This window comes from Hypomesus transpacificus, chromosome 11 (genome assembly GCF_021917145.1).
Source record: "Hypomesus transpacificus isolate Combined female chromosome 11, fHypTra1, whole genome shotgun sequence".
In the NCBI taxonomy this organism is placed as follows: Eukaryota; Metazoa; Chordata; class Actinopteri; order Osmeriformes; family Osmeridae; genus Hypomesus; species Hypomesus transpacificus.
In genome coordinates, this window is record NC_061070.1 from 5,089,459 (window position 1) to 5,215,443 (window position 125,985).

At 40.4% G+C, this 125,985-nt stretch overlaps 5 protein-coding genes across 10 annotated transcripts; 1 reads left to right on the top strand and 4 right to left on the bottom strand.

Moving 5' to 3' along the window:
* Positions 1–10,555: 10,555 nt before the first annotated feature.
* Positions 10,556–19,838, bottom strand: elovl5 (ELOVL fatty acid elongase 5). Of its 2 annotated transcripts, XM_047029667.1 has the most exons (8): positions 19,083–19,168; positions 17,795–17,859; positions 16,885–17,072; positions 13,405–13,482; positions 12,787–12,958; positions 12,047–12,171; positions 11,416–11,550; positions 10,556–11,313 (listed from the first exon to the last, which is right to left on the bottom strand). In XM_047029667.1, exons 2-8 carry the CDS (start codon positions 17,850–17,852, stop codon positions 11,182–11,184), a joined length of 888 nt encoding a protein of 295 aa, XP_046885623.1. In that variant the 5' UTR covers positions 17,853–17,859; positions 19,083–19,168; the 3' UTR covers positions 10,556–11,181. The 2 variants fall into 2 exon arrangements, with proteins under 2 accessions (XP_046885623.1, XP_046885622.1); XM_047029666.1 differs by lacking the exon at positions 17,795–17,859 and having other exon boundaries at positions 19,083–19,838.
* Positions 19,839–20,028: 190 nt separating this feature from the next.
* gclc (glutamate-cysteine ligase, catalytic subunit) lies at positions 20,029–48,616 on the bottom strand. 4 transcript variants are annotated; one of them, XM_047029640.1, is made up of 17 exons: positions 48,511–48,610; positions 47,671–48,404; positions 46,357–46,469; positions 45,712–45,894; positions 45,463–45,576; positions 45,138–45,196; positions 44,848–44,984; positions 44,572–44,646; positions 36,844–36,960; positions 33,065–33,203; positions 32,852–32,964; positions 22,255–22,347; positions 21,884–21,988; positions 21,612–21,693; positions 21,405–21,511; positions 21,101–21,221; positions 20,029–20,909 (listed from the first exon to the last, which is right to left on the bottom strand). In XM_047029640.1, the coding sequence occupies exons 2-17, from the start codon at positions 47,818–47,820 to the stop codon at positions 20,728–20,730; spliced, it is 1,890 nt and encodes a 629-aa protein (XP_046885596.1). In that variant the 5' UTR covers positions 47,821–48,404; positions 48,511–48,610; the 3' UTR covers positions 20,029–20,727. The 4 variants fall into 4 exon arrangements, with proteins under 4 accessions (XP_046885596.1, XP_046885597.1, XP_046885595.1 ...); XM_047029641.1 differs by lacking the exon at positions 47,671–48,404 and having other exon boundaries at positions 48,511–48,616; XM_047029639.1 differs by lacking the exon at positions 48,511–48,610 and having other exon boundaries at positions 47,671–48,494.
* Positions 48,617–51,292: 2,676 nt separating this feature from the next.
* klhl31 (kelch-like family member 31) lies at positions 51,293–54,759 on the bottom strand. 2 transcript variants are annotated; one of them, XM_047029636.1, is made up of 3 exons: positions 54,633–54,759; positions 52,365–53,574; positions 51,293–52,159 (listed from the first exon to the last, which is right to left on the bottom strand). In XM_047029636.1, exons 2-3 carry the CDS (start codon positions 53,537–53,539, stop codon positions 51,427–51,429), a joined length of 1,908 nt encoding a protein of 635 aa, XP_046885592.1. In that variant the 5' UTR covers positions 53,540–53,574; positions 54,633–54,759; the 3' UTR covers positions 51,293–51,426. The 2 variants fall into 2 exon arrangements, with proteins under 2 accessions (XP_046885592.1, XP_046885594.1); XM_047029638.1 differs by having other exon boundaries at positions 52,365–53,570; positions 54,631–54,757.
* Positions 54,760–54,964: 205 nt separating this feature from the next.
* Positions 54,965–100,415, top strand: eloal (elongin A, like). The gene is made up of 12 exons (XM_047029631.1): positions 54,965–55,073; positions 56,237–56,293; positions 56,397–56,509; positions 58,120–58,766; positions 58,899–59,152; positions 59,310–59,409; positions 59,486–59,656; positions 59,745–59,842; positions 60,525–60,705; positions 71,297–71,420; positions 72,802–72,905; positions 99,898–100,415. Exons 1-12 carry the CDS (start codon positions 54,999–55,001, stop codon positions 99,954–99,956), a joined length of 1,983 nt encoding a protein of 660 aa, XP_046885587.1. The 5' UTR covers positions 54,965–54,998; the 3' UTR covers positions 99,957–100,415.
* Positions 99,957–106,867, bottom strand: LOC124473708. The gene is made up of 5 exons (XM_047029342.1): positions 106,387–106,867; positions 106,131–106,292; positions 105,328–105,420; positions 105,137–105,222; positions 99,957–99,960 (listed from the first exon to the last, which is right to left on the bottom strand). The coding sequence occupies exons 1-5, from the start codon at positions 106,753–106,755 to the stop codon at positions 99,957–99,959; spliced, it is 714 nt and encodes a 237-aa protein (XP_046885298.1). The 5' UTR covers positions 106,756–106,867.
* Positions 106,868–125,985: the final 19,118 nt, after the last annotated feature.

The window sequence follows — 125,985 nt, forward strand, 5'->3', positions numbered from 1 at the left end:
ACATTACACTGCCGCCTACAGGTTTGGCATAGTTACGATGGCGCTCGGGGGTGTATATGCCGGTTCATGTAAACAGAAACATTTTTGAAAACGTACGTGTGTACAACGTTATTTTTGAAAACGGAGGGGCAGAAATATTTGTTTCTGTAAATACCCTGCTATGTGTAAACGTGGCCTCAGTGCCTTGGGAAGGTTGACTTGCTTCTACTGGCCACAGTAGTTTGCTGACACAGTTAACAGCCCCAGAGAGGAAGGGGGATAGGGCTCCACTTATACCCATGCCAGTCATAGACACCCAGAACAGTAGGTGGAGAAGTGTTTTTTTGTCGAAAAAACATTGCTTTGTTGCGTCTTTGTAAGTTAGAAATCGTCGATGTTTATCTCCCACCTCTCATCACGTGTGACACTCTTACCAGCTGTCACTAGTCAGACGATGAGTGCAGCAGGTGCAGTCACATAATATTATGTTACAGACTGTGTCTAATGCTTTATAACCACCTGAAAGAGCAAACTTATCTCTATCATGGTAGGTATTATTTGTGTGGAAAATAGTAGCACTCTATAACAAAATGATATGCTTATCTTATATACACTATAGAAACTATTAAAAACGATTCCATTAAATGAATACGTTCTTATTTTCTTTGGTATTTTTGTGATTAGCAATGATGATTGCTGGGTAATATGGATGTTGTTGTGCAATGGCAAGTCTCTATTTGATCATGTGACGAGTGTTGTGGTAGTTTTTGCAGACAATCGATCATTCAAGCTGAAGTCGGGTGAAGTATAGAGTTAATGTTTATTTGACGTAGGTTTAAGCATAATAACGTTACCAACATAACATCATCAGCACACAAACATGAGACAATAACACAAAGACAATTCCATACAGCTCCATCTAGCATTCTAGAATGGAACCGGGAGAATCCAGCCCACCAGCACTACCCAGCTGATGGCCCTGAACCCCCCAGAACATTCTGCAACAGACCATTTTATAGATACAACAGTTCTCAAAAGCCATTGGTCCATCCTTCAGACCTGAAGCTATACCAAATCTCTTCTGTCATTGGTTAAATCCTTAGAACAATACAGTTGAATCCACATTTTCTTCAGACCAACTGTCTCTTCCCCCCAGGTGACAAGAACCCTTTCAGGTCACCCAGACTTCACGTCTCTTAGACTTCATGTCTCCTAGTTAGGTGTTTATAAAACTACAGGTGGCATCTCTACCAAATGGAGTTGAATTAACATACATTGTATCAAGCTTCTTCCTAAAACACATTCATTGTACATATAGGCCCAAAACTTCTTTCACATTTCCACAGTTTTTCTTTTTGTACAATTAATGTCATCCAACAGTAAACAGTTTTTCAAAAACAAAACAAAAATCCAGCTTCAATACAATTCCTAATCAGGATACAAAATGTAATTGTGTAGTTGTCGTCTCTAGTTGTGTGTGCGCATGTGTTAGGTAATTACCCTTCCATAGTATCAATTTTGAAACTGCAATTCCTTCCTTTGCCACCATCGCTGTTGATTCTGTCTGTAATCTGTGACAAATGCCGTTGCCATTTTCCCCTGTCTCTCTGGACACTCACGAAACCACAGCCTTGATCTTTCCGATCCAAGCGCTGTCTTTCTGGCAATTTTTAGCAGACATTGTGTCGTAAATAATTATTCCAGTTCCCGTGTCCTAAGTCCGTACAAGTCAAAAATAAACGAAGTCCAAAGGTTGAAAATTATTCCAAGTGTAGACAAGTGAAAAATAAACCAAGTCCAAACGATGAAAATTATTCTAAGTGTTGACCCGTCAAAAATCAGGCTAAGTCCCAACGTTGAAAATTATTCTAAGTCCAAACCAGTCAAAAATCAGGCTAAGTCCCAACAGATGCACTGAAACTCAGAGTATTGATGCAAAGGTTTATTCCAACACAGGGTAAAATAAGGTATCCAAGTGAGTAAGCTCCCAAGAGCAGACTGGCAAGTTCTCTCCAAACGTCCTCTTATATACTGTATTTTCTGCCTATTATTTGTGTCATTTTTTGCTATTGGTACAACACTGTTGGTCACAGATACATTATGCATCCTCACATTATTGGTACCTTTCTGTTGATGACCATTTCTACGCTTTGTCACCCAATTGGTCCCTATACTAGGGTTTCTGATTACAGAAGTTGTGTCACGTTGGCATCTCTGTCCTTACATAAATCTGACCATGTCCAGGCTCGTGTTGGGTGCACACATATCTTAGACTTTCTTCTAGTTGGTATGGGATGCTTGTGCTTTATAAACATAGAAAACCCCTAGACACAGACCTAGGCCTGACCTAAGTGACAGTTTCAGACTTGGTTTGGAGGAGTTTTCCTGCAGCTTGGCCCTATGTGTACGTTCTAATTTACGGCTAGGCCTCCGCATTCCTTAGAGTGGTACTTCCCTATCCTCCTTTGCTAAAACCAACGTTTCACACTTCTATTGTTTTTACTCAGTCAGAGCTTAGCATCACATTTCCCATAATACAAATTAGAGTATAATATAAGGAATAACTGAGACATTCACTTTTCAATTAGATAGTTCCATAAATGTAACCCATCTCCATCATTTTCAGCAGAGTGACGTAATTTTCTTCATCAATTGTTCAACAAACGGCGGACAAGCACATTCGAAAGAAAAAATTATGTGTATTTTATGGATTAGTTATTTTCTTATACTCCTCGTTGTTTCAAACAAACATTTAACACAAAAGACAAACTTATACAATTTCCTCACTTTTTCTTTAACTTCTCCTTCCTCACATAAAAGAGAAGTCGGGATTCAAATTCAACATGGAAACCACCACATCAGATTAGCCATTTACACATCCATCTCAGTTCTGGTCGACAATCTGCAATTTGTCAATTTGGTTAGGATTTATTAACCAATGTTTGCCACGCATTGGTCCACCACCAAACTAAGAATTAATCATAACACACACATCTCAGTAGCAATATAGCAAAAAGGATAGGATGGATTAATTAGCATTTCTGTTGCCTTTATGGTTCTCCGAAGGCTGGGGGTGCTGAAAATAATTCACCGCCAGAACAGTAGGTGGAGAAGCGTTTTTTTGTCGAAAAATGTTTGAGATGCTGCTCGAGATGCTGCTTGATGGCAAGCTCTGGTTACTGCCACTTTTCTCTCGCGGCATCAACAACACAGCTGACAGGGGAGGCTCTCCCTGTCAATACACATGCTAGAAAGAGTGTAATCCATGTTGAACATGCAAAAACTATAATCAAATCTGAGATTTCTCAACGACAATCAGGTGAAAGAGCCAAATGTATTGAGTTAGATTAGTTTCATAATTCAAACAAACAAACGCAACAACGATACAAACAAACTTAACACGATTCATAAATACATAACACGATTCAAACAAACAAATGTAACACGATTCAAACAAACGTAACACGATTCACAAATGTATTTCGTGATTCACAAATGTAACGCGATTCACAAATAAATGACCCTATTACATTCGTTTGCAACCTGACAAACACAAGTTACAAATCCCTGCATTCGTTGGTGTGAATCCCTGCATTCGTTGGTGTGAATCCCTGCATTCGTTGGTGTGGATTTTTGGAACTTTCCTGACGCGCTTAGATTCACAAATGCATTTTTTCTAAAAGATATCCTCTGCATCAGATGTCTCCAATTTTAGCCAATCACCGGAGAATGTCTAATATGGGTAGACGTGCTCTGCGTTGTCTTAGGAAACACGGAAAATGACTAAACATGAATCCTGCCATTCTCAACAATATTCAATCACGTATGATCATCGGTTTAATAAAATTAACAAGCAACATTTCACCTACATGCTACCAGACGACATTGCTCGTGATCTGAAGGAGACGATGTCCGTCATTATGGCAGGTTGTTGAAGACCACATAGACACGTTAATGTGATTAATGTAATGCGACGCTTCGCGTCGGGGTGTTGTTTGCCCTGTCGGGACTTATTTTCCCGATAATGACCGGCGTTCTATACATTATCCCTTACATGTTTGTTGAGTTTTGGCACTTTTCAGTTAGAATTCGCCATGTTACAGAACCAGACAAGACTTTGCGGACGGTCCGCACATTCTCACGTCTGCTCAAAAGTTTGCGTGACGGCCCGCACATTCTCACGTCAAGTACATTTTTATACATCCCACCGTGTGCGTGGAAACCAGTGTCAGTGGCGAAAATCTGCTATCAACTTTGGGGGGGACAATTATATGACATTTTCTCAAGGGCAATTTCTGAGGGGGACACCAAAATGATTGCTGTAACACAGCCTACATCGTAATATGTTAAATGTATATTGAGGAACCATAATCCTAATACTCCTGGATAATTTATAGTGAGTAACTGAAGGGTTGTCTCAACTTGTTCAAATGTAGTTATAGTAGTGTTTCTTATCAGCCAAGTGAATGCAGGTGTACAGTATTTACAACCAGCAATACCAAGAAAGGCCAGTATGTATGTACACTGTATGGGTGCAGTTTATGTAATTACAATGGGCATGGTGCAGTCTCTTCTAAAATAATCTCAATTGAACCATCATAAAGTCAGGGAAAATCTTGAAACCAATTCTCTTGAAGTGTCAACACTTTGTTGGCAAGAGTATGCGGTTCTATACATTGTGGGTGTGGCTGATATGGTTCTGTGCCACCACTGAGGTGACTAGACAGTGCTCTGCCACTGTCTCCTATACTGGTGCTGCTGGCAAAAAGGTTGACCCCTGGTCCTGCCATGGCTGTGACCACTGTCATCTGAAGTTTCTCCCTGGCTCTTTCCCTTTCACCACCCTCACTGACTCACAGTCTGTCTCCTAGAAAAGACATAAGGTGTTTGCCATCCTCCTAACTACCGGTACCCAATACTACACAATTAATCACAACAACAATACATGCCTCAAACTAATCTTGGTTCAGTCACCAGTTTAAGTAGAGAGTGGGGGTATCCATGGCACTGTCCAATTATGTGCCTATTTTACAAGTCAAGAAGAGAACCTGTCATGTTGCCAAACAAGAGACTCAACAAACTTACCTGAGACCCCCTGTCTCTGCCAGTCTGTTCCTGCCTACCTGCAGCTCTATTGTCTTTGTCATCTGGTGCCTCCTCTGCCTAATGGCATCATTATGAAACATTCACTTAGCACATTTCACATCATTCTTATGAACATTTTATCAACAAGTCTTTGAGATTAGGCCACTAGGGTTCTTTCTTTGTGTTTTGGTGTCCTGAAAAGCTCTGATGTCCATCTTTCTTTTTTCTGCAATTTTTCTACCATGCTGGCCGCACACACAATGTGCATGTTATTTACAGTAGGAGATGGGCTTCTATTATTTATTACCATTCTTCTAGAATAGGCTTCGATCTACCAGGTAGCTAGACAGTTAGGAAAGGTGAAACAGATTGCATTGACAAGGATTGACAGATGTATGAGTTCACCCTTTACACAACGCAAACTGCAACCTTTTGTCAAATTAATATAATTGATGTTTTGGTTTTATATTGGCTGGCTTCCCAGAATAGCTGAATTTGCAGAGCTAGCGAGCCTGGGCCCCAATTCCATTTGTGTGGTATTTGCCATCATCTTTACTATCGCCAGTTTACTCCAGATCGGCACACAGGTGCTTCAAAGTCCCTAGAGACGATTTAGCTTTTGCAACAAGACCATTTAAGATAATTATGACAGTGGTAGAATATAGTATAGTTATGTTCAGTATCGCTAACCATGGCAAATGGATTTCGAAGAACTAAAATATCGGTGCTAGCCTGACGTTGTCATACTCATAATTCTAGTCAGAATATGAGTCTGTAAACTCTCCATTGGGCTGTGACTACGGGGCGTGTTTTAACCGAACTCGTAAAACAAATGCGTCTTCGCTCAATTGGATAGACCTACAACCAATCAGAGCAACGTAATATGTTGTTTGTTGAAAACAAATTCAACCCAAGCGCTCTTTCGTGACGTTGTTGATTACGTTACTATTGATCATCTGTCCATCATCGTATAAAGCCCGCCCTGGCAATTTCATTGGTCCTTCCCGATTCTGGTTTTCTGTAGTTGGTCCCGAACGAATCACCCACGTCACAAAAGAGCGCTTAAGTTGAATTTGTTTTGAACAAACATGGCTACCGCTGGAGATCTGGGATGTTATGATTCTGCCATCGAGTCTGTTTTAGAAGACATCGACAGCGCATTAATTTTGAAAGAGGAACAGAGAGACGCAATCAAGGCATTTGTCGATGGAAAATATGTTTTTGCCGTCCTTCCTACGGGATTCGGTAAAAGTTTAATTTATCAGCTGGTCGAGAAAAAGATGGGACACAATGAAAACCCAGTGGCCATTGTGGTTTCTCCTTTTCTTTTGTGGAGTTGTAATCCTAAACGTAGAACTTGTTCGTATATGCATTGCCCTTTATTGTTTCGCTCAAAAAGGTTGACCGTGTGAACAAGTACTCCCCCTACCCTTAAATTAATTTTACAACACCGGCAAAAACCGTTTGTATTCATTCTTCAACCATACTTCAAGTCTGCTTGTAGTTTAGTTCTGTTGACAACAACTATGCGGCGCTTAACATAGTTCACATACTCTGTTGCTCTGATTGGTTGTAGATCTATCCAATTAAGCGAAGAGGCATTTGTTTTCCAGGCTCGTTTGAAACACGCCCCGTAGTCAAAGCCCAACGGAGAGTTCTCAGACTCATATTCTGACTAGAATTATGAGTATGACAACGTCAGGCTACAATACGAGACCCTCCAGACCCAACTTCCCGACCAATTTTTTTGGGGGCGGGGAGAAGTTGGGCAGGCAGCCAGGCTATATCCGTGCTGATCTTGGATTAAATTGACAATAGAAAAGTTTCCATCTTTTGACAACGCCAAATGGAATAGGTGCTAGCTAATGTTTGTTCCATCGGTTTGTTTGCTAGCTATGCAAATGCAGCTAGCTTATAGTTTGTGTGAATCCTGCCAACATAGTGAAATCGCTATAGTGCGATTAACTGGATTCATTTCACGTTAGCTACGTGCATCTCAGATGGTAGACACTCAAGTCACCTTGTCAGATAAGGAACACAACTACTGCATTGCTAGCTTCTCGCTGACTCTAATTCAAACAGCTGGTGATGTTACTAAGCTAGCTAGCTAATATAGTGACCAATGCAGGGAAAATGGTGTAAGTTTTGAATCTTTTATTGTATTGAGTGGTAGAAATAAATTGTCAAACCAATCCTTTCTTACAACTACTTACTGGACATCAGCCACCATCCACACAAGCAGATACTGTCCGATTTTCACACATTAGTGATGTGTCGTTCGTGAACGATTCGTTCATTTTGAACGAATCCTTATAAGGACTCGGGAGTAACGAGTCCTCTCAACGAGTGATTCGTTCATTTCCTGACTTGGTCTTTCTACGAGTCTTTGGATCATTTTTCACGTGACCTGCATAGGCTCTGTAGCTAGAGGAAACGAACGATTCGTTCCTTTCCCGACTCGGTCTTTCTACGAGTCTTTGGATCAGTTTTCACGTGACCTGTATAGGCTGTAGCAAGAGGAAACAAACGATTCGTTCCTTTCCCGACTCGGTCTTTCTACGAGTCTTTCGATCATTTTTCACGTGACCTGCATAGGCTCTGTAGCTAGAGGAAACGAATGATTAGTTCCTTCCCCGACTCGGTCTTTCTACGAATCTTTGGATCCTTTTTTCACGTGACCCGCATTTTATTTTTTAGCAGAGGAAACAGTTTCCTTATTCCCTTTCGCGTGGCCGCTGTTAAGTAAGACGTGAATGAATGATATTCGCTCAAGTCATCATACTGACTGGTTTTGTTATTTTCACTTTATATTTACACTTACAGTTTAGTGCAGTGTAATTGTTTGACGTGATAATTAAATGCTAGTGTGATAATACATGACCAAATCATACAAACTCATGATACATTATTTTAATGCAGGAATTTATTTTGAAATAGTATTTGCTGGTGCACATGTCATGCACTAACCTACAGTGGACGTATAGGGGCTATACGTCCTTTGCAGTGGACGTATAGCCCCCAACCCCCCCCCCCCCCCCCCCCCCCCCCCCCCTGAAATGAACAAATGACTCAAAAAAAGATTCGTTCATTTTACTGAACGAGATTCATAGAACCGAATCAGTAAAAAGAACCGAACTTCCCATCACTATCACACATGCACCTGCATCACTGCTGAGGGCTGGGGCTGTGGATCAAACCATTGTCGGACCAAGGGCGGGGTTCGCAATCATTTTAAACTTTAAAAAGTGCCATTGTGTCCATAATCAGCAAATCGCTTTCATTGCATATTATTAATGTTATTGAAATTACATAGTTATGTTTACAGTGATTTATTGGGGGGGACAAATCATATTTTTCCCCGGATTGGGGGGGCCCTGTCCCCCCCGGGATTTCCGCCCATGACCAGTGTACGCAAGCTTTTCGTGCGTACGCAACGTTTATACATGAGGCCCCTGGAGCATTTCTTATGTCTACTGGGTACGTATGATGTTCATGAGTGCAGGAAGGCATTATTCATTTTCAACAGAAGATATGGCACGATCAACTCAGATAGTAGTTTTTTTCTTTTAGTTGCATATGTATTGCAGTGATGTATTACATTCAAAATGAGAAAAACAACGGAGACACGGTAATGTTCTGTTGTTATCTTGTGCAGTACTTATCTTTCAACATAAACTATTGCTACAACAATAGCAATAACAGCTTAAACAAAAATGCCATGTACATGTCATTTACCGATATACAGAATGGATAAAGCTATCATTGCAAGAGGTTCTGAACTATAGCTCACCTGAGTTATGCATTTACAATGCAAATATTTAATGTGCACTTGTTAAGACAATAATGCCATACTTATGGGATTATACTTAAATACAGTGCCCTCCAAAAGTATTGGAACAGTGAGGCGAATTCCTTTATTTTTGCTGTAGACTGAAAACATTTGGGCTTGACATCAAATAATGAACGTGAGACCAGAGATCAACGTTTCAGCTTTTATTTCCAGGTATTTACATCAGGATCTGATGCACAACTAAGAAAATATCACATTTTGTTTGAATCCACCCATTTGTCATGTGAGCAAAAGTATTGGAACAGATATACTTAAAACATATTTAAGTGAATAAGACTTAATATTTAGTTGCAAATCCTTTGCTTTCAATAACTGCAGCAAGTCTGTGACCCATTGACGTCACCAAACTTTTGCATTCTTCCTTTTTGATGCTTTCCCAGGCTTTCACTGCAGCCTCTTTCAGTTGTTGTTTGTTTTGTGGGGTTCCTCCCTTCAGTCTCCTCTTAAGCAGGTAAAATGCATGCTCTATAGGGTTTAAGTCTGGAGATTGACTTGGCCAGTCTAATACCTTCCATTTCTTGCCCCTGATGAACTCCTTTGTTGTTTTGGCAGTGTGTTTTGGGTCGTTATCTTGCTGCATGATGAAGGCTCTGCCAATCAGTTTGGTTGCATCTTTCCTTAAATTGGCAGACAAAATGTTTCTGTAGACTTCCGAGTTCATTTTGCTGCTGCCATCATGTGTTACATCCTCAATGAAGATTAATGAGCCCGTCCCAGAAGAAGCCATGCAAGCCCAAGCCATGACATTACCTCCACCGTGTTTCACAGATGAGCTTGTGTGTTTGGGATCATGAGCAGTTCCTTTCTTTCTCCAAACTTTAACCTTTCCATCACTTTGGTAAAAGTTAATCTTTGTCTCATCAGTCCATAAAACTTTTTCCCAGAATTTTTGAGGTTCATCTCTGTACTTTTTGGCAAATTCCAGCCTGGCCTTCCTATTCTTCTTGCTAATGAGTGGTTTGCATCTTCTGGTGTAGCCCTTGTACTTTTGTTCATGAAGTCTTCTGCGAACAGTAGATAGTGATACCTTCACTCCTGCCATCTGGAGGTTGTTGCTGATCTCACTAACAGTTGTTTTAGGGTCTTTCTTTACAGCTCTCACAATGTTTCTGTCATCAACTGCTGATGTTTTCCTTGGTCTACCTGTTCGACGTCTGTTACTTAGTACACCAGTAGTTTTCTTCTTCTTCAGGACATTCCAAATGGTTGTACTGGCTATGGCCAATGTTTCTGCAATGGCTCTGATTGATTTTCCATCTTCTCTAAGACTCACAATTGCTTGTTTTTCACCCAAAGACAGCGCTCTGGTTTTCATGTTGTTTTCACCTCTGAATACAGTCTGCATAGACAAAACCTATCTTACCCAATCTGAACCTGAGTGTAGACATTCAGTGGTATTTATTGATTGAATAATGTATGTAATAGGACACACCTGGGCAACAAAACACACCTGTCAGTCACATGTTCCAATACTTTTGCTCACGTGACAAATGGGTGGGTTCGAACAAAAAGGTGATATTTTCTAATTTGTGCATCAGATCCTGATGTAAATACCTGGAAATAAAAGCTGAAACGTTGATCTCTGGTTTCACATTCATCGTTTGATGTCAAGCCCAAATGTTTTCAGTCTACAGCAAAAATAAAGGAATTGGCCTCACTGTTCCAATACTTTTGGAGGGCACTGTATATTAACTGGCATGTCTGTGTATATAGAGTTACTATTTTTTAACTTTTTCTTCCTAACTAACAACCATAGATTTTAAAACCACAGTCAGCAATATGTCCTTTGATTAATAATGAATTCTATTGAAATTCAATATGGAAATTCAGTAATAATAATAATAATGTATAGGTATTTGACCTAGAAGACCTAATCAAGACTAGTTCAAGTGCCATACCTTAATATAATCAAACATATACGTTCAAGTACTTTCAAACCTCAAATACTGTTGTTGTCATGTAATATTCTGTTTGCATATGAACATGGCATACATTTCTACATTAAAACTGTGTTTAAACAGGGTTTTCTATTGAAGGTATCCTACTGTCTATTGTTGAACTAACCTTTGATTCAATATGAATGAAAACTAGTGTGCAAAATATTGCAGGATTCCCTCTAAAGATAAACATGGCTATGGCTTTTTTTGTCTTTTGTGAATCTATTAGACTAGAATATACTAGATATATCCTGTCGAGAAATCCTACATCACCCCTAGTGATAATACACTATAATAGACTGTAATGACCATGGGATTACTCAAGCTACTTCAGTCCGCCCTCAGTTTCCTGTGTGTAATTGTTTCTATGGTGGAAACTCCATTTGCATGTCTATTTGTAGGAGAAGCAGACCTGTTCTGGTATTCCTTCTTCTTTAGTGACACACTACGCTTCTTGTACGTCTGAAACCACACACACACCACACAGGTTCAGGCAAGCAAAAGCAAAACACTGATGAGTCTCCTCTCATTTGTGATTTGTAAGAGACTTTAGCATTTGCTCACCTCGATATAGAAGTTTGAGAAGAGTATGATCAGAGTGACCATGTAGCCCATCTGGAAGTACAGCCAGCGGATTGGGAACCCACAGGGCCATACTACTGCACAGGCCGTCTGGGTTACGGTTAAAAAGAACTGGACCTTGAGGGAAAAACACAGTTGGTAGTAAATGAATTATTTGTTTTACACGCAAACACATACACAAGTATGCATAAATAAGTACCATTGATCCAATGCTTAAAAACCTTAAATGGATAGAGAAGGAAATATTTATTTAATTCAGCGTTAATGGATGAAGCTGTGCTTAAAAGCTAAAAGAAAATGGTCTGGCCAAAGTATACATTGTTTGTAAGTCTGTAAGAACATATGTGTGTTGAAATTGAGATTTAGAACCATGAAGAATTGACATCTACTATAGGAAACTGTTAAGGAAAGCAGAACCAAGAATTCCAAAATTCGTTTTGGTTCAATAAATGGCCAATATATTTGAAGTTATATGTACAGGTTTGTACCGCCATGACACTGCATACAAATCGCACCTAATCCCAATAACACCTATCGTCCACAGATCATTTTTTTTTTATCTTGCAGTACTCTCGTAGTTTGTAATGGTTTCTATTTGAGAAGTAAAACTCACCAGCTGGCCCTGAGTGATGTATCTCTTCCACCAGAGGAATGGCCTCAAGTCCGGAATAGAGGACAGCCCATAGTAGGAATACATCAGGACGTGAATGAAGCTGTTCAGACAGGCACCAAAGTACGCTGGGAATGACAGAGGTCAACAGGAGAGTCAGTGCCAGTGTCAAAATAATATGTTGTTGGTGATTCTGGAGATGACTGATATTTTGTTCCATACCACCAGTCTATCTAACAACTGCCTTCAAGAAGACATTAAGTTGTATTCAAGATATTAAAAAGTAGTGATGACACCTTGGTAGCACAAACAGCTACTGAGGTTTTTTCCAGTTACCCTGTCAGGCCCTGAGGGTTACAAAGAAAATGCTGAAGCTAGGCCTCACAAGAAAGCAATTACGGCAAGGTGAGAGAATATAAACAAGAAACTCTTCAAGACAAACATACTGTGAAATCAAAGAATGCTAAAGCATTGTCTGGAAATACTGTACTGCAGCTTTATAACCTACTAGTTTCCATGGCTCCTTTAAATTAATAATAGAGACTACTTTTAAACTTTAGTTTATATTACATAAAAAAAACCTCCTTTCCAGTCTCAGTGGGTCTGGCTTTAGTGGATCAAAGTTATTCATCTGGTATAGCCAGCCACTGTTTGTTTGTGGACTCAGAAGGGGAGTTGTTTTGAAGACCAAGTCCAGCCATCACTGTGGTGTCTAATGGTGCAGTTGGGGTATAAACACTCACAGTGACCACAGGGCACCCAGTTCATAACGAACCACCAGATGTTGAGCATGCTGGCATGGTGGTAGATGTGCAGGAATGTGATCTGATGGTTGTTCTTTCGGAGGATGAAGAAGAAGGTGTCCATGAACTCGATGAGTTTGGAGAAGTAGTACCACCAGAGAACATTCATGACCTGAAAGGATGAGAAAAAAGGACACAAAGATACAGATTAGCTGAAACACTCATCAATGAAACAATCATTATTCCCCATAAAAGGTCACATCTCAATATGAATTAAGTAACACTTGTCTGTAACATAACGCTCTTGATGTTTCAGTTAAAATAAATACCACATTTGTAGAAGTTTTAATCACAGGAGAACAGTGAATGAGCGGGTGTCCTTATCGTCCAATGTTGCCCCAGAACATAAAAACAAGTCACCATGATGACAGCACAGATTAAATAGAGGCTTATGCACCAGGATTTGCAGGTACTGGCTGTCATAAATTGCATCAGTGGAGTTTACAGTGATTTTGTTCTGAAGTTAATAATCTGTAAAGATAAACCAAGCCCGCAATAAAAATTTGGTAAAAACTGTATTACAACCAGAATCAAAGAAGTCCAGTTTGAGTAACTTACCTTGTTATCTGCTTCTCCAGCACTGTGTGAGTCTTGGCAGTAGAAATTGTAGCTACCTTGCCATACAGCAGTCACCAACTGAGGACAAACAAGGTGAATTAGGCAAGGGTGAATCTCTTTCTCGCCCCCTCCATCCACACACACACTCACAGCCCTACCTCACACTACATATTTGTTACATTACCCTTTACTCCACGAAGCATCATAGCATCATAGCACCTTCAATTTACTCAGAGATATTTATTTGATAGTTTTGTCCACTAGAGGCTTAGAGTTTGTAATTTTAAATCAATACTTTTAGGGCCTTGTTTTTGTGTCTTAAGACGCTCCTTCACAATCCTGAATTCCAGTCACAAGTCAATTGGAGCTGTATTAAATAGTCATCCTGCATTGTTAATTGTTGTGAAGCACCGTCAGTATTTCATTCCGACCACTGATGCCGCAATATTTCAATGGAGTCCTTGTTCATACAATCAAATTTGGGAAGAAAATAGCTCTGCTTTTATTGGCCATAGCAGATATATAAGCCTTCTATCTAATTTACTAAAATTGTGTCATATGGTTGCTGAGTTCTGTTTGCACCTGGGGAAAAATCATGGTCAAGGTCCCCCATCTTGAATTTAACATAATTCCCAAATCTGTTGTTTTGATATAAATCAGTGCATACACATCCCCAACTGTTTGTGAATGTTTGGACCAGGATTGGACATCTTCTGGAACAGGATGTGAAAACGGGGCCTTTCCAGAGCTAATTATTCTGATGATTTAGAGGTATTCAGGGGGATTATCCTCTGGTTGTAAAAGCAGGGGGGCCCTGTGCATGGGCAGGACAGGGGAGGATATGGAGAGTAGGGCCAGCCAGGCCCTGGCAGATGTGCTCCGCTACTCAACTGTGTAATCCCTTGCAGAGGACAAATCAAACATAACAGTCTCTATGAAAAGTAGTGCACCTGAATACAGCAGAAATCCCATTGTTTTATTATATATATTAATCTGTGTTAGGCTTTAACAATAAGTGTTATTCAAGCTGTTTTGTTATTATCAATTTATGCTGCTGACAAGTGTAATGGAATTTTAGGATGTATGTACAATTAATGTGTTTTAAATGTGGTTCATTGATAAGAAACATGCTGGAACATCAACTTCTGTTGTCTGCAGGAAGGGGAGATAATTAAGTTGAGTTTGTAGAAGATGGAGAGGTTGTAAAGTGTTAGCAATTGTTGGGGGATTGTTTATAGTAGGTCAGATGGTTATCTGTATTAACTATTTCTGAGGGTGATGACCCCACAAAGGACAGTTGACCGTTTTGGATGGTCAACTTCTGGAGTTTTATGACTGCCTGACTTGGAGAGACTTCCAGTTTGGGTGTTTTATTTCCTGGGGGGAAGAACATTTGGGACAGTGGGTCTTAAGGAATGTTGTTTAAACTCTGATTGTACGGAATGATTGTATTCTTTTAGGGAGTGAGCCAATGACAGAAGAGACATGGGACAGCTGCATGTCTGTATTGTGATTGTGGATGGACCAATGACCGTTGAGAACTGTGTGCTACAAAATGGTCTATTGAAGGATGTTCTTGGGAGTCCAGGACCAACAGCTGGGTAGTGCTGGTGTCTACTGGATTCTCCGGTTCCATTCTAGAATGCTAGATGGAGCTGTATGGACATCAGAACCGGTGATACGCTGTTTGGGCGCGTGCTACTTCTGATCCCATCTGATACATGTCCAGATGGTTTTGTGTTATTGTCTTATGTTTGTGTGACAATGTTGGTTTCATTTGTATCAATTTATTATGTTGGTGTAGATTTTTATTATGTATACGTCATACTTCAAATAAACATGAACTTTATACTTCACTCAACTTCAGCTTAACAAGTGATTCTCTTAAAAACTTGTGACTGTTTTAATCCATTGTCTTTTCAGTTTCTCAACTACTACAAAATTGGGAGATGTCAGGGATGTAAATTCTGGCTTAAACAATGCTGATTCGAGATGTTTGTAAAGACTCAAACCCTGCCTGCATATCCAGCAAATAAATAGTTTCTAGTTGGCCTAAGAGCCAGAACATTCTAATTCCTATTAACTAACCAAGTTGCGTAGAAAAACAAAGATCTATGTTTAAATAAAATGATAGCCTTATATTAATGCTAGCCTGTATTTACTGCAACAAATACAATCAGGCCAGCCAGGAACACATTCTTTAATCTTCATTCTTCCATTTTTCAAATGCCCCAATTAAGCTAACCTTTCATATTACAAGCTGTTTTCCATGTGCCCTGGACAGGTGACAAGCGATGGCTTTGTACTTTGATTAAAGGCAAAGAAGAGTTTACTTTGTGGCAAGGGCAATGTCACACACAGGTCAGAGAATCACACTGAGAAAGCACAGCCAATCCAATGAAAGGTTACACAATACAGTTGTGAGGAGATGAGTCAATTTAGTCACAGATTGTAAATGACTCAACATTATATACATCCTGGTACTTTAGAAGAAGAGAATATCCTGTCAATGAAAAGCTATCCCATTCGATTTCAGAAGTACCTGCTACATGATTACTAATGATTGTAAAAAGAAAAGTAGAGATCAGGCATTTATTTTTTACACCTGCACTACTGTAGTGCCCTCAATAGACTACCCCTCCACCACACCCAACCACCTAGCAGAAAACAGGTGGACCCTGTTTTTAAAATATACAACTAATGCACTGCTGTCAAAAGGCTGAGACAAATAAAATAGAAAACATTAAATAAACCCTTTCAAAAATATAAACTACTGATATCTAAAACTATTTTAACAGTAAGAACAACAATAGAGGTCTTGAGCTCTCGCCTGCTGATTACTGTGCAAAAAAAAGTATGAGGGATTTGACAGTTGACACAATGATTCTGTTAGACTACAGCTGTTCCCTACCCACTCCCCAATAGCATTGTGTATCTACCAGGCTGGCTTTCGGTGCAAGACGCCAGCAGCCAATGCTGGTTGGTGTCTAATCTGAAAAAGATGATCCCATTCCTCATATAATTATACAGCACAATAAACAAATCTGCTGATCAGCTTTGCATCATCACTTTTCTATCAATCAAGTCATGGCCAGCACATGGTATTTTCAGCACACAGTATTTTTACAGTGACTCACACTGATCCAGGATCAGGGTCCAGCCTGATCAAAATGATATCCAAAATGTCCAACTGATTCCAGACCAACCCTCATACTCTGAGATGGTCTGACAACAAAAATGAGATTAAGTTAAAGTGCGTTAAAAACTTTGAGCATTGGCTTGGGTCTGTCTGCGGTGTACTTGAGTATGCCTTGGGTATGCCTGCCTGCAGAGTTTGATTTTTGGGGCCCCTCTTTGATTCCATTGTGCTTTGCCCTTACAGCGTTTGCACAAAGTAATTGAAAAATTCAATGGCTCAGGCAAGTGTGATCAGATGAATAGAAAGAAGAAAGAATGAATTATTATGATGTTGTTTCAAACCTCATAGAACATGTAGAAGGAGAGGACGGTGAGTCCCAGATTGTAGCCCACCATGACGCCCCTGCAGGAGTACGGCTGCCTGTGGCTCATGAATTTGGGCCCCATCCACACGATCAGCAGGTACATGACAGTCAGTGCAAAGGTTGGAGTATAGCTGTCCAGTAACAACCATCCCCGCACCCTCTCATCTGAAAAAAAAGACAGAGAGAAAGAGAGTGAGTGGGAAACAGAAAGAAAAAGAGCACAGTGGAATATAGATGGATAATTCCCTCTACTTTTTCGCACATATTTACAGTAGCTAGATTGCAGTAGGTCTACTAGAGAGAGAGGAATATCCAGTGGCCACATTGAAGGTATGTTTTGGATATCATACATTACAGAGACAAGGAAAAGCAGCGGGGTGTTTGCTTAACTCCGAGAAAGGTTGTGTTCGAATCAGAGAGGTGCAAAAATCACCGGAGCATTCCACTGCACAGGCATATGTAACCTGAGGCTGCTGTGAAGCAAGTTGATGCTTCACTGAAGACAACTATATATGTATATAGTTATTTTGTATAATCTATATATGATATATGTATGTAGGGATTGCAGCTCCATATATACAGTATATGTATATATATATATACATATACTGTAAATGGAGTGTATGCATATATATACATACGCATATATATATGCGAATGTATATGCGTATGTATATATATGTGTATGCATATATATATGAGTATATGCATATACTCCATATATATATACACACACAATCCCTAGAAACGTATATTCAGATACACTGTATGGTGCAGTATGTGTGCCATAACATTAACTAAATAAGAAGACGTAAAAGTAATTTTACAGTGCAGTATACTCTACAGTACAACAATGAACTTAGATAGATCATCATTCATATACATACCCCTGGGACCCATCCATGAGTCTATATACGTATTTACTTTATGATTGATTGTCTCCATCTCTGACCTGAGCAGACAAATGAGAGGTTTGAGAATCCGAAGAGACAGATTGCTTTTTATGTCAAGTACTTTGAACCTTGTCACAGAAATATGAGGTCATTTATATCACTTTATATATCTATTTAGTGTCATCTGATATCAGCGTAGACCTTATTAAATAGGAATGCTAACAGTAGCAATGGACATACAGCACTCAACACAAAAAGCTTTAACTTACAAAATTAAAAAACCCATCTTGCAGCTCGTTACCTCAATGGTCCAGAGTTCAACTGTTATACTGCTGAAAATATATGGTCACTACAGTGCCACATCTTTAGTATGATGGAGACTGTCAGTTTGAGAATGTTTACAATATTTGTAGGCTAGGCCTATGTCCATTTTAACACATGCACTGATCCAAAGATCTGTCTGTCTGTCTGATCAGATTTCACAAAATCATACTGGGCAATTTTTTTTTACCTTGAACTTAAATGACTTAACATTTTTGTGACTGACTGCCCATCGAAAGTGGGCTGAAAGTGGGCTATATGTGGGCTATATGTTGATGATTAACAAAAAACATAAGTTCAAGTCTAGCGTTTGTAAAGGTACAGATCCAGGGAAAACGAATCAGGTGAGGATCAACTCTTTGACATTGAAACGGCGAAAAGTTACTGGTGAGTGAGGTGAGACAAAAAACTCCACATTGCAACTAAGGCAAGTCGGCCATGGTGCACTATCTGTATCGGCTACCCGGACTGCGAGTCCATAATAGACTTTTGGCTAAACTTTTTAAAGCAATTATCAACGTTGGGTTCGCTTTCCTCTTCCGAAAAGTTACTGTGTATTGCAGGAAAGAAGCGTGTGAATGGTCTAGGGTGTAGCATAATCTAGTGGGTTGTTCATCGTTATTATTGAGTTTGGCTACAGTCATGGTATTATGATGAAAAGTGGGAGTACAATGGTCGACTTTTAGTTCAAATTAGTTTGTATGATAACCAAGAAATGTTATCACAGTTAAAAAACAAAAATTGAGCATAAACATCACCATCGTTTGCATCATAGAGGTCACCCGACTCAGCATCCTACTTTGCTGTGCGCTTTTTGGCTGCACAAGCGCAGCATTATGAATAAAAATACAAACCGAAGCGCAATTTAATCATACAAACCTTTGAGATACGTCAATAGTGAAAACATAAATCATATTCTTCATAATAACATCAGAAATATATAATTAAAATCGGTGCCTACCTTTAGAGGATGCGTAACCTTGGCTTCCCGTTTCCAGCACTAATGTGTAGCCTTGATGCCGGTGGAAATTGTGGGAGGAACGTTGGCATATGCCCTGCATGCGCGGTTAAAGTGACCCAACAGAGGTCTGAATCCAAAATTACCCCATGGCCATTATGCACAAAGTCTAATGTAGCCTCTTAGGGCTACTTTACACTATAGCCAACAACATTCTCCTATTTGAATCGTTCAGGTTTTTTTTTGATTCGTGCCCATTTGTCATACTTTAAAACAAACAAAAAATTAGATTAAGATCCTAAATGTAAAGACCGATTGAACCCTCTGAATTATAATTATGTCCATCACTATTCCAGTTTGTGTAGCCGAATAAAAACACAACAATTAAATACGTTTTTGAATAAAGCACCTTATGTGTCGTATCTATGGGGAGCATGAAGAAAATGGGAACTCTTCTTTTAATAGAGAATTACATTGTAAAATGTACCGTCGATCCATTTATATGACGTCATGTTTCAATGATCGATCTCATGTTTTAAATGGTGCTAGTTTCCTGAACCTATAGTAGCCTATGATTTAAACTAGATGGCGCTTTTAATTGTAGTTCGGCTATTTGACTTCTCGTCATGCGCCCTTATCTAGCATGACATCGTTAGGTTTTAACACGAGTTTACACACTTTTTAACCAAAAATAGGTAATGTTACTGATTTGTCTTACGGATGTGAAGTTTCTGTGAATTTTAGAGAAAGCGGAAAGGGCCGGGGTTTTCCAAACCAACCCTGATTCCTGTGGTAGCCTACAGTCATGAACTCTGAAGTGAAAACTGATGCACGATAGAACTCAGACAAAACCCTCGCACCCTCTGGTGGAGGAAAATATGCGATACAGAAACAACTCAAGATTAGTTTAATTCTTTGGATTCAGACCATTCAATGAAACACGGGCTAAGGGAAGTTGCTGTACACACATTTATTCGAAGAGACACATTCCGAGCAAAATGTTCACTTGCGTCTGCACTTCAACACTATCCTACTCTAGGTTCTAATGCATTATTAGCACAGCAATTAACAACAAAATAATCAACAAGCACCTCTTTTAAAAGGCTAAAATAATCTGACAAAATGCAGATGTCCCACAAAATCTAAAGAAATAACCCCTTTATTAAAGTTTGGTTTAGTGGAAGTACACTATTTATAAACCACATGATAAAAATCACACCTAATGTACAACTCTTAACTACATTTAGATAATCTCAACCATAAAATGTTATTGTTTTTCTTTGACACTGACCAAGTATATATATATATATATATATATATATATATATATATATACATATATACACACACACACACACACGTGTATATATATATATATATACACACATACACATCTTATTACTATTACATACCTGTTCGCATCTCTCAATCTATTAAAATAATTTTGGAATTGTAAAAATCTGATACAGTATATACAACTTCAATACAGACCCACTTGACCATTACAATGCACACATGCAACTCTAGATCTCTTAAAACCTTTTGGACCACTTCATTGTCCAGCCACATATTTGGTCTTTCTTCACATGCTTTTAATTTTTTTTAACAAGTCATGGTAACACATTCACTAAAATCAGAGTTTGCACCATTATTTGCCCCGATTGACCGGTTCTCCTATGAGATCTGGGCACTTCTCTTCCCCTTTTGCAATCCTGTCACACTTCCGAATAAAGTCAAAGTTGATCTTGTCAGTGATGATGCTGTCCTGCTTATACTGAGGGTGGTGAGCAACAAACTCCCGCATCCACTTCGCCATCGTCATCAGTTCACCTATACCATAAGTAAATATTTATATTAGTGATAATTATGTTGAAAATATGTTGATAAAGCCAAATACACAGGTTATTGGTGCAGATCATTGCTATCATATTCCACCTTTTCAAGTCCATGTGTGAATGGAGACTGTATACCCATTTGCCTTGTCTTTATAATGGCAGAAGCAGCAAATGACAAGCCAGTACCTGAGGCACGTTTCTTGATTAACTTCAGGTAGTTAAGGATGGTGCATCTGGTGTCAACATCCACCTCCATGTTCTCTAGATAGCAGTTCAGGATAGGGATCAGCCCCTGAAATATTCCTTCCTAACGAGTGAATAATAACAAATTAGTACATTTTCTATTTACATTTTTCAGTTTACTTTATGAAAAAAACTTTTTCATAAATTTCCCTAAATAAAAAGCCTTTGTTATTCTACCTGACCGTCAATCGTATGACATCTGAATGTTCATGTAGAGTGGAAATATGAATGTGAGCACTGGTGCTACCTTTCCATTGATAATGGTGTCGATGCTCATCAGAGTGTACATCTCCCCATCGGCATCTATATCCAGGCCATTCTGGGCTGCAGAGGAACCATCCACTGGGTTGCATCCTGTAAACATGCACGTATGATATCTCAACTAGTGCTTCACAACACAAATCTAGACAGTTCCAAAAAATGTATGTGAACTTTAATCGAGAAAAAGTCTCACCTTTAAAGATGTCCTTCCGGAAGTAGAACATGCCCTCTTTGACTGCATTCCTCTTCTGAGCAACTTTCATGTTCTCGTCAACCTAATTCACAACGGAAAATTGCCTAAATCTAACTACAACTGACCTAATCTACAACTCCTATATATAATATGGATTTATCAATTCAACAGTTTCATGTCTCTGAAAGCTTTTATTACAAGACTGAAACCATGTATTTTGTGCAAATCAATTTAAGGAGATTCAGTACATTTGTACTATGATGACAGCCCACCTTTGATAAGGGGATGAGGAAGTCCAGCTTATAGGACAGGATAACCCTGGTGAGCAGAACCACGAAGACAACATAGGCAGAGTTCTCAAAATCAGTTAGTTGAACCTGGAACAGAAATAAATTATAATCATTATGGACACTGACAACAGATTAAAACGATCTTGTAAAATAGGTAGTGCTTTAGTGAAAATAATCAACTATATTAGAACATAAAGTACAATCCATTCTTTCCCAGCTCTACACATTTAAACATCATTGATTTTTGATGCTCTAAAAAAATAAATACTAACCCTAACCCAATAAATACAATTTCTTTAATACATAAACTCATATGTCATATATACGTCAAAAGAAGGTGTTTGTATAACTACCTCCATAGGGCGAAATTCCACCCTCCAGCCAATGTCTGAGTTCGGAGGGGGTGGTTTAAACCTCATAGTCTGCCAGTTAGTTGACTGTAGGCTCTACAAGGAAGATGAAAAGTCGGGTATCAGTTAGAAACCAACAATTCCACTGATTTTATTATCATTCCAAAAATCTCTGTCAGTCACAATTTTTGTTTCAAATCTGTAGGCATGTTGCTCAGTGCAGTGCCACTGCCACATATGACATTGTTTGGACGAGCTGCTCACGTTCACCCAAAAAAACAGGCCTTTAGGTATATAAACACGTTGCCGTAATTTTTATGTTGTTTTCTCCAGTCGCAAATTAGTGGTCAAAGGCTGTTGGTCAACAAACAAATTGATCTCACTTTTGTTACCCTTACATCCCCACTCAGTCAATGTATGTGTTTATTAGGGCTGTCGAAGTTAACGCGATAATAACGTGTTAACGCAATCTCACTTTAACAGAATAAAAAACATTGTGCCTTTAACACAGGTTTATTTTTGACCCTGGGAATCACCTGTCAACATTGGATTACCAATGTTTTTTGGGGGAGTGGGGGCCTCAAAGACAGAGGATGCCAAAGTCAGGCTAAATACATACATAGTAATACAAAATAGAGAGGGTACAATTTCTGGTTAAATTGTAGGGTGTGCTTGCTTGCGTCGGTTGCAGGTGGGTCCGTTTTCCCATCTAGTGATATTTTCAAGCATTTAGCCTACTCAAATTGCATAATTCATTAAGAACACCCTTTGAAACAAGAAACCTCCTTGAAACAAGCTACTGTAACAACGTTGTCACAGGTAGTATTTCAGATGGAATTGCGATTCAAATAGTAGTAACACAACCAAATACATAAACACGCTGCAAATATAGAAACGCGCTGCAAATAGGAAAACACGCAAACCCCGAAAACAAATGCAAACAGGAAAATGCTGCATCCAGATAACACAACGGAAGTGCTCCAAGCCAGTGGGAGCGCTAAGTAAAAGAGTGTGATTTTAGAACCAGAGAGGGCAGATGAGAAGTTTGTTTTGAATAGGACCAAAATCAAAGTAAACAGGCGACATAAAAAGATTAGGATTCATTTTTACATGTGCCCCTTCTCTTTGACAGTTTTTCAGAAGACTTACTTCGATGTTGATCCAAACTTTTCATATGCTCTCTCTTTCTCTCTCGCTCCATGGGGCCGAAAATCAAGATGTTCCACTTGGCTCTCCCCCTAGAGGCCTGGTAAACTTCCGTTGTGAAAACTGGATGCAGCATTTTTGGTTTGCGTGCTTTCGTTTTTGCAATGCGTTTATGTACTGCAGCGTTTTTGGTATGCGTGCTTTCGTTTTTGCAACGCGTATTTGCAGCGTGTTTATGTATTTAGTTGTGTTGTGTGTATTTGCAGCGTGTTTTCTGAATTCTGCACATGTGTTGTCAAATGTATGAAGATGTTTTCTTAATTTGCTTGTGTTTTGTCTATGCATGTGTTTTCTTAGTTTGCAGCGCGTTTGCACATGTCGGCCACCGGTGCTGTTCGCCCTGTCGGGGCTTATTTTCCCGATAATGACCGGCGTTCTATACATTATCCCTTACTTATTACACGGCTATCTAAATTTAAGATTCCTATATGTTTATTGTATGCACCTTCCTGCCAAAGCAAATTCCTTGTTTGTGCAAACTTTCATGGCGAATAAATCCCTTTCTGATTCGGCTACTTGCCAACAAAAATAACTTAACACAGTGTGTCTTTTTAAAAATGTATTTGTTACCATTCGTATTGTTCATCAGCAGAGAAATAGTTCGCCAAAGACGTTGAACTTCATAGACGTTGAACATTCTTTAGGCTTCAAATCAGCTGACGTCGCTAAGCAACAGAGTACGCTGGGGTTGAAAAGTTACCGGACAACTTGCGGAGTGCTATGAAAGATGTGAATCCGAGGCAAAAAGGCCACTTCCCCGGTCAAATATGCATGGCAACGGTCAAATATGAGAGGGAAGCCCCATTCAAGTGAATGGAGCATTCTACAGCATTAAGAACAGCCGTGTAATAAGACATAATAAAGTTTAGCCATAGCTGTGGCATTGAAGACAGTACTGTAGCCTACTACTACAAACTGCCAGTGGCAGTGAGCGAGCCGAGTCTGTGACTCAGAGGCTAACGTCAAAACAAGACGCGGTCTCACTGAAATTCCAAGTTTTACACAAATAACAAAAATATGCAGACCCACTGGCTGTCTTCACAATCGCCATATCTTTAAAACTCTGCTCTCCATTTGGATGTAGAATTGACCCTGGTACGAAATTAAGAAAATACTCATCAGACGCAGATCGACAACACTGTTGTCGACACTCGTTGACAACACTGTTGCTGCCGCAATCGTCAATGGAGGCTGACGGGGCAAACAAATAAAAGTTTTACAGCAACCTACATTAAAATCTCACCACCTGGCTGTCTTTACAATAGTCATATCGTCATAAAATTTCCCTCTTTCAGTTTTATCGTGTAAAATTGAAGTAAAAAAAATAGCAACGGAAATACTACTATGACGCTTTGTAGCATGCTGCCGCCTAAAAGACTAGGCGGTCTCACGGGCGACCCGCACTCGCTCAATTTACAAAGACTTTGACGACCTAAATCAAACATCCGAGATTTCAGCTCCACTCGAAATCGCTTTCTCAACAAAGCCAAATGGTTGAGATTTTTTGGGGTGGTATTTTTCACTCGTAATCCAAGCTCCAATTTGTGTGCTAGAACGTCTCTATCACGTTGTATCCATGCACATTGTATCCATGCGCCGTTGCTAACGTGTGTTGACATGGTGACGTAGCTAGCACAGATTACCCTTCGTCGACTAAAGGCACTTGTCGCCACAAAAACGTTGTAACCTCCTAAACTGTGCAACGGAACGTAAATCCGAATAGAAGCAACGCAATCGCTACCAAGACGAAACCTTTGACACCACCGTTGTCTATGTAGTCCAAATATTGACTGAGCCTTAGGGGCGCGAAAATAAACAAAAATAATAATAATATATATGTGAGATAACAATGGTTTGTTCTCGCCGAAAGGCAATCACACCCCAATTATTATATGGTATTAATAATGGGACTTATTCATGTTGTTTTCTTTTTATTGTAACATTGTGCCATGTTATTTTACATACTTTTTTGGGGTACATTTTACAATCTTTCTGACCATTTTGGCAATCAACATTGCCATTTTCAGTTCACTCTGTAACACGGTGTCTGCATCCGTCCGTCCCATAGTTACATAGCTCGAAATCGCCTGTGTGCCAGATAATTTTTAATGCAGGTGCTGAGGGGGTGCTAGATCATTGACAGGGGGAGCTGCGCAATTATATGGGCCAGAGTGGGACCCTTTTTCAGCCCTGGAGTGTAATGGCCAAAACCAGCCCATCCCCACCAGGATGCCTGACATACGAGCCATACGTTGAACATTCTGGGCTTAACCCGAACCTAGGTTTTTATGTGATCTGAAATTGGAATTTCACGTTAATGCGAGCGCGCATAGCGTGTGAGCGAGATTTATTTGCATCATTTTCAGTGCAAAATAGTTTTTTGAGGTTTATGTAATATAAACATTACGTTGGACTCATATTGTTATATTTTCCGAAAATTACAACCCAAATTTTTACCTGAGAGATTCAGGGCTTTTGAGAAACCATATTTTTCCCACCCTTGCAGAAAACTAGATTTATAAAGTGACGGATCTTTCTTTTTTTTTTTACATGGCTTTTTCAGTTCCTCCTGGCATCTTTTTCCCATCCATTTTTATTGTTTTTTTAATATGCTATTATCATAACATGCTATTATTTTTTTAATATGCTATTATTATTATATGCTATTAATCTTGCTAACTCCCTCCTCAACAATAAATGACGGTTAAAGGCCCCGTCACACCATAACGTTCTGGTCAACGTTCTCTAAAAGTTCTAATCGTTCAATTTCGATTGAACGAGGTGGAAACATCTAGCGTGACAAACGTGTGAGTATAAGGTATGACTAGCGTGTGACTGACACATGAGGAGCGTGTAACAGCAACCATGTAAGACACCCCTGAAAAGTATTAGCGTGTGATGACGTGTCACTGGGTCGCGACGACATGTGACGAAAGCAAACTATGAAAACAAAGCAAACGATTAATAACAACCAAGTAACGCTAGGGTAATGACTGACTAACGATAGCCAAACACGTGTAACGTTCCACAAACGTTCTTCTGCGGGTCCAGCGTTTAAAATTAAAGGTTGAAGAATGCTGTTCTCCATGAGAACTTTTGTTCAAAACTTTTTTGGGGGACCAGCGTTCTCTGCCAATCACCGACGATTACCAGCATCCACACAACGCTCTTCTGGCGCTATACCAGCGACCATGGACGATAAGCAATGTTTCCTCTAACGTCATAGAACGTCGACCACAACGTTATGGTGTGACGGGGCCTTTAATGTTGTCTCCAGAAAACAACTTTTGTTTGAGAAAGAGAGCATGCGCAACAACTGAAAACGACACTTGCACGGTCTGATCATGCGCTTATTTAGATTAAAACCTAGTGAAACCTAGTGCCGTAGCGCTCCCTGAGACTTTTGCCATTCCTAAAAGTGATTCTGTATTAAAATTCAACCGTGTATTATTCAATTCTCCAGCCTACCTGCGCAGATATCAACAGCGCAAATGGGTTGTAGGTTGCGGCAGATAATGTCTAATATAGACGGACTCTGGTTGCGGTCACAAATGGGTTGAAAATTGTATGATATGCATTATGTGAGTAGGATGCGTTTCATACAAGATCTGGCAACTGGACAACATTGAAATTATATATTGGGGCAATTCCATGCAAAGGTCACCCTTAACATAGAAAAAAATAGTTGTGCCCACACAAATATAACTGTTGTTAAAATGTTCACTTAGGTCTATATTTTGTTGCATGTAACCACTCTGATCTAAATTTATAGACAATTGCACTCTTTTACATAATATACAAGTTGTGCACTCATGCAAAAAAAAACATTTGTCAAATGGCCGTTTTGTACCATTTCAAGAACGGGGTAAATGGACTCCAGTTTTCAATAAAATGTTACCATTTAGCATTTTCCTGATTGACAATGGAATGGTAGAGCATTGTGTATGCTCAGCTTGAGTTAAAAGCACAACTCCTTAAATGCATTAAGCCTCTTGTTTATGAGTCAGTGAGTTCCATGGCCAAGTCACGTCCCTAACGTTTTGTAGAATACATTTATGCCTATCAAACAGTGCCGATGCTACAACATCCAAAGTTTCTGTGCAAAGCTTATTTATACCAATGGTTAGTTTAATTAACAAATCTTGCCCCTTTGTTACTTTTAAAAACTTTAATGATGTGTTATGGACGTGACGTTAAGGACGCTACACAATGTAAATCTTCACAATACACTGTTCACAACACAATGGAAATGTTCTCAAATGAAACTGCAAAGCTAACAATCGTGTTTTCGGCTGTTATAACCCCTTTCACCGATGTGTTTCAGAGAAACAGACATTCCAGTCATGATTATAGTTGGAATCATGGGTAACATGATATAGCCTAAATATCTTCAACGATCGACATCTTCTCCAGTGATACTGAAATTTCGAGTAGCCTAATTGTCTTGCCGTAACTGTCTTTGCCATAACCTTGATCCCCGCTCCATGTTTGTAATATTTACTTCCTACTAGAGAGGCAACTCAACAGTGCTTGAGGGACTCGATTGGTTTAGGCATTTAAGGCGGCGCTCTGTAATTTGCTCGCGCTACCTGTCGGATCAAGCTGAGGAAGAGTTGACAGCTTCGATCCAAGATGTCTTAAAGGGGTCATTGACTGTGTTTTGGGGGTATTTCACAGTTTATTTGTAACTCAATGTTTTTAATTTCAGTGCTTAATTAATAGTTTAATGTTGAAAATCACTATTCATGTAGGCGTTTTATGTAATTTGCAGAAGACTGGTCCAGACGGGTCACATCCATGACGTTCAAACGTCATATCCGAAATGCTGGTTTCCCAAAAAAGACAAATATTTAAAAAAACACTTTTTTTGTGTTCATTACTCAAAATCATTTGTAAGACTGTGTGAGATTATTCACAGCTAAAGATGATTGGTGACCATTCTGAACTTTTATAAAAGTAATTTGAAAACAACTCCATCTAAAAAAAGATAAGGGGTCTTTTTCTTGTACTCAGCGCAATTGACTTTGTACACTAACGCAAGTATCATTCCTATTTTGCACTCAACGGAAAGCAGACTTTTCCCTTCACAGACGCACGTCGGTAAATTAGGTAAGGAACTTGCGATCCCAGGGCAGTTCAGCGAAAAGAGGGGGTGTGTTCCGGCGCAAACGTTCCTTGGTGTTATTTTGCAATTTGCAAAAAAACTATTCCGCCACAGACCAGGAAAAATGTAGACTAAAGTCAATGGCGCGTTATTCAGATGCTATTTTAAGGGTGCATGCTTGGCCCGTGCGCACTACTAGCGAGGCCAGGCCTCGCTAGTAGTGCTTTTCCTGCAAGCTACGTTACATTTCTTCCATGTCAATGATTGAAAAGAGTTTCATGAGTCTCTGTATGTGAACTTGATTTGTAACAATTGTGGCAAATTCCGTTATAATAGCAATCCGCAAGATAACAAGCGTGCCTGCTCTTAAAGGGAATGTGAGATATTGCTCTGATTGGTTTATTGCACGTTATGCCCAAACCACACCTATGAGTAATGTAGCTACTTCAGACCAACTCATTTTAGATTTGCGCCAGGCGCAGAGTCATTTATCCCGCTGGTATAATAGCAACAGCGCCGGAGTCCCGCCCACAAAGTCACTTGCGTTTCACTTTTTGATACTTACGTTTCAGATTATTAAAATAGGGCCCAAAATGTCATTATCAATGCTATTTTGGTGGCCATCTTGAAAATCTCCAGTGACATTTCAGATGGTTTTCTTAATGTTAAAACTAATTCACAAGTTATTTTAGATGTTGAGAAAAGCGCTGTGAAAGTTTGATTCTTGATTTCCCAACAGATTCTGAGTGTATTTCAGACACGTCACATCCATAACAGAATAATGTCACATCCATAACGCAGGTTTTTCCTCATAAAATTCTACATAAAAGACTACATGTTTTAAAAATTGCTATTTTTATGTTCACCTGAGACTCCATGATCATGTCAATATCAAACTTTCTACATTAGACTTGAGGGGTTCACAGAGTTACAGAAAAAAGTAGTCTCCAGAAAATGACTGTCATTTCTCGTCACATCCATAACGCAGGTGTTTTTGTAACAATTTTGTGTCTGAAAAATATTTTTTGCAAAAAAAAATTTCCTCCTCTATTCTACCCATTGAGAACTTTCAGAATATGCATGACTAATTTAAAAATTATAAGAAGCTTTGTTTTACTGATAAATGTTTCTTGTAATTTTGAGTACAAATGTCACATCCATAACGCTGGAATTGCCCATTGATGTGAATATTGAGGTTTGGCCATACAAATTACGGGATTTTTACAGGAGAAATGACAAAATGGGAGGGGAGCGGGAGATGAGTGAATACAGGAGACTCCCGGAGAAAAGGGAGTGTTGACAGGTATGCACCTGTCGTCACATGACTTCAACTGCCGAAGGTAGCTGAATGATGGAGAGAGGGCTTTTAGATGGGAAATTTAGATGGGAGTACTTCCATCCTAGACTATCACATGCAAGCAAAGCACAGAGCTAGCAGCAGGAGCGTTAGCAGCAACAGTGTACAGCAGCAGGGTTTGCTCCGGTAATATACGGCAGACAACACTCGACAATGTTAAATTTCAGATCACATTTCCTAAATATATAACAATGTGTAGGGATGAGTATCGTTAATATTTATCGATATCGATACCATTTTCGAGACTGCTTAACGATTCGAGTCTTTATCGATACCACTATTGATGCTTTTCTATTAAGTAAAACAGATGTAAAATAGAACAAGGGGTGTTGCTCTCAGGAAGAGGCTGGCTAAAAGGAGCATATATAGGCACAATGGATCTTGACTCTGGCAAAATCTAAATCTGTCCACTACAGATGTACTATCCACAACCTGGATGAGTAACTAGACTGTGATTGGTTGGTTAACGAAAAGTGACATTGTCAATCTCATTGACTTTATGAAAAGTTTAACACGTTTCAACGAAAGGCACCTGGTATAGCTAAATGACCAGCTAACCAAACCCAAACCTTCCTTATCTTATCCCTATTTTCTTCTGCCTGTTTTTGTTTAACATGATGCTTAAGCATCCCACAGAGCCATGCTCGCAGTGATGTTTTGAATGATCAGCAGCAAGGGGCGGGAGGCTAGTCTTTACTCACACACTGTGCTCGTAAATAACTTTTGCAGTTCGTGCACACATCAAATTTTAGGGGCATATGCGAGTGAAATAGTTGCACTGTTGAGCCCTGAAATGGCTTATTATTGTCAACAATGGAGACTTGCTACGAAGTTGGGGTGCGCTCACCAGAGGATTGTCCTGCAAAGGCAGCTGGAGTTGGCACCGTTGGGACTCGAAGACAGTCAAAGTACTGCATTTTAACTCTATTTGATGCACAACTTTAAGGTGCTTGTTCTTTGCAGTTGTGTTCCCCCCTTACAAGAAATTGCTTTAGAACATATATTGCACTTGGTCTTTATGTTTGGCTTTAATAAAATGTAGCCAAGCCTTTGACCGTTTTGTGCGTTCTGCCATCGTAGCTAGCAACAAAAGGATGAATGAAGCAAAATAGCGTGAGGCAATTAAATTCTTCTTTGTTTAGTTTAAAGGCGGCATGCCATTCAATTGAATTTAGTCATTTTATTAGTCAAACGTTGTATGTTTGTGCACCAGTGATTTGATTTAAATAACATTACTTATTTCTCAAGACATAAGTCAACGTTACATTATATTACTTAGTCTCGATAGCGGTATCGATAAGCTTGGACCTTATTGATATTCGGGTTTTGAGAAATTTGGAACTGGGTCCATACAGAACCGGTTTTCGATACCCATCCCTAACAATGTGTATATACAGCCTATGTGTGAGTGAATAAAACTCCCTCACAATTTCCTCTTGTTATCCTCCAGTTATTTAAGTACACCCTTTTAATGTTATTTCACAAAAAATTATTTTATTGGGGTAAAATTTGAACAGATTAAATAAATTGAATACATTTAATTTAATTAATCGCGATTAACTATATGAAATAATGCGATTAAATATTTTAATCGCTTGACAGCCTTGGTATTTATATTAATTGTATTTATATAAATATGTGCGTCAAACGTTCCTGAAAAGCCAGTACCTCGGCATGGTATACCGTGCAACACTACATGTTAGCTGGCTTTCAGCCAGTAGCTAGGAAGCTACCCAGATAATGTTATACAGCCAGCTCACCATAGTAGTTGCTAACTGACAAGGTTATTCAGCTATTTGTTAGTTTAGTCTGTTTAACTAGGAGAACTAGCAACCAGTGATAGTCTGAAATATGTATCATGGGCACTGCAGTAGTTTCATCCAATTGGCATGTCAAGTTGATTGGCCGAGTCCATCATGTTTGTGTTACGACTAGGGCTGTCCCCACTCAGTCAACTAGTCGATTTTCTGGTCGATATGCCTTTGGTCGACTAAGATTTTGTTAGTCGAGCTACCGTATGGCAGTGTGAGATTTGATTCCCGCTTGTGTCATCATTGCTGAATTAACAAAATGTTCTACAGTAATTGTAGATTATATTATTTAAGACAAATAAAGCAACTCTAAAAATATATAATTTAAAAGAAAAGGTGTTACTATTTCCCCTTTCTACGCTTTATTTTGGTTTGGTACACGGCACGAGCACAATTGGCTACAGAACTACAAACTCTGCCATAGTCAACTTTGTCTGTGTTATTAGTCAAAATAGCAAAGAAACCTGTGGTATGGCAGCATTTCATTAAAGTACATTTACATTTACAAAGTACCGGGTGACTTGAAAAACGTTGAATGCAAACTACGGTTTATTTTTCGTAGTTCGACGTCAAATATGATGTAGCCTACCACCTGAAAAATGTAAGTTGGCCCAGCCCTACTTTGCTCATGCTAACGCGCTGGGTTGAAAAATGAATATGCCTATTATAAGATCCAAATCGAATGACATTATCTTCTCCGGCCAAGACAACAAAATCTTTCTCTGTTGCACCGTTCCCCACTCAGCTTCTACTTAAGTTTGCATGCTGCAAGTTCAGGCAGTGATAAGCGTGCTCTAATGATTTGCATGTTAAACAAACAATATTTTTAATTTGTAGTACATTGTAAGAAATAGCCTACTAAATACCATCGGCATTCGGTTACAACAGGACTGGTGATATGAGTCTTATTATTAGTAGGCTATTAGCGGCTGAATCTGCAATGTCCAGCAGCCATTGAGTCAGATCGCAAAAATATGTTTGTTTCAAAATTCGATTAGTCGATTTTCAGACGTTTTAGTCGAGTCTTGGTCGACCAAAGAAAATCTTACTCGGGGACAGCCCTAGTTACGACAGATATCAGCGACAGATATCAGGTTGAAGCGGTTGCTACTTGAGCTCTACCTCAAAGTGTTCAGACTCGTTTTCATCATCCAAATTAATCTTTTCCTGGAAGAGTGACAGTGGGTCCCGGATGAAAAGGTGGGCAATGTGTTGTGCCAGCAATTTGTCAATCCCTAAAAAACAAAAACAAACTTGATATGACTCACTTCATAAATAGAAACATTTAGGATTTTGTATTACCAATACAATATTGGTGACTGTGCTTTGCGTTACCTGCGTCTAGAAGCTGTTTATTGATCCCCTCATCTATGGTAAGATCTATGTCATTGTACTTTTCACCACAGCTGGAGAGGTAGCTGTCGATTGAATCATATCTTGATTTCAGGATCCTATATTTGTTGTTCTTCAAAGGCTGAAAAGAGAAATAATATGTTTAGACCTTTCCAGATGCAAAATGTGTTAAATAAATAATCAGGCGCTTTGCTAGAAATAAAGCTCTACTGGGGCACAGGTCCCTACTTATTATGCGTACAGTTCAGGGACGCCAGTTTGATATCAGCTTTGTTAGTGACATCCATAGTTAATGCGAGCGCGCAATAGGGCTGGGCGGTATGGCCTAAAATGTTTATCACGGTATAATTCGTAAGCACTGACAGTATCGGTATTTATCACGATATTAGTTATTCTTAAAATGTCATGACAAATCAATCCGCACTGCAGCGGCTAATCTACCGCACTCGGACGGATTTGGATTGGGTAACTCCGGTGTGTCACTGTTACATTAGTTGAATTTTCCAAATTTTGCAGCGTTCAATTGCCACGGAAGATCGACTTATCAGTATCCTACGCGTTCAACAGTAGCCTACGTTTATGGGATCGCAAAAATACTGTTAAATATTTTTTGAGTTAGCTCTAGCTATAAAAAATTATTACATGGCTGAATACTCGATTCTGTTGGCCTACAATAAACATACATTTCACAATTCTAACCAGCCTGGCATTGGATTTGTCAAACACATTCTGGTAGATTCATTTTCGCACACATGCATGGCTTTCACGTGGTGAGAGAGATTGCTAGTGTTTCAGATGGCTGAGCGGTGAGGGAGTCTGGCTAGTAATCAGAAGGTTGCCGGATCGATTCCCCGCCGTGCAAAATTATGTTGTGTCCTTGGGCAAGGCACTTCACCCTACTTGCCTCGGGGGGGAATGTCCCTATACCTACTGTAAGTCGCTCTGGATAAGAGCGTCTGCTAAATGAAAATGTTTCCACCTTTGGCTCGCAAAATTCGACGAGACAACTTACAGAGTAGGCTAGTAGGCTGTTTGTTGGTCGATGTCAGATAACTTGAAACCAAATAATTTCCAAACGACAGAGGTTCAATTTTTTTTACCAATTCTTCTTTGTCCGGCAAATCAACCCCAATGGCGTTATTTTCAGACATTGTTAACGCTTGCTTACACTTGCCATCAAAGCAGTTTACTCATATGAATGTTTGCTTCCTCTGGAGTTGCGCTAGCTTGTTTGTTGACTTTCATTGGCTGGCACAATGCGTGCAGCATGCAATGCTGCATGTTTTTTTTGTAAAAGATACAAATTTGAACTAGCCCACTAGGCAGTATCACTTGACTTACTTTATACCAAACAGAAACACTTAACTAATACATTTAGGGTTCGTACAGATACTGTATAATGAAATTCCAGTACTTTTAGTTAATCTTATATTTTTATTTTATTTGACAGTGGCTTGTTTTTCTACAAGTACACTTGCACTTACAGATTCATGTTGTTAATTTGTAACTTGCTTAACTACATGCTCTTATGGTTTTTCCCTTTGGCACTTATTTTTTGGTTGTTCACAATGTGTGCTTGTTTTGGCTACTCGCAATGCTTTGGGGCTTGTTGTTGTTATTATCAGTGACCTATGCACTTTGTAAAGCTCTCTCTTGGAAGTCGCTTTGGATAAAAGCGTCTGCTAAATGAATAAATGTAAAATGTACTTTCAAGGACTTTTCAAGCACTATTTTGGGGTTTTCAAGGACTATAATCAGAGATGTCATTTATCAAACATATACTTTATTTACTTTAAATGAATCCTTATTAAAGCTACAAATGTTATTTAATCAACAGCAGCGAGTGATTTTCTCTTTTTCTTGTATTCTTTCATTAACATTAATGAGATGGACAGCAGTGGGTTTATTAGACATCTGTCTCTTTAAGACCTGATGCACGTCGTGGATCTGACACAAATCCAGTTGTTTTCGTCCAGCTCTTCACCTTCATTTAAGACTTTGAAACTCATTAAAGACTGCTCATCAGGACACATTCATTTTCTGTTTCGTTCTCAAGTAGGCCTAATTAATGCGGTACTGGCGTGCACTGGCTGAGAAGATGCGGCTTTTCTCTCAGTGTTTGAGTCTAGTGTTTGTGCAAAGAATGCTGCTTCAGACAGCGCTTCTTCAGAACCAAATTGATTTATTCTTGATTCTTCTCTTATCGTGCTTGAAAAACACTTAAATTAATTGAGAACATGATCCTATGCTATAACGCAAACCAAAGAATGCCAGAAAAAACTGATGGTGCTTTAATTAAATTAGCAGGAGGGGGATGGGCTGAGGCGTTAATTTTGAGCGAAAAGACTGTATATACATATTCAAAATTACACTTCAAAATTACTTTGTAAATTCATTTATATTGTCTGAAAATAATTCAAGCACTTTTCAAGTACCTTGTCATTAATATGACTGTTTTCAAGGATTTTCCAGGACTTACATTTCAAAAAGTCAAATTCAAGCACTTTAAGCACCTTGTACGAACCCTGTCCATTTAATAATATACCGTGTTATTATATGGCAACAACAGTACAAGCTTTCTGATTGGCTAATGGGTAGTCATGCCAGCCGCGTATTGCCCTCCTCGCCGGTCAATACGGATCCGTATTGCCCTCTGACGTCAGCTTCAAAATGAGCGATATCGACGAGTCAGCTGCTGAGTTTTACTATCCAGATGATGCTGAAAAGATTTGTCATCGAAAGTGAGGATGAAGACTGGACTCTTTGAATCACTTGTGTCATTTTGTGTTGAAATTAAAGCCATTTTAGCAGAACCATGTTGTCCGCTTTCTATCAAAAGTAATGAGTTGCTAGGCAATACATGAAACACACCGTGAGAAGACTTGAGAGCTAGCTACAATTAGCCTAGAGGTACCATTTATTTTCGTTTGAAACCAAATAACTTTTCTATCAAAAGTAATGAGTTGCTAGGCAACAGGTGAAACACACCGTGAGAAGACTTGAGAGCTAGCTACAATTAGCCTAGAGGTACCATTTATTTTCGTTTAAAAACGAAATAATATAGGCGGGGCGATATATCTAATATTAGCGATAATATCGCAATAATTTTTACAACAACGTAACCTTTTTTTATATATATCAAATATAAAAATAAAATAAAAATCCTTGTGTTGCTTGTGTTTTAAGATCACCGTCTGGCTCCTCTGTGTTCACATACACACACAGAAAACTGAAAATTGCACTCGCACAGGCACTCTCTTTTGCTCTCTTTTTGTCCTGTCACATAAGGACCTCTGCATGAATTGTTCCATGTGAGGTCCATTTTGTCAAGTTGCAAGAACCATGTTATGGCAACTGCTTAAATTTGCACTACACATTTTGTACTTTATAACAACAGCTCTTCTATCTAAATTGTTTCTGTTGTTTTCTAATGGAGAAAAACATCTAAAAATCATGTTTTTTATTATAACAATTTGGAATATATCGCTCAGCCCTACGGGCACCCATCAGTTTGTGTTTTTAGTTAAACTGCGTTGATTTTACAAGCGTTGATTTTTACTGTGGCACGTGCCCCAGTAAAAAGGGTTTAGCGACATCCCTGGAAATAATAATTTGATAGAGAAATGTGAATTGCTGTAAAACTGACTAAAACCATAAACAAACGCTTGAAAGTAACTTCAGTTTATGTATTCAGAAACCTTTCAACATAACAATTTTTTTGCTGTACTTTCTTTTACTCTGAATTACATTACTGGTCTCACCTTCAGGCCTCTCTCCTCCTGCGTCCGGTCGTCCACCGAGGCAGAGATAACTCCCCAGCGACAGTCTATGTCTGACACATACCCCCTGTAGAAGGGTGACGCAGCACTTAGGGCCATCTGAAGACAAAGACAGAGCTAGCTTTTTAAACTTTTTACTAGAACAATTTACATTTAATTAATTTAGCAGACAATTTTATTCGTGCTGGGAATCAGTAGGGACCTCCTGATACAATATAACTGCAATACTTGACAGCAGATACAATATGTATTGCAATAGTGTGTACTACAATTCAGTCAATATTGGAGATTAATGATTGCTTAACTTTTCCCCTGGATCATAAAAACATACCTGCTCCAGGGAAACTAATTTGTATGGCCCAAACATCGTTATGTGAATCAATATATTATTCCAAGGTTGTCCAGTTGCCCTACTCACACAATCAACATCATACAAATGTCAACACATTTGTGACCTCAACTTGGCAACCTACCCAGTTTCGCAGTTGATATCTGCGCAGGTAGTAGATGCAAGTTGAATCAAGCATCACTGGTAAAAATGGGAGGTGCACCAGCAAAAAAAAGAAATATATGTACATTTAACAACAACTGGATGGAAGTAGGGGATCGACCGATATGCATTTTTCAGGACCGATGCCGATAATTACAAATCAAGTAGACCGATAACCAATATTTGTAACCAGTATTTATTTATATGTCTAGTGTAAAAGTTTTATTAATGTCAAAATTAAGAATAAAAAGGCCTCTGAAATATCTTTAATTTTGAGAACTGTTAATAATAACAACATTATTATAAATAATAATAACAACAAAAAAGTGCAGGGAGCATCCAGCAGCATTCTGTAAATGTTTCGTAAAACTTAAAGAAGTAAATTTAAACCATAACAAGCAACAAATGAACAAATAATGAAAACAAATTATATATATATATATATATTTTATCGGCAAATCGGTTTTGAAAATGACCGACACCGATAACCATAAAAATGCTTAATAACAGCGCCGATAATCGGTCGACCCCTAGATGGAAGAATTGTATTTCATATCTCAGGCCATATTGACAATGCCCACACCTTTGGCAAAGTGCCGCATTGATTTCTTCGGACACGGTCGGAAAAATTACATTACTATGCAAATTAAATCACAATGGCACAATCACAGAGCGGAGGCAGTGTTTAACTACTGTGCAGTGTTTGTTTATGTAATGACAAAATAAGTCTTGTTTATTTGTATCAATAATTAGGGTTCCCTTCCCAAAAACCTATTGTTTTTGTTAGATTCTTCTTATTAGGGTTCCTCCGGTAAGAAGAAGCCTATTGTTTTTGTTGGTATTCCTATTATTCTTATTATTATGTTTCTCTGCTAAATGGCCCAATAGCTCAAAAAGTCCTGGACCCGATTTTTTCCAATTTGGCCCAATGATAGGTCACTCATTACTCCCAGACGGCTAGTGGCCCATGTGCGCGATAGGTGGCGCTATGAAAACACGCCCAAAGTCAACGTGATTTCCCCAGCGCCCCATTACTCCAAAATGCCTGATAATTGGTATACATTCCTTATTTCTCATGGGGAACAAAAAAGCCTCAAGGACCCATATTGTTAGACTTATGCATTTTCTTGTACTGTCCAAATTTGGTACAACCTTCAAAACCCTTCTAGTCATAAACCATAGACCCAATAGACTTAAAATTAGTTACAGATGTGTAGAATACATGTCTTTACATAGGGTGACATGGAATAAGAAATGCAATACAAAATGGCTGAAAGAAGTGTATTTATGTATATGTCCAAATTGCCTGAATACTTTTTTTGTTAATAAATCAAATATAATTTTGACTGATTGTTTTTCAAACCTAATAGGGTTCAAGACAACATCAATCTCTAGTACCATAAACAATTTCACCTTGGCATGTCAATATATGATTGAATTCAATTGAATTGCTCCAAAGTGCGCGAGCTCCAAATTCTCACAGACTCATCCTGCCCCTTGACACTAGGGTGACCACCTGTCCCGCTTTGCGTTGTGTCGCACAGCATTTTCACCCCTTGTTCCGCACGTCGCATATTGAAAATGCTGTGCGCATTCAGCGCAAAGAGGAACAGGTGGTCAACCCACTGACACACGAGCAAGCTTGGCGAGACGCACACACATCCTTTCTGGAAATGGTGTGCTGACCAAGCCCCACCCTCACCCTCATTTCGCTTCCAATCGCAGCTCGCCGTTACAAATATAAATAATTTTTTGGCGGCCATTGTTGTTTTCAACTGGAATCACCTGAAGCCGTGTTGGAGGCAGCCACGTTCGGTAAGTCCTATTTTTACACATTTTAAGCTAGAATCAATGATTGGGTTCGTGAAAGTACACTACTCTTGAATTATGGTGAAGGTTTGAGCACTTTGAGACCTTTAGATTGTGAGTTTGAAGTGACGGAAAACCTAACTCGAAAAGTAGCTAGCTTTTTCCCTCTGTGTAATTACTGAATCTTGTAGCATCTCGGCGAATTCATCAAAAAGGTAGAGGAGGGCAGCTTTTAGGAGAACAAGCAATTCCCCACTGACCTGTCGGCTCAGAATTTTGATTTGGGTCGAGAAAGTCTTTGTAATAAGCCTATGCGCCAGGGAGACCGCATAGGCTTAGGCGGCAGCCATGTTTTGGTCGCGTCACGTTCATAAGTTCACCATTTTACCGTTCGGTCGACACCAAAAATGTGTTTGTTACCAAGCCTCGAGGAGGGAAGCCTTTAGGAGATGTAAGAATTGTGCTTGTAGCCAGATGCTCCGATTATTTTTGTGATTTGTGGAAAACTTGCAAGTGGAGTGAGACTGCGTCCCGGGGGTACATTGTTTTGACAAAGCCTCAGTGACAGACTCGGCTTGCTCACTCACTGGCAGTGTGTAAACGATATCGTAATTCACTAAATTCTAGTCCTAAAACGTCAGGGAGGGCTGCTTTTTGTAGACAAAAGTCTACTGAAGATAGCCAGTATATAGGATCTTTCAAAACAAGCCTATTTCATTTGTCATTTTCCTGAGAAAGCGACCTACGTTAGCCAGGCTAGTTTCACTCGGTCAGCCTATTTAATGGTCTCTGACAGTCAGAATCACTGTTTACAGGCAAAGTTCGAGCTGGTCTTTGGTCAGATGTGTATATTGACCAGTTTAGAGCTAAATACTGTTGCCAGAGCCTGGAATCGAGCCAAATGTTTGGAGTGACTTTGCATGGCCGGGTCTCCATCAGTTTAACACATTTGGATTCAAGTTCAAGTAATGCCACTGCATTTCACAGTCTTTTCAAACTGTAGTTTCTGTCAAGTGTAGATGTAAAAAGCTTCATTTTTCACAACTGACATGGATCCTTTCTTCACTTTTACAGGTCTGGAGGGTCATGCAGAGGCCTGCTCAACAGAGTTCAACAGAGGATGCTGAGAGAAAAACTGATCCCTTGCTGGACTACCCCCCTCTAGCTGGACAGAATCAGAATCAGGACAGCTTCTCATCAGCCCTGAGCCCAGGACAGCTTCATCCAGCTGGCCTGCCCTGACTGCCTGCAGGCCCTGCTTGCCCCTCCAGAGACAGACAGTCACCCCACAGACACAGTAGCTCTGCAGGCTGCTTTTTTGAGGATAAAAAAGCGAAAAAAGCACAAACCAGCATTTTTTACTTTGATGAAAGTCTAAATTGTTTATCCTTTCCATGTCCCAGCATGCCAAGCTGCTGACTTTTAGTGTCTTAAGTAATGAAACCAGTTCAAGATATAGACTTTTGACCTGAATCCAATGATTAGTCATCTGAATAAAAACCACTCAAGAGAAGTACTGCTTCTTGGATGATTTGTGCTCCACATCAGTACATCTCACACATTTGCCTTTGTTTCCATGGGATTCATGGAATTGCTAGTTTCTGCTCCACCATTGTGTAATATAAAATATAGTTTAGGACAGCAATTCCATTTTTGTGTTATCCTTTCGCATTACACACATTTAGTCAATGTATTTAAACTCAACCGATTGTTGTCATTTTACCATACTGTTCATATTGAACAGACATCAGTGTTTGGGAAGATTACTGTATATTTCCACTTTTGATCTGTATTTCCATCGTAAATTTGGTCTTTAATTCCAATTGGAAGGGGTATTAAAAGGTCTTAAAAAGTCTTAAATTTTACTTGTTTACACCCGTAGACACCCTGTGAAGCCCCCACCCCCCACTCCAGAGACATTTGGTGACAGAAAGGCGCAGACATTAAGTTAAACATAGCTGTGCCTTAAGAATAGAGTAAAAAATAGAAACTAAATGTGTAAATGGACTCAGTTCTCTGAGTTGGTGCATGTCAGTTTAGGCAAAGGTTGTCTTTTAAACCTCTAGGTTTAAAAAGAATTCAGATTTGATTGGAACTCTCTTTTATAAATTTATAGTTGGATTTGACATTTAACAGCCATTGAATTCATTAAGCAGGTTGTTTAACTCAAACAACCATAACACAGTACATATGGTATACAAAGCTGCTGTCAGATTTGGCGAAATTGTTAGCTTCGATGTTATCTTGACATATACATGGGGTCTTGATGATGATGCGCACGCAGCTTCAAGGCAGAAAGATGCGTTACATTTCAGGAGACGCCGAGACCTTAGCGCGTCACTAGCATCTCGTCATATCACGCAGTCGGAGCACAGCTAGATCATCAGCGTCAGCGCTCTAGGGTACCCAGCATGCAGTGCGGAATGTCAAAAATCGCCCAAGACTTGTGGAAAATAGTTTGGTTACAACAGCGATGCAAGGGATTTCAGTTGTTGCGTTCGTTCAGTTAGATGTTTGTAATATTGTTGTTTGTTAGTTAAAATAATCTCGTTGGTCACCCTGAGAGTGCATGTTGTGTGGTTTAATGGGAATTAAGAGTCGGCCTTTCCTCATTTATGTTGGCAAGGAGATGATCATGGGCTGTGCCATAGACCTTTTGCCAATGAGGTTCTTCTTGATTGTAAGATGACTGTGGTTCTGGAAAGCGGTCTTCAAGCCATCTTTGAGAAATTCTGGAAACAGTGTTGCGAGCAATCTTTTTTGATTGTGGGAGGCAATTTTTGGTCGACGTCTAAACTTCATGCCTCCACTACAGCATTTTCTGCTTTGGCTTGACTTGTGCTGGGAGGGAGGTAAACTGCATGGATTGGGGGATAGTGTGCGGGCAGGTGTATTTTTATATAGGGTGAAATGGAATGAGAAATGTAATACAAAATGTCTGAAAGGGGTGTATTTATGTAAATGTCCACATTGCCTCAATATCTTTGTGTCAATAAATCAAATATCATTTTGACTGATGGTTTTCAAACCTTATTGGGTTCAAGATGACATCACTCTGAAGTACCATCAACAATTTCACGTTGGCATGTCAAAATATGATTGAATTTGAGTAGTTTAAACTTTGGCTGAATCTAACAACTCTTACCACAGAAGAAACAGCCTACTTTTTTTTACAGTAACTGAACTTGACGTTATTCAACACTGAGAATAGCTCAATGGACTGGGACAGTGACCTGCAAAGTATAAGGTTGCAGGTTTGAATCCAGCCACAGTCTTTTAGCCTGTCTTAAATTGGAATATCTGTTTAGTTATACAGGATGACATCATTATGAAATACCATGCGCAATTTCATGCAATTCCACTTTGAAATGTCAACCGCTTCTTAACCTTTGTCTCAAAGCTGACCAAAGCTAATAGTCTGACCTTTTTACTCATACATTTTCAACAGTTGGTGTGTAGCAGAGAGGATAGAGAGGCTGCCTTGTAACCTTATGCTCATGAGTTCAAATCCCCATTCAGCCTATTGTAGTTGGCCCAACATGAAGTAGTTTTGCTCTCTTGTTGTCCAACTCTTGACCTTCTACAATGTGCATTTGTATAATATTTTGCCATTTTGCGGAGGAACCCGCATCGCTGCTTGCAGCTATATTTATGAATTATATTTGTATTTGTGCACACTGCCAACAACTGTGTATATTCCATAGTTTGACGTTGAATATGATGTACCACTTGAAAACCGTAAATTGGCGTACTTCCCTAATGCATGCAAACACTGAGGCATTTTTATTATATCGGCATTCGATAACAAAAGGACTACACAAGGCTTCTTACTAATAGCTAATTTTATAGCGGCTGAATCTGGAGTGTCCAGCAGCTAGCTCTACATTGAGTCAGATCGGGAAAATGTTTGTACATTTTTGGTATAGTTGTCAATCACCCTTCTTATGTATTTATTTCTTTCAGATTATCTCTTAAAACAGTGAGGTAACACATCACACAAAATGGTTTGCTAAAAAACATTGTGACATTTATAGAAAAAAATTACAACTTTTCAAATTTAGATTAGTCGATTTTCAGAAGTGTTCAGTCGAGTCTTGGTCGACCAAAGAAAATCTTAGTCGGGGACAGCCCTAATAAAAAGCGATTAATTCATTGACTAGTCTACTTCTAAAGGCAAAAACTGCCAAAGGGTTGATCAGTAAACTTTAAAAAGAAATTGTCACAGAGGACATTCAAGTGCAGTAAGCTTTGCATTGCATTACTACTGCATTGAGCTCTTAGAACAAACCCCACAATAACTTAACAATTGTGCCTTTAAGTGAACTTTATGTGCATTAATTGCAGGGTGCAAAAAAGGGTCCATATTTATGTTTACCGGCCAAATGGCTTGTGGTGAAAGTTACAATTTTACCAGCCACTCCATAAGATTGGCTGGTGAGCAAAGGAAATCTACCAGGCACCTGCATATTTGATTTGCTGTCATTTTTGTTATTCTGCTTTCAGATGAAACGAGCGCAAATTCACAATACCTGCGACCATGTACACGCACACAAATTTGTATGGACGGACCGTCAGAATGAGCTATAGAGCAACTGGTCGCAGCTAATGAGTAACAGACTTCCTAGTGTGTAGAGCTACTGTGAAGTTTATTAGAACCCGAGTCCAGCTTGTTGCTGCTGCTGCATGTTTTGTTTTGATTCTGTCGTGTTGGGAAACACTGGATGTGTTGCGTTATATGACAGCAAACATTTGTGTTATTTCCACAATGCCTTCATTTTGCCTGACAGAGCTTGCACACATATTTAGACATGTCTAGCTCTGGTTTTAAAAGTATGAAAGACAGTGTCTCCAGACTTTGGATGTGAACTGTGTAGGTGCAGGATGTTTTCTCTAGCTTCATTGCACACCATGATTTTTCGTTTGAAACGAACATGAGGACAGAAAACATGCAGGTTAGATTGTAAATTAGGGCTACTTATATTTTATTTTTTATTCCCCTTAGTATTAACTAGACCCCCCTTAGTATTAGCTAGACTTTGCTCCTTTTGTATAGTTAGTCCACGTATTTAAGTTTCAATATTCCTATATGTTTAATGTATGCACCTCCCTGCCAAAGTAAATTCCTTGTTTGTGCAAACATTCATGGCGAATAAAATCCTTCTGATTCTGATGCAGTTTGTTATGAGGACTGAAGGAGTTGCCGTCAATATGACAATAAAAATATTGTGGGTGGAAATAATTGTGATACTGAACTGTATGGTTGTTTTCCCTGATCCCTAGTTTTTATCTGAAGTGACCTACTAATAGTGCAATATTAATAGTGTGTGAAAATTAACTTACGTTTGTATTGGTTGTTATGTTTGTATTGGATGTAATGACAATTACACACCCATGCACAAAATGGGCCTTACCACAATAGGGCAGAATGTTGCTAGTTGGTCATAAAGGTACCGAGCCTCATCAATGCTGCAAGCTTGGAATGTCACCTGTGAAAACACCATAAAAAGGCTAAAGTACATTTAAATATTACTTATTAGGTGTGCAAAACCAGTACATAACTTTGGGGACCTGACAAAAATAAATGATTGATTATATAATCATCTACAAACCAACAACTGTTCCTTACCACACCATGCAGTTAACCGTACACAATCATGTGTCAAGGGGATGTTGTGTGTCGCATGTACCTGAAGGCAACAGTTGCCCATCCCAAAGCCCATGGCGTCCATGTAGATGTGATCAGGGAGAGATGCCCTGGCTGCCTCCCCGTCATCCTCGAGGAACTTCTCCACAAAAGGAGACAGAGTGCTCTTGTCTTTGAAGACTTAGCAGGTAAAAGGAGAGAGGGAAAACAGCTGAATGTTGCAGTTCTGATTGTCAAATGACAAGTCAAAGGATTGATTAGATTTTTTTTTCAGTCAGTGCAAATATTAATGAATTGGAATGGCACTAAACACAAAAACATCTCTAAACATACTTGGTACATTGATAACCACTTTTTCCCCTCTTCTATGACGAATGTTCCGGGTCAAGGTGCTGAAAGGACATTGTTACAAGAAATACAAATGTTACAAATAGTGTCTAATGCAAAAAAAACAAAAAGACAGGACAACAGAATATGTCAAAACTGTTTTTACTAGTCTGCTCAGGCATTATGACAACCTACTTAGGTCTAATGGCAATATACTTGCCATTAGACCTAACGTGAATTTTATGCAGAATATGATCTATATTCATAATTCACTTGAAAAGGAAAAATAATCTTGGCCTTATCGGTAAATGCAACATGAACACAAGCCTACCTAAATCTTGGGTGTCGGTTTATGGCTTCATCTGGGAAGAACAATGACTTTGACACTCCTTTTTCAACAGGTGTAGGGCGGTACTCTGGTTGGGTGAACCCTAGACATCCTAACCTAAAAAACAGTTTATAGTTAGAGTTCAATTATTGTTCAAATGTAGTGATTACTTCTAAAGCAACACAAAAGTAGCTTGGGCCATGATGCATCTGCCACCAGTGTGACTGCAAAACTAGGAAGTGAATAAGCTACCTTGGGAATGATGTGATGGTACAGAGTGTTTCATTCTCGTTAAGGACTGACAAGGCTTCTCTCCTCCTTTTCCCCATGTTGTCCTCCACTGTGTTGAACTCTGACATAGTCCCTCCATACGGCTGTCCTGGAGTCCCTTCAATCATGTAGCTGCCATATTCTGGCCTCCATAGGGTGGGATGGCTTCAGAAAGAAACCAAACACAGGACTTTTCAGACACAACAGACTATGACAGAAGTCACCTGGGAGTCAAAGGTCCTGCATTCTTTGTTATATATTTTCCAGTGATAGTTCATTCAAATAAAGTAAACCGGATTTTTGTTTTGTTTTTCTCATGTGAGCTTGCCTCTGTGATATGTGGAGTACATTTGTGCTTCAGGGCAAGGCCTTCAGTATATGTGCAACTGAGAGGCAGTAATGAGGAATGCTATGGCTTCACTATTCCCCTGTGCCACTGGCATTTTCCCTGGGTGAAGTTGGCTCCACACATTTTTGGTCGACATCATTGGCTGCACGCATCATACTCATGGGCTTGTACAAACACATTTACACTACGCAGAGGTAAACTCTTATCGAGTTCTTACTGGTTGTATGGGAATTAACACCTCTGGAAAGATGAGAACTGTCCATTTCAAGCTTACTTACTTGGGGTTACTGTTTTCACCTCTTTCCTGAAGCGTTTCCAAAACCTCTCCACCATTCAGCACAAGACGAACCTTTTCATTCTTTTCGTCTATTTCAATCAACATGTATTCCACCTAGAAGAACACAAACTGGCTTTTACGGTTATCATTAAACCACAAGAATGATCAAGGTCGCAATAGTTTCATTCATGTCCTTTACCAGCCTTATAATAGTTTATTAGCCTATAGGTTATTTAATATAAAGGACTGCATGAGACAACATTTCCCTGACATATTTACTTTCAGTGGAATGAAGTGGCCATGGGCATTTAAACAATCAATCAAACACAAAAATTGCAATTTTAGGCTATCTACCATAGGCATATATCCTAATTTATGTTCACTAGACCAGAATGGCTCATCAGACTCAGGGCCTGTGGACATATTTCCAAGATAGGATTGGGAAACCCTCACATCTATTCCAATTCATCGATTATGTTTCCTTGACTTTGACACCCAGTAAATCCCCTGTCTGCTAGCAGGATTACTCTATAACAACAACATTCCACATCGTTTGAAATCAAAGCCGGCTTGTGGTCAAGCTGAAGCACACTGAAGTTTTAGGACCAGCATGCATGAAATAAAGACTGGTATGGAACCATGTCAGAAAGTTCTTAGTCGTCTGTATTGTTGCAAACAACATAAAGAGTACATATATTAGTGGAACATGCTGACATTTAGTAGGTTCTATCCCAGTAGCCAGTTTCTCATACTAATGGTCTTAATTAAAAAAAAACGTCAGTCACATGTGGGTCACTGCGGGAAGTAGAACAAATTTCACTTTTAAATCAGCCTACCTTTTAAAACCATACATTTACTCGACAAATAGTGTAGCCCCTCAGTCCAGATTTCACAATGATAGCTAGTTAGCCATTATTTTATTATTCTTTTTTATGCCAAAGACTGGTTTATTCAAAGGGTACAACCGTTTTACAGTGTACAGTAATATGCCGTATTGCAAGGCATTACTCAAAAACATGCCTACAGCCTAGTAGTTGTAGCTAGTTAGTTAGCTTAACTAACAAAGTGAAACGTTTTGCCTGCACCACAAACGTTGCATGCGCCTGCAAAGTATATGACTTGCCAATGACAATGTAATGCACCTTGACTGTTTCATCATCACACCTGGGTTATGTGTTTAATTCATGCAGACAAACAACAGGGTTTACAATGTAAAACTATACTACTAAGGTCAGTTAGCTTGTCAGCTAACTAGCGCTAGACTACTGCAGCACTATTTAATTCGCTAGTCAAGTTATGACAAACCCTTCCTTACCTCATCGCCCCATTTCAACACATCCTTCTGCCGTTCTTTCACCTTGTTGTAGATGTTGAGGAACTGAATAATACCATGTTTCCTAACAAAGTCGGCATACTTTTTTGTTTCTTCCCAGTTCAACGGCGACCCTTGTGACAGCAAGCCCATAGTACACCCGGTGTGGTAGAGATAGACAACCGCGTTCTTCCTGACTTGACTGTAACTCGCTAGTTCCGCACACACAACTAGCAAGCACGTTTGCTAGCCAGCCAAGTTTACCAATGTACTTTCTGTCGCTCAAATATGGTCCAAATAAAAAATGCTCTAGTTATTGTTTAGTAGTTCCCCGTAAGTTACCGCTCTGTCAGCTAACGTTCGCCAGCTATCAAGAAGGCCTTCGCACATATCTTGTTATATCAGGCTAACAAGCTATTAAAAACGTAATGGTAAAATGTTCCAAGACAGAGGTTAAGGTAAGGTGGTTTCTTCTAGAAGACGTCCCCAATTGCACATACAGTTGGATTTATTATTCATTTGTCTACGTAATGGACTGCCTTTCTTGATGGACAATAAAGAAGTATGTTGTTCTCTATTCTCAAATGACCTACTCGAATGCGCCGTTACGGACTCCTGTCTGCTTAAATGGTCTTTCTCCACTTCATGTTGAACGAACACACGTGACTGCCCAGCAGTGATAGCGTTTGCTGACGGTCCGAATCTTCTAAATACATATGTTGTAACGAGTTATTTTTCTGAAAGACATATTTACGGAACGATTCAGTGATTGAAAGGAAATAGAAAAGAACTGTGTTAAAAAAAATTGATTATTGACTCGAATTTGTATCACAAGACATTTACCCTTGATATGACTCAGCAGTATTTCCTTTCATTCCAGAGACAATTGTTAGTGATAATCCTCCAACCCACGTTTGCCATGACGTGGACACACCTTGGTGACAGCCTTGAAATGACAATGACAAACGAAAAAGTCGTATCGTGATGATGATATAATGTAGGCCTAATGTCGTGAAAATCGTGCTCTGTATTTGCCGTCGCATGGGGAATTATGACACATAGGCATGACTAAAGAGAAAATTATGAAAGTATAATAATAACAATAATTATACCATATAACTTTCTTTCTTATGTGAATCAGATATTGGGACAGTAATTTAAACTTTATTATCATTATTATTTTGTATTTTACCGTTTACCGGGACAATGATAGTGAAGTGACAGGAAATTTTAAGGAAGAGAAAGGAGGATATGCACCATTTTCATAAAAGCCTTGATGTGAATGTTAACTATATATCTAATAATGACAGGAATGTGTGTGTGTGTGTGTACGAATTAGAATGGGTGTAGTTTCCCACGATCAGCTCAAGAATAAGGCACTCTGCAAAATTCATATTCTGCATGTGTCCTCTCTATAATCCACCGGAGTGGAGTGCCGCGATTGCTTCTGTTTGGATAAGCATTTTGACACAAAATAATGAAGATTAAAAAAAGTTGCTTCAAATTTGGCTTGCTTTCTTCGAGTGTCAGCCCCAATGTGATTGGTCCTCTGGTCTGCAGTTTCCTACGAATATCTCGAGAACCAGGCATTCTGCAAAGTTAATATATTTTGCAGGTGTCCTTTTTATAATCCAACGGAGTGCAGTACCGCGATTGAACTAGCCAGGAATTCGCAATGAAATAAAACTAAGCATAGAAAAGAAAATAGGGAAGTTATGTTTTGTTATTTAGAAGTGAATTCGCTTTTACAACCGATATTCAGCTGCTTTCAAATGGGTCAAAGCTGCTTTTGAATGCAGGCTACCACAGCATTGGCAATTTGACTAGAATAGATGTGGATGTTAAACTTTAACCTTCTTCAGAGATGACAGACAATTTCAGAAATGTAGGTACCAAAGGACTGTGAAGAACTTTCATGACCAGCTCCATCACGGCATTGCACTATCTATGTAATTCCATAAATCTGTGTGCAGGACCGGCGTTTGCTACAGGCGAACTAGGCAGCCTATAGGGCGCCATGAAGAGGGGGGCGCCAAATAGCGAAGTCCAGCACCACCAGCAGAGGGCGCCGAGGCGGGGGGACGTCTCTCCGATTTGCGCTCCCAGTGGGGGGGGGGGGGGGGGGGGGGGGGGGGGGGGGGGGGGGGTTGGTGTTGAAACATCTTGCCTAGGGCGGCGAAGGTACTTTCGCCGTCCCTGTCTGTGTGTGTCCCCGACATCATCACGGGCACTGTGCCCTATATATAATTCCAGGAACCTGTGTGTGCCACCAATTGTATCACGGGCACTATGCACTATCTATAGTTTCACTGACATCTCAATGACTGCATCACAGGCACTGTACAGTTTGATTTGAGAGCCCTGCTACCCACTATCCTTGCAAATATGCTAATATTAATACCACTTTAGGCACAGTAAATTGCCTAAATTAATGCCCAATAAGACGAAATGTTGCAAAGCAAGCTTTGTTTACGCAAAGCATCTTTTTATGCAACTATTTCACTGCAGGAAAACATATTCATAAAAATCTCAATATTTTCTATAAGTATTTTCTTTTATTATTAGTGTGCAGAGCATGTAAGAAACTATTATGACACTAACTGAATAATCTTCACTCATAAGTGAGTACATAAGCGTGTTAATTAGAACCACCAACAAGTTTGATAAATAATTTCAGTTCCATCTCATACACACACATCAAATTATTTAATTTAAAAACAAGTGCATTGAAATACATGAGCTGTCAAGGAATGCAAGAGGCTAAGTCCTCACTCCAATTAAAGCCCAGGCTAATACATATCCATGTGCTCTCTGTTTCATTCTTTTTAACAAAACAAATGTTACCAAATTCACTCAATCCTCTTGACTACAACCTTCCCCCAGTTGTGTTTGTCTATTTAGTGTGTTGTTGAATGTTAATGAAAAATAACTTACAGCACCTACTCCTGGTAGGTGTTCTAAATATTGAGTGAGATCCTACAGATAAGGGTTAAGACTAAGGATTTAATAATTCCTTTATCTAATTCAATGATCGCTGAAATATTTATATTATTATATTTTGTATATAATATTTGTATCCAAATACAGATCGCTAAACAGCAGTTTCTTTTGAAATATTACACAAATACATTTTGTTCACAATCACAGTTTATATTATTTTTACAATGTCCTGTAAAATGTAAGGCTTTGTATCTCTGAAACATAAAGGTAAGCCTAACATATCAACATTTGCAACATTTACATAATTAACTGAATCATTGTAAAATAACAGCTTTTTACCGGCTATGGAGAATAGGGCTGAAGAAAACTATTTTGACAGAATTGGCCCCAAAAGTAAATGAATCAAGGCTAAATGTCCGTGTTTATTAAACATCTGGAGATTCTTCACATTCATATAAATGCCTAGAACCATTCTCTGTCAAATCCTAATCAAACACAACAAAGTCAGTTCTGAGCAAGTGCTTTTGACTATCAATGTTCTCTTTGTCAACTAAACTTGAATTTGTCTCTCAAACTTCCAGAATGTATCTCTTTCTTATCCACGGAAATATATTTTTCAAAATGACAATAAATTAAATGATTCAATCAAATCTGTCCAGATTATGCATACCATTTTATATCATCATCAGTTTTTCTATTTTATTGACAATGGATTTGGTCAATACAAGCACAGATTTGACTTTCAAAGATGGGATGACATTAAAGTATTTGGGGGTTCTTTGGTATACCGACTGGCTTGAGGAACAATAACTTAAACTTCTATATGCTGACAGGTGCCGACGAGACTGAGCTAGCCCTAGACTCTCGCGTTTTGCGTGTGGGTATAGTAATAGCACAGCATGAGATGCCAACTGTAGCCTCTGGCAACTCGTCATCCTCAGTCCATTCATTGAGATCTGGGTTGTACACCTGGATGCACTTCTTGTACTTCTTCTCAATTTCGTTCCATCCTCCCATGAGGTAGATCTTGTTCTCCAGGATGATGGCACCAGCTGTGCTAACCCCCGTATGCAGGGGGGCAGAGTAGCTCCACTGCCCGCTCTGAGGGTTGTAACATTCGACTGCTAAGACATCCACCCTCTCACCACGCCCGCCCAGCTGGCTGCCACCAATGACATAGGCTCTGTCTCCTATTGTGACTGAAGAGTGCCAGCCTCTCGGGGTGCTCAAGCTGTTCTTATCCTGCCAGCTGTCAGTGGAAGGGTCATAACAACACACAGCCCTTGAATAGGCATTATTGATGTAACCACCAGTTACCAAGATTTTGCCATCGACGAGAGAGCTGGCATGACAGCACCTAGGGATCTCCATGGGTGTTTTCATCTGCCATTGGTTGGATGATGGCACATAGCATTCCACGGAGGCCTGGCAGCCGTCAGAGTTGCGGCCTCCGACAGCAAACAGGAGGCCATTGAAAGTGTTGAGACTGAAGTGGGTGCGCTTTTGGAGCATGTTGTTCAAATGGATCCAAGTGTTGAATCGTGGATCATACCTTTATGAGACAAGGATATGTTTCAAAGATCTATAATGCATTGCATGTATTTCAAAACATAATAATGGCTATTGATTTTTATGTAGTGTAAAGATGTAGTGAGTGTGCATTTGTGTCCGTGTAAGAGGGAGTGAATGAAAGAGAGAACGTCAAGTTAGTTTGGTAGAGAAGGAGTGACAGTGAATGGATGAGTGCAAACCCTCACCTGCAGAAGTTGCTGACAGCATGTTTAGCCTGGTTCCTCGCATCATTCTGGTCTTCTCCTCCAGCCACATAAAGGAAGCCATCCAAGACTGCCACACACTGATTAAAGCTCTTAGCTGGCATGTCTGTCAATTTATTCCACACATTATCTTCATCTCTGTAGAGTACCTCTTTGCTAAGAGACTTCTCTGTCAAGGCAGGCCGTCCACCTACTGTCACCAGCACCCGGAGACCTCCACGCACCTTTGTCCTGCGAGACTGAAGGATATTCTGCTGGAATGGCAACAGGTGGTAATTCATGGCGTCGACCAGCAGACGATGGCATTCAGGGTCTTGCATCATCCTGGGAACACTCTGGACGTGGTTAACCAGGTCCTGGGCCGAGATGGTACCAAAGCGGATGTGAGTCAAGAGATCTGCAGCATACTTCAGCCTCTTCTCATCAAAGTCTAGCCACTTCATAGCAATCTGGAAGGCAGTGATCTCGGAGGGCAGCTGCAAGGAGTCGTCTGTGAGGAAGTCACTGATCTGTTCGTAGGTCAGCTTCAGGAACTGCTCCATCTCTGAAAACTCGATGAAGTTCTCGCGCATGTACTTCTGAGCGGCAATCTTGGTTTCTTTGAGGTTGTAGGTGTCAGCAATGTTGGCCACATACATGCAGTTCTCCACGCTCAGCTCCTGCATGAGGAAGTCGCTGCACATCTTCACCAGGGTGTTGATCTGTAACAACAGAGCTGCCGCAATTGTGCTGCCAATACCATACAAAGACAGGGTCATCTGACCCGAGTAGGCATATGTGATGACTGTGGCAAGGCCTACAGGTGAAAGATCGTTGAGATCTATCGTTGTGAGGGATGAATCCTTCTTCAACATGTTGTGAATGTACTCGCTGCAAGAGGCCATGACCACCTTGTGGACATCGAAGGACTTTGACTTAGTAGCTACGGTAAGATCACAAAGGAAGCTATCCTGTCGCATGTTGCTCAAACCTTGTAAGAGGTTAGGAGCATACACAGGGTCGGTAACTTCCGTAGAGATACAGCTGAAGCCATTTCCTCCCTCCAGAAGGGCATTCAGTCCATTCATCTTGTTGATCGGGCTGTCCTCCACCATAATTGTCATTTCAGTTAAATCTCCTTTATTTTTTTTTGTGGACTTGTTCTTTTTGGGTGCCATGGCTGCAGCAATGGGACACAGCCCAGACCTACTGAACATACAAATAAAAACAGGTCAGAGAAAGAGGGCACGATATAATACAATAATGCTACAGTATATTATGCCCAAACCTAACGTAACAAAAAGGTTATAGAATCTTACATGTATCAATCATTTAAATGTAATATTTAATCAAAAAAGTGTGGTTAAATTAGTTATTGGTATATTCTTGCTGAACGTATGTCTTTTTTCTGTCCTGACCTTCCATGGAATAATTAAGTTATTTGTTATTTATTAATAATAATAATTAACACTAACTGAAAAGACGCACACAAAGGCAAGACCAAAGTAACAGGGAATTTCAGAATACATATATTGAGAGACAATCTTAAAGTGAGTTCAACAAGCTGCAGCTTTAACGCCTTATACTTATAAACCGTATGCTCAATATTTTAATGGCACCACAACCAACATGGACAATGTATCACGCCTTATTGTGAACGTTTACAGAGTAGATCCACACCGTTTATTCATTACAGGTTAATTCGATATGGAAATAGCGTTGCAGGGACCCATAAATGTGGTGATGCTGGAGCAAGTCAGCGCGTCAACATTCCTTTCTCTGCATCTGTCACAATTTATCAGTAGCAGGTCCAGGAATAGCAGCTCAGGATAGCTCACCAATTGCGTTCCTTTTATAGACTTTTGACAGCAGGACTCGGCCTTGTGTCCTCTGGCTATTATCGTTGAATGTGAATACTATTTTAAATAAGTATTCGCTTCAGAACAATAATTGCAAAATTCACATTATCCCAGAAAATATATTTGAAGAGGTACAATAACGTTTACAATCAACATTTTAAGGATCGGAGGCCTCGCGGAGACCTTCTACACCATTTGGCTGAAAATGCAAATAGCTTAGAATGAATGACTATTTTGAAAAGCCGATGGTAAGCCTTTTTCTGTAGACCAATACATTAAAGGCCTTTCATACAGTATAGGCTTTTTGCCTCGAGGAACACGATTCACCTTATTGATATTAGGTTTCTGAACGTACACATGAATTGTTGCATATGTAAACACAAACATACACATCGAGTAAGTTTACTCACCAGAGATGATGAAGTTGGGGAGTAAATGGCGTGCACCTCTAGACAGTGTGCGGGGGACAGAGAGCGATAGTAGTCAACAGTACCAAAAGGCAGAGCAATTAACTCCTCCTCTGGGGTGCGCAAGGGATCCTATTGCGCAACACAACTTTCCGGGGTGTGAGTGAGGGGCGTCAAGTCAATGCATGCAATATGGCCCATTTAACATGAGACCATGTGGATTTGTAGCAGCTATTGTCTAATAGCATTTCCACTCATCTGGGGCGATGGCCCTTTAAACAACAAATAGACACGCCCATTATAAATTGACTCATGGTTGTTAACTTGGGCGTTTGGATATGCAGGTGGCTAGATACACGTGAACAACTGTAATGGCCACCTCTGATGTGTCGAAGAAAGTGTTGCGGTTGAAACTTAAGCTCACAGAATCGACAGAATCGAAGACGGTATTTTCATGCAGATACTGAAGTTGTTCCCACACTAGTTAGGCAATTGTACAAGCACAAGGCTTAGTTAATTAGTTGATAAGTGACTAGCTTGGAAACAATTTAAGCAGAAATATGAATAGGTGTCTGTGAATGATGGAACAAACTTGTTTTTGTGCAATTGCTAAAGTTAGCAGCTGCTAGTACATTTACCCAACAGCTATCTCTTTGAGAATTAACTAGAGTAAGCTAAATGCTACTCTACAGTGGTGTTTATTCCTGATGGGTGCTAAGTGTCCACCATTCTGTTTCCTGTACCTGTTTTGGTACATCTGTTCGGTCAAATTTGGTCGAAGATAATGTAGAAAGAAGCCAATAGATTGCCAGTACTGATTGTACTTGTCTACAGGACCTACACTTCACATTACAAATTTTAAAGTAGAATTGCGAAGCAGTAATCATTGCAGAGTAGATCTGACTACGACCATGGATACTCCCACTCTAGAGTTGCAATGCATGGCTGTAGTGCTAGCAAAATGGCAGCATGAAAGGTGTCAGAATGAATTCTTGCATCTAGAAATGTGCTCTGCTACTGCCTAGCTCCAGTCTAGAGGGGGGCAGAGTTTAGAGGTGGGTGTGCTTGTGCTAAAATTAAACACTCAGTTGTTCAACTTGTGGCTGCTGTCCATCAAGGCAACCATGAACATTGTTGAGTTTTGACATGTATAGGTTTCTGGTCAGGGTTACTTTGGTTAGAGATCACTAGGCATTATTGCAAAATGGTTAAAGTTCAGTTGAGCTGTTTTCTTTTCGCAAGCGTAGGAAAAACCTGCCTCACACTGACTTCTCTTCCATCTTCTGAGAGCAGCTTGTACCACTGTGAAACCAGAATTGGCTCTGCCCATTTATAGTTCATAGTAAACGGAGCTGTCTAGATGGGTGGGGGTACTCGTATACATAGCTTCTACTCTGTGCACAATCAGCAATTCTGGCTTTCTAGTGACATAAGCATTGCCATATTTGGCGTGTCAATTCATATGACCACAGGCCATTTTACATTCAATGTTATTTAAATGTATGTGAATTAATCAATGTTTATGTCAAAATTGGAGAAAAGACCCAAGCTATGTAGATTTACAAATGTATTGTCAATTGTCCTAATTCACTGTACCCCTTGTTAACAGGTCCTGGAAACTTTAAACAAACTACAGGAACTAGATATCACCATAGATGTTCTTGCGGTAAGTTTACCCATGTGTTTTTGTTTTGTGTTAATAAGTTGTATCAGTGAGTTATCTGCAAGTTGTCAACTGATTTGTACGTGTTCATCTTCTACCTGGTTAGGAAACTGGCATCGGCAAAACGGTGAACTCTTTTCGTAAGCATGGAGATGCTGGCGAGGTTGCCAAATCACTCGTTAGGCACTGGAAGAAACTAGTTCCCAAAGAATCCCAGAGGTATGTCTGACTAGATACTCCCTTTGAATTATTTTGATCTATTCATTTTGTGATTGAGTTGGTTGATTGGGGTTTTTTATGGTTCCTCCGGTAGGAGACAATAGGTGGCGCTACAGGCCACGGCCCAATATGTCAATTTTCAAAGTGATGCAGGCCATAAATCCCCAAATTTGATACTCTGATTAACTAACAAGTTCATATGAAGACTCTTGACAATGTTTAGTACACAAATCTGAGAAATTGTTGAATGTAATACTGAAAAGTAGATTAATTGTGTATTTTTGAAATATGTATTCTTGGCTAATTGCCAGGGCCCCTTCATATGACTGCCAAATTCTCACTGATACATGCATGCCCCTGACACACACACAAGCTTGGTGCGACGCACCCACATCCCAAGCCTTCTAGCTGCGCTGACCAAGCCCCACCCCCCACTCCAGAGACAGTTGGTGACAGAGAGGTGCAGACCATAAGTTAAACATAGTCATGCGTTAAGAGTAGAGTAAAAAATAGAGACTAAATGTGTTGAAACTCAGTGCTCTGAGTTGGTGCATGTAAGTTTAGGCCTTTTAAACCTCTAGATACAAATAAAAAATCTGATTTGATTCGAACTCTCTTTTATACATTTATAGTTGGATTTGACATTTAACAGAAATTTATTCATTTAGTAAGTTCTTCAATCAAACAACCATAACAAAGTACATATGGTGTACAAAACTGCAGTCAGATTTGGCGAGATTGATAGCTTGGATGTTATCTTACATTGTCAGCTAGATAATCATATTGTAGCGTCAGCGCCCTTGGGTACCCAGCATGCAGTGCGGCATGCCAAAAAGGGGAGAGTTCTGGAAAATAGTTTGATTGGAAAAGCGGTGCAGGGAATTTCAGTTGTCATCTTCGTTCAGTTAAATGTGTGTAATGTTATGGGCCGGGTTTCCCAGATTCGTTAAGAAGCTCTTAACGCTAAGAGCGTCTTAAGAACATTCTAAGGGCGCTCTAGAACGCTCTTAAAACGTTCTTAAGAAGATCTTAGCGTTAAGAGCTTCTTAACGAATATGGAAAACCCGGCCATTGTTTGTTAGTTAAGATAATCCTGTTGGTCACCCTGATTGTGCATGTTGTGCAGTTTAATCGGACCAGAGAGTCTAATGATAATACATTTTGAGTCTGCTGTACTCTCACCAGTTACACTCGCAAACAGCTGAACATGCACTCTGTCCTAGCCCAGTTGATAACATGACTCTAGTCACTAGTGTATTGCCCGAGTTTCCGCAATGCAATCATCTCAGGCGGGGTTTTTGTGTCTGCCGTTTTCTAGCCGAATAGAGCTACTTTAGTCTTTTCTAAAGTGTCGAGGGTGGCAGGTTTTTGGGCTACTTCTAAACCTCATGCACCCATAATGTCGGCAGTATGGATTTTTCTCTACAGTGACAATTTGTGAAGAATTTCAAAAAATAACTTAGAATCAGCCATTGCTCCAATTGTCATGACATTTTGTGTACATGACACTTGTCTGTATCATGTCAATTTTGAAATAGTTTGCAATGTTGAGGAGGAACCCGCCATTGCTGCCTGCAGCTATATTTCATATTGTTTCTGTGTTTCTCCAGCCACACAGAGGATGGTGCAACTTCACAGACCAAACATTTCAAAACTGCAAAGAGCCAAAGCAATTCAGCGGAGGGATGTGTAAAAACTGAGGACCACAATGAACTAGATTTAAAGCAGAAATTTTCAGAAATGGATGACAAAGATTACGTAACTTCTAATGAGGACCAGTTAAAACCTGAGGAGAAAAAGAAAGACCTTTTGGCGAGAGATGAACCACAAGAGATAGACAGAAAGGTGGAGGCAGAGGAAGAATCAGAGGCAGAGAAAAATTGTAAAGAGATAGAGAGAAATAAGAAAAAGGAAGAGAGAGAAAAGGGGGAAGAGAGAAAGAGGGAGAGAGAGGAAATGAAGGCAGAGGTAGAGAAAATGGATGTTAGTCAAGAAAATGAAAGAAAGTCACCTGAATTAAAGAAGCATTTTAAAAGTGAACGTGAAAGAAGGGAGAATCTGATTAAAAAAGTAGAGAGACGAGAGAAAAAAGGATCCGTCCCTTTGAAGATGCATCATAACCATGGTATGGAGTCTGATAAAGATGAAGACTTTCTACAATCAAAGAATAATCACAAGAAAAGCAGGACTGTGTCCAATGAAGGTCCTAAAACAAATTCAGATATATGCAAAGGGAATGGGACAAAGAGAGTCTCTGGTAAGAAACTTCAGTCATGTCCAACATCCTCTTCTAGAGACACTAAATCAGAATGTGATGGCCAAACACTGTTCAATATTAATAGTCTCCAAGTTAACAAAAAAGCTGAAAATGAAACAGATTTGTTTGCAGGTGTTCATAAGAGGGGGCCATGTGATGAGAAGCAAAAATGCATTAAAACCAAAGATCAGGCAGCACACACGAAAAACTCTAAGAATCTCAAAAGTACGAAAGTGACCAATGAGGACCTTGAACTGCCCTCTATGTCTTTTGAGTCCTGTCTGAGTTATGACTTCAAAGCACTCAAGAGGAAAAAAAGTTCTGGGCACAGTGAGAAGCCAGCAAAAAAACATAATACCTGTGAGAAAGAAGAGGGACCTGTTAAGGTACCGATCATGAAGTTATCTAATGTACCGATCATGAAGTTATCTAATGTGTTTGAGGGAAAAAACGGTACACTTAAAAGTATTTAAAAAACACTAACAGGTTTTCTGTTTTGTTCCGCCTTGTTTCCACTGATTCATAATATTATATTTTTTTAAGGGTAAGAAGGGGTCTGTGATGGACTTACTCAATGTTCCTTTGCCAGCATTTCTACCAGAGTGTGATGAACTCTCAAATTTCCAGTATATAACCGTGAAAGGTTAGTATGGATTAATAAAATTTTCTTTGTCTGTTGTGTGGTCTTTCTTGGCATGACTGTGAAGATCTCATTCCAGAGGAGGAGAGAACATTCAGAGCCTCTGATGTCCCACGTGAGGCTCCTATATTTACGGGCCAAAGGCTGAATAAGAAGATGCAGGTTTACTCTGGAGTCAAGACCACGTTCCTCCCATCCATGATGACCCTGTACCAACAATGCATCCGTGCACTACAGAACAACATTGACTGTGAGTGGGCTATGGGAAAATACCTTCTCATTCAAGGTTGAGATTGCTAACAGAACTAAGTAAACCCTGTGTGGTGTCGTCTTCTCAGTGCTCTATGAGATAGGAGGGGTCCCATTTGAAATTCTTCAGCCGGTGTTGGAGCGATGCACACCTTACCAGCTGCAACGTATTGAGGAATGCAACCCAGTAAGAACCCAGCCCAGATACATATAATTTTTTTTCGTGGATCACTATATTCTAGGTGATGGCTATAACTTACCGTGCGTGTCCACTACAGCGGAGCGGCGCGTCGCCTTCCAATCCATTTTCAATTAAACCGGGCGTTGACGCTGGTGTAGGGCATTGTGGGAGCGTACACGAGCGTCAACGCCCGGTTTCATTGGGAATGGATTGGAAGCCGACGCGCCGCTCCGCTGTAGTGGACACGCACGGTTAGGGGCAGAGAATAGGGAGAGAGATGTCCTTACCAATGTGAAGAGCCAATTGAAATGTCTTCACCAATAATTGGCGGCAGAGCAGGGCAAGTGTTGGCATATAGGGTGTTAAAACAACTTTGTCCCCACCTGGGACGTAGCCACAGGTGGGCACAGGCTTACCCAATTTGTTTGAAGGCCTACCGAAAAACGAAAATATCAACAACAAAAAAATGCACCGGGTGCACATCGCAAAGCAAATAAGTAAAACAACCTGAAAAGATGCCTATACATATACATATTTTTCTAGGCCTACCCAAAAAGATTATTCTGGCTATGCCCCTGGTCCCCACCAATGTTCAAAACAAACCTATCATCTTGGTCATGGCTAATGTTTATTGATGGGTTTGGAAAGCCCCCAGGCTATAACTCATTGGTGGTTCTGCTGTTCCCAGGTCTATGTTGGACTGACTGAAGGCCTATGGGAGAGGCACTGTCGGAGGGACTTCAGGAACGCCCAGCTAGAGGAGTACGAGTCCTGGAGAGAGATGCACCTTAGACTGTCTGAGGAGAGAGAGAGGAAACTTCAGCAACTGACCAAGACCATAGTCTCTGCCCATTCTGGGAAACCAAAAGGTGTGCTTCGTACTAGGGCTGAAATTTGGGCTGAATTTGTCGACGTTATCAAAAAATCGACAATAAAAAATTGACTACAAATATTGTTGTTGAGAAGTCGTTTAATCTAATATGACCTATTTTAAGGGCCTGCAATAACGCGATTCGATCAGTGTGGCGCAGTGGCACCTATAGGAAGACGACGGGAGGCCGTTTGACGCCCTGTTGCTATTTATTTTTTGTCGCTTGCGTTGAAAGCTCTGTAGCACATGAAGTCATAGTAACGTGGTTAGTGTACATGACGTAACAGAAGTGAATTTAACGGATTCAGTGTGGACAGAGAGCGTACGATGCTACGCGACAGTCGTACGCTCGCATAGGACACAGTGTTATGGTACGTTTACACTGCAGCGACGCAAATCGCTTGCCATTGCTCGCCTTCCCACAGTGCACCACGCTCGGGGGGTGTCAGACAGATTAATGCAGAGTTGTAGTTCTTTAAAGTCACTGTTGTAGTTGGTATAACGCAGGGGTGTCCAATCCTGGTCCCCGAGTGCCACAATCCTGCATGTTTTAGATGTTTCCCTGCTCCAGCACACCTGATTCAAATGAATGGTCATTACCCAGCTTCCACAGAGCTTGATAACGACCCATTCATTTGAAACAGGTGTGCTGGAGCAGGGAAACATCTAAAACATGCAGGACAGTGGCCCTCGAGGACCAGGATTGGACACCCCTGGTATAACGTCTTGGGTGCAGATTTGGGTTAACATACTCACAATATCGATCAAAATACAACTTTTACGCACATTAAGCAAAAATCCGAAACGCTGGCTAGCTGTAGCATGATATTATCTACTGTACACACTAGTTCTGGCTGTATTTTAGCTCTAATCAGAGTGAAAGATCAAATGTAGTACTGTATGTGATCGGACATTAACGCCACTAATATAGTGTGCAATGCAGTCTCACAATATGGATGAAAAAAAAATTATACACATGATGCAATAAATCCAATATGCTAGCTATATGTAGCATGAGCACCAACAACATCGGCAACCCATGCTTTATTTTTTTTGTTAACATCTTTCTACGAATACAGAGACTCATCAAACATGGATGGATATGCAGCCACACAAGCGATTTGTTTCTCTATCTTGAACCTGAGAGCTAGAAATGTTTACCAGGATTGCTGCGTTACGAGAAACAAAAAAAACAAAAATCTGATTGGCCATTGCTATCATTTGCATAAAGTTGCGAAAAACTCAACTTGAATCGCAAATCTCAACTCTACCCACAATGCACCATGCAAGCGATTCCCCTGGATACATTGAAAATTAATGGAAAGCATGTTGTCGCGTTGCTGCGGTGTACACGCACCATTACACCTGGGACACACTGGCTGCAAAGCGCCACGAACGGCTCCGAATGGCGCGAGGCTGTTCACACCCACATGCACATTTCTCCGTGCGGGTCTTCAAGCCTCCTCTGAGCTTTCCTTTATCACATGTAACGCTGACCTGGTACATAAATATGGCATAGGCTATAATTATGAAACGTGTTATTCCGACAGCCGCCCCAACAGCATCCCAGCATTGATACTTCTTTACGTTGTTTCTCTCTGCCTACAGACAGACACTTCAGAAACAACTACAGGTATGCTGGCTCAACAGATCAATCCGTTTATTAGCGTTCCTCTGGTAGTACAATATTATTATTATTAGAGGCCAAGCAGCGAAGTGTTTCTACCTTTTCTTATTACACACTCTTTGAGGACAGTCCCCTCTTTATATTAGAAGTTTCACGTCTCCCATTGGAGCACTCTAGCGCCACCAACTGGTGCAAACGTAACTTTGGAACCGTATGACCGATTTTCAAAAATGAGATGCCGTTGGATTCCCTGGATCGAGACGAGTTCGTTAATGACGTCAATTTCCGGTTATATAGAATTTCCGCCATTTGGAATTTTGTGGGAAACTTTTTGCTATTCCGCCTTCAATTTTGTCAAATCCTCCCCAGAATTGGCACACATCATCATCACAGCAACCCTCACAAAACAATTCAAGAGGATTTTTTTGATTTTCAAAACCGTCAAAATCGGCAGCAAAGACACCAAACAGGAAGTTGGGTCATATCTCAGCAATTCCTTGACAAATCAACACCAAACTTGGTATGATGACTCGGAACCCTCATCTGAGGATGTCCAAACAATTTGGTGTCATCATAGACCTGACTATGCCTTGGGAGGACGCTGTAGAGGAGGCCTACGAACGAAAGAGCCTTAAGTATGCTGAGCTGGCAGCTGATGCTGAGCAACGTGGCTGAAAAGCCAAAGTTTGCCCAGTGGAAGTCGGCTGCAGAGGCTTTGTGGGTAAGGCTGCTTAGGGATTTGGGAGTTCGAGGCCAAGCCCAACGCCAAGCCATCAGAGCCCTCTCAAGCGCTGCTGACTGGGCAAGCCGGTGGCTGTGGGTGAAGAGGAGAGACGCCACCTGGGCCCCAAAATAGCATCTGTGGAGCAGAAGGGTTAAAGCAGAAGGGGGCACATCTGGGACGCCAGGTGTTGCCGATGAGCCCTCTGGAGGTGTTGTGGGCCTATCATCGAAACACCGTGGAAGGCGGGTGCCCACCTGATGACTCCAATTAGGCTTTTCAACCCTTTTGTCCCACAGACAGCACCATGACTCTTAACTGGAAACACCTCGAATGTCTGGGTCAACCCACTTCACATCTCAGGAATGCAAATCAACCAGGGATTGTAAGACCTAGTCCTAAAACAGAACCATGTGATCACTGGGCGTGGCCGCAGGAAGCAAAAATGTGTTTGGCCGGTAACTGTTGATTTCTTTGCTTTTATTAAGTGATTTCTTTGTCTCATGATATCTTGGGTCATCCCATGTGTAACGTGTGATGACAGCCGAATTGAAACGGCCGTGATTTAAAATTCATGAAAAAGGTTTTTTCTCTACTACTCCTACAAAGTTTGTCCAATCTGAATCAAATTTGGCAGATATTATCTTCAGACCAAGCCTCACAAAAGCTATCACATGGTTTTTTTATTTTCGAAACCGTTTGCCTGGTACATACAATCAAAATGTGCCGTTAACCTGGGAAACGGGAAGTTGGGTCGTATCTCAGAATCTATGATGGATTCACACCAAACTTGCTGTATGCACTCGGAACACTGTTCTGAGGATGTCTAAACCGTTTTCTGGGTCATATGACTGCTTGGCCACCTCATTGCTGCTTGCAGCTATATTTGGTGTTGAGCCACTCAGTGTTTCTACCTTTTCTTATTGGTGGCCAAGCGGCGAAGCCACTTAAGTGTTCCTACCTTTTCTTATTATTATTGTTAGAATGCTGCTATTCCGCATAGCACAAGATGCAAACAACCTTAGTCTTGTCGAGGTTTCCATTGGGAAGGTTTTCCCTGAAGCAAACCAGGCGGCTTCATAGCTGCATCCGTGATAGCACGTCACGTTTGATGTGATAATTTCATATACACAGGTTCGAAGACTCATTCTTGCCCCCTACAGTGCAATTTGGCTAGGTATACATTCGCGCTAAAATATCAAGGTGAGTCATCATAGCTTGCGTAGTATAGACCCAGCTCCCAACCCAACTTTTAGAATAGATTAAAAGCGATATTTTTTTTATCGCCCGATAAGTCTCACGTTAACGCCAATAACGGCCAACGACTACAAAATATTTTGCAGTTTCAGGTCATGGGTGCTGTATCTTTTCAACTTTGTACCTATTATGCTTGAAGTAATGTAAATCAATATTCATAATATTTTTTACATGGTTTTCCAATTGAGTTTGTTTTCAAATCCTCTCAATCCTCTTAAACTTCAACTGTAAAATCCTTCTTCTTCAATCTTTCAGCTACAGCCACCATTTAAACTTTAAAATGTTGACAAAACCCTAAACTATAAGAAAAAAAATCTGCTTTTTGATATCTATTCAATTTTTTTTTTATATCACTGATGAGTTTTTCAAAAGTTTTTTTTTTTTTGAGATTTACATGGGTGTGTATGCGAGAGTCTAGAGTGCTGACTGAAACGCTTAGTGGAGGGGAGCTTCGAAATCAGTTTCAAAAATAATTTCTAGTTTGCCAGCATTGCCATAATTTCACTCTTCATGCTTAATTTTTGGATCAATTGATACCTAATTTTGTGCTGGTCATAGACATTTGTGCACAGCCTCACAAAAGTGAGACAAAGTCCAACTCTCGCCCCATAGAGACTAATGCAAATCTGGTGACACATTTCTCAGAGAAAGCAGAAGTTACACGTTTTTGAAACTGTTGTGAGAGTTGTATTTTTGACCGCACAGACATAAAATATTTCTCTGGTTTCGGCAAAGTCTTTGGTCTCGGAAAATATCCGTATTTTTGGGATTGGACCTATAGTTTTGCGTCTAGGTTAACTTGTTTGAGGTGTGGATTCTAGCTACATTTCTGTTATTCGCTCTGCCCTCAGCAATCATAGCTGCAATATTGGCTCTTCCAGTCTCTTACACAGGTGATTGGTATTAGCTCATTAGTGGAGAAACAAGACAAGCTATTCAGTCAACTCGTCTCATTAAAAGACGAAGAGCACCATAACACAACTACTACCATTACTGATACTGCTATATCTTATGCCACTACTACAACTTCTAATTCTGCAGATGCTGATAATGTCTATTTTACTAACTACTATGCTAATGGACTGTTTTGTTCTACAACGCCACTGAGTGCGTTCACTTGACCAAGAGAAACCCGATAGCAACTGTTGGTTTATGCTACTAATAATATTACTCCGTTTACGTGTGTAATTAGTTATGAGATTACTCAATAAATGCGTCTACATGATTCTTTTTATTAATCGTTGTATGCTCCACGGACAACTTGCACCATCATCCTCCTGCAACAGAGTGTTGCCGTGTCTTCCTGTATCGGCCCTACTGCTATATGTTTTATTCAATCAACACATTGAATCCTACTAAGACAGTAAACACACTCAATGATGGGCTACTATATCTGCTATTGCTATTACTATCCCAACTATAATTTCAGCTGTTAAAGCTATAATATTCTTGTTACGACTAGCTAGCCTACTTCTTCTTTTGTTTAACAGTTCAGCTTTCAGGTTCTCCTGCATTGTAGGTTATTTAAGCTCTTAGCTTAGTTAGATGATGCAGTTCGGCTTCCACACTGCCTTTTGAAATTTAACAATTTCTTTGATTGCTCACTACGTTCAAACGTATTCTCCCGCATTGTATTTAAGAAGTTAGCTTTGTTGGATGATGTAGTTCAGTTTCCACACTCCCTCTTTTGTGTGAATCACACGTTTTAAAATTAATTTCAGCTTTCAGCTTGAGGGTATTTTCTCATTTCTGTATTTTCAGCCATTTAAAAAAATTATTTCATACACCCTGACGCACAAAGATACAAGGCTTTCTGGAATGGGTGGGCTGACCAAGCCCCCACCATTCACTCCTTGGCTTGAAGCAAAGGCCCTTGTGGATCTTGATGGTAATGCATTTCAGATTTGGTATGCCATTGGCAAGTCTGCTGCATGGATGTTCCTATGCAGTGACAATTTGAAAAGAATATCAATTTTTTGATGGTTCGCAATGTTTTGGAGGAATCCGCCATTGCTGCTTGCAGCTATATTAAGGGTTCCTCCAGTAGGAGAACCCTATTGTTATTGTTAGTATTAAAGTTGTTCCATAGGAGTCAATGGCAGCCCCCCTCAACGTCATAGTTCTCAGCCACTCCCTCTGTTCGCTAATTGGACCGGTAAAAATGTGTTTGGAGAAAACTGACTACTATTCCACAGACCCAGACAGAATACTGAAGGAAAATGAAAATTTAGTGGAAGTACGTAGGAGGGCAGAGCCAGGCTACTAAAGTGGTTCCATAAAGGCCAATTTCAGCTCATGCAATCCTACTACAGACCTGCAAACTTGTCGCTTTTCGGCGACAATCGCCGTTTTCTTGGTCAATTGGATCATTTACGTGAATCGTGTAGAACGGGGGGGGGGGGGGGGGTTTAGGCTGCCCTTCTTCTGCATGCCATGCAGGCTTAGAATTGTGAAACATTATTGGATAATTCTTATAATTGGCACGCTCTGCCCGCTTCACGGTGTGAACGCACCGTGCGTGTCCACTACAGCGGAGCGGCGCGGAGCGTCGGATTCCAAATCATTTTCAATCTGGGCGTTGACGCTCGCTTACGCTCCCACAATGCCCTACATGAGCGTCAACGCCCGGTTTCATTGAAAATGTATTGGAAGCCGACGCTCCGCGACGCTCCGCGACGCTCCGCGACACTGTAGTGGACACGCACGGTTAGAATAGCTAGTTTCAAAGGGGGTTCGGCTTGTTTCATAACAAACGGACCCATCTGCAACCGACGCACGCCCTACGATTTTCCCCAGAAATTGTACCATCTCTAGTTCCTCTATCAAGTAATAAGCCCCTGTGTTCAAATGTTGAGCATTAACTTAGCTGCATGGTCTGTAGAGATCTTGGGACAAAGCTGCAATAGTGTACATAACAGAAAGTGTTTTATTCTGTAGAAATTGTGTAAATGTTTTATGTAGTTAGATGGTCCGAGGAGAATGAATGGAGTTGGTGAAGCGCCCTGGTGAGTTGCAGTCATTTGCCATAGTTCTAGTACTAATCTGAGGCTAGTCTCCATAGATATCTATATTATGTCTATGGATATCTATGCCTAGTCTTCTCCACGTCTCCCAAACGTGACGTCATTACCAAATTGTGCTAATATGCCAATGCTAACACCAACAACGACAATAACTGGTCTTTAACACCATTTAGAGACACCATGTGTAGATTGTTTTAATGATATACATATTTTGATTGCTTCATGTACCTATTTATCAACAGTGATGTTTAACCTGCAATATGGCCTTTAAGTCACGCTCAGAAATGTCATTTGCATATTAAAATCACAAAAAAATAGAGCCCCACCCCCCGCGACACTGTCACCTTTTTTACTCTGAGGAGTTTGCAGGTCTGCTACTAATTCAAGTCAGATTTAAGTATTCAAGCTAATTGCGCGAGCACCCTATTCTTAAAGTTCCCGAGAGGTAGAACATGGATTATACCGATCCACCACGGCAAAAAGCAATGCACACGGCCATGTGACTTCTTACAGAAAGAACGTTCCCTTAAGTAGCTCCCTCATCCACCACTTCATCAAAATGAAATGACACGCCATGATTGACGTGAACAATAGGCTACGTAGGTCGAGGTCCTTTTTTATAGACCTTTACTTAATTGATTTTGATTACAAAAACAGACCCTCTAAACACATTAAATTAAATTGACTTTTTTGACATTGTTTTATAAATAGCCTACTCTTAATTAATACCTTACCCAGTAGCCTAACTTTTCGGATTGGTTTTCGGATTGGTTTCAAATTGCGCAAAATCTGCTAAAGTTCTTCTATGAAAAAGCTAGTAGTATGAGCCAGGTTCGAGAATAATAAATAGTTGACATAGGTGCGATCGTTTTGGATATGTTGACTTGAGTTAATAGAATAAAATTGACCGGACGAGCCACCCCCCGCGACACTGTCACCTTTTTTACTCTGAGGAGTTTGCAGGTCTGCTACTAATTCAAGTCAGATTTAAGTATTCAAGCTAATTGCGCGAGCACCCTATTCTTAAAGTTCCCGAGAGGTAGAACATGGATTATACCGATCCACCACGGCAAAAAGCAATGCACACGGCCATGTGACTTCTTACAGAAAGAACGTTCCCTTAAGTAGCTCCCTCATCCACCACTTCATCAAAATGAAATGACACGCCATGATTGACGTGAACAATAGGCTACGTAGGTCGAGGTCCTTTTTTATAGACCTTTACTTAATTGATTTTGATTACAAAAACAGACCCTCTAAACACATTAAATTAAATTGACTTTTTTGACATTGTTTTATAAATAGCCTACTCTTAATTAATACCTTACCCAGTAGCCTAACTTTTCGGATTGGTTTTCGGATTGGTTTCAAATTGCGCAAAATCTGCTAAAGTTCTTCTATGAAAAAGCTAGTAGTATGAGCCAGGTTCGAGAATAATAAATAGTTGACATAGGTGCGATCGTTTTGGATATGTTGACTTGAGTTAATAGAATAAAATTGACCGGACGAGCCGTGTGCCTAATTGGAAATGCAATACCACCAACATCCACCGCGGGAGGGGTTGGGGCATTTAAAGCGGAAACATCTTTATCTTTAACATTTTTACATTATTGCATTCAATTGATAGTTTGGTTTGCAGAAATGAAAGCAATCTAGCATAGGAGTCGAGACTTTTGATTATCATAACACGTATCATATAAGGTACGAAAGGACATTTTGTGAATACTTTTTAATATAGTTTATCCAAAAATAAAACGTCTTGTTGTCACTCACCTTTATTTTGTTCCATATTCATATAACATACAAAATGAGATATTGGGAAGAATGCTGCATCAGTCAGTCAATTACTTGATACACAACAAGATACAGTTAATTAAATCGTGAATGAAAATGTTTCGACAATTAATCATTCTAATGATTGTTAGATTAGCCGACTATCAAAATAATTGTTTGTTGCAGCCCTACTTCGTACCATTTATGTACTTCCATTGTGCTGTGCTTTATGCATTTTAACTGTCACTAAAAGAGTTCTGCTAAGAATGTTGTGCTTTGGCTATAACCCCACAAATAGAGGCAGTCAGGTGGCTGAGCGGTTAGGGAATCTGGCTAGTAAACTGAAGGTCGCCAGTTCGATTCTCGGCTGAGCCAAAATGATGTTGTGTCCTTGGGCAAGGCACTTCACCCTACTTGCCTCGAGGAGAATGTCCCTGTACTTACTGTAAGTCGCTCTGGATAAGAGCGTCTGCTAAATGACTAAATGTAATGTAAATGTAAATATTAAATCCTTGTTGAATATCAGAAACAAAAGTTCAGTATGTATTGTCTTTCTAACCAATATGCTTTTGGAAATTGTCTTTACTAAACCCTGTTCCATACATTGTGAACGATCAAGAGTTTTACCAATTAGTTTTCTGTCCTCTGAGCAAGAAGGCCCATAAATCCTGTCAGGCCATGGGTTAACATAGTCCTAACCATATGTCCCCCAGGCCATTAGTCCTATGAATAGATTCAAAGTGAGACTGGTTACTGACGTCTGACCATCCAGTTAGACACTTGACTGATTCTGACTGCCTAAATCTGGCCTGAGGCACTGTTAAAAATCAACCACCTCAGTACAATTACACTGGATTCCAAGTGTTAGGCCGAATCTTCTACCCCTTACCTGGGGTCAGATGGCTGAGCGGTGAGAGAGACGGGCTTGTAATCAGAAGGTTACTGGATCGATTCCCCGCCGTGCAAAATGAAGTTGTGTCCTTGGGCAAGGCACTTGATACACTTGATGCACTGATATTAAACGAAATTCGCTGCTAATGGAGTTTACTTAAAACTGTAGACATGCTAGTCAGAGAAATGCGGGACTGTTGTGCAAGTAGGCACTGTAACATTAGCATAGCAAACTAGCAATTTTTAGACACGTTTAAATTAGGAAAATGGTTGCAAATATATATGTACAGGACTGTTTATAGCAAAAAACTATGATTCTTTATGATTCTGAAAACAAGACTGTCATTATTTTTTTTATCAATTAAGGCGAAAATATTACATTTATCGGACTCTCTGGATGATTTTGCCGCCATTGTTGCCTGTAGCGCAGTATTCACATACCCCTAGGGTTTCAAGTAAGCTCCCGATCTTACTTGGTTTTAAGGGCTGTATACCCCTTCATCTTATCCCTACCCCTAGCTCAAAAAGAGTATTGGGACACCATTAGCTCTCACGTGAACGTGCAAAAGTATAGGTCGATTTATACTTCTCCCACTCCGTTACGTACAGACGCACGCACGGAATCAGACGGATTGGTTGAATTTATACTACTCCGACGGCTCTGCATGCTGAAAGCAATTCACCGCCAGAACAGTAGGTGGCGCTGCACTGCGATGCTAGCTAGTTATCGAAAAGTCGGAGCAAATTTACAAATTTGCCGTTTCATCAATAAAATAGGCACATTTTCAGCAACTACACTGCCCATTTCTTGTCACATTTTAAATCAGATGCTGATTAACATGTACCGTTTAGCTGAAATATGAATTGTAAAAACTTACAACAATGGCGGTCAAAGGATTCTGTTCTCTTGTTGGTCACGACAACCCCGCCCCTGACGCAAGCGGTTCACAGCCAAGGGGTATCCGTAAAATGACGGACGGACGGATGGTCAGGAAAATCAGGAGGTTCACGTAGAGCTCTCCGAGGGGTTCGGAGAGGGCACGGACAGGGCGTTCCTCGTCGGAGAGGGCGTTCCCTGAGTGCGTGTCCGTAAAAACACAGAAGTATAAATTGGCCTTAAGGGGTAGGGGTAAGGGGGAGTATCGGGATTCAGCCTAACATGGTGTTGATCTGCCACTTTGCTGATTTTAAACACACAGATATTCTCAGTTAAGATCCTACTTAGTTTGAAACACACTAATGAAAACACTGAACGTAATCAGGACAAATGTGTGTTTGCTGTTTTATTTTCCTTCAGGACGTCAGGTGAAGCTGGCATTCATCAACTCTATTGCCAAGCCACCCAGAAATGTCCGTATTCAGCAGGAGATCTATGGAACCGCTCATCCCTTGCAGCAGCCTCATCCTCTGGACAGACCCAGGTTGGTTCTGACAACAGATATATTTATTTAAAGGGTATTCATTGGGCTATATTGTTTGACTGAACATGTTCTCCTGCGGGTTGTATAACATAGTGGGGCATTTTCAAAACATTCCCTCATGAGATGAACCTTCAAAATATTATAGTAAAAAATTGTGAGAAGATTGTACATTTGCATTACAAACACTTGTACCATGGGTAGAAATAAATGAAAGTAGATCATATAAAACGGTGAACATACAAACACTAAATCATAAACTTGTAAGACACTACTGCAAAAACTTCCATTCAACATTTACTCAAAAAATGTGTGCAGTGCCGTTTTGAAATGATCTACTGATTTCCAGAACCGGGAAAACAGGTCAAGATGGCTCAGGAATGCTGAAGTGCAATACACAATCTATCAACACATCAACACACTAATTATCTTTAGTTGGTTACTATAGTTTGGTGTTAGATCTATTTATGTGATATTGGTGGTGTGAATGTTCGGATCTCTCTTCTCAAACAAACAAAAAGTTATATGGCTGTAACTAGGAAGTGCCATAACCCGTCACTGACTGATGGGGTAATGTTGGGTGAAATGCCTTTTGCATGAGGTTAGGTTAGAGCAGGGATCAGGGCAAAATGCAGGGTAAACTGGTTTAATTCTGGTTGGAGATGGAGTGTGTGTCCCAGAGTTTATGTTGTTAATAGTTTACACAAGCCATCCCAGGCCGTATGTCCTTTCAGCCAAGTGGAACAAATTAATGTAACAAAATAGTGATTTGGTTAATAACAGTATTGATCCCTTATTAGAAAGACAAGTGTTCAACATCAAAGCTTGTGTACTTAACTTGTGTACAATGTTTTTGTACTGGAACTTATTAATATATTAAGAAGTGAAATTAATAGAATCATGTACTGTGTGTGAGTGTATGTATGTTTGGTTCTGTTTATATTATAGACTGTATAAAGATGGACGACGTGTCTCCGCTTCCTCCCTCTGTACAAAAATGAGAGGTGGGACCACCAGACGGTTGTCAGAAGATGACCGTAGGTGGCGGGTGGGGGTGTAAGGCTTGAGGAGAGACTGGAGAGACTGGATGTAGGCAGGTGCAGTCCCGTTCACTGCTCGGCAGGCGGGCTGCTGCATTTTGAATCCTCTTGAGAGGGCAGGTTGCGCGCGCTGGGGGACCGGCGAGAAGCGAGTTGCAGTCCAACTTGGACAGGACAGGACAAGTGCTTGGACTAACCTAACCTAGACTTACCTATACTGCACCCAGCCACCAGGGGGAGATTGAGATGTTTAGTCTTCACTTTTGGGGAGCTGTCATGCGGTCCATTCTTTATTCAGTCTATGGTTTATATACATTGTACGGCTTACTGTCTTTCTCTCACAGTCCCAAATCTCAAGACAACAGACCCAGACCCAGCTATGCAGAACCAGCCAAACCTTCGACCACAGCTTCTGGGCCTAGTCAAGCACCAGACTCAAAAAGAGGAAGTAAGAAGAACCAATAAAACAATGCCCTTGTTGCACAAAATAAAATAGTTAGGGATAAACTCCTCAAATACATATTTGTTAATGTACTGTACTTGCCATCACCAAGGCTCACTATTGTTATCTCACATAGCCAACACATTATTTATTATCATGCCTATGCTAACTCGTCTCACAGTTTTTGCACTACATAGACATGAAGGGTGTCAATGTGCGTCTTGATCCTGATGGCTATGCAAATATTTTGTAGAAGGTTATGTGAAATGTTTTAGAATTACACATTTATTTTGTGGCGTAAAGTAGGCTACATACAGAAAAGTACAACCGGAGCTAGCTAGACACTGCTTGCAGATGACGTCTCAAACTGGCACGTGTTACATTGGAGTCAGATGGCTGAGCGGTGAGGGAGTCGGACTAGTAATCCTAAAGTTGCCGGATCGATTACCCGCCGTGGCAAATGACGTAGTGTCCTTGGGCAAGGCACTTCACCCTACTTGCCTCGGGGGAATGTCACTGTGATTACTGTAAGTCGCTCTGGATAAAAGCGTCTGCTAAATGACTAAATGTAAATTTACATTTATGCATTTAACAGACGCTTTTATCCAAAGTTATTTATTAAGCTAAGATTGAAACCAATCCGAAATGGGTAAACTAGCAGCCCATTTATTTGCTTACGTCAAGAAAAGTTGCCTGGAAACGTGTTCGCGGATACGAACAGGGGACGAGCACAAAAGGGAACATCAGCAAATCTGATGCTGCCTGAGCTACCTGAGCTGAATGAAAACAAGGAGAAAGGGCTGGATAATCTACAGTTGCCTGCCTTTTATTGTAGCAAGTTTTACAAATGGTTGCACACATACATAACGTTTGTTTGTAGAGTTTATGTCCGTCATTTTAAAGTAGATTTAACAATTTCGTAATGAACGCTATTATGCTCACGGCATGACAAATGTAATTATAGCATAATATAGTTGGTGGCCAAGTGGCGAAGCCACCTTAAGTGTTTCTACGTATTCTTCTTATTGGGGTGTGCTTGCCTTCGGCATTGTTATCTCACATATATATTTATTATTTATTGTTTATTTTCGCGCCCCTAAGGCTTAGTCACACTACATAGACAACGGTGGTGTCAAAAGTTTTGTCTTGGTAGCGTTTGCGTTGCTTCTATTCGGATTTACGTTCCGTTGCACAGTTTAGGAGGTTACAACGTTTTTGTGGCGACAAAGTGCCTTTAGTCGACGAAGGGTAATCTGGGCTAGCTACGTTAGCAATGACGCATGGATACAACGTGATAGAAACGTTCTAGCACACAAATTGGAGCTTGGATTACGAGTGAAAAATCCCACCCCAAAAAATCCCAACCATTTGGCTTTGTTGAGAAAGTGATTTCGAGTGGAACTGAAATCTCGGATGTTTTATTTAGGTCGTCAAAGTCTTTGTAATTTGAGCGAGTGCGGGTCGCCCGTGAGACCGCCTAGTCTTTTAGGCGGCAGCCATGCTAGAAAGCGTCATATGGTAGTATTTTCGTAGCTAATTTTATAGTTCAATTTTACATGAAAAAACATAGAGGGAAATTTGATGACGATATTACTAATGTGAAGACAGCCAGGTGGTGAGATTTTTATGTAAAATATTTGCTGTAAAAACTTAGATTTGTTTGCTACGGGAGAGACTTGGAATTTGAGTGAGACCGCGTCTTGTTTTGACGTTAGCCTCTGAGTCACAGACTCGGCTCGCCCACTGGCAGTGTGTAGTAGTAGGCTAGTACTGTCTTCAATGCCACAGCTATGGATAAACTTTATTATGTCTTATTACACGGCTGTTCTTAATACTGTAGAATGCTCCATTCACTTGAATGGGGCTTACCAACGTTTTAGGCAGCAGCCATGCTAGAAAGCGTCATAGTAGTATTTTTTTGTAGCAAATTTTACAGTTCAATTTTACACAAAAAAACAGAAAGAGGGACATTTTATGACGATATGACTATTGTAAAGACATACATACTCCGCAAGTAGTCCGGTAACTTTTCAACCCCAGCGTACTCTGTTGCTTAGCGACGTCAGCTGATTTGAAGCCTAAAGAATGTTCAAAGTCTATGAAGTTCAATGTCTTTGGCGAACTATTTCTCTGCTGATAAACAATACGAATGATTATCGATTCAATTATACGAATTGAAGTTTTAGTATTAGGGTTAGTATGGTCGATATTTATTCCTATTTGTATATGTAGGAAGCTTCACTTATTTAAGCTCAGCATTGATGTAAATTGTGTTCTGTGTACTTATGTTATGTTATGCCAGGTGCTTGCGTTATCTTAAGAATTTCAGTGCCCAGTCTAACCTTGTGTTGTTCTGTGTACCTGATAATAAAAGACTTGAATTTGAACTTGAATGGTAACAAATACATCTTAAAGAGACACACTGTGTTAAGTTATTTTTGTTGGCAAGTAGCCGTGTAATAAGCGGGATAATGTATAGAACGCCGGTCATTATTGGGAAAATAAGCCCCTTCAGGGCGAACAGCACCGGTGGCCGACATGTACAAACGCGCTGCAAACTAACAAAACACATGCATAGACAAAACACAAGCAAATTAAGAAAACATCTTCATTAATTTGACAACACATGTGCAGCATTCAGCAAACACGCTGCAAATGCACACAACCAAATACATAAACACGCTGCAAATACGCGTTGCAAAAACGAAAGCACGCAAACCAAAAACGCTGCAGTACATTAACGCATTGCAAAAACGAAAGCACGCAAAACAAAAATGCGGCATCCAGTTTTCACAACGGAAGTTTTCCAGGCCTCTAGGGGGAGAGCCAAGTGGAACATCTTGATTTTCGGCCCCATGGAGCGAGAGAGAAAGAGAGAGCATATGAAAAGTTTGGATCAACATCGAAGTAAGTCTTCTGAAAAACTGTCAAAGAGGAGGGGCACATGTAAAAATGAATACTAATCTTTTTATGTTGCCTCGTTACTTCGATTTTGGTCCTATTCAAAACAAACTTCTCATCTGCCCTCTCTGGTTCTAAATTCTACTTTGCGCTCCCACTGGCCTGAAGCACATCCGTTGTGTTATCTGGATGCAGCGTTTTTCTGTTTGCATTTGTTTTCGGGGTTTGCGTGTTTTTCTTCTTGCGGCGCGTTTCTATATTTGCAGCGTGTTTATGTATTTGGTTGTGTTGTGTGTATTTAATTATTATTAAATACTGCCAGTGACAACGTTGTTACAGTAGCTTGTTTCAAGGGGGTTTCTTGTTTCAAAGGGTGTTCTTAATGAATTATGCAATATGAGTGGGCTAAATGCTTGAAAATGTCACTAGATGGGAAAACGGACCCACCTGCAACCGACGCAAGCAAATCCTACAATTCCCCCATAAATTGTACCCTCTCTAGTTATTGGGTGTGCTTTGCCTTCGGCAAGAGCACAACCTTTGTAATCTCAGATATATATTATTATTATTATTATTGTTTCTCTTCACACCCCTAAAACTCAGTCAATATTTGGACTACATAGACAACCTAGGTGTCAAAAGTTTAGTCTTGCTAGCATGTATTGGGATTTACGTTCCGTTGTACAGTTTAGGAGGTTACAACATTTTTGTGCCGTCAAAGTGCCTTAAGTCGATGAAGGATAATCTGTGCTAGCTACGTCACCACGTCAACACACGTTAGCAACGACGCATGGATACAACGTGATAGAGACGTTCTAGCACGCAAATTGGAGCTTGGATTACGAGTGAAAAATCCCACCCCCAAAAAATCCCAACCATTTAGCTTTGTTGAGAAAGCGATTTTGAGTGGAACTGCAATCTCGGATGTTTGATTTAGGTTGTCAAAGTCTTTGTTAATGAGCGAGTGCGGGTCGCCCGTGAGACCGTCTAGTCTTTTAGGCGGCGGCCATGCTAGAAAGCGTCATAGTAGTATTTTCATAGCTAATTTTATAGTTACATTTTACACGAAAAAACTGAAAGAGGGACATTTTATGACGATATGACTATTGTGAAGACATCCAGGTGGTGAGATTTGAATGTAGGTTGCTGTAAAAACGTTGATTTGTTTGCTACGTGAGAGCCCCGTCAGCCTCCATTGACGATTGCGGCAGCAACAACAGTGTTGTCAATGAATGTTGACACTCGTCGACAACAGTGTTGTTGATCTGCGTCTAATGAGTATTTTCTTAATTTCGTACCAGGGTCAATTTAACATCCAAATGGAGAGCAGTGTTTTAAAGATATGGCGATTGTGAAGACAGCCAGCGGGTCAGCATTTTTTTGTGATTTGTGTAAAACTTGGAATTTGAGTGAGACTGCGTCTTGTTTTGACATTAGCCTCAGAGTCACAGACTCTGCTCGCCCACTGGCAGTGTGTAGTAGTAGGCTACAGTCATGGGCGTCGCCGCAATGTAACTTGGGGGGGTCTCCCCAAAAAAGTTGTTTGGACCCCCCCACATTTGCGATCAAAATATTAGTGCATGACTGGTCTACTAGTCCAGCAATCTTTCCATTGCTTCACAATCAAATCCGTTCCACTTTATAAGTGTGGAGAATACCCATAGCAATGGAATCAGTAGCGGTTAGAACCAAAACTGTACTGTCCTGTAGCTAGTGGTACGTGTCAGTGGAGCGAGTGGTACGTGACAGTGCCTCTACTGGCACCTAGTGGTACGTGCCAGTGGAGCTAGTGGTACGTGGCAGTAGCTAGTGGTACATACCAGTGCCTTCGCTGGCACATGACAGTAGCTAGTGGTACATGCCAGTGTACCACAAGCTCGGGGCAGTTAGTTGACATGACAGTAAACAAAAGCTGCAAGACACCCAATGCAACTGCCACGAGACACTTGCGTACCACTATCAACAGAACAGTGACTGTCATGTACCAGTGGAGGCGCTGTCACGTACCACTAGCTACTGTCATGTACCAGCGGAGGCACTGGCATGTACCACTCATAGAGTTAATGTAAGCTACTTTTGTCTTCCAAGATGGCGTCCCATTCATTTCTATGAAAAGTGCTCAGTGGCGCAAGCGAGAGTGCGAGACTGGACGCGGCCATCTTTCCACTTCCGTGTCTTCCTGTCTAGCTTTAAACAGTGGCTCTTTTTTTCCCTAGCTCCGAGAGCTCATGTAAATCGGCTATCGGCCAATGTGAACTTTTGTGCTCGTGCCCTGTTAGTATCCGCGAGCACATTTGCAGGCAACTTTTACTGACGTAAGCAAATAAATGGGGTGCTAGTTTACCCATTTCGGATTGGTTTCAAACTTAGCCAAAATCGGGAAAAATTCTTCTATGAAAAAGCTAGTAGTATGAGCCAGGTTCAAGAATCAAACAAAATTATTGGGGGAAGTAGTTTTGTAAATGTTGAATGGAGTTAATAGAATAAAAACGACCAGAAGAGTCGGAAACCTAACCGTACATGCAATACCACCTACATCCACCGGGGCCGTTGCTTCAAGCCGAGGGGTGGGGGCTTGGTACCACTAGCTACTGCCACAAACCACTAGCTCCACTGGCACGTACCACTAGGTGCCAGTAGAGGCACTGTCACGTGCCAGTAGAGGCACTGTCACGTACCACTAGCTACTGTCATGTGCCAGCGGAGGCACTGGTATGTACCACTAGCTACTGTCATGTGCCAGCGGAGGCACTGACACGTACCACTCGCTCCACTGGCACATACCACTAGTTACAGGACAGTACAGTTTCGGTTCTAACCGCCTCTCAATAGAATTCCACTCCACGTTTTCTAGAAAAACAGCATCAAGCACGCAGATTCAACTCCCATACTCTTTGATCGATGCATCGCCCTTGTAGCTAGTAGCACTTAAGACATGACTGTTCCACAGACGAGATGGACATAAGGAGGGTTTTTCTGAGGAAGAGGAAAGTAAGTCAAAGTTGCCCAGTTTTCCCTTCAGTGGCCAAAGCAGCCCTTATAAGACATTCTCTGACTATAATAGCATTAGTTAAGTCACAAAGATCCTTCTGCAAACATTATGATTATTGCTAGCTAGATAAGCAAGCTTTTTACCTACATCTAGCACTAGGCAATACCATACTTTATTTACCCATTACAAGTGGAACAGCATTTGTTGATTTTTTAATCTGGGTCTGAAATATGTTGTGCTTTTGGCCGTGTTCAAACCTAGGCATCCGTTTAAGGCAGAAATAGGATGTTTTTTCCAAGTAGCTACAAAAGAAATTTCTGGTGTTTTTTTTATTGCCATAACAACCGTGAGCTAATCTGGAGTTAACCTAGTTAACATGCTAGTTTTTCTTACGACTGAAAAAAAGAAAAAAAAAAACTTTATTTCAGAATTGTCTTCCAATTTAAATAAGGTTGCTCAACTTGAAATTTTGGCAATTCGCAGAATTGTATTGCTACATGTTAGTCTGTAACATGAAGGCAAAACTGATTCAACCATTAAAACCATATATCCTCTGAAAGCTTATACCCTCAGGATGTTATCTAATGAGATGAGACACGTCCATCTCTCCATATTAGTATGCTGCCCATGCATAATAAATTCGGTATTGGTAAATGGAGGAGGCTATGTTTTTTCCTGAAAGCTAACATCCTAAGGATGTGATCTGTGGAAAAGACTACAGATTTGAACACAAATTTGATAATTTCTGAACTATCCAGTCATGCTTTAGGGAAATGCTATTTTTTTATGTAGCCTACATAATTATTAGGTTACTAAACCTATACCAATTGTGAATTTCATATGCTGATAACATGATTTACATCTCAGAAGTCTTCATATGAAAAATCTACATTAAGCTTATTATTATCAATTATGAAAGAATGCTCAATGCATCTCCATGTCTCCTGATATAGGTGGTAGAGAGTGAGTCAGAGGCAGGGACAGCATGCAGGGCAGTGGAGACAGCTCTGTTGCTGAGGTGAGTGCTGAAAGGTGACAGGTAGTTGAAGATGTCCCATTGTTTATTGGGAATTTTAGTTTTCAAAATATTTTAATGTCCAGCCCCTCAGTATATGTATAACAACTATGGTAAATAATTGTAGTAAATGCACCAGAATGCGGGAAATTGCATCTAATCTAACTTTTCAACCCCAGCGTACTCTGTTGCTTAGCGACGTCAGCTGATTTGAAGCCTAAAGAATGTTCAAAGTCTATGAAGTTCAACGTTTTTGGCGAACTATTTCTCTGCTGATCAACAATACGAATGGTAACAAATACATTTATACAAATTAATTGTATTTATAATAAATTAATTTGTATTAATTAATAAATACAAATACACACTGTGTTAAGTTACTTTTGTTGGCAAGTAGCCGTATAATAAGCGGGATAATGTATAGAACGCCGGTCATTATTGGGAACATAAGCCCCTTCAGGGCGAAACAAAACACCTTAGTTTCGCGTCGCGGTGCTGTTCGCCCTGTCGGGGTTTATTTTCCCGATAATGACTGGCGTTCTATACATTATCCCTTACAAAAGAAACGTTCTCATTTCCGGCGCTTTCAAACAATCAGTGAAGTGTGGATAGCAACGGCAGCTAGCTTGCCTCTAGCAAACTGCTTTTAAATTAGCCATGTCCCCCTAAATTAATATCAAACTTATTTACGTTTTGGGGGGCTTATTTTCAGTTAGCATATGGTACTATTTGAATCGCAATTCCATCCGAAATACTGCCAGTGACAACGTTGTTACAGTAGCTTGTTTCAAAGGGGGTTCCTTGTTTCAAAGGGTGTTCTTAATGAATTATGCAATATGAGTAGGCTAAATGCTTAAAAATATCACTAGAAGGGAAAATGGACCCACCTGCAACCGACGCAAGCAAGCACACCCTACAATTTCCCAAGAAATTGTACCCTCTCTAGTTATTATTATACATCTTCTTCTGCCATGGGAGTCTGTGGCAGCCCCTAGAACAGTATTGTCAGAAGTTGTGAAATTTGGCACACTCTATAGGGCCAGTCCCGTCATCAATTTCACCAAGTTTCATGTCTCCATTTCGAACCCTCTAGCGCCACCAATGGGTCAAAGTTGAAGGTGTGTTTACACACTTTACTTTTGAACCACGTCTCATTTTCGAAAATGAGGTATCGTTGTATTCCCTGGTTCAAGACGAGTCCAACGCATGACGCTATGATGTCATACCCAGTTATATAGATTCTCTGCCATTTTGAATGTTAAGGAGAAGCGTTTTTTTCGTATCTCCTCCTACAATTTTTGTTGAATCTTCTTCAAAATTGCCACAGATGATCCTCAGACCAAGCCTAACAAAAGTTATCGTTTGGATTTTTGATTTTCGAAATAGTTTGTTAGTTACAGCCAATCAAAATGATGTGGCCGAATTGATGTGGCCGCCATTTTGAATATAACGTTTTTTCGCTGACTCTCCTATAAAGTTTGTCCAATCTTCACCAAATTTGGCACAGATCATCTTCAGACCAAGCCTTACCAAAGACATCAAATGTTTTTATGATTTTCTAAACCTTTTGACTGGAACAGCCAATCAAAGTCGTCAAAGAAACCACCATAAAAGAAGTGAGGTCATATCAGCACCTCTTTCCTGCATTGACACCAAACTTGGTATAAGGACGAGGGACCCTGTTCTAAAGAGGTCCAATAGGTAATGCCATTTCACCTCTAGGTGGCGCTGCAATAAGCAAACATTTGTTTTCACATGGTTTTTGATTTTCAAAACTGTTTTTCCGGTAAAGCTGATCAAAGTCGGCGATGAAGCCGCCAAAACAGGAAGTGAGATAATATTTCAGGAAATAATTGCTGAATTGACATCAAACTTGGTACAGGTGTTCGGGACCCTGTTCCAAAGAGGACCACCAAAGGTTGTGTCATCTAACCACTAGGGGGCGATCCCGTGTCTGACACGTCTTAACTTGTGATACCAGATGAATTGATGCGGCCGCCATTTTACGTTTTGTAAAAAGTTTTATACCCTAGACCACAATCACCTTGACATGTCAAAATAGGACTGAATTACAGCTGTTTAAACTTGGGCTAAATCTGACAACCGCTTGCCAGTTGAAAAACGGCTTATATTTTTACACAGTAACTGAATACAGTAATATCCAGCACTGAGAATAGCTCACTAGGATAAATTGGTGTCTTGGCAAGGGACCGGTTCCCAGTGAACCAATTCCAATTCCTTGGAATCGTCAGCCAAATGATTCAACGATTCTGCTAGAGGTTCTCTGTGGCGTTTCGCATGCGCAAACTTTTATAGTTTATTCAGACTGCAGCAAACATGGCAACTAGGCAGAAGCGTTCTAAAGTTTGGTTGTATTTCACACGACAAAATGACAACAACGCCACTTGTGTAAAAAGTATATTTTGTTGAAGGGAGGAAATACAACAAATATGAAGAAGTATTTGAACACACAGCATGGAGTGAAGTTACTGGAATGTCATGTGTTCGATGCATGGAGCAGCGCAGCTAACGTTTGCACTTCATCTCTAACTATCAAAGGTAGAGCTAAACTCCTCAAAAATGATCACAACCACTTGTCACTGTGTGAAGCAATTTGCCTTTATTGTGTATAGTCGATCAAGTTAGCATCTGTCCCGTTGTTTGAAGCATACATTTTAGCTCCGGCATTCGCTTCCATTCTTGATCACTTCACGTTAATTATCGGGGGGCGTGTGTTATCAGCAAACGTTCGCGTTGACGTGTCAACCCTTTATTAAACTGAGCATATCGATTTTTATTCCATCATTAAACTTAGCATGTAAATTGTTTAACAGAATGGCCGATGTTTGACACTGTCATATTATATGATTTGACCTTGGCTGAAAATTTAAGATTCTATAACTAAGCTACCGTAGCTAATATAACTGTAGAAGAAGAGCAACGGAAAAATGTAAATGTCTATGTATACATACTGCATATGGTGTGCAGCAATATAGAAAATTATATAAAAGAAAATTAATGTAAACTAGAAAGTGCATTTCCTGCAGAAAATGCGTTGTAATGCTGAAAGCTGAAATTAATTTTAAAAAATTGCTGAAAATACAGAAATGAGAAAATACCCGCAAGCTGAAATGAACTTAAAAAATGTGTGAGTCACACAAGAGGCATTGTGGAAGCTAAACTCCATCATCTAAAAATGCTAAGAGCTGAAATACAATGCGGGAGAAGCAGAAAGCTGAATTGTTAAACTGTAGAAGAAGTACAATATTAGTTTTAGTAGCTGAAATTATAGAAACAGAAATACTACTCTACCGGCAGTTTCAAAAACGTGTTCCTTCTGCTATCTCTGACGAATTTGTCACCAGATTTGCATTGGTCTCTATGGGGCAAGAGTTACACTTTGTCTCGCTTTCTTGGGGCTCTGAAAAAATGTGTAAGTCTGTTGGATTCCACAGACAACTGTCTACGGCCAACACAAAATTTGTTATCTATTGATCCAAAAATGAAGCATGAAGAGTGAAAATTGTTGCAATGCTGGCAAATTTTTTATACTTTTGAAACAGATTTCGAAGCTCTAAGCGTTTCAGTCAGCACTCTAGGCTCTCCACAAACACACCCATGTAAATCTCAGAAACTATTTGAAAAACTCATGGAACATAATCAGTGATAGTGAACCAAGTTGAACAGATATCAAAAAGCTGAATAAAAAAAGAAAATGTTTAGAGTTTTGTCAAAATTTTTAAGTTTAAATGGTGGCTGTAGCTAAAATATTGAGGAAGAAGAAGGATTTGAAAGTTTAAAAAGTTTAAGATTTGAAAAATAACTCCATTGGAAAACCATGTAAAAATTATGATGAATATTGATTTATATTAATTCAAACGTAAGAGGTAAAAAGCTGAAAAGTCACAGCAGTCATAGCCTGAAACTGCTGAATTCTTTGATAGTTTCCAAGTTTTAATAGCTGAAAATTTTAAGGTGCTGAAGGGTGTCACGGAAGAAATAGAAGTTGAATAAAGATTCAAATAACAGTACTTTGAATGCTGAAACAGTATTCCAACAATAAACCCGTTTGTGCTCTCCCCCCCCCCCCCCTTGCCCACAAAGAATCGATAAGAGAATAATATCTCATCTCTCTTAAAATCATATCTCATATCTCTTAAAATCTTATCTCATCCCTAATCCTCACACAAACTATAAAAATTACTTTAATTTTTCGAAACTGTTTGATCGGGACAGCCAATCAAAATATGTGGCAAAGCCGGCAAACAGGAAGTTGGGTCGTATCTCAGCAAATCTTTGATAGATTCAAAGCTGCATTTACTCAGAACCCTGTTCTAAAATGTTTTTCGTTCATTTTACCTGCTTAACCGGCTTGGACACCTCATTCCTGATTTCAGCTATATTTAGTTGTAATATCGTGGCATGTTACGGCGTCATTATTGGTTGTTGACATGTTATTCTGGAGCAAAGACGAATATGAATAAATCATGTCTGATAGCCACAATATGGTCGTTATATTGCGCTTTTGTAAGCTCTCTCTTGGAAGTCGCTTTGGATAAAAGCGTCTGCTAAATGAATAAATGTAAATGTAAATATTGTTGTAACTTTGTCAACACTACAACGATGGCATTAACAATAAGCTAGTTATAGTAAACAACACTCATCATCATTATAATAGTAACATAGGTAGGCTATAGGCTTAATTTAGCTTGCTTTGCAAAGCTAGAACAACGACGGAGCCAGATATTCAAGTTTACAGTTTATTTATCCGACACAGTACAGCGGTCAAACTATAAACACGAAGCAAAAAGAACAACGTATAGGCCCTGCACGTATAATACTACAGTACTAATAGAGGGTTTTCACCGACGTCACGTTCTGGGCGGTAACCCGGATGCGCGGCCATATTGGAGGCACTCGGTGTAAACAACTGAACGGAGTACAACCAAAGAATGTATAGAGGATTTTCACGACGTGTCATCAGACCGGAAGTCGCCATATTGGAGGCACTCCGCATCACAACAAAGCACAGACACTGAAGTATATACCGAACGTCGTCAAGGAAAATGGTTAATTATTGCCGTGTTTCAGGTTGTACCAATAGGACAGATCGAGAAAAACATTTGGAATATTAGCGACTTCCAAAAGTTATAAAAAACCAGGGACAGGAATACCAGGGTTACCGCCCAGAACGTGACGTCGGTGAAAACCCTCTATATTCTAAACTCTTTGGTATAACTGTAGCCATGTCTAAAGACCGAAATGGTCATCAAAACGTGTCCAAGATCCAAAGGCATATAGGGAAGGATGGACCACAAGAAAAGGGTCGATATTTTGAGAAATTAGGCGGTGCAGATCCCTACCAGTTAGCTCCCTCTACTTGGATCCGTGACGACCCGATTCTTGATCGGACTTGTAGGGGAGAGTGGGGGCGAAAGTACAATTTTCCAGAAAAACAACATTTTAAAAGAGAATGTTTTAGACAGATATATTTTTGCTTGGGTCCATAACTTATAAGTGTGGTCTATCAATACCAGCTGGTATTTTGTACAAATGTCTAACAACATTGGCAACATCCGGGTTCTGAACTGGTTGCAGTTTTACCCTAGTTCCATATGAAGGGTGCTAACGGTCGAGTGCAAAATGCAAAAAAGAGGTCTATGGAGCTATTCCCCCTCAAAATCCACTTTTCTCAGGATATGATTTTTTGTCTAGTAATTTGAATTCTGAATTCGAAAGGGGAGGCCAAACAAATGAACACCGCTGGGTGTTAGATTTTTTTTAAGTCGCCTTTCTGTTCTTAAAAGCCTTTTAAAATGTCATTGACATCATAGATATTGTACGGCCAGAGCTACTGCTTGACGGCAAGCTCTGGTTACTTCCACTTTTCTCTCGAGGCATCGACAACACAGCTGACAGGTTAGGCTCCCCCTGTCAATACACATGCAAGAAAGAGTTTTAGCCTGCTAATGTTGTTGCTAATGTTGTTAATGCTCTGACATTATGATTCCACTTTGGATGCCATCAAGCGGGATTTTTAGTTGTAGTCAGTCCTTCACTAACCAATCAGCATTCATTAGCAGAATGCTAGCGTGTTATGGGCAACAACGACTCACCCTGTAAGAAATCGAAAGGACATAAGTACTCGTTCATTCAACTTTAGACCTAAAATCCATGTTGAACATGCAAAAACTACAATCAAATTTGAGATTTTCTCAACGACAATCGGGTGAAAGAGACAAATTTAGCCGTTTATCTCCATAGACTCCCATTCATTTTGCACTCGACCGCGATCACTCCCAGTGGAACTCTGGTGGAACTGCAACAAAATTCGGTACAATGGGGCTTAATAGACCAATTATCACCCTACCTCACACAACTGTCAAGCAGGCTCAACTGTGCATGTCGGTTGCAAAAGACGAACTTCTACCCGGTCAATTACACTTGGTGTCGATCAGGTCATCATATATCTCTGGCCACTGCATTGCAGGGCTTGATATGAACTTTTTGAGGCTCTTGGCCTTTGGAAAAATAAATTTACGTTTCACTTGTCTATGCACAAAAGTCACTTGAGCCCGATACCCTTAAATAGCCTGACCAAGTGATCGGGCAAAACTAGCCTGGCTAACGGAGGTCGCTTTCTCAGGCAAATGACGAATGAAACAAGCTCGGTTAAAGAAATCTGAGATGCTGGCTATCTTCATCAGGCTCGTATCTACATTAGGCAGTCCTCCCTGACGTTTCTGGTGTAGAATGGACTGAAATACAACATTGTGCACACTGCCAGTGAGCGATTCAGACTGAGGCTGACGTCAAAACAGTTTAATGGGGACGCAGTCTCACTCAGATTGCCAGTTTAAACGAATCAGAAAAATCATCGGACCAGCTGGCTAAAAGCCAGAATTTCCATATCTCTTGAAAGCTGCCCTGCTCGACTTTTTAGATGTAGAATTGACTGTAAAACTGTAAAATTATGAACTTTGTGAAATGACGTGAAGACATGGTTGCCGCTCGACTGTGCGGTCTGTGCCGGGCGACATTCTCATTCAAATTTCAAAACTTTCGTGACCCAAATCAAAATTCTGATGCGACAGATCAATGGGTAATCGCTTTCTCTCTTAAAGGCTGTCCTCCTTGCCCTTTTTGGTCTTTTTAAATCTAACTATTTGTATTATCCGTGTGGTCCTTTTGCCATTTAAAATGCTATCCTTTCCCGGTTTTCTGCAACCACATTGCGCGTGCAAATAATTGGTCTATAGGGAGTGGCAACGCTCTCCTTAAACAGGCTCTGATATAACTCTATGGAAGCGACAAGTTGAAATGTTCTCAACTTTATGCAAATGAGGAGCGATTTTCGCTAGCGATGGCCAATCGGAGTATTTTCTTGTTTCTCGTAACGTAGCAACCATGGTAAACATTTCTAGCTTTCTACGTTTCAAGGTGGAGGAGAAACTAATCGTTTGTGTGGCTGCTTACCCAGTCCTCTACGATACATGTACTACGATACAGCTGTATTCGTACAGAGATGTTAATACAAAAAAAAACGATGCATGGCACAAGGTTGCCGAAGTTGTTGGTGCTTGTACTTTCAAATTCAGTTTAGTTACATTACGTAACTTCGTTCTGTGGTAACTAGCTAGCTAGCCCGGCTGGAACTCCCTTATTGTATTGACAGATTAGCAGAGACTGAGGAATATATAACTTTTTTTACACATGTCAATGTGTACGTCTATTCAACAGTTTTGTATTTTGTATACAAGTTGTATTTTAATCGATGTTCCGACTGCATTTATGCATTTAGCAGACGCTTTTATCATTTTTTTTGTTTTTGCATTAACATCTCTGTACGAATACAGCTATGTATCGTACAGGACTGGGTAAGCAGCCACAAAAATGATTAGTTTCTCCTCCACCTTGAAAGCTAGAAATGTTTACCATGGTTGCTACGTTACGAGAAACAAGAAAACACTCCGATTGGCCATCGCTAGCGAGAATCGCTCCTCATTTGGATAAAGTTGAGAAAATCTCAACTCGGTCGCGTCGCTACCCACAATGCACCACGCAAGCGATTCGCCTGGCTCCATAGAAAATTAATGGAAAACATGTTGTCGCTCGCATCGCGTTGCTGCAGTGGACACGCACTATTAAGGCCGATTTATACTTCTGCGTCTCCGTTAAAGGACAGGAGCACACTCGGAGTCGGACGGATTGGTTGAATTTATACTACTCCGACGGCTGCTCTGCGTGTTGAAAGCAAATCACCACCAGAACAGTAGATGGCTCTGCACTGCGATGCTAGCTAGGTTATCGAAAAGTCGGAGCAAATTTACAAATGAACTGTTTCATCAATAAAATAAGCACATTTTCAGCAACTACACTGCCCATTTCTCGTTACATTTTAATTCAGATGCGGCCTTCAGGCTACAGCTTAGCAACCAAACTATATCGTGATTCAACTCAGCTTCAGTTAGCTAGCTCTAGATATCTAGCAGAAAAATTACCTGACAAAGATCTGGACAAACATGCATCGTGAATTGTAGATTAACATAATACAGGTTATTTATTTGAATGAAACACAGTCAGGAACATGAAATAACGTTAGCCCCATTGCCAATAAACTAGGCTAAATCATCACACATTCTACCTGTGCTCTTGCGTTAGCAAGCTAAACTAGTTTACATGCCTACAGTCTAGGTGTTTTCGCTACTTACCTGTTCTTGCATTCCTTGCAAATCAGCGTTAATAAAAAGCAGATGAGCTGGAGTCTAGCTAACATTGACTAGTGCTAAGGAAGAATTCGAGTGGCACTATGTAGATCTGTATAGTCAAGGGATATGGTTTTAATACAATTTATTTAGACTATACAATTACATAAACAAAGCTTTGTTGATCAGTCTCAGCGAAGGAGGTGCCATCCACACAGGTCGTTCGCAGGAGTGATGCCAACCATCACACATGCACTGCCTTATATAAACTTAAGATCAAATGGCATTCTATAAGGTCAATCAATCAATGTAGCAAACTCTGTGATTGGCTAACTCAACTTAGTGACAGTTTGAAACAATACATCTCCGGTGTGTCCCAAAGTTCTTTGATGTCACAGCTCTCTCCAGAGCAGTAGATAATAAAGCCACAGGGGTTGACCAGTCAAATGGTCAACTGTCCTTTTTGTGACCATCTTCAAACAATACTTTTAATCAACACAAACAATGAAACAGGACACAGTCCTTCTAGCCAAAGTTCAGAGCAACTATCTCATTGACCCCTTACAGTAACCAGAGGACAGAAGGCCATATAAGATGCTTCACCCATCCCCCAGGGCAAGCTGCCCACAGAGCCATCAGCACCTCACATTCCTTTGAACTCAACTTAATTATCTTCCCTTCCTGTCTCTTACCAATGAACATAGAAGATTATAGATTTCATACACATACATCTATGCATATGACCAACATTTCCATTACACTAGACGGGCATGGCTGATGTTTGTCTATAGTATAGCGTAGAAAATCCCTGTGCAGTTTGACCCTCGACACATTTTCGTGAACCATTTCACCAAGGACGGTTTTGAAAACCTGGGACAATGTAAAGCAGGATTTGCTATTTAGCTGTTGCTGAAAAGAGGTGCGTTCCGACCTTACGTTCATCACAACTGCAAACTGTTGTATGATTTTGTCGGTAACAGTTATTAGCAATGCTAAAGTATCCTGTATCTAGCACCTGCCTTTCTCCAGTTATTTCAAATAGATAATCTAGACAGGCGTTAGCAATAGGCCAGACTGCTATTCGTTTGCTGGCTATTTTTTTCGGAAGCTTCCCTTCTAATGCCGACTACAGCTAGTTTAGCTAGAGTCATTTGATGTGTTTAGAAAGTATTTAGCATTCTACCTATGCTAGATACAGGAGACGTTAGCATTGCTAACAACCGTATAGCGACAAAATCATACTGTACCTACAGCTTGTGGTTGCAATGAGAATTTGGTCGGAACAGCACCTCTTTTCAGGTTCAGCTTCTTAGCAAATCCTGCTTGAAATTGTCCAAGGTTGTCAAAACTGTCTTGGATGAAATGTTCAGAGCAAATGAGTAATTGAGTGTTGAACTTTGCCGGGATCTTCTCATAGACAAACAGCAGCCATGCCTGTCGAATGTTTGGCTCCTTGGGAAGACTATGAGTGTTGGCCTTCCCTGTACAGCCTGGAACACAGCATTTACGACCGTGGTCCATTTTCAATATCCTTGTTATAATTCAAAACGTTCGTCTTTGTAATTCCTTAGAAGTAGTCTACACAGAGAAGCGCGCAGCTAAACTAGTTTTGGAGATAGATGCTAAATCGGGCTGGTCTGGATGTACATTTTGGGGCGTGATAAAGATACAGACCAGAGCCAAAAAAGGCGGTCCCTGGACTGACGTCAGTCCGGTGGCTTTGTTGAAAAGATAGCGTTTTACAGCCAAATTATTTCATTTTGAGATTTGCAAAGGAAAGCAGTATCAATGGACTTTGAGGTTCATTGTATGTTCATTTTACCCACCGAACTGTCGTTATTCAACTATGACAAGGTCAAATCGGTTTGCACTCAATCGCCCCTTTAAAAAAAAAACGTTTTCACTAAGACTAAGCAATCCGATCCACTTTTCCATATTGATAAGAAAAAAAAAAAAAATAATGGGACAAAAAGAAATCAAGGCACATTTAGAATAGATAAAATGTGCGACATTTTATAGCCAATTCCCTGGCCTAAATACGTCCACTGCAAACATTTATCATATTCTCATGTATATGTTAGTGCATGTACACCAGCCGATAGTTTTTGTTTTTTAATCCTGTATAAAAATAAGGCATCATGTCAGTTTATATGATTTGAACAGTGGCGGATTTAGTGATTTGGGGGCCCCAGGCGAAGACAGGCATGGGGCCCCCTTAACTCCTATTCTCACTCTTTTCAATGCATATGTAATCGGTGTGAATCGATGAAACTCACTCTTCAGGTATGTAAAGGGCCACCCGCATTAATGATTAGCTAGCTTTTCTTTGGCGTAGTTGGTAGTGGTTGCGCTTCGAAGTCGAGAGGTGGCAGGTTCGACTCCCCGATGGGAGCGAACATTGGCCAGATACCTCTGACGTAGCTTGCAAGACCACGCCCGTTGCATACCCGTTACACATACAAAAAAATTTAAATAGTAGGGATTGCTTACAAACGTTGGTTGCAGATGGGTCCGTTTATTAACTTTAATTTTTACAACTGATATTTCTGTATATTTTATATAAAACTGCGTACTTACTATTTATGAAGATTGCATATATTTAAAAGCATAGCCTACATTTGTTGCTGCTCATTTACAATTAAAATTAATTCAAAATACAAAAAGTGAAGTGTAGAATTAAACGGTTGTCTTTTCATTTCCCCTGCAAGAGGGAATATTGATAGACCATAGCAGCCTCAGTCTTCAGTTAAACGGTCCTAACCTCTATGACTGTCACCTTGTTTTTCCCTTCTAGTGATATTTTCAAGCATGTAGCTAACCCGTATTGCATTAATTCATTAAGAACCCCCTTTGAAACAAGCTATATTGTAACAACATTGTCAACGGCAGTATTTCAGATGGAATTGCAATTCAAACAGTACCATCTCTTAACTGAAAATATGCCCCCCAAAACATAAATAAGCTTGATATTTATTTAGGGGGAACTTGCTAATTCAAAAAAGGTTTGCTGGAAGCGATCATTGTCAGTAACAATGCCAAATTTGGTCTCAGTCTAGAGCCCTGGGGTCTCATTTATAAAGCTTGCGTACGCACTAAACGGGGCTGAAAATGTGCGTACGCCACTTTCTACGCAAAGGTTGTGATTTATAAGAAACAAACTTGACGGGAGAACGTGTGGTCCTCTACTCAAACTCTGACCCTCCCGTAGGCCAACGCACATTTTGGAAACAGTTGGAATTGGCGACGCAGATGACCGTACTGTAGTCAGACTGCAGAAATTGAATGTGGGAAGAACATTACTTGTTATATTTATATATTTTGTTTTCCTCATACACATTTTTTTCATTCAATTTCATGATTATCATGAAGATTACATCCAGCAGTGTTATTTCCGCTTGTACTGAGTGATAATTGTTCCATAAAAACCTTGTACAATCCAACTCAAATTTTGTATCAAAATTCAGCGCTTCCTCACCATCAGATCGTCCACTACGGAAGTGCAGGAGGGGTAGATTCCCCGACTGCATGGAATACAGGATAACATCACATATCCTACCTTTAGATAACTGCAGAACAGTGTATAACTAAATATATTTCTTTAATACTGTGCAAATATCCTCATATGTCAATGGCACAGTTGACGCCACTCGCACAGTTTTTTTTTTTATTGGTGATCCACCGGCCACCAAATAATGTGGTTTTCAGGCCTCCACCAATAGGCTAACAGTGTCTGAGAACTTTCACTTTTTTGTTTTTTTGGTCGCCATGATTCACCGTGAAGAACAGTCGCATGCCAGGGTCATGAGATACTAGATTAGCATTCATGAGGTGCTTTGCATTGACCATTTATGGTTAAAAATGGGCGTGTTCAGGGAGGGGTAACATGCTGTTTCACGTACGCACACTTGTGGGTAATCTGTGATTTATAATGGGAACATTGCGTACAGGTGTGCGTACGCACGGTTTTATAAATCAGAATTTTTGTGTGCGTACGCCATTTTAGGCTTTTGGGCGTACACATTCTTTTAGTAAGAATCCTACACACAGTGACCCTGGTAAATTATGCTACACGCAAGTTAGCCAGTCTGTTGCTAGCCAAACTTCACTGAGCAGCACTTGTGCTATAGCTGCCGCATCATGTTCAAGTCTTTTTTATTTGTCAGATGCACAGAACAACACAAGGTTAGACTGGGCACTGAAATTCTTAAGACAAGACAACAGAAGCACCTGGCATAACATAACATATAAGTACACAGAACAAATTTACATTTATGCTGAGCTTAGATAAGTGAACTTATCTAACACTAAAACTTCTTAAATTACAGATAACAATAAATAGTACGCTATACTAACCCTAATGCACAAAAAACCTGTTTCAACCCTATAACCTATTCTAACCTAATGCAATTGTACAGTGCAATAGTGCAAATTTGCAGATCAGTGACAATGTCAATGACCAAACAGGAGCCTGGTGGCGAGGTACAGTGAGGCACAGTAGTGCAATGTTACTGAAAGAGCAACCAGTAGCTGAAGTGACAGTGTATAAGTGACTGGTGTGCAGTAAAATGTCCATATCTCCATATGTCCATATGTCCATATACAGTGCCCTCCAAAAGTATTGGAACAGTGAGGCCAATTCCTTTATTTTTGCTGTAGACTGAAAACATTTGGGCTTGACATCAAACGATGAATGTGAAACCAGAGATCAACGTTTCAGCTTTTATTTCCAGGTATTTACATCAGGATCTGATGCAAAAATTAGAAAATATCACCTTTTTGTTCGAACCCACCCATTTGTCACGTGAGCAAAAGTATTGGAACATGTGACTGACAGGTGTGTTTTGTTGCCCAGGTGTGTCCTATTACATACATTATTCAATCAATAAATACCACTGAATGTCTACACTCAGGTTCAGATTGGGTAAGATAGGTTTTGTCTATGCAGACTGTATTCAGAGGTGAAAACAACATGAAAACCAGAGCGCTGTCTTTGGGTGAAAAACAAGCAATTGTGAGTCTTAGAGAAGATGGAAAATCAATCAGAGCCATTGCAGAAACATTGGCCATAGCCAGTACAACCATTTGGAATGTCCTGAAGAAGAAAACTACTGGTGTACTAAGTAACAGACGTCGAACAGGTAGACCAAGGAAAACATCAGCAGTTGATGACAGAAACATTGTGAGAGCTGTAAAGAAAGACCCTAAAACAACTGTTAGTGAGATCAGCAACAACCTCCAGATGGCAGGAGTGAAGGTATCACTATCTACTGTTCGCAGAAGACTTCATGAACAAAAGTACAAGGGCTACACCAGAAGATGCAAACCACTCATTAGCAAGAAGAATAGGAAGGCCAGGCTGGAATTTGCCAAAAAGTACAGAGATGAACCTCAAAAATTCTGGGACAAAGTTTTATGGACTGATGAGACAAAGATTAACTTTTACCAAAGTGATGGAAAGGCTAAAGTTTGGAGAAAGAAAGGAACTGCTCATGATCCCAAACACACAAGCTCATCTGTGAAACACGGTGGAGGTAATGTCATGGCTTGGGCTTGCATGGCTTCTTCTGGGACGGGCTCATTAATCTTCATTGAGGATGTAACACATGATGGCAGCAGCAAAATGAACTCGGAAGTCTACAGAAACATTTTGTCTGCCAATTTAAGGAAAGATGCAACCAAACTGATTGGCAGAGCCTTCATCATGCAGCAAGATAACGACCCAAAACACACTGCCAAAACAACAAAGGAGTTCATCAGGGGCAAGAAATGGAAGGTATTAGACTGGCCAAGTCAATCTCCAGACTTAAACCCTATAGAGCATGCATTTTACCTGCTTAAGAGGAGACTGAAGGGAGGAACCCCACAAAACAAACAACAACTGAAAGAGGCTGCAGTGAAAGCCTGGGAAAGCATCAAAAAGGAAGAATGCAAAAGTTTGGTGACGTCAATGGGTCACAGACTTGCTGCAGTTATTGAAAGCAAAGGATTTGCAACTAAATATTAAGTCTTATTCACTTAAATATGTTTTAAGTATATCTGTTCCAATACTTTTGATCACATGACAAATGGGTGGATTCAAACAAAATGTGATATTTTCTTAGTTGTGCATCAGATCCTGATGTAAATACCTGGAAATAAAAGCTGAAACGTTGATCTCTGGTCTCACGTTCATTATTTGATGTCAAGCCCAAATGTTTTCAGTCTACAGCAAAAATAAAGGAATTCGCCTCACTGTTCCAATACTTTTGGAGGGCACTGTATACGTGTGCGCGACCGGATGCTGCGGTAACGCCTGCCAGAAGGCAACGGGGTAAAGAGACTGAAGGATGGGTGGGAACAGTCTCTTAGAATCCTGCTGGCTTTCCTTAGGCAACGTGGCATCATTGGATACCAGTGGAGAAAAATGACATTTCCTTCTGTAGTTTCAGTTTGGCAACTACTTGTTTATTCTCCTCTTTTGTCTTTCTCTTTTGTGCTCCGCTCGGGGAGTTGCGTTTCATAAAAAATAAAAAAATGTTTGCATTCACTTCACTCTTCAACTGTCTCATATTAACCAACTGATGCTGTGCTTTGCTGCGCAGTAGCTGCAATCGATGGAATAGTCCACAGTAGTATCGTGTGGGAGGGGAAGCCTGCCTTGACACAGATAGAATAAACGCTCTGTTGGTATCTTTGTTGATACTTTTGGGGAAGGTTATGACTTGTAATCGATTTGTATTATTATTTTAGTTATTATTGATCATTTAGTAATTGTATGTAGTCTTTCAAGGGCACCCCTGGCAGCTGGGGACCCAGGCGTTTGCCTACTTTGCCTAATGGGTATGTCCGCACCAGGATTTGAAATGGTCACACTAGCATTTAATTATCACGGCAAACAATTACACTGCTTTGAACTGTAAGTAAAGTACAAAAAAGTTAAAATAACAAAACCTGTAATTATTAGGCCTACTTGTGAACGAATACCATTCACATCTTACTAAACCTAGTCACGCGAAAGTGAATGAGGTAAACAAATCCTTTGTTTCCTCTTCTGAGCCTATGCAGGTCACGTGAAAAATTATCCAAAGACTTGTACCCGAAAACCCAGTCGGAAAATGAACAAATAATTTCTGTTTCCTCTGGCTGCCAGTACTGAGCCTATGCAGGTTACGTGAAAAATTATCCAAAGACTGGTACCAAAAGAAGGAACAACTCATTCACCTCCCGACCGCGTCTTTGGATCAATGTTTCGTTCTTCTGCCAACAGAGTCTTCGGATCAATGATTCATTCATCTGCCGACCGTGTGTTCGTGTACGAGTCTTTGGATAATTTTTCATGTATAGGCAGGTCACATGAAAAGGCTCAGTAACGGTAGCTAGAGAAAACAGAAATGATTCGTTAATTTCCCGACTTGGTCTTTGGGTACGAGTCTTTGTATCATTTTTCATATGACCTGCGTAGGCTCAGAAGAGGAAACGGAAAGGATTTGTTTACCTCATTCGCATGACTGCTAGCTTTAATATAGTAAGACGTGAATGAGAATTGTTCACAAGTGATAATTACAGGTTTTTATACTTAAATTTTTTTCCCCTCGGCCACGAGAAAATGAACGAATCACTAGACTACTTCTTACTCCCGAGTCATACAAATGATTCGTTCAAAATTAGCGAATCGTTCACGAACGACACATCACTAACCCGCATCTCAAATCATTCTACGTCCTCACAATTTTCCAAGACCGTTCTCGTTCTTCTCAAGAACGCAAGTACGTTCTTAGCGTTCTTTGGATTGATAAACAGCCAATGCCTTGACACAGTTTAGTGGTGCTATTTAATCTGATGTGGTGAAGTGGAGTGAAAGGTAAACTGGACCGATGACACACGTTTTTTGAAACGGGGCGCTAGCAAACCCATTGTTTCCTATTGTACAGCGCGCCTAACGCTTGAGCGCTTCGCGTTTATCTGGCGCTTATTAGACTTGCATATGAGTTCAAATATTCTCAACTTTTCAGCAGAAGGCACAGTCGCCCAACTCATCTATGTCACAGGCTGCGCACGTATGGAACGCCATATGTGCCAAAACATGGAAATTAGCGTTTGCGTTTAAACAACATATTTTTTATGACTTAAGACGTTTAAAATTAGATTGTTTGAGGGGAAACCAGATAACGATCATTCAGAGAAAATAAACTATTCCCCACTCAACTAATTCCCCACTCAACTTATCTTATTTGAATTAAGGTTGAAATACTAATTTACAGTGACATTATTAACAACTATTTTTTGTAAGCTACTTGTTACCTACTGAGAAAAAAAAAGCTTGTATACATTATCATATTCAGATTTGGATTGTTATGGATTCACCCAAACAAGTTGATCTACCCAACACAAATGGACGGTCCCCAATAATATTAAATCACGTGCTATAAGAAACATGATAGCTACGTAAGAGCCAACATGATCTCAAAGTAGGCATGTCCATGATAATGATGTTTGTTGTTATAATCCATAGCTTAAAGATCCTGTAAAGTGCAATTGAAAATTAGTTTTAAGTTCATCACACCACAGAAGAATGTGTTGTTAACTACACATCCAAATTCGAATGGAAAAAAAACACAGACAAGTATGTTAAATTAGGCTTTGAAATTGTGAGAAAATCAGAAGTCTTCTCTGCGTGAGACTGGGGGACATGTCGCCTGAAGCAGCTGAATCTCCGCCCCCTCAAATGTATTAAATTTAGCAACAACAGCAACACTAGTTAAATCAATTGCAGATATCAGAACTACGGTGGCCCTGGAGTGCAAAACACAACGGCAAATAGGAAAACACAACAACATCAACTTCTGTCGGAAAAGGTAGGGCCTCTAGCAGAAGACGGACCCTTCTGATTGGACAAACGGACTGTCTGTCTTTTAACAGGAAGGAGCGGTGAAAAACACTAACAGCACCTGTTTGAATGGTTTTCGACGGGACAGACAGCAGCACCATCTCGATTTACTGACATTTTGGTATACTAACACATTATATCAATTGGTTACTGGTGTGTTGCATCATGTATATGTCTCATACTTTATTAACATTCATGTATTACATGATTAACCTATAACAATAGGCAGCTATATTGTGAAGCAGAGCTAGAAATGGCTATGCTAGCTGCGTACTGTAGCCTAATGATTGAGCTTTCGACTGTTGAAGTAAATGGGACTTGTTAAACACGTTTTTTTTATTCATCAGCCCACTTACAATTTACCACGTTAACAACGTGTTATGTTCTGTGTACTTATATGTTATGCCAGGTTGCTTTGCTTCTTGTCCTAAGAATTTCCGTGCCCAGTCGGACCCTGTGTTGTTCTGTGCACCTGACAATATAAGACTTGAACTTGAACATTTATATTTATAGTAGCCTACTTGATGCAAGTTGAATCTAATCTAGATAGTAATCACACCAGCAACTGCTCAATTTAAGACAAGAAAGGAGTTTGGTAAATAGAACAGAATATACAAGGCAACCAATTGCATTCACTAAAAAAATGTATTATACAATATGTCCGGGAGAGGGTCATTGTTTTTAGTGAGTGGACCTTAAATTTATGCCGAGCGTTGAGAGCTAGCTGGATGATAGGAACCCTTAATCTGCAATTCATTGTTGCTAGATCTAATCACTAACTACGCTAATAAGAGAAGACTAACTTTGTATGACAACGAACACCAATAACGAGAACAAATTTGACAAACGTGACTTCAAGTGCTTATACTCATCCTGATGTTGTGATTGGTTGACAACATATCAACTATCACGTCGTATGTAGCCTAAGCCTTGCATCAAAATCATTCTTAAAAATAGCAAAAGTATCTTCGAGGGATTTATGTTTTCAAAATAGGCATTCTCCTTCCTGTTAAAAGACAGACACTCCGTTTGTCCAATCAGGAGGGTCCGTCTTCTGCTAGAGGCCCTACCTTTTCCGTCAGAAGTTAATGTTGTTGTGTTTTCCTATTTGCCATTGTGTTTTTCTATTTGCCGTTGTGTTTTCCTATTCGCCATTGTTTTTCTATTTGCCGTTGTGTTTTCCTATTTGCCGTTGTTTTCCTATTCGCCGTTGTTTTTCTATTTGCCGTTGTGTTTTCCTATTTGCCGTTGTGTTTTCCTATTCGCCGTTGTGTTTTGCACTTCAGGGCCACCGTACAGAACAGACCTACCTGCAGTCTCTGAGTGTTTTATGTATTAATTACTTAGTCTTTGCATCGTACCAGTTGAGTAACAGAATGCAACAGTCTGTGATCTGACGTAGGTAGGTCGCTGTGACGTAGATCGGTCGGGTTTTGGCTCCGCCTATACAAAACCTGGGCTGAAAACGGAAGAGAAACTGTTCAACGGTCTAACTCCACATTTCAGTGTGACAACGTTTTTGTGCTTTGCACATGCTTTCAGGAACTCATTTCACACGTATATAATGTAGTGAAAAGCAAATCATGGAATTTGCTTTACAGGATCTTTAAACTTCATGTCATCTTAGACTGCTTTGTCTAAAATGCGCATGCAATGTCTAGAATTGTCTTAGTCTCCAAGACTGCAGCGAGATGAGTCTCGGAATGGGTGGTATCTCCCAGCTAACAGTTTTCTGCGATATCAACACCCAGTATTTTCAACACCTAGTATTTACCTGGCCTTACCCTTTAAACAAGAATCCACAAACATATGTTATAGTACTTTTTAAATCTATGCAATCTTAATAATTTAAATAGAAATGGTACTTTCTAGTTGATAATGCAACACACTGTCTGATTGATTGATTCTAGAACACTGATATTTTATGCTAGGCTAGATTACCCAAAGAGCTCTCCTCTTTACTCCTCTGCCATGTTGTGAATGCAGCTGTCATAGCCCAGAATCTGTCAGTACAGTATTTTGTATGCGTCCTTAATATACTACAGATTTACAATTAGCCATCAACTGTTCAAGGTTTCCAATCGTTCAAACTATCAGTGCTTGACGAAGGGAGTGTTAGGCTGTTGTGGATATTCAGTTTACCATAGAATATGTGGGGTGCCCTTTTGTTGAAAGGATATAAAATCCATTTGACTATCTATGCTGATTGAGTGGGGTGGAGTGACATTTTAAACTGCATGACAGTTCAACACAGGAATGCTAGTCATTAGTAGGTATTTTAGGGAATGTAGGAGTAGTCGTAGCAGTAGTAGAACACTTTCATCTTTTCTGAGAGGCAATAACAATATAATCTATAACAGATATCATAGATATCAATAATACAAATTTGGGATAGTATGATGTGGATATCAAGGAAGGATGGGGAGGCAAACTTTTAAAATCAGCCTTCCTAAATCCGTCTTGTATCTCAATCATGAACAGTGAAGTTACTAACTTTGTTTTATTCTTTCCATTTTGAGGAGTTGCTCCTATGATGGCAAAATCCTTGAAAGCCTTTAAGAAGCTGGGACGAAGATGATTACCTGAGGCAGGATGGACCAGGAAACGGTTATGTCAAAGGGTACTTTCTTGATAGATTTTCTTGTTATTTCTTGTGAGCACCCAGTGAACTACACTATTAAACATGATAAAATGATCAATTTTGGTTTTTACTTTTATTTAGGTGGCACATTGATTCCAGTTGGCATTTGTAGACTCATAATTTTGTCTACTGTTGTCTAGGTTTAAGCTTCTCCTGGTGGTCATGAAAACAATTGTGCCTTCAGCCACCCAGGCCCAAAGGTGTCAAAAAGGTCTTAAGCATGTTTAATTGTCTACATTATTTGAGTGCTAGTAACACTATTGGCCAATACGGCTGTAGTTCCTCTTTCCTGTAAAATGTAAGAAGCTCCTCTGTCATTCCACACACACAAATTGATACAACACTATTGGGCAAGGGAGCCATGGTCCCTGTTCTGTAAAATCTATGGAACTCTACAGTGTCATCCCAAGCACTCAAACTGGACATTAAATGCAGTGGCACGTTGAAAAAAAGGATTGTGTGTATTTTCTGAGATTTGAAACATGGAAGAAACCTTTAAATACTTTGAGGAAGTTATTGGAGTTAGCCTGGGTACGTGTTGATCGACCAAAGTTTTTCTCTCAATTATATCCACTAATGGGCAGAATTTGTGTTTCCAATGCTTATTAAAACACTGTCTTGGAAAAAGATTATGAAAAAATGTCAGGGGAATGTTTTTAAAGATGTATCATAGCCACAAGGCACTTGGTATTACATACCATTATGTCCTTTTAGACATGTAAACCACTTCTCCCGTGAAACACAAGAGGTCACTAAGAGGTTGCATGAGAAGCAAAAATATTTTCTGCTCGAATTCAGACCATTGAATAAGAAAGGATTTAAATCTGCCACTCACACCCACACTCAAACAAGCTCACTCACTTTGGCTCTCCTGGTGTCATTAATCTCCTTTTTTTACACTGAGCAGTAATGACTGTTTTCTGTCTGTTTGCCCTTCCGTTTGTCATTGTGAAACAGGGCTTACACAGAGAAACCACCACTCATAGTATACAGGTTTCTGTTGCCAACTGTTCTATACAGTCATCACTTCAAGCAGTAATTATATATTTAACTGTTGTTTAATGGGATTATGTGAGAAAAGGCAATGCATCTCTCTTATACAGCAAGCAGGTGATTATCATACATTTATTGTGTAGTACAGGATATACGGAAAGAGAAAAACCTAGTAGTGTTAATGTTTCATTTAAAGGTTGAACTGATTTACAGGTTTATTGTAGCTATGTAACCTTGCAGAGTCAACACATGGTTAAGTATACAGTCACTATTGAGTTTTGGAGACAGCTGTGATCCAAACATTGCAGTTCAGATTAGGTTGTGCAGACAAGTCCAAGAGTAAGGAGCGAAAGGAACGGCAGGCAGGCAGATTTCTACGTTAAAAAACGCAATTTATACTTTTGCATAAATACTTGCCACATGCTTCAATAGCCAAACAACTGTTCAGCATGTAACTGTCATTATCGCATTAAGTACTTCTGTCGATCAATTTCTTATTTCCTATTAGTTACTGTGCATCCAATCAGCGACGAAAGGGTTGTACCTACCCTTTCCGTTTTTAGTTAATGTAATTTGATTTCCTATTTGGGGGAGCATGTCTTTGTATTCGGGGGGAGGTGAGCAAGTCATCCTATTTGGGGGGACTTGTTTTTGGGGGGAGTGTTTTCATTTGGGGGATGTACTCGTATTAGTGGGTGTGCACCGCTGGTCCATATGTTAAAACAGTTCCAGTATGGTTTCATCAGTCCATAGAACTGTCTCCCAAAACACTGTAGTCTTATCCAAATTCCCACATTTATAAATAGGTCTTTGGGGAGTTGAATATTTCTGATTGCAACTGTGTTTATGGTACACAATAACATGCATCATTGGTATAGCAAAGCTAATTTAAATTCCAGTAGGGGGCAGATAGTCAAACATTGTTGGTGCTTTTTGTGTTTAGTTGAACTAATGGCATCAGCAGAACAAATAGATCATAAACGGATGATCATAAGGGTTTCTCATGCTCTTTTATCTCTTTCTGCCTACACCTTTGACACCAGTAGGAATCTGTGTGTCTGTGTGAACTTGAATTGTAAGGGAAATTTTTTATGTTCTAACAAAGTTCTCATTTAATACAACCTCAACACGAATACATGGAAAATAATGTTTTTTAGTAAGCTGTTTTGAAAGATTGGTTCTCTGGTCTCATGTATGGCAGTGTCCTTTCATTGCAACTGAAGCATTTTCTGAGAAGCCTTGTTTCCCACACACACAAATAAAACTGTTGCGACACAGTGTTGTGGGGGATGTTGCCTGAGTGTTGGTGGAGTGGTGCCCAGGCCTGTTGTAAGGTTAGAACAGGAACCTTTCATGTGTGGAGCTGCCGACAATATAAACCCACACCCAGGTCATTGTGGATGGCTGTAGCGGAAAGCAAATACCCCCAATAAGTGCATAAAGGAAAGAGAATTGTTATGTACAGAATGGGTCGGTGTGTTTGTGTCTGTATGTGGAGTTCACAACACCTTATTTTTTAACATTTAGCATTGGAATGCCTGCCCCTCAAAGGTAATTTGCTTATCCAATCAGGATTCTAATCAGAAAAAGAAAGTACTATTTCTCCAATTCAAATGCATGTTTGCCCAGTGGATATTCTAAACCATTTCAACTGGGAGGGGAGGGGGGGGGCAAGCTGGTGCCAGTTACATTCAACATTATTGTCATACTGGAGCATGCACCCCTACACATAAACGGATCCGAAGTGGAGAAGGTCAGCTGCTTCAAGTTCCTCGGGGATGAACATCAGCAATGATCTCACCTGGTCTGTTTACAAGGTGGTCAAAGCGGCCTGTAAACGCCTCTTCCTGAGGAGACTGAAGAAGTTCGGCATGGACTCAGTCATCCTCACTAACTTTCACAGATACACTATAGAGAGCATTCTGACCGGTTGTATTACAGTGTGGTATGGGAGCTGCACAGACAGGGACCGCAAGGCCCTATGTAGTGTGGTCCGTTCTGCTGAGTTCATCATCGGCAGGAAGCTCTCAGCCCTACAGGACACCTTCCACACATGATGCCTCAGGAAAGCTGGCAGGATTCTAAGAGACTGTTCCCACCCATCCTTCAGTCGCTTTACCCAGTTGCCTTCTGGCAGGCGTTACGGCAGCATTCGGTCGTGCATACGCAGACTGGACAACAGTTTCTATCCAAGGGCCATCCAGCTTCTGATTGGACATTGATGTGGACATTGATTCACTTCATACAAGTCCCTTTACACACTGTCACTTCAGCTACTGGTTGCACTATTAGTAACATTGCACTAATGTATTTCACTGTACTTTGCCATCAGGCTCCTGAATGGACATTGACATGGTCATTGATTCACTTCTTACTAGCTACTTAGACACAGTGCAACCAGTAGTTGAAACTGACAATCAGTAATATTGCACTATTGTACTTCACTTAGTTTAGAATAGGTTTATAGGGTTAGCAATAGGTTATTAAGTGTATTTAGGGTTTAGTATATTGTATTTTTATATTTATCTGTATATTTAGGAGGTTTACTTATTTAAGCTTAGCATAGATGTAATTGATGTTCTGTGTACTTATATGTTATGTTATGCCAGGTGCTTACGTTGAATTTCAGTGCCCAGTCTGACCTTGTGTTGTTCTGTGCATCTGACAGTAAAATACTTGAAAATAACAAAGTTAGACTGGTCCAGGTTAAGACTGCTACCCATATTTGTAAATACAGTCAGGTATTCATATTTCTCACAAGCAACAGAAAATGCCTTTATTTTGCCTTTGCCATAAATGTCAATGAAACGCCTGTAGCAAGTGGAGTAAAACCCAGTATCTTCGAGAACATTGTCAACTTCCAGACAATGTAAGTTTCCGGTATTTTCTGTATCTCACCCTGCAAGCCAAGCCACTGTTTGGCCCGGTTTCTGAATGTATCCCACCGTGTGCAGGTGAAATACTAACTTTTTTCTTTCTTTATGGACGTGAGATAGCTGGCTGTCAGCCCAACTTCTCCCCGCCCACTAAAAAATGTGTTCGGGAAGTTGGGTCTGGAGGGTCTCGTATTGGGGACAACTACAGAAAACCAGAATCTGGACGGACCAATGAAATTGCCAGGGCGGGCTTACCACGTAGTTTTGAAGGTCTGGCCTTGATTTCCTTATTATCGCTACTTGATATTTACGAGATTGATGGAGAAAACTAGCCTGGCTGCCAGCCCAAATTCTCCCCGCCCACACTGTAAAAAAAAAAAAAAAAAAAAAGCCTCCCCAACTCAAACATTTCTAGTGACCGGTTGCACCTAAAATTTAAAGTTGGCCCAATTTAAGTTGCGGAAACAAACTTTTTTTAGTTGTGCTGACTACCCCTGCATGTAGACTGAACTTAAAATAGAATGTTGTGTCAATTGAATATTCTCTGTTGACTAAACATTGCTTGTTGGGCCAACTAGCAGACTCAAATTTAAATAAAATGTTGCATTAATTAAATATTTAATGTTGGCCAAAAAGGATATTTTTCACTATTTGAAATAAATTACACACTATGCTCTGATCAAGTAAATGTTATTGATTTTCATTTACAAATCAAATATCAGCATAAACTCAGGTATCGTTGAACAAATTTCAAATTACTCGGAAATAAACTGCTCCCCACATTGTTTTCAACAAAAACACAATCAAAATTACTTTTACAGTTACATCATTACACACTATATGCTCTGATCTAGTACATTTTATTTATTTTCATTTAAATCAAATATCAGCATAAACTCAGATATCGTTGAAAACATTTCAAATTACTCGTAAATAAACTGCTTCCCACATCGTTTTCAACATAAACACAATCAAAATTACTTTTACGGTTACAAGAAATGTTCTGACTTTTTGTTGTTGAATTTAACAAACATTTGCATGAAACCTTTGATAACTCAATGACTGGAACTAACATGTAACGAACCATTAAACCAGCAGAGGTCTTCAATCCTGGTCCTCAGGGACCCCCTGTCCTGCACGTTTTAGATGTTTCCCTGCTCCAACACACCTGATTCAAATTAATGGGTCTGTATCTAGCTAAGCAGAAGCCTGTTAACGACCATTCATTTGAATCAGGTGTGTTGGAGCAGGGAAACATCTAAAACGATCCTGTCTGTCACTTCCAGGATCCCCATTTTCATGGCCTTTGTGTGTGGTCTCAGTGCCTCAGTATCCTGTGAAACACAATAAATGACAGTGTCAGACTGAAAGCATAATGTCTTATGCAATCATTACTGCATCTCAAACAGTAATACCATAAAGTTACTCAAATGAATTACCTTAATTGTCTTTGAAATTGATGCTGGCTCTCTCAAGCACAGGGAAAGACCACGGAGAACAGCAGACCTTCTAAAAGTGGTTAGATCTGTGGTCTGTCAAAAAGACAGGTCAACAATAAGACATTATTAAGTCACCTTATTCACAAAGAGGTAACGCATATGATGATCCGTAGGATCACCTACACCTTTCACCATTGGGCTTCATTACAACCAACTTTATGAAATAGTTACCTGAAATGCATTAAGATTTCAATCTGCAAGGGAAAAACAGCTAACAAGTGCTAAGAATGCAGTAAGTATCCAGATCCCTTAAGACTGTTGTAATAACTTTCCCAGAGTCTACTTAAGTTAGATACTGAGAGTGGTTTTCTAACAGTCCTGTTGGCTGTTTTTTGACCAATATTGACTATATACCATACCGACCAAAAGCATATCAGGTGACTTTCATGTACTCCAGTAGCAGCCTTAAGGTTGAGTACGCGAAATGGGCGGCATTTGCTGTAACTCGAGCGGAAATTTAGATTTTGCACACTAAAAGGGTGTGGCAAAATCAAAATTTTTGCTTGGGTTACAGCAAATGACGGCACCGTAGTTTTGTCCCTCATGGTCAAATTTGCCAGAAATCATTGAGAAAAGTAGTGCCGCTCATATCGCGTACTCACGCTTAACGCTGCTACTCCAGTAATGAGGCTGGTCAAGATGAACCATTGGTGAAATTAGTCAATTTTGCACAATAGTGTATGTAGGTGCTGGTCAAGCAGAGCTTTACGATAGGAGAAAATGTATGCACAACAGCTTAATACCTGGGCATCCAGTTTCTCAAGAAGTTCATCCAAGTCGTTGCACCTTCCCTGTCTTGCTTTGGCTCTGTACATCTTCAGAAACCCCTGGGTGTGATTGTCCAACGATGTCAGGAATGTTGACTTCAGGTCTATACGGTTGATGCGGTAGAATTCAGCACAAACCTGTGGGTAATGAGAGATTCAGAATAAGCAAACAAGTAAAAGCAAATGATTAAGACATTCAATTCCAATGGTGACAGAGAAAATAATGACTTACCTCCTCCTCAAAAAACTGTCCAGGCCATCTTTGCTTGATTGTTGACACTAGCGGCTGATCCTGCACAATTTCCTTTCTCCTCAAGGAAAATGTTGTCTCCATCTTTGTATTCAAAACAGTCAAGCTCAAATTTCTTTTTTTCACTTCTTCCTCCATCGATGACCTTTCCTTCTCCAATTCTTGTTCATCCAAACCAACAGGATGGTCGGGAAGAAAGTTGAGTTCAGATCTTCTGGGTCGCTTGAGAGATCCCTGAGATGAACCTTGTCTTGAGTGGGTATTCACAACCATCTCATTGCATCCTGCATTGCAGAGTTTCTGACGATAATTAGCCATTTTAAACTTCAGGTCCAGGATATTCATTTTCATGTCTCTTGGAACAATCAGGCCTGTTCCATTTTCTTTAAGATCCTCATTAGCTTTTTTAGGCCTCAACTCTACGTCATATGAAAAGGAAGGCACTGGAAACGTGCTTGGCCACTGCTCTAATCTAGACTGAGAAAGAGGAAAAACTGAATGGGGTGAAGAAGCTGACGACTGAGTGGATGTCATGCTTTCTGTATCCACAGTGAAATCTGAAAGGTGAGCATCGTCCACCACCGGGCTTAAGAATACTTCCCAGTGGATCCTCAAAGTAGCCTTGTTGTTTGGAAGCTCGGTTATGTCATGTAAAGTACAAAGTTCATTGTTGAAGTCAGGGTCTTCATATTGGATGACAAAATGTTCCACTATCTGCAGTTTTTCACAGAGAACTGCAGAGAGTTCCTCAATTGATGATGGTGTGGGTATTGATAGCTTCCTGATGTTGTCAGGTGAGAGAATAACCCGAAGTAACATTGTTTCCTGGGAAATAAAATTGAGAAGAAATGCAATATTAGCAAAGTAAAAATCTCTTTGCAGACACCATAATCTTTCCACCTACATTGTATGAAGCCAGAGGGTAGAAATCAATGAGATCTTGTGGGTTGATAATGGCTACATTGCAGGAAGTACTTCCAACTATTTCATATGCTCTAAAATGTTCAGAGTACCATGAAGACAGTTGTTCCACTATGAATGAGACCTCTGTACCAATAACCAGAATACTGTGAATTTGACCAAACTCTGGAAAGCCATCACTAAGTCCAACTGGTAGAATCATTCCTTTCCTATACAAAGTCCCAAGCAATGTTGCACTGGATGCCAGGGACAAGGAACTCAGATTTGAATATTTGTTCTCAACAGCCGTCCGCAGCCGCGGTTCAACAGCCGACATTTTGACCACTTTCAATTTTTCAACATGCAATGGTGCTTTGAAGAAATGTTGAGAGTCCAAAGCTAAAGCAATCATTGATTGATGCCTACTTGCCAATGTTTTGAGAGTATTTTTGAAATTGCAGGTGTCGTGCACCACCCTCTTGAAGAAGCTGTGCTTCGCCTCATACCGCATTGTCCACAGATCAGCCAAAGGTCCAAAACAACGGATCAAGTTTGGGTAATGCTCAAGGAAATGATGTTTAGGTAGAAACCTCTCATTGGGAAAAACATCAGTGAACAACTGGCGATGATCAGAAAATGTACTCTCTAGGTAACAGAGAGATTCTTCTGATAGCTTTGAACTAACCACTAATTCCACAATGTCTTTTAAGTCCATTAAAAGTTGCCATGCTTTTTCATCCTCAGGCACCATACCACCTACCATGAGAGGGAGCAGTCTAATTAAGGCCCAATTTTCATGTGCATTTCCTCCAACTGTTTTTTTTAAGTAAAAGGTCTTTGGAATTCTTTGAGGGCGATTCACTTTATCTGAATATGGGTATTGAAATGATTGGATAATGTTATTGAGCTGCTCAAAGGTAAAGTAGGCCTACTTGGCACCAATCAATTTCTGCAGACACAGAGCCAATTCCCTAGGTATTACCCCTTCAAACAGATCGTGTAAAACAGCGGTTCTCAAACCTTTTAGTCCACGCACCCCCTACTACATCCCGAACGGATTCACGCACCCCCACTCCCCCACACCTTTAAAAAAAAAGCAACAGCCTATAGACCAATTATCACCCTACGTCACACAACTGTCAAGCAGGCTCAACTGCGCATGTGGGTTGCAAAAGACGAACTTCTCCCCGTTCTATTACTCTTGGAGTGTCGTTCAGGTCATCATATATCTCTGGCCACTGGATTGCAGGGCTTGATATTAACTTTTTGAGGCTCTTGGCCTTTGGACAAATACATTTACGTTCACTTGTTTATGCACAAAAGTCACTTGACCCCGATACCCTTAAATAGCCTGTCCAAGTGTGATCGGGCAAAACTAGCCTGGCTAACGGAGGTCGCTTTCTCAGGCAAATGACGAATGAAACAGACAGGTTAAAGAAATCCGAGATTCTGGCTATCTTCACCAGACTCGTATCTACATTAGGCAGTCCTCCCTGACGTTTCTGGTGTAGAATGGAGTGAAATACAACATTGTGTACACTGCCAGTGAGCGAGTCTGACTGAGGCTAACGCCAAAACAGTGTAACTGGGATGTAGTCTCACTCAGATTGCCCGTTTAAACAAATCAGAAAAATAATCGGACCAGCTGACTAAAAGCAGAATTCCCATATCTCTTGAAAGCTGCCCTGCTCGACTTTTTAAATGTAGAATTGACTGTAAAAGTGTAAAATTATGAACTTTGTGACATGACGTGAAGACATGGTTGCCGCTCGACTATGCGGTCTGTACCGGGCGACATTCTCACACTAATTTCAAGACTTTTTTGACCCAAATCAAAATTCTGATGCAACAGATCATTGGGTAATCACTTTCTCTCCTGTAGGCATGTCCTCCTCGACGCTTTTGGTCTTTTTAAATCTAACTATTTGTATTATCCGTGTGGTCCTTTTGCCATTTAAAATGCTATCCTTTCCCGGTTTTCTGCAGCCACAGTGCGCGCGCATCCCGATTGTTTACAAACAAATAATTGGTCTATTAAGCCGCATTCAAATCGTACCAATGAGAGAACAGTTTGCTAGCGCGTTGGGTTTGTTTACAAGATTTAGTCCGCTGTTAAATGTTGCAGTGTGAACACAAACCGAACAAAGGGGCAACAGCAACATTTTATCATATTAATCCCTGAATCGGAACAAAGCAAACGCCCTGTTTTAGCAGAGTTGGTTTCTGCAGCGATCCTGGAGTAAGTATTTGACCCAGTGTTAACAGTGCAGTTGAAAGAAACACGTTTTCTGAACTAGCTCTCATGGGAGAGAAACAAGATAAATATTTATTTGACAGGAACACATCACTTTATATGCTCAAGTCACGTGCCAATCTTGCTGGCGTTCATTGGCTAACATGTACCTTTACCTGAGGAGTGAAACGGGCAAAACTAGCCTGGCTAGCTAGTAACGGAGGTCGCTTTCTCAGGCAAATGATGGTTTGGTTGAAGAAATCCGAGATTCTGGCTATCTTCAGCAGGCTCGTATCTACCAAAGGCAGTCCTCCCTGACGTTCTAAGTGTAGAATGGAGTGACAAACAACATTGTGCAGACTGCCAGTGAGCGACCCAAGTCTGACTGAGGCTAACGTCAAAACACTACTGTACAGTAACGGGGACGCAGTCTCACTCAGATTGCCAGTTTTACACAAATCACAAAAATAATTGGACCAGCTGGCAAAAAAGCAGAATTCCCAGATCTCTTGAAAGCTGCCCTGCTAGACTTTTTTGTTGTTGTAGGACTGACTGTAAAACTGTAAAAAAGATTAACTTTGTCATGACGTGAAAACATGGCTGCCGCCTATGCGGTCTACCGGGCGACATTCTCACTCAAACTTCAAGACTTTCGTGCCCCAAATAAAAATTCTGATGTGACAGATCAATGTGGAATCGCTTTCTCCCAAAAAGGTTGTCCTCCTCGACCTTTTTGGTCTTTTAAAATCTAACTATTGGACTAATCCGTGTAACTAGCCGTTATAAAGGCTATATTTTCCCAGTTTTCTGCCACCATGCTGCGCGCGCATCCTGAATGTTTACAAACAAATAATTGGTCCGGATCCGTGTCAGACGGGCGAGGAGGGCAATACGCGGCTAGCAGGACCCATTAGCCAATCAGAAAGCTTGTACTGTCGTTGCCATATAATAATTCATATTACACCAATAGACCACCATTAAATTTTTCCTCTCGCGCACCCTCTAGAGGCATCTCGCGCACCCCCATGCACATTTGTTACCAACTCATTGCTCTTCAAATCAGCAATGCATTGATCATGTTGCTCAGGACTTCGGAGAGGAAGAGTCCCTGCCTAACTTCTGTGGTCTGAATGTCTTTCAAAGATGCTAAGCAAAATCTGCAGAATTTTTCAACACAAAAACTTTCCTGAAACCCTGCAAGTCCATGCGCGCCAAGATTGTCTGCAGGCACATTAAGCACAGTTCCCCTGACATTCTCACCCATCTGTTCAACATTCAAGCCTTCATGCTCTAGGTTCTTCAAGTCACGTAAAAGTGGCTAAAAAAATTATTCTTAACCATACACTTTCACTTCAGAACTTTTCCCAAGAAGCGCCAATTGGATAGAGTGGAGACTCGATCTGTACTGTGATTCCCAATTCAAAATGACCCAATAGACTGCTGTAATTTTATGCTTCTTTCTAGAAGTTCCCAATGGATTGGCAATTTCAAAATCATCAATATAAAACCCAAGTGAAAGTCTGAAATCTTGACCATTAACAAGCTTGTTAACTTTGAAATACTGACCATCAAAAGGGGAGGTGTATAATCCTGGTATACTCTCCTTTATGGGAAACGTCTTCTCAAGAACGTCAGGTCGCTCCAACAAAGACTTCAAAGTCTTCAAAAGAGGAACATTAACAAATGTTTGATTTTGTAGCCCATTGAACACACATTCAATAGGTTATTATGTCAAAATTGTTTTTAAAGTAGATGTTTCGCATATAATTAGTTGAAAGGGGACCTTTGTCAGTGGTGGAACTCAGAAACAGGTTTGTTTTTTGTAACGTCTCAGTAATGTCAGCAACAATAGACTCATTGACATTGCAGTTGTGTTTTAGCAGAATATTCTGAATTGCACACAGTGTATTTGAGTTTCCAATTGACAGAATGTAATTTACATTATCAATAATCTGCTGAGAGGCACTTTTGGATACATGTAACTGTGACTGCATACACAAGAATAAGGCAGCAAGTTTGTGTTCAAGCACTGGCTCACATTCCTCAAGGTCCAAATCTGACACATGAGGATCTGCATGAATGTCATCAGCTTGATCTGATAGACTGTGAAACTGAGACTTTGTCAAACTCATTGTCTGTACTGCCTACTGTACAAACAGATGTGCAGAGGTCATTCAAAGTTTGTTTTCTGTGTTTCTTGGACTTATGAGCTTTGAAAGTTCTGTTGTTGTTGCTGCTAAAATAACATAATAACTAACATAAAATGTGAGTTTAAGTTGCAGAAATGTATAACAAACAAACAATCATCATCAAGTTTTATGAAATCAATACAAATCTTCATAAATCCAGGCTCAGTTTGCCACGTTTAGCCTAAATAATCAGACGGCTAGCTTGCCTACCAGCCAACCAGCCCGTTATCACATGCTAATTTTTTGGTGGGAAAACTAAGCTACATGTCCGTTGATGGTTAGTTTATAACATTTTGTTTTAACAATAAGAATAAATTATGGAAGTAATGCATTACATGAATTATTATCATTAGTAGGCAGGCGATTTCTTTTTTTTGCGGGGGGGTGGGGGGCTTTTTTCAGGCCAGAGCAACTGCCCTTCAAAATTCCTGTGCACGTCCCTGATTGACGGGGAGCTATTTTTGAAACACTCACCAAACGATGTCGTGACTTGTGAGGAAAATTTCAGAGCCTAGTAGAACTCCATTGCGCATGCTCACACAATTGTCGCTGGTCCCTCCCTCTTGCTCGGCCAACATGAAAAAAATTGTGCAACGCTAAAAGTTCGGTGAACACAATTATAGACGTTCTGTTGATGAACATGTTGTAGTTCAGTAATGAAAATCATGCAATCATTGACCAAACATATTTTTCTTTTTTGACACAACCATTATGTTGAGCAAACATGTATTTCCTCATTTGTACAACTGTTTGCATCAAACTTTTTTTACAGTGCACAAAAACATTTGGTCGGGAAGTTGGGTCTGGAGGGTCTCGGGGACAACTACAGAAAACCAGAATCGGGACGGACCAATGAAATTGCCAGGGCGGGCTTTATACGATGATGGACAGATGATCAACAGTAACGTAATCAACAACGTCACGAAAGAGCGCTTGGGTTGAATTCGTTTTCAACAAACAACATATTACGTTGCTCTGATTGGTTGTAGGTCTATCCAATTGGGGTTGTGCGCAACATTCTTCCGGGTTCTACAAAACAGATGTAACTACTTCCGGCCGACCGCTTTTAAGGTAAACACAGCGTAGTAAAGGCCACCTACTATAGCCGGTGTTTAAAGGAGCTACGCTCAATTACAATTTCCCATGTACACAGGATTGCCAAACGGACTTCGACAGCCCCGAGAACTCTGGGGAGTAGCCTTTTTTTTTTTTTTTAAGTGCTCAGTTGGTAACCCGCGACGTTACCTTCTGGCAACGTCGTGACAACGTCGTAGCAACGTTATAAAGGGAATGTTAGTTGGTCCAATGGGCAACGTTGCCACGACGTCGTACCTTGGTCGGCTGGTTACGTAATTCTTTGGTCCCATGGACAACGTTTCCGCGACGTCGTACCTTGGTCGGCTGGTAACGTCATCTTTAGGTCCGTGGGCAAGGTTGCCGCGACGTACCTTGGTCGGCTGGTTACCTTATTTTTAGACCCGTGGACAACGTTGCCGCAACGTTGTACCTTGGTCGGCTGGTTACGTTAATTTTGGTCCCGTGGACAAGGTTGCCGCGACGTTGTACCTTGGTCGGCTGGTTACCTTATTTTTAGACCCGTGAACAACGTTGCCGCGACGTCGTCCCTTGGTCGGCTGGTTACGTTATTTTTGTCGTAGGACAACGGATCTTGAGTGCAATATAGTGGTTTATATATATAAATGTAGACAATGCATGTAATTCATGTGCTGCTCAGCCCCAGCATGTCATTGGTCATCAATTTTCTCATATGCAGACACATAGCCTAAGATAGCATCGCCGAAATAACACACAATCAATGGAGGAAAGGAAAACATTTATTCTTGCCAATAAGTAGGCTAAGCAAGTATGTTTATTGTTGGTTGCTGGTGAAGACGTGCTACTGATAGCCACCTGCGGCTGCGGTAGTGTTTCAGTGGAGATGTTGATAATATTTCTCTCTGGCTGGTCTAAATAAGTGTGTAATCTTCGGGTGTTTTGCTCGAGCTTGTTCCGACAACAGTTTATTGCTGCGCTTTAGAGCACCATTGCATATTTTCTTTTACTCATGTCTCTACCGTCATCTAGCAGAACGTAATGATTAGCATTTTTTAAATGTGCGCGTTCAATTGGTACTAAACTATCAGAAGGCTAGCGCTGTCTTTGGTTTTGAACAATGACAAATGTGTGGCGGCCTGCGGAAACCCTTCACATCTTGAACATTTGGGTCTTTCTGGCTATTCTACATATTTGGAAACTACAAACTCTCCTGAATACAAATATGTTTAATTCACTCAGATATCTTTATCACAACTGAAGTTACATAATTTTAAAGTTGACCCGTGTCAAAAAGTGATAAGGGAGAAAATTGCATAAAAAAGATTCCACTCCGTTTCATTCTAATTCTGTGGCGAGTATGGAAAGGAAATCCTTTTGTTCGTAATCGCATTGTGAATGTAAATGTCAGTTTAAGTATAGGCTATATTAACTTTAACTACGTTAACTATAGAAACTATACAAACCCTCCATCTCCCACGACTTCTCAATCACCCTGGGATCTGCGTTGGTGACCCCCTCATCCTCTGCCAGGAACCTTGGGGTTACCATGGATGACGAGCTCTCCCTCACGGCCCACATTGCTGCGGTCTCCCGGTCTTGTAGATTCACCCTCTACAACATCCGGAAGATCAGGAGATACCTGTCTGAGCACTCCACCCAGCTGCATGTCCAAGCACTTGTCCTCTCCAAGTTGGGCTACTGCAACTCGCTGCTCGCCGTTCTCCCAGCATGCGCAACCCGCCCTCTTCAGAGGATTCAGAACGCAGCGGCCCGCCTGGTCTACAATCGACCCAGACGCTCCCACTTTACCCCGCTCCTCATCTCCCTCCACTGGTTACCCATAACGGCCCGCATCAGATTTAAGACCCTGGTACTGACCTTCCGAGCAGTGAACGGGACTGCACCCGACTACACCAAGTCTCTCCTGCAGCCTTACACCCCCACCCGCCACCTCCGTTTTTCTTCAGACAACCGCCTGGTGGTCCCACCGCTCAAGAATGCCCGGTCCCAACACAAGCTCTTCTCCTGCCTGGCCCCCCAGTGGTGGAATCAACTCCCCACCTCCATCAGAGACACAGACTGTCTCTCCACCTTCAAGAGAAGGCTCAAGACGCACTTGTTCCGGGAGTACAACGGTACTTAGGAATGGTTTGCTGAACCCAACACTAGTTTCCTCAAGGATCACAATGACTCTTGCTTAGACTTTTGCTCTTGTTGGTTAGTGGTAGCTGATTTAAACTGTTGTATTCTATTTTAGTTAATCCTATTTTTATTGCTTTCCTACAGGTACACTTGCACTTAGAGATTCATGTTGTGTAATTGTAACTTGCTTAACTACATGCTCTTACGGTTTCTTCCCTTTAGCACTTATTTTTTGGTTGTTCGCAATGTGTACTTCTTGTTTTTGGCTACCCGCAATGCTTTGGGGCTATCTTGTTGTCATTATCAGTGACCTATGCACTTTGTAAAGCTCTCTCTTGGAAGTCGCTTTGGATAAAAGCGTCTGCTAAATGAATAAATGTAAATGTAATGTAAATGTAAACTATAGAAAACATCAAGAATCTCAATTTTGACAGAAAACGAATTTCCATATTTTATGGCTTATAGCCAACAATGAGCTGCCGCGACATCCGACGGGTTTCCGCAGGACGCCACACAAATAGGCTGCTGTTGTGCTTTTGTTATTTAAAAAAAAAAATTATATCTCTCTCACATTGGTGAATATAGGCTATAGTTAAAGGTAGACAGCAATCTATAAGATAGGATGGAGATACATTTTGAGTGGATTTAGGGGAGGGGCCTCGAGCTCCGACTTTGCGGGGGGCCTCTGCAAAGTCCCGGCCGCCACTGGTTGTCATACTCATAATTCTAGTCAGAATATGAGTCTGATAACTCTCCGTTGGGCTGTGACTATGGGGCGTGTTCCAACCGAACTCGTAAAACAAATGCCTCTTCGCTCAATTGGATAGACCTACAACCAATCAGAGCAACGCAATATGTTGTTTGTTGAAAACAAATTCAACCCAATATCGGAATGAAAATAAACATTAGTCCCATATGCAAAAACACCACTGTTAGTAAAATAAGGAGGTATACTAACTTCCATTATCTAATGGGAATGGTTCACCACCCTCTTTGTGCTGGTTTCCCCTATGTGGAGTGTGGAACCACTGATGAGTAGACTGGGAGTGCTGGTGTGTAGAGCTGTGGTGCGGAGAGCGGGATCTCTGGCGCGGTGGGTGGGATCTCTGGCGTGCTGGGTGGGATCTATGGCGCGCTGGGTGGGATCTATGGCGCGCTGGGTGGGATCTATGGCGCGGAGAGGGGGGATCTCTGGCGCGGTGTGGGGGATCTCTGGCGCGGTGTGGGGGATCTCAATTAGATTACGGATTTGCTGCATTAAGCACTTTCAGATAAAAATATATAAAAGTTATTATGCTTAACAGTTTGCTTACTGTGTTGTGACTGTGCTTCCACACATGGTTTCTGCACATTGCCACATCCGATTCCAGCACCACCTGAGCTGCTTTCATCCTCATCTGTGTAAGAAGAGAAACAACAGTATTACCACAATGCATAGTGTCACAACATATACTATTATCCAGCACCAGAAACTATAGGCCTGCCACAATGTGCAGATTGCAGGCAACTGCAACAACTAATTTTAGGCAACTTAGTGATTCTCTGAATGTGTTGCTCTCAATCCACATAAGGGTAGCATTTTCCCCTCCACACTCAGAACAAGAATTGTATTCAACCTGCACACCCTGACAATGATAGTTATTGGAAAAGCCCTGAGGAACATTAATTTTAGGAACATATTTACAATTCAGTTACTTGCGTTCTATATGATGCAGCATGGGGAACAAAATATACCCTGTGTCAGCTTCACCAGGGTTGGCTTGCAGACAGACAACTTTACGATGCAACTGCTGTTTGCTGATCAGTCGACTTCTAGCTCTGCTCATGTCATTAACACGGACGACGTTGAGCAGTTTAGAATCACAAGGATCATTGAAGAAACTCTGTGGCATTGGCGTAGCCGTAGGACATCACAAACCAAGGTGCCTTCTTCGCATATTTCCTACACAAATACAAAGTCCTTGTTCTGAAGGATGAAACAACAATCTTGTGGTCTTGTGGAGATGCAAGTAAAGCTCTCTTCGGTAAAAGGCCTACATTTTGTAGAATGTTCTAGTTCTGCTAGACGATTGGCAACCTGGGCTATAGGATTGCGAGATGTCTGGCCATTTTCTTTAGAGTCTGCAGGTAGTTCTCAAATGGAAAGCATGAAACATAATTCAGTGAACATCTGAAGTGTTCTACATCATCTGCTAAGTGAGTTAGTGAGTGCACATTGTACAGAGTGAAGGTGTTTCCATATATATCCTCACACTTCCTCACATAGTACCTGAGTAGCTCTCTGACATAGTCCAAGTGTTCCTCACGCTCTGCATCATCAGAATTCAACAGTATTGACACTGCAACCATCAAGGAAAGAAAGTGATTGTATATGATGATTGTATGTCATGTGAAACCACTCTTCTCAGAACCACTGGTCCAGTATAAAGCAGAAACTGAGTTCTGTAGCCTTCCACCTGTCCAATTCCAATAAACTCCTAGGCTGCCGAGCAAACTCACTAGGAAGTTCTCCATTCAATGCCATGAGTGTTAGATTATTTTCAGTGCTACAATGCATTCTGTGCGCTTATGTGTAAAGTACAGTCAAATCATGGGAGCGGCCTATTTATAAGTTATTAGTTCAAACAAACGTAAAATTAACATTAACCCCTTTGACATTTAAAAACCATAGCTTAACCCATTCTAGACTGAGTTTCAAATATTTCCAAAAGTCCCCACAGTGCAAGTTTTTTTTCCAAACCTGTAGGCTAGTGTTGTGGGCAAAATATACCCTATATTTGGATATGTGCTTGTTGGGGTCACATCAGGACAAGGCCCCAGTTAAGGACACAGAGCAGGCTGGAAAAAACACTAGGCTGTGCTCGAGGAAGTAGATGAGTCACTATTTTGTTATTCTCATGTCCCATATTCAGTTATGGGACAAGCACTTCTCTGTGCCCTCTCAACTTCCTCTGTAAGAATGTTCTGTTCCAGGAGCGGACTTGGGAAGCCGCGTGCTTCAGAAGATAAGCAGGTAAGGATGACATGCGAGTCTGTTCCTCTAGTTAGTAAGATGACCCTGGTATCTTAGCAACCGACAAACAAACAGACCAACATCTGTTTATTGACCAACGCTGATTGCCAATATGTTGCCAGTGTTATTTGTATGACGTGTATGAGCTGTATAAAAGACCTGTTTTTTCTGTGATCACGCAGACTCCTTTTGGCTAAAGGGAGCTCTGCGAATGTAAATCCAAGAACCTTGCATAAACGCAAACCTTTGTAATCCGATCTCTATGACTCAAAGCCTATTTCTTAAGCATTAAAGGAGACATGACATGAAAACTTCATTTTATGAGGTTATTTAACATTAATATGAGTTCCCCTAGCTTGCCTTTGGTCCCCCAGTGGCTAGAATTTTCGATAGGTGTAAACGAAGCCCTGGGTGTTCTTCTCCGCCTTTGACAAAATGAAGGCTCAATTGCTCTGTTTGAAAATCTCCTCCTAGTGACGTAGATGGGAGGAAGGTTACCTCTCCTCTCTCTGCTTTGCCCGCCCAGATCATCTGTCCCGCCCATGAGAAACTGAGTTACCACCGTGCAAGGGCGAGTGCGATATAGTTTTTTCCTGGAGACATCATTGCGAGCAAACAAACAAAGCACAACAGTTGCTCAGTGCTTGGATGTACAAATGCAAGCCCAAATCTTTTTTTAGTTCCTTCATCCGAGCCTCTGCACAGCCAATATCTAAATTTTATTTTCGCTGGAAATGCGCAGACACAACTTCACAAAGTTTTGCATGTCTGCGCCACACATTTCAGCCTCTACTGTTTCCTCAACTTGAGCCAATACAAAACTGGCCTTGCTGAAATAAAATTCTGGATCATTACTAACTCTCCTTGGTCAAGCTACAAACCTTGGATAAGTAAGTTAACTAACGCTATATCATTTAGTTGCTTTACTGTATATGGTTACCTAGCTTGCTACCCTTAGAATGTGGCTGTAACATTAGCTCTGCAGCTAACAGCTGAGTTACTGTTGCTAATGTAAAGATAGATGGCATCAAGTATGTGTGTAAATACAAACGCTGTAACGCGAGTGTTGTACACTTGTTATTTGGATAACCTGCTGTTCTGCTGTTGGTGTTATGGCGCGCGATATCCGCCTTTCTCTTCATTGAAATGACTATGAGTGTGCACTTCTGCACACCAGGGTGATCAGATGAGGATGGCTAAATTCGAGGCATCTTACAGCAACGGGGGCTACGAGGCATTGCATACATCCGTTGTAAACATTGGCGCACGTTGCCGCCCCTCTCCTCCTCATTAGCATTTAAAGCTACAGACACCAAAACAGCTCGTTCTGAGGAAAGCTCATTGTGGGACTAGCCTACTCATAGTGGCTATAATTCTGCGCCATGGCTGAATTTCGGGAAAGAGACTTCAGATACAGTATTAGGGGACCACTAAGGCCTATATAAAAGCATCCAAAAACAGCATTTCATGTCTCCTTTAAGAACCACTATCGAAGCCCTCAACATTAGCTAGCTAGCTTAGCTAACGCTAAGTGACCTAGCATTATACTCGTAGCAATACTACCATTCTAATGTTACTGGCTACTACTACTAGTGAAGCGTTTGTAGAGTAGTTTGTGTCTATGGGAAAATATTCAATTGCACTTTGTCCGAATTACATGCGACGCTACTCCCCTTACAAAAAAGAAGTATACTTCAAGTTTATTTTGTAAGTATACTTAGTATAAAAAAGTATACTATTATCATGGTACTTAAAGTATACTAGCAGTGTAATTATTTATATACTATTATTTTTCTAAGTAAACTAAATTGGCCCACTTTTTAGGTCATTTAGTACACTTTAAAGTAAACTTAGTGTATTTGAAGCTTACTTTAAAATACTGTACAGTAGCCTGTGTTGTGCACTTTCAGTTCATGAAGTATACTTCCTAAAGTACTTCAAAGTATACCTTGGAAAACTTTTAAGTAACCTGTGTAGTGCACTTTTAGTTCATGAAGCATACTTCATAAAGTACCTCAAAGTATATTTTGCAATACTTTCAAGTGTACTTTAAATTAAAGGAGACATGAAATGCTGTTTTTGGATGCTTTTATATAGGCTTTAGTGGTCCCCTAATACATTTACATTTATGCATTTAGCAGACGCTTTTATCCAAAGCGACTTCCAAAAGAGAGCTTTACAAAAGAGCATAGATCACTGATCATAACAACGAACTAGTCCCAAACATTGCAAGCAGCCAAAACATGAAGCATACATTGTGAAAAAACTATAAAGTGCCAAAAGGGAAGACCCATAAGAGCATGCAGTTATACAAGTTTACAAATTAAAACAACATGAACCACAATTTTTTTTTTTTTTTTAAAGTGCAGGACTGTACCTGTGGAAGAACAATCAATAGTAAAATATTTCATAGCGAGTACAAGACTTAACTACGTTATAACTTACCTACAAGAGCAACAAGTCACTCAATAAGAGTCATTGTGATCCTGGAGGAAACTAACAACAGGTCTAGCCAAGCATTCCTAAGTGCCGTTGTACTCCCGGAACAAGTGTGTCTTGAGCCTTTTCTTGAAGGTGGGGAGACAGTCGGTGGCCCTGATGGAGGTGGGGAGCTGGTTCCACCATTGGGGGGCCAGGCAGGAGAAGAGCTTGTGTTGGGACCTGGCAGTCTTGAGCGGTGGGACCACCAGGCGGTTGTCTGAAGAAGACCGTAGGTGACGGGTGGGGGTGTAAGGTAGCAGGAGAGACTTTATGTAGTCGGGTGCAGTCCCGTTCACTGCTCGGAACGTCAGTACCAGGGTCTTGAATCTGATACGGGCGTTGATGGGTAGCCAGTGGAGAGAGATGAGGAGCGGGGTAACATGGGAGCGTCTGGGTAGATTGTAGACCAGACGGGCCACTGCGTTCTGAATCCTCTGAAGAGGGCGGGTTGCACATGCTGGGAGACCAGCGAGCAGCGAGTTGCAGTAGTCCAACCTGGAGAGGACCATTGCTTGGACTAGCAGCTGGGTGGAGTGCTCAGACAGGTATCTCCTGATCTTCCGGATGTTGTAGAGGGTGAATCTACAAGACCGGGAGACTGCGGCAATGTGGGCCGTAAGGGAGAGCTCGTCATCCATGGTAACCCCAAGGTTCCTGGCAGAGGGGGATGGAAGGGTCACTGTCGCAGATCCCAGGGGGATTGACAGATCATGGGAGATGGAGGGTTTAGCCGGGATGATGAGAAGTTCTGTTTTGGCGAGGTTCAGCTGGAGGTGGTGCTCGGTCATCCAGGCAGAGATGTCTGCGAGGCAGGCCTCAATCCTAGCTGAGATCCCCGGATCAGTCGGGGGGAACGACAGGTACAGCTGCGTGTCGTCAGCGTAGCAGTGGTAGGAGAAGCCATGGGAGGTGATAATACTGTATCTCAAGTCTCTTTCCTGAAATTCAGCCATGGTGCAGAATTATAGCCACTACGAGTAGTCCCACAATGAGCTTTCCTCAGAATGAGCTGTTTTGGTGTCTGTAGCTTTAAATGCTAATGAGGAGGAGAGGGGCGGCAACATGCGCTAATGTTTACAACGGATGTATCGCAATGGCTCGTAGCCCCCGTTGCTGTAAGATGCCTCGAATTTAGCCATTCTCATTTGATCACCCTGGTTTGCAGAGGTGCACACTCATAGTCATTTCAATGAAGAGAAAGGCGGATATCGCGCGCCATAACACGAACAGCAGAACGGTTATCCAAATAACAAAGAAGTTTACAACACTGGCATTACAGCGTTTGTATTCACACACACTTGATGCCATCTATCTTTACATTAGCAACAGTAACTCAGCTGTTAGCTGCAGAGCTAATGTTACAGCCACATTCTAAGGGTAGCAAGCTAGGTAACCATATACAGTAAAGCAACAAAATGATATAGCGTTAGTTAACTTACCTGTCCAAGGTTTGTAGCTTGACCAAGGAGAGTTAGTAATGATCCAGAATTTTATTTCAGCAAGGCCAGTTTTGCATTGGCTCAAGTTGAGGAAACAGTAGAGGCTGAAATGTTTGGCGCAGACATACAAAACTTTGTGAAGTTGTGTCGGCTCAATTCCAGTGAAAATCAAGTTAAGATACTGGTTGTAGAGAAGCTTGGATGAAGGAACTAAAAAAATACTTTTGTTTTGATTTGTACATCCAAGCACTGAGCAACTGTTATGCTTCATTTGTTTGCTCGCCATGATGTCTCTCCAGGAAAAACCGATATCACACTCGCCCTTGCACGGTGGTAGCTCAGTTTCTCATGGGTGGGCCAAATGATCTGGGTGGGCAAAGCATAGAGAGGGGAGGGAACCTTGCTCCTATCTACGTCACTAGGAGGAGATTTTCAAACAAAGCAATTGAGCCTCCATTTTGTCAAAGGCGGAGAAGAACACCCAGGGCTTGGTTTGCACTTAACGAAAATTCTAGCCACTGGGGGACCAAAGGGAGGCTAAGGGAACTCATATTAATGTTAAATAACCTCATAAAATGAAGTTTATGTCATGTCTCCTTTAATGTAAGTACTTCAAGAAGTAAACTTAAAACTGTCTATTTACTGTGATTTACTAATATATTTAAATGTTTAGGGGCCCCTCAAACGCCGCGGATCTTGCGTCAAACTTATCAGCAAATTTTAACCCTATTTACCGCCTTGCATCCTGGGAATTGACCAGCTAATGAGCCACGCTATCTTCATTTTCTCACTTTATTTCGTTCATCAGTCAGTTTGACAGTATAACCTTCAAATGCATAATGCAACCCTTCTGTTGACTTCTTTCTCAAGTAGCTTAAAAATGGGCAGGCAGTAATTAAGGTTACAGCTTCTAAAAAGATTCTATGTGCAATGCATTATAGATTTTCCTGGACATGAATAATTAGAATATACAAGATGGATCTAAGAAATGTAACCTGTACAATAATAGAAAACGTACATCCTACTCCAGAAGAAATGTATACAATTTTCTGTTTCTAAGCATACTTCTTAAAAGTATATCAAAAGTGAACTATTTTCTAAGCATACTTCTTAAAAGTATATCAAAAGTGAACTAAAAGTGTACTATCCATATTTTAGTATACTTATAGTATACTTTAATAAACTTCTTTTTTGTAAGGGTCCTTTTTACACAGCTTAAACTGGCCTAGCATTATTCAGGCTACATTAGCTTTCACTGACGGAAGATTAGAGCTATAGCATACACAAAAAGTACCAGAAATAGTAGCTAAATGTTTCATTAAAACACACGTTCTTTGAAGTTTAAATAATGTTTTACATTTCATGAGATGTCAGCACATTTACCCACCTGATTAAAAGATGATGAGCTGAACACAGTTCACGATGTGAAAATATTTTCCGTTGACGTTGGGTCGTTCCTTTGGGTCCGTGGATTCTCGCAAGAGTGTATGGCTGCAGCCTGCAGCCTCCCACCTCATGCCCTCCCGTCTCATGCCCTCCCATCTCATGCCTCTACTTTTCAAAATAAAAGCTTGTCTGAATTAACCGTTGGACAGCTTGGGCATGAGACGGGAGGGCATGAGACAGGAGGGCATGAGACGGGAGGGCATGAGGTGGGAGGGCCTGAGGTGGGAGGCTGCAGGCTGCAGCCATACCCATCTCGATTCTCACGGCTCACACATGACTGTCATAACCAGAGGCTACTAACACAGCGCAATCTACAGGTGTGGTTTTAAACAGCAGAGAAATCCTCTGCTTAAAAAATGTAATGGGCATTGTGTCTAGATCTGTTGAACTGCAAAAAGGAAATCAGTAGTAGTAAAAAAAAAAATAAAAAAAAAAAAGACATCAAATGTCAATGTTTTTTCTAGTGCTGTCAAACGATTAAAATATTTAATCGCGATTAATCGCATTAATGTCATAGTTAACTCGCGATTAATCAATTAATCGCACATTTTTATCTATTCTAAATGTCCCTTGATTTCTTTTTGTCATATTTTTTCAATTTTAAAGCTCTTATCAACATGGAAAAGTGGTTCGGATTGCTTCGTGCAAATATTTTTTTTATTGAAAACAACATTGCAATCGCCTGGCTTTGACGAGGGGGCGGAGAATTCGCATGAATCGCATCAGCTGTGTGCTTGGCCATCAAGTGGTATTTCAGACTGGACGTGCTACGATGATAACTCAGTTTACAACGACAAAACACACATATCACTTTGGTCTTGTCAATGGAACCATTTGGCAACTTTTTAAAAGTAAACTTTCCATTCAGAATCTTATTGGCATCCATTTCGGCGTCTCGCGCTCGCCATCCACTCAAAACGTTAGCCTACTACCAGAGAATGTCTAATATCCGTAAACGGGCTCTGCTACTACTCTTTAGCCGGCTCGCAAGCCAAACAAGTGCGTGTGTGGCGTGCCTGTTGTTTTATTTCCGGTCTAGCTAGATCCGGTGTGGTGTTGTAGTCTTTCTAACGTCGGTAATTGTTGCAACAGCATGTGAAAAAAACTACAAAGTTTGCTAGGCCAAAAAGAGCGTTAATCGCGCGATAAAAAAATTGACGCCGTTAATTTGGGTTTGCGTTAACGCCGTTAATAACGCGTTAAACTGACAGCACTAGTTTTTTCACTGTGAAACATTAGACCTACTGTAAGTGTAACACTAATTAACAATTTCCAGCTTCACATTTGGGAACAATTGTGGTAGCCTATTGCCGTCCAATCACCGATGTATTTCTGAAAACTGCCAGATACTCATGAAAATCAGCTATAAAAGCACAATATTAGCTAAAATAATTAATGTACACGGTACAATATAGTGTACAAATGTAGGTGTACAAATATAATTATATTATATAATCCTAAGTAAACATACTCATCATTGATGTCAATGTGATGTCTGTATTACATCAATTTCTACGTCTAAAATAACAAGATGAATTTATGTAAATCGGACGTCAAACATATGTGGCGGGGAGGTTCGACTACGCCACTCTTACATATGGGGTGAGAGACCCTTAGTTGGAAATACTATATCTAAGATTTGTGTTCTGTCCAATCAAATTAACTGTACCGAGGCTGTGGTATCAAAAGTATACAAAGGTTTATTTTACACCCAATAGTAAGATCAAATGGTATATAATGGTACGTTAGAAAAATAGTTCACGGCAAGCCAAAGCACACGAGGTAAACACATCAAACCACTCCTCAAATCAAACAACTTGAAAACAAAAGATAAACAAAAATGTGGGAAAAACAGTGAGGTTGGCACTAAACCCGACCGATGATGCGTTTGGAACCCGCACTCGGTTGTCCAGTCAATTTCCCGCTAAGGAGGCGTTTCACTAATTGGTACAACAATAGTTAGTCAGTTACAGTCAACATATGGCTAATACCAGTGAAACCAATGTAATGCGTTGCCAGCCTACCTGAATCTTTGGTGCCGATGCCTGAAGCACTAGGTTACGCCCCCAATACCTACCACTACTTAAACTATCGCTGGGGTTCATTAAGGAATGAGAGCCAGCTGTGAGTTACACAGAGCTCCTGGGTCCTAGAGCTACCCGGTTACATATCCATAAAACCTATTTCTGTGTGGGATTAGTTTCCTATTTTCACCCATCTACCATTGGAATAAATTGCCATACAAACTGAATTTTAAATGATGTTATACAGCATCTTGATCAAGTCTTGACTAATATTGGACCTCAAATTGATATCAAGGTGCCCGCTGGGATTTGCAGGTGTGTTCAGCTTCACCTGTGTTATAGTTTCCACCATCTCTTTCTATGATTACCCCTAGGTTTTGATCCCTTGCCCAGACTACTAAATTCATCTGTTAACAGCATACAATTACACGAAGTTGCATAAGTCAGGCCACTGAACCTCGCTAATGCTTTTAAATGACAACAAATCTTGTCAGTTTACAAGATGGCTTGTATGACTCCACTGGTGTATATGAAATGAAACAATATTTTTACATTGGACGATGGACAAAGCAGACAAGTAATGGAAAGCAGAGGAACAAAAAAGTTGCTTCACTATCCAACCCCTGACCCCTTTGTTCTAGGGAGAACGTAACCCCTG

Excerpts from the sequence above, each read along its gene's own strand:
- elovl5 (XM_047029666.1), bottom strand. The coding sequence starts at position 19,182 with ATGCAGGGCATATGCCAACGTTCCTCCCACAATTTCCACCGGCATCAA. Across the intron at positions 12,959-13,404 it reads CTGGAGAAGCAGATAACAAG|GTCATGAATGTTCTCTGGTG; the intron begins GTAAGTTACTCA and ends TCATCCTTTCAG. Across the intron at positions 11,551-12,046 it reads ACATCACTCAGGGCCAGCTG|GTCCAGTTCTTTTTAACCGT; the intron begins GTGAGTTTTACT and ends TTTTCCCTCAAG.
- gclc (XM_047029640.1), bottom strand. The coding sequence starts at position 47,820 with ATGGGCTTGCTGTCACAAGGGTCGCCGTTGAACTGGGAAGAAACAAAA. Across the intron at positions 36,961-44,571 it reads CAACATTCTGCCCTATTGTG|ATGGCCCTAAGTGCTGCGTC; the intron begins GTAAGGCCCATT and ends CTTTGTCTTCAG. Across the intron at positions 22,348-32,851 it reads ACGAGTCTGAACACTTTGAG|AGCCTACAGTCAACTAACTG; the intron begins GTAGAGCTCAAG and ends TCTTCCTTGTAG.
- klhl31 (XM_047029636.1), bottom strand. The coding sequence starts at position 53,539 with ATGGCACCCAAAAAGAACAAGTCCACAAAAAAAAATAAAGGAGATTTA. Across the intron at positions 52,160-52,364 it reads GCTGTCAGCAACTTCTGCAG|GTATGATCCACGATTCAACA; the intron begins GTGAGGGTTTGC and ends TGTCTCATAAAG.
- eloal (XM_047029631.1), top strand. The coding sequence starts at position 54,999 with ATGGCCACCTCTGATGTGTCGAAGAAAGTGTTGCGGTTGAAACTTAAG. Across the intron at positions 59,410-59,485 it reads CCAGTATATAACCGTGAAAG|AGGAGGAGAGAACATTCAGA; the intron begins GTTAGTATGGAT and ends ATCTCATTCCAG. Across the intron at positions 59,657-59,744 it reads ACTACAGAACAACATTGACT|TGCTCTATGAGATAGGAGGG; the intron begins GTGAGTGGGCTA and ends TCGTCTTCTCAG.
- LOC124473708 (XM_047029342.1), bottom strand. The coding sequence starts at position 106,755 with ATGAAAATGAATATCCTGGACCTGAAGTTTAAAATGGCTAATTATCGT. Across the intron at positions 106,293-106,386 it reads GACAGTTTTTTGAGGAGGAG|GTTTGTGCTGAATTCTACCG; the intron begins GTAAGTCATTAT and ends CATTACCCACAG. Across the intron at positions 105,223-105,327 it reads CAATTTCAAAGACAATTAAG|GATACTGAGGCACTGAGACC; the intron begins GTAATTCATTTG and ends TGTGTTTCACAG.